The sequence below is a fragment of the Rhamphochromis sp. 'chilingali' genome (assembly GCF_963969265.1).
Source record: "Rhamphochromis sp. 'chilingali' genome assembly, chromosome: 20".
Lineage (NCBI taxonomy): Eukaryota > Metazoa > Chordata > Actinopteri > Cichliformes > Cichlidae > Rhamphochromis > Rhamphochromis sp. 'chilingali'.
The window spans coordinates 9,104,473-9,248,651 of NC_137947.1; the positions used below are offsets into that span (position 1 = coordinate 9,104,473).

At 41.3% G+C, this 144,179-nt stretch overlaps 3 protein-coding genes across 12 annotated transcripts; 1 reads left to right on the forward strand and 2 right to left on the reverse strand.

Annotated features, from left to right (window-relative positions):
• Nucleotides 1–562: 562 nt before the first annotated feature.
• On the reverse strand, nt 563–21,403 carry klc1b (kinesin light chain 1b). Of its 7 annotated transcripts, none has more exons than XM_080868686.1 (16): nt 21,296–21,403; nt 15,103–15,370; nt 14,551–14,781; nt 13,600–13,678; nt 13,148–13,376; nt 12,969–13,056; nt 12,310–12,411; nt 11,597–11,770; nt 10,880–10,979; nt 9,358–9,407; nt 9,031–9,098; nt 8,709–8,817; nt 8,186–8,338; nt 2,247–2,371; nt 1,881–1,938; nt 563–1,788 (listed from the first exon to the last, which is right to left on the reverse strand). In XM_080868686.1, exons 2-16 carry the CDS (start codon nt 15,349–15,351, stop codon nt 1,714–1,716), a joined length of 1,890 nt encoding a protein of 629 aa, XP_080724812.1. In that variant the 5' UTR covers nt 15,352–15,370; nt 21,296–21,403; the 3' UTR covers nt 563–1,713. The 7 variants fall into 7 exon arrangements, with proteins under 7 accessions (XP_080724812.1, XP_080724813.1, XP_080724809.1 ...); XM_080868687.1 differs by having other exon boundaries at nt 8,213–8,338; nt 13,600–13,681; XM_080868683.1 differs by having other exon boundaries at nt 564–1,788; nt 13,600–13,681.
• An 8,571-nt stretch (nt 21,404–29,974) lies between these two features.
• Nucleotides 29,975–32,540, forward strand: mrpl2 (mitochondrial ribosomal protein L2). Its single transcript, XM_080869749.1, has 8 exons — nt 29,975–30,084; nt 30,419–30,509; nt 30,604–30,775; nt 31,446–31,587; nt 31,667–31,782; nt 31,864–31,974; nt 32,075–32,148; nt 32,231–32,540. Exons 2-8 carry the CDS (start codon nt 30,438–30,440, stop codon nt 32,438–32,440), a joined length of 897 nt encoding a protein of 298 aa, XP_080725875.1. The 5' UTR covers nt 29,975–30,084; nt 30,419–30,437; the 3' UTR covers nt 32,441–32,540.
• A 1,083-nt stretch (nt 32,541–33,623) lies between these two features.
• On the reverse strand, nt 33,624–78,421 carry LOC308388814 (phosphofurin acidic cluster sorting protein 2). 4 transcript variants are annotated; one of them, XM_080869748.1, is made up of 24 exons: nt 78,112–78,421; nt 60,618–60,705; nt 53,303–53,392; nt 52,466–52,591; nt 50,639–50,801; nt 49,279–49,370; nt 49,020–49,100; nt 48,620–48,679; nt 47,053–47,204; nt 45,844–45,937; nt 44,889–44,972; nt 43,093–43,220; nt 42,800–42,932; nt 42,569–42,673; nt 42,206–42,312; nt 40,936–41,090; nt 40,741–40,851; nt 39,442–39,544; nt 37,161–37,203; nt 37,013–37,055; nt 36,666–36,804; nt 36,305–36,528; nt 35,455–35,568; nt 33,624–35,343 (listed from the first exon to the last, which is right to left on the reverse strand). In XM_080869748.1, exons 1-24 carry the CDS (start codon nt 78,321–78,323, stop codon nt 35,228–35,230), a joined length of 2,763 nt encoding a protein of 920 aa, XP_080725874.1. In that variant the 5' UTR covers nt 78,324–78,421; the 3' UTR covers nt 33,624–35,227. The 4 variants fall into 4 exon arrangements, with proteins under 4 accessions (XP_080725874.1, XP_080725873.1, XP_080725872.1 ...); XM_080869747.1 differs by having other exon boundaries at nt 43,093–43,259; XM_080869746.1 differs by having other exon boundaries at nt 40,741–41,090.
• Nucleotides 78,422–144,179: the final 65,758 nt, after the last annotated feature.

Consider the following 144,179-nt stretch of genomic DNA (forward strand, 5'->3'; position numbering starts at 1 on the left):
GAGCCACGTTGCTGGTCCACTTGGCCCACGGATGACTGTGGCTGACAGAAACACTTTAGAGGATTAATAGAGGGTTAGTAAAACCTTTTCAAGGGGGCAGATATAGAAAACAAGTTCATTCACAAAATGAATTCCTGAGGGAGGAAAGAGAGGCAGTAGTCCCACTCTTATTTGAAGTGTCTGAGGGCATGGTGTCAGCTCCCATGCAATAATTAACTCTGCTGCTAGTCACTTACCTCTTAGAAACAGGAAAAAAGGGAATCCGGCAGCTCTCAGCAGAACCCAAAACCACGAGTATGGGTTCATATAAAGCTCCACATTAAAGCTCTGACATCCTGAGAGATTAGCAGCGAGCAGACAAACCCCCTCCACGCTGATTTGTACCAGGTGGGAGGAGGAAAACTCAGAAGTCTCGCATCTTAGTAAGACATCTATGTTCCCCGAGTTCCCACACTCACACTGGAGTCTGATGTTGTAAGATCTCGCTTGGTGGAAGAGCGTAAGTGGATAAGACGAAGATATTCAAGCGAATTCAATTCTGAGTAGAAAATGGTTTTATTTCTTTTATCAAGATCAGACACCAACTGGGGTCGTTTTAAGTATCAGATCAAAACAGACGCGTGTGCAACTGTCCCCTTAAATGAAAAGCGCTTTCTACTTGTTGAAATTTGAGCACTTGATCATATTCTATCCTTTATATTTATTACATAGAATGAAATGAAAACAAAGGCAAAATAAGGGAATTAGAAAAAAAAAAACCATTCCAGTTGTTTTTGAGTAGCGACACGAAAAACACAATCAAACAACACACTCAAATCACACATCCCCAATCACAGCATTACAGAAAGATGTGCTCAGAGTTGGCAACTCAAACCTGCAGAGTGGACTAACATACAGCAGTCAAGTCCTGCATGGCACCACTGTTCAGGATGAACAGTTCAGTCCTGATTGGTTTACTTTTTCACACACATATATGTACATACACAAGTTGTTGTTGTTTTTTTAAGGAGTGCTTTCCATGGTTTACACGATTACACCTGTGTCTTTCTCTGCAACGCACGAGATCAGCTGTAGTGGTTAAAGCAGCAGCTATAATTTCAGTTACAGTCACGTCAGTAGAATAAACATCTTCACCCTGTTTCCCAAAGTTTGAAGCTACACCCCTAACATCGCAATAAATCTCAACGGGCAAATCATTAAAAGGAAAACGTTACATGTCGTCATTTCAAACCCAAAACCTTTTCATCTTTATCTACCGTCGAAGGCAAAAATAAATCTACAGTCTACAAAGTATCTTTTATTTACATGTAAGAAAAACGTAATCTTAACTAAAAATCGGTTATTACTGTCAAAAGGTGGCATTTATGGCGAGAGGCGAACTCAAAGTGCAGAGTCAGTGATTATGAATTAAGGGCAGAGATGAGGTACGGCAGGTTTTCTTGGCCACAATTAGGAGGCACCAAGGCTCCAAGGCAACAAGACATTAGGACTACGACGAGGGAAATGCAGAAATGTGGCAACGGGAAAAATATCAGACTGGTTACGTAGGTATTCATCCTGATGAGTGGGAATCTAAGAGGATCTTTGGGTCAGGCGTGTGGACAAAATGCGTGCTGGACTCGACACTGTCCGACGGTTCTGTTGCCGAAGGCCAAAGGGAGGAAGAGGAGGGGGAGTAGTGTCTTTGGATGGGTGAACAGAACCGCCTGCTGCTCAGTTTCCAGAGTAGAGATCCACAGTGCTGGAGCTGAGCCCACGGCTCTCCCTGAAATTACTGCCCCCTCGATTCTGGCAAGGAAACAACACAGGTTCAAGTGGAGCATTCAAAAATAAATAAATACAACAACAAAATGCAAATCTTTACAAAAACTGATCATCACCTGGAACGTTTCATCGCTGGATTTGTTCAGATAGTTCAAGGAAGAGGCTCGCTTCATACTGATGGACAAAGAAAACAAAGATTAGGCATTTGTTTCTTTGAGAGGAGAGCACACACACAAAACCAGGCCTGACCACGTTTGGGGAGTAAATGTCCAATAAAGTGTGACCTGCTAATTAAATTCAGTGGAGAGAAATTGCACTAAGAACATATGTTGAAAGGTTTAATGTGGCTTATCATGTAAAAGGCTCTGTGGTGTCATTAAGACTAGAAAAGCCCTCTGAGAACTTGTAGAAGCAGTACATTTCTTTGGAATCATTTATAAAGTAAAACATCCATCACAAGAGAGGATTGCTTGAGTTATTACTTGGTGCTGCGAGGTTCAGGGGGTACGTTGCCCTGCAGTTTCTTCACCAGCATCTCGCTGCTGCGACGCAAAACATCCCTGAGCTTCCCCAGAGAGCCACTGCGATAGAGGGTTCCACTGCCATCCTGCAGACACACACAGATGCTCGTTAGCTCATCCACACTCCCCGCTGCAAATATGCCTGTTCTTATCATTAGCCAGTAATCATCAATTATCAAGATGCATGTTTGTGTTTCGCTTGAGTCGTGTAGCACATCACGACGCGTTCTAATCGGCTGCTCCCAGCCAAACGACGTGTTCGTGGTGCCTCACACAATTAAATTAGGTGTCACGGAGCTGGAAACATCTACCCAGAATCAGTCAACTTCCATTTACATGCAAGTCTTTATAGCTTGATCCAAAGGTTGTGCTGAGTGCCATATATATATATACAGTCATTATTAACACATGGCACATCTTCATTGAGACAATTAGCTTTTGCTGCTTTTCTTGACACCTCATATTCTCACTGTGCACTTATTACTTCACTCCCACACAGAGATCTGTCGTATCGTTGCTGGTTTGATTCATAAGGAAAACAAACATGAAACTTCATGTTGGAAGGAAATCGGCAACCTTGCAGTCTGATAAATTGAATAATCTGAAGTTCATTTTCAGCAGAAAGAAAGCAGAGATTGATTTTAAGAAGATATGTAACCATGGTTACACGAGTGGAGTAGATATGCAGTTTTAGGTTCCTGGGACTTGGTAACACAGCAAACATCTGATGATCTTCATACACAAACTGTGACACACTTCTACATAAGCCCAATAGAAACCAGCGTAACCAGTTTAATTTGTCGTATTTGCCTTAAACGAATAGCTTTATTTGTAAGATTTACTTAAATATGACAGTTTTATTTTGTCAGTAGCATACTAATAAAAATCCGGCTGTTCTATTCAGACAAATTTTAAAATGACCTTAAAGTTAATTGCAATAATCCATCCATTCATTCATTTGTTAGATTCTCCTGTGCGTGTGTGTCTAAGTGTAATAGCAACCAATTTGTAAAGTGTCTGTTTTAATTTCTAATCAGCAAATACAACATGTACTTGTCTTGCTTTCCCAGTGTGTCCTTTTCTCCTTGAGGCGACTGCTGTTGTGATTTGGTGCAATATAAATAAAACGGAACTTTTTCTATAAAGTGGCTGTCACACTGCACTACTACAGGAGTACCAGCAGAGGGAGCTGTGTGTACAGATGCGATTTCTGTTGCTTGTTTGGCTCAGCAGCTGACATTAAAACCTCAAAGCAGGAGTGTGTGTGTCTGTTTGCATCAGAAGCAGAGAAAAGACAGAATTCACAAATGGAAAAACTTTATTTGAGAATACCAACAAGTGTCGATGCAATAACCTTCACAATGCAGAATGGTAATTATAATGCAATCCTACTTACTAAGTGCGTTATAGACTTTTCCATTTATGTTCTTTAGGAAACTGAAAGTCACACTACATATGTCGAGAACAGACAGTTCAATAAATAAGCATTCCACTAACACAACAATATTGCCATAATTATGTGATGGACAGTCTTTTATTATTTATTTATTTATTTTGTTCATAGTTGCATTAGAAGTATAGGTGTTCGCATGGGAAGGAATGAAGAATCAAGGCGAGTAGCATGATGAAAAGCCATATAGTGAATGCACTTGTCAACTATTAATACAGCCTACTATTACACTTCCAAGATGTTAAATCATTTACATTCAGTTAGTTAAACATCTGAAATAATGTTGATCTTGAGGAAACACTCGCACTGTACTCCTGGTGTCTAAAAACATGATTCACCGACTGTTTACTTGCAAACAACTGTGTGAGAAAAAGTCCATCAAACTGTGTTCAAAATACAGCATCCAGAGCGGGCGCTGCGACTGTACCACCAAACATACACATGAATACACACTACAACTACTGTAGGATCCAGGTTTCTGTTGATTTACGATGCTATCCTCTACTGCTACACCAACAGATCAAGGCAATTGTGGGCATTTATGCCCATTTATTAAACTATATAGAGATCACTCAAGTGGCCAGTGTTTGTGCTAGTAGGTCTCTGCTATTGTGTGGGCTTCACAGTGTCAGCCAATGTTGCTAATTCCCTTTGTAAATGCACGTGACTGTAGAGCCTTTGCTAAAGCTTGAAACAGTCACACTGAAGCGAGTAAGCAGAAGCTGAAAAGAAATTACCATGGCGACACAACAGCTTGCTGTGATCTGGCTAATCTGCCGTCACGTTTTGGCCTCCATCCTGTTCCGGTCCCGTCACAGCGGGCAACGCAATGTTGACATACTACTGCCTTTATATTGAGCCACATAATAATAAAGTATTTAGAAAATGTAAACAATTTCATACAAAATAAACCAAAACAAATTAATAGCAAATATATCTATAAACACACAAAAAAAACAACCCCAAAACAAAATTGGCAACACTCCCTTTACTCTTCCCGCTGACTGTCAACGTGTCAAACTATACAGTACCATTCATTTTAAAACTTGTTAAGCATTTGATCGCAGGCGTTAGTTCAAACTGGCAAATACACACTGGCAAAAAACCCAAAAAGATACAATTATGGCTAAATACAGGCACCGGGTTGGATGCTAGCTTTGATGTTAGCTGTCATTTGTAGTGCTCAAGGCAAACAAATTTGGAGTGAGAACAATGCAGAGTAACCGTGGAAGTTCATTATCTGTAGCGCTTTATCTGGTTATGTGCTGGAGTGATGTCTGGAGCTATTCTGCCTTGTTTCAATAAATGGCTGCTCCTCTTATGAGCCAATAAATAAATCTGCTGTGCCCCTGTGGTAAAGACACACGGGTCTGAATAGAGGAAAAATGTGCGAGTTACTTCCTCACGTGGAAAGATTACACACAATGACTTTCTTTTTTCTTTTTTTTGTCTTTTTTGTGACAGAAAGAGTTGAAGTTCCGACATGGGGAAGGGGTGACGCAGGTTAGTGAGAGGGAAGGACAGGGAGAGAGAAAGTAAGGAGGAGAAAACAGAGCAGAGGTGAGAAGACCAAACGTCCCAGCAGCTGTCAGTTGAACAGGGGAGAGAGGTGACAACCAGGAGGGGGGCTTTCTGAGTCTCTGCCGCAGGAGAGGGGGGAGCATCAGGAATGGCAGAGGAGCTGTTGGACAGAGAAGGCCAGAGGGAATGACAACACACATCCTTTTGCTATTGTGTTGGGGAAGGAGAGAAGGATGGAGGAATAGTCTTGATGGCTTAGGCCTGATAAAAGAGAGAAACAGACAAAAAGAAAAAGAAAAAAAGAAGGCACACATCGTAAGATTAAGAGCTCTGGGTTGGGCTTCCTACTCTAGACATCTACGCTTTGATAAATTACCCATGACTTGCACTAGATTCAGTAACTTCCTGCAGATTGGAGGCTGATTATTCTTTTTCTAAACCCTAATTTAGTAAACGGTAAATGATACGGGAGCATCAGTCTCCGATTCTCTCTGAAAGATTACATCTGTCTTAGATGCTACACTAGCAGGTAAGTGAAGCAGTAGGTGCTGGCTGCAGTCACCGTGACTCAGCTGTTTCTCTTTCCTCTTGGGGTACCAGAAAGGCTGAACTTGGCACACAGTGCCCAGCCGGTGACTGTGCACTGCAGACGTGAGACATCTGCAAGCAGCAGCACTGAAATGGGAATACTTCGATAACTATCACACTGATGGTGGGACATGAATAAACCTAAGTAGTATACATTTCACAGAAGCTGCATCTAACACACGATCCTCCACCTACGTCCTCACCTGACTAACAAACTAATCTATTCTACTCATCGAGTACCTAAATACCAACCCACCCAAGCTTATTGTGTGGAGAGGGGGAGAGTACAATCCACTGAATGAGAAGAGCAAATTTGACTGACAGGCTGATTGGTTGTCATGGCAAGAGGAATCGACATGGAGGCACGTTATTGACAAACACAAGGGGGGGAAGGGGGATGAGAAAAAAAAAAAGTCAGAAGGTGAAATCTGGAAAACATGCAGCTAAAAAGGCAGCATATTAAAGCAGACCACTTACAGACACACAGGAAGTGGAATCATGCATTTTTTTTTTTTTTTTAAACAAGAGCCACACATACACGTCAGTAATTAACCTGTACACAAGCACAAACGCGCTGACAAGCTGTCGTCTCATGGTTATTTCCTAGACAAGCGCCACTTTAATAGCAAAACAGGAAGTGCTTTTTGAGACATCTGAAGCATGTAAACAACTTCCACAACGTTAATGACACAGCAGACTGAGTGCAGAAGAAAGAGGAGATGAGACTTTAAGCAAAGGTGAGTGACAGCTCTGAACCACATCACCACGCGGCAAGACACAAGTAGACTCTTTCCTACACTAATCTTTGAAAGACAATAACCATTTTAAGCTGTGTAAAACGAATGGATGGATGGAATTTGTTATAAATAAAAACAAAACTTGCTTAGTCAAAAAGCAGAAGTTAACATGACTAGAAAATAGTCAGAAAAAGCATGAGAATGTCATGAATACCTTTTCTGTTTGAACTGAGTCAGTTTAACTCCTGCTGCTATAGCTACACGCTGGCTAATGGAATGCAGGCACACACACAGACACACACAGACACACACACACACCTCTGGATGCCAGGCCATGTTTCAAAGACAGACAGGTGCACGCTCAGATGCAGACACACATGCCGTTAACATTTGCTGCAGTGCGCTGTGAAGCAGTGTGGAGTAGCCGTGTTACGCTTATGAACATGTGCAGAGCAGCAGACATCAGGTTAAAGAAAAGACACTTCTCAACTAAGTGAAAACACACTGAACACATGACGTGCGTTAGTGTGTGTTGTTAAGGGGAGGGGAGGCCCAGCGGGCTGACATTGCTGCATGCATGTTTGGACTGGGTTGGCGCAGCGGAGGGCGTGGCTGCACTTAAGTGAGGGGTGAGGCACAGGCTCAGATGAGGCATCCCTGCCAACGCTCTCATGCCTTATGCAAGTCTCATTATTTGGGGGTGAACTGCGCCCCAGCAACAGCGGTGCCAATTTGACTGCATAGAGCGCCATGTTTTATAGCCTATTTTCTCACTGTAAAAGGCCAAAAGTGCAGCTAACAGCCAGAGTGAACATTACAATAAGGCAGCAGGATGAACTCTTACATATCATCCACTCTGATTACTGAGCAGAGGGACAAGCAGAGGCACGAGCACCGACGATATCAGGAACCTTGTCAGTTGTGCTTAATGGCAGAAACATGACACATCCTATTAGAGATTTAGACAGGCTATATCTCTGAGCATATGAATGTTTACTGTGTTGCCAGGGTGCCACAGTCTAAACCTGTGCCTCATAGTTACTGCTTCACTTGTGCAAAAGCATCGCCAGAAAAATTGCCTTTATTAAAAAGGTTAACATGGAGTCCAAAACTGAGTTTTGATGCTGTCAAAATAAAGAGGGTGCAGCATGCCAAGACACTCAATCAGCGTTACACTTTGAACTTGCAGCTAAATCTCATGGTGGTATATTCACAGGGAGATGGTGGACTGGTACAGGTATAGCTCACTGGGTGGAGCCCAAATCGAGAACAGGCTTTTGAGTGGATAATCCACTAAATCAAAATAAAGTGTGCTTCAATGTGATGACTCGCATAATTACAAGGTCATCCAGGTGATTTGGTAAAGTCTGGACTCATTGAGGGCTTCCTGACGGGCTCTGAGCCAGCGGAGTCGCTGTCCTCACTGCACTAACCTAACAGAAAGGAACCCTCTCGGCTCTCCTTTTAAACACATAACACGTCTTTGTCCTTTATTCTGAGCATCCTGTACCAGTACACCCTCGCTGTGATATTACCAACACAGCCTCGTTTTTCCAGAGAGGCCAGCGGACACGTTGACTCAACCATAGTGGATTTGTACTCACCCCGTTCCACTCCACGCCCATACTCACTTCCTCGCCGGTCTCAGAGCCGCTCTCATACTTAACGCTGGCGAGACTGTCCCTGCTCTTCCGCCTGTCGCCCTCTGTATCTTTCAGGATCTCCACCACACGTGTCTGGTGGATTGGGTCGATGCCCTGATGGGTGCAACACACAGATGCAAGAAAAAATAAACAAAAAACAAAACAAAAACAGTCAGAAGTAGCACTGATGTAGCCGTCAGCATGTCAATATTGGCAGGAGTGCAAAGTTAAATGGAGGAATTAAACGTGATTTCATGTTTCCTTTCCCCTATTAATGCTTTCAAAGCACTGGGACACGTTTTAAATGACTGTGAGATGGGAGTGATGTTAGGGGAGAGAAGTGGAGGCTCTAGTTAGAGACAAATCAACTTACTGTGTTGCTCTGGATCCATAGCAATGTAGGGAAAGGGAAAGAAATATCATGAGATTCACTGTGCTAACATGGGGAACATATTACTATTTTCACGTAGAAAACTATGCTGACCTGCTTGCGAGACCTCGCAGCGCACTCTTCCAGGGTCTCAGCAGCTTCTAGCTTGCCCTGGCGGCGGTACAGAGCCCCCAGGTTCCTCAAGGTGGTGTTTACTGTAGGGCTGGATGCACAGACAAGTTTCGTTATTTGAATCTGAACAAAGCAAATAAAGTAAGTTACATAAGTTACACAAGTCTAAAAATAATAATATTTTTACAAAAAAAAAAAAGCTTCCGATACAAGTTAGTGACATACAAAGCAAATTAAATAATTAATTTCTGCCTTTGTCACGTGACCATGTTGTATAAAACACTCTTATCAGTCTCCGCCTCACCTATTGACTTTGCAGGCCTTGTACCAGCCTCCGTACTCTCCGTATGGAGTATTGTCTCTGTGCCTGCCCTGGAAGTAAATAAGAGAGAAGAGGAAGAAAAACGTGAAGGGGTGTGGTTCAAATGAATGAGCAATATTGTGTTCCTGTGTTTATGTTTAACTATCATTTAACTTCCGGGGATTAGTTCAAGGATTCCATTTCTATTATAACGAAGTGGCATGCTTTCCTCATTTCTCAGCCTTGTGTTAGAAAAGCTGTTTGAAACAAGTTTTGTTTGTTTAGCTTTTGCTCAAATTCACGCGAGGACGGTTACAGAGAGCCGCTCACCTTGCTCTCCTCCCTTTCCTCGGCGTGCATCCAGATGGGCTTGTTGTCAGCTGCAGACAGACAGGAGAGATGGTGTATGCGTTGGGATTTTAAATAATTAGCCTCATGCCTGGAAAAGTGAAATCAGCTACATGTGGTGGAAGAGTGAACGTGTGTCGCTTTGGTTAAAGAGTGAATCTGGAAACATGTGACTGAGCCATTTCAGAAGGAGGCAGAGCTGCGAAGGGGTAAAGGAATTATTAAGTATTCAAGTGCTGTACCGCCACCAGTGGGTCGAAAATGAATGTGGGTTCAACGGGTTATTCCAGTTACTACCATAATGGATTTTATAACATTTCTGAGGCTTCATAATTTTCCAAGTATTCACCAGAATCCATCTAAGATTTTAGACTGATGGCACAGTAGATCTGACCAAGCATTAAAAAAGTCAAGCATTATTTTAACTATTTAAGCCAACAGAAATAAGACTTAACAGGAAGTGAGGTCATGACTCTGAGGAAAGTCTAGCACCCATCTTGCTGACACCCTGGGACAGTTACTTATACCTCTGTGCATGTGCGAGCACATCAAATATTGGGCTGATTCGGGTTTCCAGGTCAGGTGGTGTAAAGAAGGGAATTTATTTATGACATTTTGTTTGCAAACTTGCAACTCATTTAAAAGATCATTACTGGTTTAGGCAAACATCTGCACCTGCTTGATGTGCTGGTGGTTTAGTAATAGAGTACGAGTGTAACAGCTTTAATAAATTTACTGCAGATTCGTCCCCAAACAAATTACAGACAGTACAAAAGCACCATTAAAATTGTTTTTAATGGTGTAGAGAGGAAGATGATACTACTGTTGAGGTAATAAAGACAAAGAAGATAAAACATGATTATTGCATAAAGTGCTGCCACCTTAAGAAGAAAGAATATTTATGGTTAACTGTTGCTGCTTCAAGTTGCGTCACCTTAACCTTCAAAGCACTTTAGTATTAAAAAAAGAAAAGAAAAGAAGAAGAAAAAAAATCTTACAATATTATCAAGGTAAGTGACACACAAAGAATAAACCTCTCTGAAAAAGTTGGATGTTTTTGTCAAAAGGCGTCAGAGCGCTGCTTTGTGCCAAGTGACTTTTATTCCTTTTTCAAAGCAGTCAGTCTAATCCATGGAGGAAAGCCAACAAAAAAGCTTACTTTAAACCAAAAGAGAAGAAAATTGCAAGAGTTCATCTTTCAAAGCAAACTCTTTATTTCTTCAGAAAGATCGAGTCCTCTGAATGGTGAAGCTTGGTACCGTGCTTAGACACAAGTCCACTTTTTAACCACCTGTCCATCACTGCTCGCTGGTGTGGCACAAACAGTGGATGGATAAGAAAAGTGAAAAACAACAACAAAATGATGCTGAATTACTGAGCTGCAGTTCTCCTGAGATCATTTTATAGTCATTCACTGGTAAGAATAAAAATTCTCATTTGTACTAATATAATTAAACATTTACTGCTATACATGCACGCTCCAGTAGCCATTATATGACCTTACCATCAACAGATCCAAATTCTTTCTCATGAGCACGAGTCAGGATCTCTTTGTAGAGAATCTCAGCCTCCTTGTATTTCCCCTGTTTGAGAAAGCAGGATGCCTGAAGAACAAAGAGGTAAAAGGGGATTTTAGTGTTGAACCAAACGGGCTTACTGGATCAGATTTTGCCTCCCTCGCTGTACATAAATTCTCTCCATCATCAGTGAGGCAGTGCGGACATAAGTGAAAAGGAAAGCCTTGAAGATGCAGCAGAACAGCAGATAAAAGACTACTAACCTTGTGCTCTTTAAGCAATGCTAAGTGACACGAAACAGTTCTTTAAACACCTTTTGAGGTGACAAATCTTATGCTGCAAGAGTAAATTGATTGCTAACTTTTATAAAAATCTTGTGTTGAAGTAAGTCGTGCCCTTTTGAAAGAAAAAGGGAGGGGAAAAAAAAACAAAACAGTTGAGTTTAAAAGACATTTCAAGTGGAATCTTTGCAGGCTGGCACCAATATACAAGCTCAACACCTCCGCAGAGACCAAGGCTGACAGAACAAATGATCGAGTCTGTTGGCAACCAAAGAAAACTCTGCCTGCGTTTACCTCGTTACACTCACAGCTCAACAGAGACTGCAGTTCTTATCAACAAGTACAGCATTAGAAGTGAAAGGTTTGAAAGAAAGACGAGAAAAAGGACCATGCGAGTGGATTTCCTGTCAACTTCTCGCTCACCAGGTTGTTCTTGGTTTTGGCCACATTTGGATCATCTGGGCCCAGCCTGGACTCGTAGATCTCCAGGGCACGACAGTAGTAATATTCCACCTCCTCATATTTGCCCTGATTCTGACACAGCAGGGCCAGGTTGTTCAGCTGTTTGGCCACATCTGGGTGGTCCTTCCCCAGGACCTGATGGATATCAGAAAAGTATATGTTCAGGTTGTCTTTCTGCCTCAGTGCATCTCTCCTTTCTATAGCTCCAAATCCTGTTGCTGCTTTCACCAGGCAGCACGTCAGCCTGCTGCAGGCACTCAGGAGATCTAATAAAAGGCTGGCCGATCAATAGCGAGGCTACAGAATAGAGCTTTCGGGCAAAGAGAGACTCTTTGTACCATGCTGAGCTCGGTAGTTTTGTCATGTCTCCTATCCATCTCCTTCCTCGCTCCCCCAACGCCTGCTATCCATTTTCAGCTGCGCTCTCAATTAAACCCTAATTCCCTGCTGGCAAAGGAATGGCCCCCAGTGGAAACTTCACAGACAATTTAAGAAAATCATTTGCTCTTTTTCCTATTTATAGTAGCTGGTATTACACTAGCTTTGACTGACATTTTGGAAATGTTACCACTGTTAATTACTTTATAACAATGGGCTAATTGTTCACTGGTTTAGCCTTGAGATGAGACCTCGATAGCAGTGCCCTGCTGGTGCAATCCAGGGATATGGCCTACCTTTTCTCTGATCTCTAGAGCTCTCTTACACAGAGGCTCGGCCTCCTTGTACTTCCCTCTCTTTCCATACAGCACGGCCAAGTTATTCAGGGTGGCAGCAACCTGGAAAAAATAAAAACCAGAATGACTGTACTGGCAGGTTAGATTTCAAAATTCACTGTTTTCAAGGAATTATCATAGTCCGAAAATGTATGCTGTTCAGTGTTCTCAGAAAAACCTAGATAGTAAGTGCCTTGTGACAAACTGCAAAGGCCACAGTGCAGCTGAGCTTTACAGGCTTCCTTTGTGGGGAGTTTTAGTGCTTCGGTGTTAGTAGTCTTACACATCTGTGCACAAAAAGGAAACTGTGTCTTTTAACGTTTCCCTTTTGGTTGCTGTATTAAAACTGCAAGGATTCAATGGTTAATGCCAGATGTACAGGCAGACACTGAACACTGATGACTGATCTCTTCAAGCCTGCAGGCACATGGTCAGAAATCCATACTTTAATAGTCAGAAAAATCTATACAGGCTGATTGAGTAGGACAGTAAAAAAGAATATTGCCTTCCTATTGAGTCTTTGGGAGTTATGAACAAACAAAAGATAACTAATCTGATCTGTCTAAACATGGATGAGTCCATATGAAGATATGGTAGCCATGGCAACCGTGAAGTCTTACAGCAGGATGGTCCTTGCCCAGGGTTTTCTCACGGATGGATAGAGCGTCGTTGAGCAGATGGGCTGCCTCTTTGTATTTATTCTGATCCCTGTGCAAAGGAGAAACAGAGAACACCATGTGTAGCTCAAATAAAACAGGATACACGGCACCGAAAAGCCAAACACAGTATGTTTTCTAACCTATACACCAAAGCCAAGATATTGAGCATGGTGGCCACATCAGGGTGATCATGCCCCGAGGTCTTCTCCAGGTCCTCCAAAGCTTGCTTGCACAAGGGCACGGCCACCTCGTACCTGCCCTGAGAGGCATACTGGATGACCAGGTTGTGCAAGGTTCTCAGACGTGCTGGGATCTCATAGCCTCCCTGCTGGGCTGCGACCACGGCTGCACTGTTATGTTGGTGCTGCACTGTGGGGGACAAAGGAAACGTGCAAAATCAAAAGGTCAGATTGGCTCTAGTGAGTAGAAAACTGTAACACACACCACTGTCCTGGAATAAGGTAGCCAGGTTATTTTACACCGAGATCATGCATGACACAATTTATTCAATATTATCCCGACAGCAAACCAAGAAAGACAGCTCTCTCTTATTCAGATAATCAGATGAGTCGTTGTTGCCGTTTGTTCTTACTTCCTTGGCCGTGCTCCTCCTCATCATTGGGGAAGAGGTCATCCAGGGAGTCCTTTGGTGTTTCTCTGTCTTTCTCCTCCTGCTGAGAGGATGAAAAACCTGCCAGTCAGACTCTCTAACGAACAACAGGTATAATTCAAGAGTTGCCTTTATCAGACATGTGAAATGTGTGTTAACGTCTAACAGGGAGAGATGAGGCGAGCCTGTTATTTAGAAAAGTGAAGATTTCATTTACCATCATCCTTAATAATACATCACAAGGAGTAAATTTCAAAGATGAACAAAACAAATTATTTTAACAAATACAAAAATGGTAATAATCATCATCATAAACAATTAGGATGGGAACATTAAACAGACTATTCAAGAATTATTTCCCCTTGAAAGGATAAATGAGATCTTAAGGATAAACTGCACTCATCCGTCTTCACTAAAAGATTTCTTTAATGTGGAAAATGGAAGACAAGAACTTTCCGGCTCTGGCTGGATGGGCCCCTGCTGAGCTAAGCAGTTAGAGGCTGTAATAGCCTGCATCCACTATCTGTGACTAACAATATGGTAAGAAAATAGAGAGATTTATCCTTGACACCAGATCAATGAGGACCACACCAGAATGGCTCATTCCAGGAAGGAATGCAAAGTTTTCTTGTTTTAACGAAAACAGTGAGTTTTTTTTCCTTGCGGCCAATTATGCTGACAGTCTCGTGTCCTTCAGAGTTATATCAGCAACTACAAGAAAAACTAAAGTCTTTTTCCATTTCCCTTCTTATGCTAAATCCAACTTGAATCTATTTAGCTGAAAATGTTCCAGTTAAGAACATAAATAAGGACGAATATATTTCCTACATGCCTCTTGCAATACAGACCATATACACACAAAAATCAGTTCTCTTCAATGTACCAATCTAATCCCACATTAAGGCCTATAATCTTTGTATAATCATTACTTACAGTGGGTGAGACATCTTCATCGTATTTTTTGAGCTGGTTCATGAACTCCAGGTGCTTCTTCTCCTCTTCCAGCTGGGCCACGCTCTGTTCACTCTTCTGCAGCTTCTGCTGGGTGTTGGCCAGCTCATCCCGCAACCACTGGTTCTCCTGGCAAAGCCTCCTCACCTGTGCGCGCAGCTTCTGCTTTTCCGACTCCACCGCGTTCAAGTGGTTGGACAGGGCCATCATCACCTGGGACAGAGACAACATTGAAGAGCAGCGATATTTATCAAGGACAAAATGTTACGGTGACAGGGCGGCAGAGTATAAACTGGGTCTGAATTTCAGTGAATCATGATCACAGCACAGGCTCAGTATAGAATGAGGAAGCTGTGAGGAAGCAGGAACAACCAAAGAAGATAATAAAACAAATCTACCACTTTAGAAACCCTTCTGTTTGTCTGACAACACACAAATTTTTCTTTCACTCATATCATCAGCGTGGTTAAACTGAATCTCCTCTTTAGGTTCAAACATACAATTCTGTAAATCCTTGTAACTTCTCAGTCATACCTGTGCTTCTCCCAAGCCCAATTCAATCATCTCCACTGACTTGCGGAGAAGATTGGACTTCTCGTGCACCAGGTTGGCCTCTTCATCCTTCTTTAGGCACTTGATGGTCTCCAGGAGGCTGTGAAGGATGGAGTTATGCTCGTTCTTCAGGGCCTCGAGACCCTGGATCACGAGCTTTGTGTTCGAGATGATCTCCTCCTGAGAAAGCTTCTCCAGCTTCTCTTCCCGTGGGTACACCATGGTGGACATCTTTTTAGCTCAGGGAAACCTGTAAAAGATTGGAGGAAAAGCCTGAGACACTGTAGGAAAATTCCAGCAGCAGCTGTAACAATTTCATAATGATGTGTCAAACATACAGCTGTGCTTGCTTAACACAGAACAGAACCTAAGAGCACAGCTGATTTGGCTCAGCTCACTGCAAATGTCAAAACACGTCTCAGTACAGTTCCTCTCTTTAACCAAATGCATCTTTAGTTTTTAATGATCATTTACACAATTAGCACTTAAGGCATTCTCTGATTATGTATGTTCCTAATTCTGACAGATGCTACTCTGCTAATAAGATCACAACCTCATCCTGCAGCAAGGTGATGGCAATAAAAGGGGAAATGAATGCATGTTTATTGCTACAGCTCAGATTAGAGATTCAAATTTCATAAGAGAAGTACGTCAGCAGTTGTATAAGCACACAAATTGAGCACAAACAGAAAGAAAGAAGGGTGGCTACATAAAACATAACATATATATATATTATATTGCCTAGCTGAGAGCCATGGGACACATCATGCTGATGGAGCGACTGCTGGGACTTGGCACCTATAATAAGCTCAGGCTGGGAGCAGGGCTGCAGCTCGCTGTGTAACACAGGGCACACAGCTTCTGCAGTATGGTTTCTCTCTGGTGCCAGCACCCAAACAGAGGCCAGCCATGCTTGGTGCATGATTCACTGGCGACTGAAGGAGAGAATGATGTAGCAAAAGCTTCAGCAGCACAGCAGCTGGCCAACTCGACAGATTTTAAAAACACCTCTGCGAGTTAGTAATGTGATGGTCGTTTTTAGAAATGTCAGCCCTCGGGCGAGTCCATGGAACACTTTACCTAAATAACATAAAGATAACTTATGACTCAATGAGCCACATCACTACTGGCTACATCATGCAAATGTCAGTGCAAAACGCAGCCCTGCCCTTCCAGCTGGGGTGCAGCCAGTGTTGGAACTACTGCATTCTGCGTTTTAACAGCACTGAGGAGAAATAGTTAAGGAAAAACGGGAGCTTGCAGTAACAAAAACACCAGCTGAGACCCATCCGCAGTAAAAAATAAATAAATAAAAATACACCATTAGTGAGCCACTCCCTTCTTTACCACTTCCAATTGTCTTTTAAAGCAGCAGAGAAAATAAACAGACTAAAAACAGGCCCAAAGAACTGCAGTGAAGAGCTCTTTATTTTGTATTGTGACAACAGGAAGCATGATGGCGGGGGCGTATTTGGCTTAATTCAGGCACAACCATTAATGAGTTATCAAGATAGTTGCTGATTAATTTCTCTTGGTGGACTAACTGCTGCTTTCTTATGTCCTTAAACCTCCTGTAAAGATGACTTTATCTGCTTGCATATTCTCAGAGGACTTTGACTCAGCTTTAAATCAAACATGGTAAACAAACCCAGCTGGTTTACAGCTAGTTTTGGGCAATCATGTCCCTCCTGTGCATGTCACATCATGTAACCGCAGCTGGGCTCTGTCATGAGGGTGTTATTCATTATACTAATATGTACCACGCCGAACAGCCAGCCAGGGGTCAGCTGCTGTACAACAAAATAAGCAACTGCTGGGGTCTCCGGCTGGGCAGGACAGCAGCAGGGGCCGATAAGAGATGGGTGACCTAAAACTATTTTATATGTTATGGGGGGGGACACAGAACGGTCTTAATTCTCCCCACCACCCATTTTTCTCTAATTAAAACCTTTGCTATCCTCATGAATCCGACAGATTAAATTAATTTGCGAATTCAAAACATACAAAAAAAAAAAAAAAAAAAAAAAAGCAAAATTTTCTGTTTTGTGACAAATTTATCTCTAGGGAGAGAAATGACTGAACTCTCTGCACAGCCCAGGTAAAGCATGAAGCCATTTGTTTAAGCTGTTAAAACACTTCAACAATGGTATTTAGCAATGCTGAGCTTATTAGCTATGGTACCACGAGGGGAGCACACTTGACTTCATATATAACCACCCCCTCTATACTTATTCTAATCGGGGAGCAGTACAATGGAAAATTCAAAGAGACAGCCAACCTCTTAAGAGAAGCCCCCTTTTCTATCCCAAACTGACTGAACTCTAATTAAAAGTACAAAAGCAATCCTACAGAAATATTAACTCTGTAGTGTTGTATTTGGTGCTGGCTTAGAACTGCTTTCACAATATACATTATATAATTATATAATACATTATATAATATGCATTATAAAATCTAATAATAAGCCGTTAGAAGATAAGGGTTTTAGAAGGCGAAAGCAAACATGAAAGCGAACAGAAAAGACTCAAAAGAAAACAAAAACAAAAGAAAAACCCTCACTCAGTTCCATGAAACTCAAATGCCAAAAACAAATCAACTAGAACTTCTATTTGCACGATCAACAGAGATGCCAAAGGACTGAGGCTTCATTAAAGCCAAAGCAAATATTGCAGAGACCCTTACTTTGCATGAAGGCGTGTCAGACAGCTTTATATTTTTCATCTGTGCCTGCAGTCGTTTGAAAGTCTGGCTGTGAGACGCCTCACTCCTGCGAGCACGATATGAAATGTTTTCTTTGAAAGATCAACACTGCTCGCAGATCAAACAGCTTATTACCCTGTAGAGCTCCTCCGACTCAGCTGTTTAACACCTGTATGGATGAAAGCCGGGTCTACAAGAGAAGTGCTTTCATGTGAGCCAGCATCTTTACTTTTAATAAAGCACTCCAATTAGGGAGTTTCTTTCCTCAGACGGCTCGAGTTAATATTTCCCCAAGTGTTTAAAGAGGTATATGAGAAGTCCAGCAGTCCTGTTGTTCTCTGCCCTTGGATTAATCTTTAACATTTACTTTGTTTTATGAGATCATGTGGGAGGGAAATAGCTGATATCATCAAATGGAAACACAAAAATGCAGTATGCTAGCAAAATAAATGAAAGACAACACATCTAGTTTATGACCTCTTATACCAACAAAAAGGCCAACGGTGCTTTTACGTGCCCTCGTGATGCACACGTTACTGTGCGCAGCAGTATACATTCACTCGATGCAGGCTTCAATACAAGTGACCTCATCATTGGGTTCAAGAATAATGAGGGTCAAGTATGACCGAAGGTTCTCCAGCTTAAGTCAGGTTGCTAGAAAATGCATACCAGGAAAGCATTTTGAACAAAACTGCCAGCCCACAGCTACATGACCTGCCATTTCAATAAGCACACGACACGCATTGCTTTAACAGACGTTCATCTCGCTCCATGGTAAAGCAGATGGAGTTTTTAAGGAAATGTAGCTTTACAAAAACTGAGGTGGAATATATAGAGGAATAATAGAGCGATGCATGACAAAGTCATTAAACAAAGCGACAAATAGCTGCTAAAGGCTAAAAGCCATTCATCATATTTTCTGCTGCTACAGCTTGTACCAGAAAACAAACCTGGGTTTCAGAAGCAGAGCAGAACCTCACAGTTTGGCACAGGGAAAAGCTGGTGAAATAATGTCCTCCTCCTTGAGGAAAAGCGCTACACACCAGCAAACGGCATCATAAACCTGCCCTCCTAATCCAAAGAGAGATCCTTTGTTTTGTTTTTTTAAAACAAACAAACACAAAATAACACAATAAACGTTCAGTGTGAAAATGAAGCGAATGGAAATGAAGCTGGACAGTAATGAGAGTGACGAATGCTAATTTTGGTGAGGATGAGGACGAGGAGCTGCCTGCGGGATGATGTGACCTTCCCCAGTGCTTCGTCAGAACAACCAGCATCAGCTTGGGTGCACGTCGGGAGATGGGCCCGCCCACAGAGGGACAAAAACAGAGGAGTGCAGAGGAGCAGGTCAGATGGGGGAGGGAGTCATCCCGATCTAGAGCCTGCTCCTCTCCTCTATACTCATCACACACAAAGGAAGAGACCTAATGAGGCACAACAGAACAGCCTCAGTGACACAGGCTCAAAATGGTCTGGCATCCTAGGAGCTCTTATATCAATACTGAGCTTATTTACATATAATACTCATCATGGCACTAAGAATGAAATGCCTCATATACCGTTTACCTTCAGCACGTCAGAAAATATTTACACTGCCATGATACGTCACTCACACAGTCGCCTCGCCCGAGCGATGTTCATAGGCTGACTCGTGCAGCAGGGGTGTGCAGTTGAGCACTGGATGGTTTGAATACTATGATTAAAGAAAATCATAATTCACAAACTCCAGGATCTCAACAGATGTGATGTGTGGACTTTAAACTGTGACTCACACCAGTTACACTCATATGTACAGACGCAGCCTAAAAATAATCTGAAAAATATAAACAGAATAGGCACGATTTAGCTCTTGTTACCCAACTTGGACCGGGAAGACAAGTTAGATGAGTCATTCTTGAAGAAGGCTCAAAGGTCATACAACTGCAATTACAGCACTTCCCACCACGAGGCCAGTATGAGAGCAGGGAACAATGTATTGAATGAAATACAATTTAAACAGAGGTCGGCGTACTCCATATTGACTGGCTCACTCCCCTCTAACCGGTGGAAATCTGGGCCTCGTACCTTCATCCAGAAGCTACAGCCTTCATTCGTCTCCATCTCCCGGGATGCCTTAAGATTCACATTATTACTTTACTTCTCGGCCAACACCATCCTCACTCCGTCTCTTTTCTTCTAACCCATCTATCATCACTACCGTCACTTGTGAAGGTAGTGCTTCCCCCCCCCACTGAGATCACAACAGTGGATTAACGCAATAACAACTGGCATAAATGTGGACGCTCTGCTACCAACTTTAATTTCGTAGTCATTTTGTTTTGTCTGTGAGGCAGGGTTAAAAACTCTCATCTTAAGATAATAATCTAGTCTTCTTTAAAATTGTCTGTGTTTAGTTGTAAACAATCCTACTAGCCTACCCTTTTTGAGAAAGGGTGTGATGCATACTGGGAGAGGAAATGGGGGGAAAACGGCAGAGAGGAGTCAGCAACTTCCTAGCCAAGCCAGTGGGAGAAACCAAAGCCATCTCCCAAGGGGACGCCTTTCCTGTCCACTTGGTGAAGTTTGACACCACCGGATTAATAATCCTTATTTCCTGCACAATAAAACAGCAATCCAACACAGTGTCGGTATCACTGTGAGAGACACAAAGGAGAGCCAGCCAACCCAGAGGGTGTGGCAGGGCCTGGAAACAACCAGCAGGGAGGTGCCACTGACTGTCCTCAGTCATCCATCACTACACAAAACCAGCAGCTGGAGGGCTGCTTCCCACTAATGGCTGTCTGACAAATGAATATGCCTGCGTATTGCTAGGAAAAAAGAAGAGATGTTCACTTCAGCATCGTACCATGCCGAGGAGTATTATTCAGGAAAATCAGACACCTGTGACGAGATCGCAGTTCCCCACAAACAAGCCGAGAAGATAATGACGGGAAACAGCTGAAAACAGAGGCGCCATCCTAAAGTCGTGGTAGTTACATGTTAATAGCACTGCACTGCCGCTAATGTGGACAGAAAGCTGTGTACATTTTGACATCACTTCAAAGCGCAAAACACACCAGGTAATCTGACATCTGACGCTTTTCTAGAATAACACAATTTCATATAGCTTTAGCCATCCATGACATTTTCTTCTTTCACCTACCAATTTCGTTATGATCTCTAGGGTCACACTTGAATTTTGATGGGTTTACCGTGGGTTTTTTAATGATCGAAGACTCTTTAGTTTTGAAAGCTCTTACTGCCCGATCTGTGTAGAGCTCCGCTCAGCGCCCAGCTAGCTCTCAGCTAGCCAGCGATAGCGTCACCACTCCCCGGCTAAATGTCGCAAGTTCATCCTTTTCAAAGCGCAGAGCTGCTCATTTCTATACGCAGCATCTAAAATCCATGCTCCCGAAGCACACAACCGCACACAAGCACACACAAGCTCACACAACACTAACGTTTCACGGAGGAAATACAGCTTTTCACTTACCGAGAGCTGGGACTGACGGCTAGCTCAGCCCCTTTAAATCCAAAATGTCTCCGACACGGCAGCTACCCAGAAGCCTCTGCGACTGGCCAGACCGAGAGTGACGTCATGCTTACTTTTCGTCACTTTTCGTTTATCTATCTAATACATAACAAGATAGGGTCACCCATATAACCCCAGAACAACAAATGGACATAAGTGTGGTTTGTTCGGCTTAATTTTTTTACTTACAAAGAAATCCCAGTACGCTATGAAAGCCCATAAATGACTCTACAGCAGAATTCAAATTAGGATGTAGCGCCACCTGGTGGATATGAGTATTTAAACTGTAGCAGTTTGGAAACATTTTCTAGTATATTTTTGGTCAGATGATGAAGCTGAAAATATGAATTTGTTGAGGAAAAAGACACACAGACAGACAAATAGGTCTCTTTCAATCACAGTATGAAGGATATTGAACACTAGATAGAAATATGTGCGTTGTCAGGCTGGATGAATAGTTCATTTCCCAAGCTTTTACAATAGAATAAAATAGAATAGCCCTTTATTGTCATTGTACATGTACAACGAAATTGTGTTTGCTCCACACCAACTATGTTGGAATTAAATATAATTGGCAGACAGCAAGAATAAGTAGCATACAGGAGATATACATTCAAGAGGGATATATACAAGCAATAGAAAGGCACACATTGGAGAAAAAGTTGCAAAGTGCTTGGAGGTAGTGCAAAGAAAAAGACTTGGCCTGAATAGAGTCCGTGTGTCTGTGAGTGCCCTGAGTGATTAGGGTTACTCAGTGTTAGTGAGTCTGGAGGTGTGGGACCTGACTGACCTGAGGCGTCGACCAGAGGGCAGTGGGTCAAACTGTACGTGGTGCACGGGGTCACCTATGATGGTCCTGGTTTTTCTGAGACAGGAGGATCTGGTGATGGGCTCCAGGGGTGGCAGAGGGCAGCCAGTGATTTTTTGGAGCGGTTTCAATGACCCTTCCTGTTCTCAGTAGGGCCCCTGCGTACCAAACACCCAGGCATTGGAGAGCACACTCTCCACTGAAGAACAGTGGAAGGCCAGCAGCAGAACCAACGCCCTTCTTTACCAGGGTGTTGGTGTTGTGGGTCCAGGTGAGATTGGTGGAGAGGTGGGTGCCCAGAAACCTGAAGCTGGAGACAGATTCTACCCATTCTCCAGGGGGGGAGTGGACCTGTCTGTGCCTCCTGAAGTCCATTATGAGTTCTTTTGTTTTAAGGATGTTAAGCATCAGGTTATTTTCTGAGCATCAGTGGTACAAGTTCTCTACCTCTGCCTTGTGCGCTGTCTCATCTCCATCAGAAAGGGTGGTGTCATTGGCATACTTGATGATGACGTTGGTTGGTTGGGTTGGTGTACAGGGCTGAGAACGTGGCCCAGCAGGCATCTGGTGCATAGTGACAGAAGGGGGTAGGGTGGGGGCCAAGTGGGACTGACTGAGGCCAGTTGGTTAGGTAAGGCTTCTGACACCAATGCCAGCTGACATTGTTTGCACTTCTTTGTTGTTCAGAATCTTATTTGTATTGTTAATACTTGCTTTAATTTTTTTTTTAAACTTTATTCTGTTTTTATTTTTGTTTATTAGGTGCTTTAAAAAATAAACTTAAAGGCAAGGAATGTCTACTCCATTTTCTCCAGATACAGAGAAATGTATTAATCAAAACTTTGCATATTTGTCATATGGTTTGATATTTGTATGAAGGCAAGCCTGCCCTCTAGAGGCGGAGTTTAATCTAGCTGTCCTTAATGCAAGCATTTAAACAAGAGAAGCTACAAATGCAACAAAGGGTCAGCTTTAACTGACCTGCTATGCATTTTCACTGCTATGCAGATGACACCCAGCTCTATCTGTCCATGAAGCCAGATAACACACACCAATTAGTTAAACTGCAGGAATGTCTTAAAGACATAAAGACCTGGATGGCCGCTAACTTTCTGCTTCTTAATTCAGATAAAACTGAGGTTATTGTACTCGGCCCTGAAAAGCCTATAAATATGGTATCTAACCAGATTCTTACTCGGGATGGCATTACCTTGGCCTCCAGTAATGCTGTGAGGAACCTTGGAGTCATTTTTGACCAGGACACGTCCTTCAATGCACATATTAAACAAATATGTAAGACTGCGTTCTTCCATTTGCGCAACATCTCTAAAATTAGAAATATCCTGTCTCAGAGTGACGCTGAAAAACTAGTTCATGCATTTATTACTTCCAGGCTGGACTACTGTAATTCATTATTATCAGGATGTCCAAAAAACTCACTGAAAAGCCTTCAGCTAATCCAAAATGCTGCAGCAAGAGTCCTGACAGGGACTAGAAAGAGAGAGCATATTTCTCCTGTTTTGGCTTCCCTTCATTGGCTTCCTGTTAAATCCAGAATTGAATTCAAAACCCTGCTCCTCACATACAAGGTCTTAAATAATCAGGCCCCATCTTATCTTAATGACCTTGTAGTACCATATCACCCTATTAGAGCACTTCGCTCTTGCTCTGCAGGCCTACTTGTTGTTCCTAGAGTATTTAAAAGTAGAATGGGAGGGAGAGCCTTCAGTTTTCAGGCCCCTCTTCTGTGGAACCAGCTTCCAGTTTGGATTCGGGAGACAGACACTATCTCTACTTTTAAGATTAGGCTTAAAACTTTCCTTTTTGCTAAAGCATATAGTTAGGGCTGGACCAGGTGACCCTGAATCCTCCCTTAGTTATGCTGCAATAGACATAGGCTGCCGGGGGATTTCCATGATGCATTGAGTTTTTCCTTTCCAGTCACCTTTCTCACTCACTATGTGTTAACAGACCTCTCTGCATTGAATCATATCTGTTATTAACCTCTGTCTCTCTTCCACAGCATGTCTTTTATCCTGTCTTCCTTCTCTCACCCCAACCGGTCGCAGCAGATGGCCGCCCCTCCCTGAGCCTGGTTCTGCCAGAGGTTTCTTCCTGTTAAAAGGGAGTTTTTCCTTCCCACTGTCGCCAAAGTGCTTGCTCATAGGGGTGTGATGGCATCAGCCACACAGGGGTAAATTAGTCCATTTTTCACTTTATTAGTTTGCTTTGCAGTTTTCTTCATTAATCATTTGGTTAAACCTAACACTGGTATTATGAGGCGCGCACATAGTAGCATTGTGTGGTTTTTCTAAAATGTTTTGTTATATTAATTATGTTTCTCTTTGAGTTACCTGGGTTTGGGCGGTGGCTGTTTCCTGTCTGGGCAAAAGGTGTGGCTGAGGACTCTGGGGACAAAATGCCTGCTCAGCAGGACCAACCATGGGCTTACCAGGAGCAGGGGTGTTTTAGGCTTAGTTAGGTTATTCTGTGCTTAGTTAATATTAGTGTGTGTTTTTGTTTTCCCCCCTATTGTGTTCAAATGGTTTGGCCAAATCATTATAAAAGCTACCCTCATGTGTCTTTTTAATTAGGTCAGTTTGTGAGTTAGGTTGTGTCTCACTTTGTTGTTTAAGTTTTGGAAATTACTTTTTGTAGAGTTATATGACCTGTTTTATGGGCCTGCTAAGTATGGTTTTGAATTTTGTTAATTTTGGACTTTTTGAGGGTTAAAATAAAGAAAACCCTTTTTGAAGATATTTTTGCTTGTGTCCTCTTTGCTTTGGCTGCTTGGTCCCTCACAAGGGGGTCATATGATTGTTGGGTTTTTCTCTGTATCTATGAAGCGCCTTGAGGTGACTTATGTTGTGATTTGGCGCTATATAAATAAAATTGAATTGAATTAACTTTTAGAAATAGTTACTCGCTGTAACTGTAAAATAACAATTGGTACAAAGGGGACCCTCCGACTATCTGTTAAAAAGACTTTGAAGGGGAGTTGGGGGCATACGTCTAGTGATGGTGAGATGAAGCCTCATGATGAGCTGAAGCTTTCCACCCAATTGGTCGACTCATGGTTCGAAGCGTTGTGATGATTCATTTGCTCTACTGCGCCATCAAGTGGACAATTCAAGTGAAGCGGGCTCTGTGATTATAATGATGTGTAAACCTCTAAACGGAATAAATAAATAGTTTTCATGGTTATTTATCCCGAATATTGTCTCAGTATGTGTGATACAAAAGAGAAAGTGGAAACTATCAGGACGGAGTTTTGGTATGATTGTGTAACTGTTAGCCTCAGACAGTCAGTCAATAGTATAATTCAGATCATAGATCAGTACATTTGCATATTTTTATAACTATAAAAAGAAAGCTGACACTTTCGAGACTTTATCTAATGTGTAAGCATCACAGCAGATGCCTTTGTGTCAACATAGCTGAGGCTAAAACAGAAAAACTATTTTATAAAAATATTCAGCAGTAGATCAAAACCGAAAGAAAACCAATAATCAACAAATGAACATTACCTGATGCTGCTGAATTGAAGCAGAGCAAATTACAGAGGTTTTATTAGAGACACACCTTAGCGTTTTGCAATTTTGCATAATGTTAAAAAGTTTAAATTATTTTAGTAGCCTATTGAACGGCAGAAATTAGGTTTTCTTTTCGGAAGTATTTAAAATGGAAAAAACAGCGGCTGACAGCGCTGTAAAGAACGGAGGTCTTATGCGTAACAAACAAGCGAATAACACAGAAAACAGATTTTTAGACGGGAAACTGGTCTTGAAGTATACTGTGTGTGTGTGTGTGTGTGTGTGTGAGTGAGAGAGAGAGAGAGAGAGAGAGAGAGAGAGTGAGAGAGAAAGCTGTGCATGAAGTGTGATTTTATCCTGGTGAAAGCAAAACAGCAAAAGTAAGAGGAAATTCATGACGATGTTTATGTGAAGCGTAGTTTGGATCTCCTTTTACTGCTGGTTCGGTCAATATATTGTTTGAAGAGAAATAAAACCTGCAGCTTCAGAATCAGCGCAAAAAAGGCGTAAACATGAAGCACAGACCCGCCGACGGAACAGAATCAGTGAGCTGTCGGCTTTCAGCCCCGACCGTGTCCCTGCTGTCTGGTGAGAAAGGCGACATCTCACTGATTCTGATGCGTCAGCGGTCCACGCTTTGTGTTTACGTCTTTGTGCAGAATCCATGTACCTGCTCTCATTTACTGTTTCAGTTGTTTGGTGGTGGTTGAAATGTAGTAATATTTATATTAAAAATCGATTCAGGGTTTTAATGAATCGATATCACGTTATCCAAGCTAGAATCGATTTTAATCGATAATCAAAACCCGCTCCTAGTACCTGTGTAATCATGCTACATCTGGATAATGACACAAACTAGTGTTTGGTGCTTCACTTTTTAATAAACTAAAAGACAGAAATCAGATTATAGGATCTGTAGTGTTGTTTATTTATATTATGATGCTTATCATTTGTGATATTTATTACTGTGTGCATACTTTATTAGGAGAGATAAAATAAAATAAAAAATCTCTTCCTTGCTGGTTCGATCGAAGAAGAAATGCTCAAGTAACTATGTAACACGTACGAAATCCAATTCCACAAAGTGTGATGGGAAATCTGCTGTGTTTTTCTGCCCATTTTATTTCGAATCTGGCGCGAACCGGTGAACCAGTCCCTGAATCAGTCACGTGGTACGGACTGCCCGCGAGGCCTCGAACGTCACTGCATACGTAATCAAAGCAAGCCTCGATACGTGCTTCACAAAAACGCCCCCGAGATTGAACATCAATTTATTTTCCACTCTTTGGAAAAATTTGGCTTTGGCAAGTTTTTCTGTAAAGCTGTCAAAACCTTATACACACATGGCAATAGTTCTATTAAAATGATTAACGGCTCCACCCCGAGATTTGACCTGAAACGTGCTATTCGCCAAGGATGTTCTATTTCACCATATTTATTTTTACTTTGTACACAAATTCTTGCTACTAATATTTCAAACAGTGTTGTACAAGGAATCACCATAGCTGATAAGGAGCTCGTCATCAGCCAGTTAGCCGATGACACCACACTCTTCTTGAAGAATGCAAACCAAATCCCTCCAGCCCTTACTGTGATTAGTGATTTCTCTGAGGCCTCTGGTTTATGCCTAAATCTAAAAAAGTGTGAGTTACTAGCAATTAAAGACTGCCCTGCAAATACTATCTGTAATATCTCTGTTAAACAAGAAGTCACATACTTGGGACTGTTAATATCCAAAGACCAAAAATCAAGATGCTCTTCAAACTTCACTCCAATTATACAGAAAACCCTAAAAAAGTTCAACCAGTGGCTGCAAAGGGACTTGTCTTTGAAAGGTAGAGTGTTAATTACTAAAGCTGAAGGGTTATCCCGATTAACATATGCTGCTCTCTCCTTACATCTGGATAAGAAAATTAGTAAAGATATTGACCGTATGCTCTTTAATTTTATATGGAAAAACCGTACGCATTATATTAGAAAAACTGTTGTGATGAATAAGTACGAATCAGGTGGACTTAACGTCTTAGACTTTTCTACTTTAAATAACACTTTCAAAATTAATTGGGCTAAACATTTTCTTAAAAACCCTACCTCTATCTGGAACTTTATACCACATTATATTTTCTCTCGTTTTGGTGGCTTTAATTTTGTTTTAAATTGTAAATACAATGTTGAGAAACTCCCTGTAAAGCTTTCATCCTTCCATAAGCAGGTCCTCTTAGCGTGGACCCTCATTTATAAACACAACTTCTCACCTCACAAATATCTTATCTGGAACAACAGAGATATTTTATATAAAAATAAATCACTTTTCCTGGAAACTTGGGTCCAAAATGGGATCCTATTGGTGGCTCAGCTGGTTAGTAAAGAGGGACAACTACTTACTTACTTACAACGACTTTATTGCACTATATAATTTTCCAATCAGTGTTCAGGAATTCTCAATGGTGCTTGGTGCCATACCCTCAGGGACTTTAATGTTATATAAAAACACTGACAGCTCAATATCTACCTCAGTCACTCTCCCTGATCCAGCTGAGTCACCAATAGGAAAAATCTGCTTTTCACAGGAACTTGGTAACAGCAATAAGAGAATACGTAGTTTATTCCAAGAAGATATCATCTCTCTCCCATATATAATATCTTATTGGAACCGATATGTTCCAGATATCAAGTGGAAGACAGTCTGGATGGTCCCCCATAAATATTTGATTGTAAATAAGGTGAAAGAAGTCTCATTTAAAATTCTACATAAATGTTATCCAGCCAGTCACTACATGGTAAAATTTAAAAGGGACATAAATACTAATTGTACTTTCTGTGGGGATCATCCAGAAACTGTGACACATCTTTTTTGGTACTGTTCTTTTACACAGAGATTCTGGAAGGAATTTAGCAGGTTTGTTATTGTCCATATTTTAAGGGAGTTTTCTTTACGATGGGAAAATGTTTTATTCTGTTTCTTTAAGTTCCCCAAGAAGTATGAGAAATGTTTTTTATGATAAATTTGTTCATACTTTTAGCTAAATTTTTTATCCATAAATGTAAGTTTACTAACAAAACACCATATTTCTGTCATTATTTTAAGGATGTGGAAATGTACATACAATCAATATCAGACTCCGCCAACAAAAAGGCTCAAAACAATATATGTATGTGAATTTTTGCGTGTATTCTTATAATTGTTACCTTTTTCTTTTACCTTTGGCTTTTTGTGTTGATGTTCTGTTGTTTTGTATACTTCATCTGTTTGTATGTTGTATACTCATTGTTTGTTAAATAAAGTTAAGAAAAAAAAAAACGCCCCCGAGATTACCCGACACATTCGACGCTTTTTTTTTTCAAAATATTAAACTTTATTAAGAAACAGTATACAGAACATGTACACAATCAGAACAAAATTAACACCCAGGGGGTGTAATACAAAGAATTGCAAACATTCAAATAATTTGTAATTACTACAAATAGTAATAGTTTTCATAGCCTTTTTGTTAAGTGATCCACTAATCAATTTTATGTAACATAAAACATCATTATAGTAATGTTTAAAATTAGGTTTTTTGTTACTGTATTTGCATTTGTGAAAATAAAATTTAGCTAAGATAACTAACAAGTTTATTATAAAGTAAACATCTTCTTTTTTTTTGCCTTCGAAAGAAACAAAATACAACATTTTCCCATTTCACAGTAAAGTCATTATAGAGATGTCCAGCAATGAATCTACTGAAGTCTTTCCAAAATGTTCTAGCGTATGAACAGATCCAGAAGAGGTGTTGCACAGTCTCAGGATGGCTTCCACAAAATCCACAGTTCACATTTATGTCCCTTTTGAACTTCGTCATGTAATGATTAGCGGGATAAAATTTATGCAATATTTTAAATGAGACTTCCTTCACTTTATTCGTTACCAGATACTTGTTAGGAATTGTCCATACTCTTTTCCAGTTAATGTCACTGACAAAGAAATTCCAATAAGAGACCACATGTGGAATAGTTAGAGATTCTGTCTGGAACAAAGCACGGATATTCTTATTACTTTTACTGTGGTTTGTTAGACAGATTCTTCCTATGTGTGAATCTAAAGGGTTGGGGAGAGAAACAGATGATATGCAAGGTTGAATACCTTTAAAAAGCATTATAATACCCGTAGGTATTGCATCAAATAATATGGCATATTCTTTGGGTGTGGCTGGAAATTTATAGGTGTTTAAGAATTCTGAGTAGGACATAAGCTGCCCATTAGGATTAAACAGCTGATTCACTAAAACAATCCGTTTCTCAACCCACCACATTCGACGCTTCGACAGACAGGACACAGCAATACATACGTCATCACTGCGCGACATCGCGTGCAGGACTGCGAAGGACGCAGAAGAGACGCTCGGGATGAAATAAGTTAAAATATAAAGGTTAGTCGAATGCTACGGTTAGGTTCGGTAATATCACACACTTGACCTCAGACTAGGGGTTAAATAAGATCTGTTCATTAAAACCGAAAAGAAACGTTACTGAGCTGATGGAGCTGTCTTTGTAGAGAGACGCTAAGCTAGCGGTGGTTCACATTTGCTTGTCATTTGGTAACTGAAGATATGCTAAGCAGAGCTGATGCACATATGCAACCACCGATAAAAGTCAGGCGAACTATCGATTATGTGACCGATTTGTGTCAGCTACAGTCGGGGCCGAAAGCAGGAGAAATGTTAGCACTTACTTGATTTTAAACACAGTGTCTCCCTTCACCAGTCTGCAGGTCCTTGTTGTGATGGCGCTGTCGTGTCTAACTCGAGCCCTGCGCTCCCTGACTCTCTCCCAGCCCGCATTGGTCTCCTCTCAGGTAAAAACGCCTCCTGCCTTGGTCCTGTCAGCCATATTTAGACAGTAAACATGACATCAGGAACAATCTGAGCGGCTCTTTTTGGTGTTGACAGGCAGCTGCATGGAGTAAGCTGGGAGCTCAGGTGCCCAGTAGTGCGGTGATCCAGTGCAGAGGCTTCCTCACCACAGCCTCTCTGGAGCAGAACAGGGTCAGATGGAAGCAGAGGGAGAAGTACACCATCAGGCCTATCGGAATGAAAAAGACAGGAGGCAGAGATCACACAGGTAAAGTGCAGTGGTAAAAAAAAATAGCTGTATGTTCACAGGATGTTTTTGAGATACAGCCACATAGGGGTTTGTTTCTCCTCTCCATAATGAACCAGGGATCTTTCCCTTGTTTTGCGAATATGTAAAGCACTACACTATGTAGCCACTGTGTTTAAAACAAAAAGATGCCACTGAAGTCAGAGTTTATGGTGGCATTTAAATGCTGATGTACAGCTTTTAAATGCTGCACATCTTCTAGTTTATCAATGAGGACAGAGAAAGCTTTTTATGGTGAAATGGCTCCTTAATGCCTGCTCCCTCTATACCCAGACATCGGTGGATGCAGGGGGTTCACACTCAGAGTGGAGTGAAAGTCACGTGAATTCAGACTGAGGTCACACTGCAAAAAAAAATCACATTTGAGTCAGTGCCTGTAGTGTGAATGCACCAAAGAGACTTGTCTTCAAAAGAACAGATTAGATTCAACAGATTTTTTATTTTTTGTAGCAGTCTGCTACAGGAAAGGTTTTGTTACATTTTGTAAAACACATTTTAATAGAAACCTGCCTGGTGCTATAGTTAAAGTATGAAATTGTGCTCAAGGTAAAAGTTTGAACTCCTGTGTAGCCTCAGAATTCAAGGCTTGTGGCTTTCTTTCAAGCGTTTGCCGCCCTACTTCCTTCTACAGGAAGAATACGTACACATGGCATTGGCGGTGGTCATAAACAAAGATACCGGTGGGTAGACTTCCATCGTCTACGGTATGAAGCCAACAGAGAGGGCCAGCCTTTTGAGGAGAAGGTTGTTGAAGTGCGATACGACCCGTGCAGGTGAGACCACTTACTGCCCGGAGTCTAATGTGTACGCTCAAAGTACTGAAAACACTAAGCTGGGTTTGTCTGCGTGCAGGTCTGCTGATATCGCCCTGGTAGCTGGAGGTGAGCGAAAAAGATGGATCATTGCAACAGAGAACATGCAGGCTGGAGACATCATTAAAACATCTGGGGTTATTGGACGCATGGCAGGTACAGGATCCAAGTTTTTCAGTTGGAGGTTCGTCGGCCTTCGTAACCTGTATATCTAATGAGAATTGTTTAATTTTGCAGTTTCGGCCAATGAGGGAGATGCTTACCCGCTGGGGGCTCTTCCTGTGGGGACGCTGGTGAACAACCTGGAGTTACGACCTGGGAAGGGATCAGAGTATATCCGGGCTGCAGGTAACCTACTGTACTGTATCCCTCACTATGTAAGCTGCTGGAAGGCGAGGTTGCTCAGAAAAGCTACTAAAGTGAACGCTGTGTTTCATTTGGTTTTCAGGCACGAGCGGCGTTTTGCTTCGTAAAGTAAATGGAACGGCAATCGTTCAGCTTCCTTCAAAGCAGCAGGTTCAGGTGAAGTAATCTGGAATAGGATTACAGCCGCTGTTAAAGACACGTTCAGTTTGGCTAAATGCTGTCTCGTAAACACACACAGGTGCTGGAGACTTGCATGGTCACAGTGGGACGCATCTCCAACGTCGACCACAATAAACGGATCATCGGCAAAGCCGGGCGCAATCGTTGGCTGGGCATCCGCCCTTCCAGCGGCTTGTGGCAGAGGAAGGGAGGCTGGGCAGGGCGCAAGATTAAACCGCTGCCTCCGATGAAGGTCTACATCAACCTGCCCTCAGTCTCAGCGAGCTAACACGGCACATGTTGGACATGTTTAGCGGATTGTAGATTTTTTTCTTTGATCCCTTGGGATGAAATCTAATGTTCTGAGAAATAAATCTAAATAAAGACGAGCCGTTTGTACAGAAGATTAAAAATTTTTATTAAACACAACTGCTTGTGAGAGCATGGAAAGAAACAATATAAAAATCCAAAACATATTTACATCTATAGTAAAACATGCAGAAGTAACCCATATTTTTATTTTTTTTAAGATTTTTTTTTTAGTGGTAAATTTAAAAATACTGTCATGTCATTTAAAATAGGGTTTGTGCAAAGACACTGGGTGGCATTTCAAGTAACCGGAGCAATGAGATGGCATGATGTAACTTTAGCTAGATCAGGAATAGAAGGATCAACGCTGATGATGCGTTCTTTTGTTTGCGGTGCTAAATCACGGTGGCAAAGTGAGCATGCCTGCTCATTGATCCAGCCTTGTTTAATGCCCCCATGCTACCTCTGGATTTTGGGCAAAAAAAAAAAAGTCTTGAGGTTACATACATTGAAATACACTTGTTATTTAGTATATGAAAAGCTAACCCGCATGACAAATTCCCCTCACATAACTCTGCCGCTGTTAATACTTAATGCTGAAATATTTAAGGTTCGGTTTGCGCTCCTGACTTGAAAGAGGGTGAACTCTTCAAAAAGCAGGAGACGGAATAACTTGACTGTACAAGTCACAGGCAGACACGTGCGGTGGAAGCTGTAAAACAGACCTCAACATTTAGTGGCAAAAAGGTTACGTAACAAATGAGCCATGATGGGGTTTTCAGACCAAACATGGCAGTTAAAGCCATCAATGTAACACATCATCCCTATGGTTAAAAAAAGAAATCAAGAGCCTTCTCCTGACTACAGGTAGTGGTTTAAATTCCAAAAGTAACACCTAACACTTTACCTTGAGAACCAAAGTATGTCCCAATTTGAGCTACAATGTGTGTAAACCCATATGAAAGTGCATCAGGGAAATGTATATGAGGAAAACATACCTAATAGTGTTTGCATTGTACTTCATAGTTATGAGTTCTGGAAATATATTTGGCATTTATGTCAAGAAATAAAGGTATACTATTTGTGCTTTCAATTTAGTGGAAGAGGGAGGGGAGTTTGTGATTCACAATAGTATATCTTGTACATGTTTATATACAATGCTAAAAAAAAAAAAGCCAGCCTATCAAAGCTTGTTAAGTCTTCACTTTATAAAAAGCAACAACCTCATAGAGAAGGCCCTTTGTCCAAAGGTTTCCTATTGCAAAAGTTTCACGTAACACTACTCAGGAAGTACCATCGAACATAGAGCACACCTACACAGACACACGGGGGGGCAGTGACTTGGACGTCAGGCAAGACTCCATACACTTGTAATCATATTTCCAAAGCGAGTCAGCACTTGGCTGTCCCCTCCCTCCGAGTCAGACGGACTCATTTGTAATATTCCCTCCATAGCCTTATGCAATGCTGAACCCTTTCAGTAACGTGCACATCCAACCACAGTGAAGCTGCAGATTACACAATTGTAATCACTTAGAAATGTTTAGATTTGGCTAAATGTGGAGCGCTAACTGGTGAATTTGTCTCAGAAATCGTAATACTGATCTCCGCAGGGACCACAAACACATCACATATACAATTTGAGTTTTCACTTTGACATACTATGAAGTTAGGCCTGGCCAAGATACTCCTGTGACTGGACTGTTTAAAAAAATAAAAGGACTCGACTTTGGCACATCACTGCACAGTCTAGTTTTTGCTAAGTTACTGCAGGTCTGTGACAGATCTGCTCAGGTAAAGCTGAACACAGGGGCGACCACGTTTAACCACAGAAATGCTGAAATTCCACCTGGAAGGTCGAATTATGTAAAGGCGGAAAGTATAAAAAACAGCACAACAGCTCATGCAATCGCAACTAAATTTGGCATTTCAGCTGTGGGGAAATAAGTAGTTACCCTGCTTCTAAGTGGCTGTTACTGTACAGTTTGCATGTACACCAACAGCAAAGGGAAAACATCTGCATTAATAATAATGAACTGATCTGATATTCTGCTTACACGTAACAAATGTGTCATAGCTACATTCATTATAGCTACCTTCAAATACATTGCTCGACTTGGGTTTTTTTTTTTTGACTTGCTTTAGGTATACAGTGTGCTTCAAAGCAACGAGGCAAAGAACATTCTGTTCCTTCCTATAAAAGCTTTACCTTACTGAGAAAGTAAAGGGACGAGTAAGAAAACTGAGCAGTGAGTTAAAAGGATTCCATCTAGATTCACAGCAATATTCCAACTTTCAACAACGAAACACAAACACGGTCTCCAACAACCTCACGCACGCCACTGCACATCACCATCACACTCCTCCATTGTCTATAGAGTAACAATAAATGTAGGATTTCACAGAAATAATAAAATGTTAACAAAAACAAAGTGCAAACACAGCTGCCATTATCGAAATGTGGCAAATTGTCAAAAAACCTCAAAATACCTCCGAGGCGGTAGCGCAAATATTACAAATTAGTACTTGTTCTGTTTTGTAGTGTGTAAAAAAGAAAAAAAGAAAAGAAAACAACAGCAACATCCAACAACATCAAAAACATCAACATGAAATTTTGTCTTGAACGTGTGAGTCTGTGAGTCAGTAAGATTTCCACAGGAAAACTATTACTGCCGGGAGGAACGAGGAGGATGTCGGTTTTTCTTCTAATTTTCTGCAGCCTCTCGCTGAGTCGGGTAGAGCCGAGAGATTCTGGTGGCGGCCGGGGTCACACGGGCTTTGTGTAACCGAAGATTCCCACCGGGAAGTGTTTGACATGCGTTGGCCACTGGGCAGCGAGCTGGAAAAACTTGACGTCATTCCACTCCACTCCGTCAATAGTTACTAAGGGCAGAAAAGACAGAGCTAAATGCACGAGAAAAACATGATGGCTACGCTGTATTATGAACACAAGGTGGCAGTGGAGCTCCAACAGTGGAGGCTCTCAGCTCTCACCTCTCAGCATCGTGTGCTGGTGCTTGGCTGTGCAGATCAACCTGCTGATACCATCAATCACTTGGCTCTTAGAGTCCAGCTCTTTTTCCTTCGGCTTCTTGCTGAGAAAAATCACTGGGAAGGGAGAAAGAAGCAAAGTCATATACAAAAGAGCTAAAAAAATACTTTAATAATGAGAAATCCACAAAGTTTGGTTTCACAGGTCATGGAGGATGCTGCTGCATTACTTGCACAGAGCCTGCTGGGAGAAGCCTCATAAACTGCCTCAAACAATGTCGCCTGAGTCAGCATCAGAGAGCGCTGAACACTACAACATTTGGACCTCTGTAGCCTGCTTCACATCTCTGCTGGAAACCACAAACTTGATTTGACATCAGCTCCTCCTGGTACAACACACCCAAATAAAGCTACGTTCAGCTGCTCCCTTATTTCCCAAGAGTTCGCCACAGTGGATGTGTCCACATGTTTCACTTGGCATAAATTTCAGTCCAGATGCCCTTCTTGACAAAACCCTCCCATTTATCTGGGCTTGTGACCCCCTGAGGCTGATTTGTGTTTCCTCCTTGAACCGCCAATCTTTTTGTGTACAGCACATGTGACTCTGACTCAATATAATTGTATTTTCAGTAATCACGGCTATAATTTGGAGAAAGAAATAGAAAATGTGGAATAAATGAGGTAATCTATCTGGTTCTGCCTGCTTTGGTTTTTTTTACTGTTCATTGTAACTACAACAAGAGAGTGGAGACTAAAATTTCAAAGAGTGGAGAAAAATAAGCAAATAAAACCAAAAATACAAATTTGAAAAAGATTTTTTAGTAACTTCTATGTGCAACTCCTCCAAGTGTACCTTTTTTGTTCTTCTCCTTAGTAACAACAGTCATAGCCATGCTGGGTGGAGGAGTGAGTTCTCCGCCGCAGGGAAGGCGGCTGACTTGTAGTGAACGGAAGTTACTCTTCAGGGTGTTCTTCAGTCCTATGTCTCTCTTCTCGCCCTCTTTCTTCTTCTCGGGGCCTTGCCATGTCCAGTAGTCCACTTGCAGCCCCATCACCTCACTGCCCGAACATGGAGAGCTACAAAGGGAAACAAACATGGCTTTGCTTTGGTTTGTTTGTGGTTTGTTCATTTCCACATCCGTTTACCCTGAAAGCTACAGTGATGTGGGCAATTATGAGTAGTTGTTTTAATAAGAGACGTGGGCTTTTCATACCCAGCTCCAGACAGGGTGGTGGACACAGAGGGGGACTGTGGGGGCGTGCCCCCGATCTCCTTTCCATACGGACCGGCCGATGGAGGCGTCGGGGAGGACAAGATGCTTGTGTTGCCTCCCATGGCATCATCTGAGTCCACTGCAGATTTAGGGGGGGAAAAAATCACTGTAAGTGAAAACTGTGCCTAAAAAATATTTAATGCTTTCCAGATTATGCCAACTCTTCCTATAACTGAATTAAGTAGGAAAAGAGGGCTTCTCTCTTTATTTTCCTGGTCAGTATCCTGTGAGTAAAATCCCAATGACACTAAACTGATAACACATCTTTAAAAATGTGCTTTTCTTACCTGAGGTCGAGAGGCTTTGTTCCACAATCCCAACTTTCACTACCTGTAACAAAAATAAGAGCCAGTGTTAAAGAAAATATTCAATATAGAATGAATTTTAAAAAAAAGTGCAGGACATGTTTGCATGGTAAACAAATGTGTTTCTTACCCCAATAAATGGCACAAATTTCTGACAGGAGTCCTCATCAGGGCTGTGAAAAAGAGCGAGAACAAAAAGAATCTGTGAGTTTGACCAACGGTGGGTCTGAAACACTTTCAACACTCCAGAGGTGCACATGAACACTCAATGGTCCTGGAGGGCAGATGGCTGTGGCATGGCCTGCACCATGTCCCATCACAGCGGAAATGGCACATGACTGGCTTGGGTGGAATGGGATCATCTCGGGGAGTCACGATACAATGAGATGAATGAGAGGACCTGCTCCTTACAACCAGAAGAAGACGGGGAGGTGGGGTCTCTCTTGTCAACCAGGACGATAACAACAAGTGTCTGCTTTTAAATACACGACTGTTTTGGATCTGTCCAGTAACTGTGTGGCTGCTTTATGTCCAAGATTACATGCCTATCCAAACAAACAAAAAACAGGATGACAGTCAACATCCCGTAAAGTTTGAGGCACGCTCAGGCCCATGATCAGAGTGCAAACGGTTAGCACCATAGTTCTGCAAGTGTCCAACAGTGACACTTTTAAAACAAGTCACTGATTCTTCCTTAGTCTTTAATGAGCTTACAAAAATAGTCTGCTGCAACATCAAACAACACAAGAAGCACTGCTGGTACCCACTCCCATACGCATATGCAGGACAACACTTCCCAAACATTTTAATGCCTTGCTTCATTACACAGAATTCCAGTAACATTATCGAACAACTACATCAGGACTGAACTGCACCACCTCTTTACTGTGTGTCAGGTCATTCACAAGATCCTAATAAAAAACATCTTATAAAATATGGACATGCTAAATCTACTTGCACTATTAAAACTTGAGTGTGTCAACTCGTAATACCCACGTATTATTTCTAAAAAACATCTGCCCGACAGGAAGCAACTCGACTGTAAGCACAACATTCAGGTATCTGAGCACCACTGTGAGCTGTAACAAACTTCCAAAAATAACAATTACAAAATAATCTTAACTGTCAAGCTTTTGCATACAGGCTTTGCTTTACTCTGTTGTGCACACAAAACGCATTTGTCAGTAGTTAGTATCATTCATGCAATTCAGAACACTAGCAGTGTTATTAAGAGTTCAGTTTTAGTTTTTCGAATGGGAATGTAATTTAACTTATACTGTGTTGTCTCTGTTCACATCATCAGCATTTTTGGTACATTTTATAGATTTTAAAAGATAATCTGAAAATGTTGTGAAACAGTGTTTAGGTGACAAAACAGCTGATCTTGTGACTGATATGGAGTTCTTTTGGCCCTGCAGTAACAGTTGCATCTATAATAAAACAAGGAGCGGTTTTAAGTGTAGCATCATATATACATATATACTGTTAGATATTGTAAGTCAGCAAACCATCCACGCTGTGAATATTTATTTTAAGGTTGTTAGGCAAATCGTCACAGCAACAACACGGAGGACAAAGTAAGAATCAAAGTCATACCAAACCAAAGACACACGCTGGGACAGAGTGCCAAGTGAAGTTACAGTGAGTATCGAAAGTGAAAAGGGAAATGTTAAGACACAGCAAGAGGAGCTCAAGCCAAATGGAGAAGGGAAAATAGGGAAGGGGGGGAAACGAAACACGAGTTGAATTAGATACCTGATGTAAAAATCAAAATACAAACTTCTTTTCCTTGAATGCAAATCAAAAAGGGGGGAAAGGGGAGGAGAAGGAATGCAACAGCGTTAAAACTGTGTTGTATTTAGTACCTTCTGACCAATAGGAAGCCACTCTCACAAAGAAGGGGGAAGGGTTTGGTCAAATCTCAGAAAGAAAACAAGCAAATGCACAGAGAAATGCAGTGGACTGTCTCTGTCTGCAGATGTGACTGTGAGACACCTAGACTGGACTTTTTAACATTTTTATCAAATCATACAAAACCTACAAGTCCTGCTTTCATTCAAGTCAAAATAAACAGAAGTGAGTTTAGTGTGGAAACTGAGCTGACGCTCGCTTTGTGTGTTTAATGCATGTTCTTGCAGCTGCATGCTTACATGCACATTCATCTAATTATGTTCCTCATGCAGTTTTAGCTGATATTCACTACAAGTGCTAGTTTATGATGGGCTGTCAATGCAACATTAGTTCAATGATTCATTTTTTGGAAACATAGAAGAAAATTAACATCAGAACTATCAGTTACGAATAACTGCAACACAGACTTGCTTAGAGCACAAAAAAAGCACAGATGCATGCTCAAATACAGAAAACATTGGATGAATAAGCCACGACTTCAATAAGCACGGTCACTTTACCTCTTCTGCTTGTAGGTGAGCATGGCTTCTGAGATGGGAAACTGGTGGGACACGTTGGCACCGGCCAGATACTGAATGATTCGTCCTGCTACATCTATGTTATCTTCAGGGAGCAAAGAGATAGATTGTTAACAACAAGCCTCTCCTGTTTTATGTCTTGCTAACAAGCTGACATTTGATGCAAATGGTAATTTTCACATAGAGCGGTGTGCTAGGGGACTGTGCATTCATCATTCACATTCCACTGAATTAAGGAGATGGGGGCTGCTGAGTGTAAAATGTGATTAAAATGTGGGTGAAGTCGACCGTGTGACACACGGGATAAATTATATGTCAAACAAAATGCATGTGGGGGTCGCTCGTATCTTGGGGCGCAATTTTTTTTGGCAACTTGAAATATAGACTTGAGTTTTAATCAATTCATTTTGACCTGTAGCTTCTCGGCACTTAATCGACTGAGAACACTCAAAGTCGGTCCTATTACAAACTGCCTTCAGTGTCGGGATCACACCTTATGTTAAGAATAAAAGACCTCTGCTCTAGATCTTTTTTGTTTTTTGGTTCAACCCAACTGCTTTGAGATGATTTAACACCATGTGTAACATTGTGACTCTTGCACCTTTGGGGATTAAAGGGAGGGAATTAATAGGTGAGGATGGGTGAAGATTATCAGGCATGTTTGGGCAGAACAAGTGATAATGGAGGAGTTGGATTGGAATAGAGGCTTAAGCATGGATTTATGTGAGCCATTTTATGTAACATTCTCACATAGTGAGAGTGTAAAAAAAATATATTCAAGGCTTAAAGTTAACAAGAAAATCCTAAAATAAACATCAAACACGCAAATGTCTTCGATTTGGCTGCTTGGATTAATCCTACGGATTCCTACTTTATTGTTTCAGACTAATTAGCTACAACTGGCACACAGCTGGGAGGTTTAAAGCTAAAATCGTTGGAGATGTTGGAAAAAGTTGAAACAAACAAACCCAAAAAGGTTATGATGATGTGCCTTTTCAAAAACAACAACCTCTGTTTTTAATATTACAATGTGTTAGAAGCTTCGGGGTAAAAATGAGAATAAGACTTCTGACAGTCTGGCGGTCTTCTTAATCAGCAGCAGGCAGTTTAAAGGAAGACGGAATAATGCCATGATCTCAAACAGGATGTAGCTGTCTTTTGCAATTGGAAGAAATCTCTTTCTCCAATTCATCAGCCCCTGACCTCTGCTCCCACCCAATTTCTTTCCCTTTCAAGTTGGCTGCACATAAGAAATGCAGACACCAGAGCTGCGTGTCCTACCTGAGGCGGGCCGTTCTGTCCTGCAGAACAGCTCCCTCCACGCAGTGTCCATAAAGATGCTGTTGAACCGGCTGTCAAAAGAAGCCACGTGCTTTGCCAGGGGATGAGAGCCTGTGGAGAGGATTTTTATATATAAAACAAATGCTAAAAGTACAGAATATGCCTGTATGGATTTCGTATAAATCAATGAATTACCAATGGGGATCACCAGGAAGCGTATGTAACTCAGCCAGTCAGGAGTCTTGTTGGCTAGCTGCTCCACAAAAAACCTCAGAATGGTGCTGAGGTAACTCTGGTCACCCGCCACCGCCACCTTCATCGTCGGTGGTGTCTGTGCATTACAGTTACAGCTGCAAGGGATAAAAAATGGAGACAACAGATGAGTAATTAAGAGGAAGACTAAGATCCAACTTCTTAGAAATATGGGTCAAAGCATGAGTGTGAGAGAAGTGACAGAAGTCTGAAGCAGAGATTTATTTCTCAATAAGATCCGTCTGGTTTAAAACCGGTCTTACCTTTTTGGGAAGCCAAAATACATCATAGGCTATAATTTATTAGGTACTTGCGAGTATCTACAAGCCTTTCTAGAGCAAATGGCACAACATTTTTTAGATCCTACTCCTACAATAATAAACCAAAGACCAATTCCATCTTTAAGTTAAACGACAAAAAAAAGAAAGAAGAATAAATTCAGTTTAGCCAGGAAAAATTCATCAAAAGAGTCTTAAACCCGCAAATAATTTCAAGTTTCACGAAGCTCTTTCTAAAGCAGCAATCAAACCCTAAAAGTACTTACATGCTGTAACATATAATGGATCATCTTAAAGAATTTCTAGGTAATGTCAAGAGAGATTAAAGCAGAAGAGAATGTTGATACATTTGGTATTAAAAAGACAAGAAAGTTGTGTTTACTCCAAGTGACAACATCTCAGAAAACATCATTCTGTTAGCGGTGGCACAGCACTGAGCAAGCACGTTAACATCAGCGACATGCGCGGCTCTGCGTGACGTTGCCCCAGCTGGAGTAAATGCGTTGACTGAGGAGCAGGTGTCTAAAGCGCTAAAAAGTTGCAGTTCAGCTGAATAAGGGAGAAAAACATGTTTGACAGAAGCAGTACAGCAAACCGAGAGAGCCTCGTCTCCCACTGACATGACATCCTGAGGAGATGACAGCCGAGCAGGTGGATCCAGGAAACAGAGAAGGCAGCTGAACTTAAGCTTTTCATGAGGAAACGGCCGTATTTTGATAGAATGGGTTCACGCACAGTGAGCGCTTTAGCAGCATGAGCAATACCATCCTGGAATTATCTAGTGAGTAGCCATCAAACACATATAGTTCGGTGAAGATTGGCTCAAGATAATGAGATAAAAAAAATAAAAAATAAATAAACAATAAAAATCACGCCATCTGATGGGCTGTGTCATTCAGCCAATGCGTGTGTATGTATGCATGTATGTGACTCACAATCTCTGGATGCGAGTAACGATGGTGTTGAAGGCAGCCTGAACATCTGCAGCAGAGCAGGTTGACACAATGGGCTGGCTCTGTTCATGGAGCAACTCGGCTACATACTGCACAGAAACACACATGAGAGGGACACGATGAGTTAATGGATATACCAGAGGCAGGGTTGGAAAAAAGAAAAAAAAAATGCTACTCGGAAGCACACACACATTTTTTTTTGTATTTTCCTCTTTTTGCAACACTGTAATGTGTGCATGGGTAAAAATAAGCCCTGTTCTGCATGATCCGTGTGGTTCTATCGCATGTATGAACAAATGAAAGTAAAGGAATTCATGATTCAATGCTACTTATAGAAAAACAGACCTGTCCTTGCCACTCTGTAGTGTTGATGAGAATGATGCTCTCTGGTAAGCGTTCGTCAGAGATGAGAATCTGGTTTAGTTGGTCATAGACGGACTTCCTTGGAACCTTTGACACAAATTAGGAGCGCAAAGTATGACAATGACACAAGTCAGCACATTTCCACTGGACTGAAAAGAAAAAAAAAAGTGTAAAGAACAGAGTCTGATGCTCGATCCTGGATGCGTTGTCTACCTGCGCTATGAGTCTTGAGTCTGGGGAGCACTCAGACTCCATGCTGCTGGTCCTGTCGCTTTGGGCCTTGGAATTCTGCCTGTCTTTCATGGAGGTGCTGCGAGGTCGTCTCTGCAGCTTGTTTTCCACTTTACTGAGGCGACAACAAGCGAAGAATAAAATATATGACAGTCAGGAAGAAAAAAAAGAACCTAATGATCCGGTTTATAAGAAAAGCAAATTAACAATTAAAGTAGACAAACATTAGATCTATACTGAATGCTTATTCCCAGATGTAGTCATCAGCACTTTACCTGGGAGACATGTGGTTTTGGGACTCAGTCTTGCAGAGCTTGCCAACGGAGCAGGGCACCCGTTCAATGTTAACATCCCAGCTGCTCACCTCCCCAGGCCCTGGCCCGCTGTCGTCAGTCTCTGGCTCCTGAACCAAAAGGGGGGGAGCAAAGATGAGCCAAGAGGGCTGTAAGAGGACAACGCTAATGTTTATCAAACACAGGCACTGCAGGTTTGCAAATGTTCAAGACAATCAATTTGAGAGAGAAAATCTAACTCAGTCATACCACAAGATTAATGGAAAACAAAAAATAAAGTGCAAATAACACAAGTGCATTTAACGTCACGTCTTTTTCAACATTTCAAAACTGTATAAAACAATATGACAGTTCATTTCTATTAACAACGAATATTAGCTGGAGTCATGCATTAATAATAAATTAACCAGGGCTCCATGATCCCAGGCCTATGGAAAATAACAGCTAATTTGTCTCTTCTGTAAGTTACAGAGCTCAGTTAAAATACTTAAAAGACTGAAAAACAAGACCAAAAAAAAAAATTTAAAAATCCAGAAGAAAGATGCAAAAGTACGTTTCAACCTGCAGGGCTGAGTCCAGCCATTTGTCACATTACAATTTGGTTGAAACAGAGCTTTTTCCCAGCAGCCGTTGCAACGTGAAGAGAGCAGGTAAGCATGTGTTGCTAATTAAAGCTTTGTTTATCAACTGTTTCATGTCAAATCGGCTGCTGTCAGAAAAAAGCTCCATACGCACTCCATGGGCCAATGAGCTTCCCAGCAACTGTCTCCTGGCAACCAAAATTTTCACCTAACGTTTTATTTGTGTGTCTACAGTAACGCTTTTCTATGTGTCTGCATAGTAAAGCACACAATTAGAAAGTACTTCAAAGTTTGGATCAAACCACACATTAAAGGCGAGTGTCAAAATGTCCAACATACAGTCAAACATATCATTCCTGCATACACACTTCCATATGCACATTAAAAGATCAAGACCTTTAAAATGAATATTTCCGATTTTGAATTTTTCTTTTTTAAACACTCGCAGGTATTGCATGGCATCTCCAATTCAAACGGCATCAGTTTCTCTTTCTGTGGTTTTGTGTGTAGCCCTCCTGCTGCCAAGACGAGAGTTGAAAGAGCAGAGGTGGAGGGTGAGGAGCTAGAAAGATACTGGCTTGGTGAATAACTGAGCTCATTTTTTTGAGGTTTGAGATAATGGTGTAAGCCGACCATGACATACGAGATAAAAAAGTCATGGTCTCTTAGCAGGTGGCTGGGGAAACACTGCTCCTGCAGCTTAGATATTCAGTTTGAACTCACTCAGTGGATTGGGGTGGTGAGTGGCTCAGAGGGGCGGCTGGAGCTCGATGAACAAGGTTAGACCGACCCGACAGCACAAGAACAAAAACAAACACAAACACCCCTCTTTCCATCCTCATCAGTCAAGATTTATCCAGCATGAAGCTGCCTTGCCTGCTCTGCTGATCCATAATGGATGACTATGCTGTTTAGTTTGCATGCCCTCGCACGCTCCCTCCCCTCTTTTCTTTTTCCCGGAAAACAACTAAGACCCACGGGAGCAAAAGGGCACTCAAGTGGAGAGGGTAGGGGGTTGGAAAAGAAAAATGTGAGAAAGGGATGCTCAAGGGTATTAAGTAAAAGAAAAAAAAAGAAGGAAAGAAAGAAAGAAAGAAAGAAAGAAAGAAAGAAAGAAAGAAAGAAAGAAAGAAAGAAAGAAAGAAGTGGGATAAAAAAAACAAAACAAAAAAATGTATGACTGTTCCAAAAACATACCCCAATGGTTGTGTCTGTGACACTGTCATCCTGATATCGCCCCCCTTGTACTTTACATCTGTCCACAGTGAGAAAGTCTCCACTCTGGGGGGTAAAACACACATGCCAACACATTAGATCATTTTAACCATGAAGCTCACCTTTCTGGTGAAAATAAAAGCTCCAAATGGAAGTGCTCATGTCATAATTAATGAAATGCAAGATTTGTAACCGACCAGTTTTACAGGGTAAGTATATATAAATACCTCACCTATAGTGCCTGTACATTTCACTACTGCTTGGTGAAATATATATAAACCCCAGAAGTGCTAGAGGCACATTCCTGTTTTTAATTCTCGTCTTGTTTGAACGGCTCTTGTAAAGTGTGATTTATTTAAATATTAGATTAAATAGTTTACATTCTGGCAGCAAGACATGTTTATGCAGTTCGACTAGAATGTAGTAGCCTGAATTGCTCTGGGCCATTTTATTACACGCCAAAATGGATTCCCTGATATATATAAACACCTCTCGCTCTCTCGCCATCACACTCAACGTGTCTCTCTTGTTGTTCAGATGGGCCATAAATTTCTGAGTAGGAGTTCAGGATTGCTCCATCCAATCTTCTCTCTGAGAAATGGGAGCATATTTGTGTGCAGTGATGGTGGTGAAAAGGTCATTTTGTGTCAGACCCTATAAATTCTGAAGGACAGCAGGACCCAGTCCTTTTCTGCCAGGGTCCACATGGCGGACATGCTAAGAATATCTTCTCTCTAGTATCCTTGGGAATCCCTGAACCACAATATGAACAGAGGGCTGCCAGGAATTTAAACACTGGGGCAATACAGGGGAAAGTCTTTTACGTAACACTGTTTATAAGGACGTCTAAAATAACTGCGAGGCAGAACTTTATAGATAAACAGTGCAACTCAAAGGCAAAGGGGTCTGTTCATAGAGTTCGTGCTAATCAACTCACAGGGCATGACATCTCTCTCTGCTGACTTTTTTGGCTGTGGATGCTTCCAATTTCTGTCTGCGAGCTGGAGTGAGACATCCCTTCAAAAAACGGCCTAGAAGCAAGAGCAAATATTTGAATTAGACAAGAACAAACAGTTTAAGTAGGGGAAGCCTTCGGATTGATCGAAACGTTTGCTTTAAGATGTAGTAAAATGGGCATCAAAGTAAGAAAAAAACATTTTTGAACTAATAAAGCAAAATTCATATTGCTCTTGTCCATACTACAGGTGTCAAACAATTACAGTGTAGTTTAGAAAACTATGAACCTTCAAAGCTACGTGCAGTCAATAGTCCGAAAGCCCAAAGCATATTTATAAATCAATAACATATAAATTGTCAATCTGTTGATGTCAAACCGTCCCTGTAAACATCGACTATTAAATTGATGTAGCTTCCAGTTCACAGTTCAAGCCTCACCCCTTTGTTCTTCATTACAGCCTGCAGAGGGCAACTTCTCCGGTTACCAAAAGGCATCCAATTGCATACAAGTCAAATGGGAAACAATGCTACTTCTCACTTTATTTCTGAACTCAAGCACTTCCCTTATGAGTTTATGGTCTTGGATGTAGCTTAAAGGCTTATTTTATACAGCATAAATACTAAAGCAGCATATGACTTAGGATGTGGCAGGTCAGTACCACATGAGCGAGCAGTACTCTCATGTTCCCAGCCAAATCCTTGGAGATGGTGAACATATCTGTTCATAAATAGGGATGATCTCAATGACTGGGCATCATAAAGGACACTGCAGCAGGACAATGACCCTAAACACTGCAGTAAATCTACAACAGAACAGCTTCAAACAATATCTGCTTTTCAGAGTGACCCATTCAGAGCTACTGAAACTACTACTACGTGGAATGACCTAGAGAGAGTCACTCATCCTAGAAATATATTACTGAACTGAAAACAGGTTGCAGAAGAAGAATGCTGGTCTGACCTACAGACACAAAGTATCTGTCATGGTTACTGCTGCTAAAGGTGAAGAATAAGTTCAAGATCAAATCACAGTATAAAAATGAATGGGCGCTTTTTCCCGACAATGTATATGCGTACTTTTCGATCATTATTTAACATTTTTAAAATGTAACAGTTCACCCTATAACCACATACAAACTTTCAACTATAAACATTTTATCTGGAAAAAAAATATGAAAGACAGACATACTTGAGTTTGGGCTTAGGAGTGCTCAGGACACTCTCATTGTCCTCCATCTCTGGCCCACTGTCACTCTGATTATACACCTCTAGACTGTCATAGAGTAAGTCCAGATCCTCCTCAACCTCCTGTGTCTGGTCTACTGGGTCAGAGTCCAGGACCTGCCACACAGGATAGACACATCATCAGTATCCTGTAATCAAGGATTTGTAATTATGGCCATGGATTAAATAAGGGCAGGGTGTTACTGGGCGCTGTGCATAAACTAATCACTTTCACAGCTGGAGTAATGGAGCTTCAAGAATGAATGAGAATAGTGAAAGCTGTAAAACAAACATCTGTATGTAATATATATATATATATATATATATATATATATATATATATATACATACATACATACACACAGTCCTGCCTTAGTTCAAAGAAGAGCTAATAAAAAGTGAGCGTTAGCGAAGTGCTAAGATGCTGAGCCTTGCTCTACCAGCTGCACAGTGGAGATGTATATCATAGGAACTACACACAGCCAGGCTTGTGGACTAATCAGGTGATTAATGCCACTCCATAAGTGCAGGAGCTGGCAGGGAGCAGACAAACACAGTCTGTCCCCTCTCCTCCTCCCGGCTATGTATTTATAGAGCCGCAGCCACAAGAAGGAGATTAGCGACAGGGAACGTGATTAAAAGATCATCGGGCCACCTGGAGCTTCCAGGACCATCCAACAACCCCCCCCCCCCCACACACACACACACACACTGGCAAAAATGCTGGTGAAAGCAGCACTAGGTTAAATATCTCAGACAGAACTTTTTAGATCTTGATCACATATAAACGAATCCCCATTCAGTCTGAAAACCCACATAACTTGTTTTTATGAATAGGATTTTTCGAAACATGCTCGCTGATATAGTTATTGGATTGCTTGCAACACAAGGAGGAAGAAAGATGAGAAACAAGGCATGTTCCAGGTTTTCCCTATAGATTTCTTACAGTTCAAGGATAATATTTTCATCCAAAGGGCTTAACACAGATTATGCACTAATGGACATGTAGGGGTTGCTGCATACAATTTGTCAATGTCCTGCTGATGACCTGATTACAAGGCATTATGCTGAGAGACATTTATTCATAACAAGAGCGCAAATCTAAATAATACATTTTGTATTGCATTAAGTAGTAAAAAATAAGATGGTTAATGGATTCCAGATATAAATCGCTGCTAATGGAAATGTGCATCTGTGAGGAGAAATGTAATGCAGCGTAATGATGCTTGTAACCCTGTTGTGGCAGTGATTTCTCTACTGGTGATTGCCCTCTAGTCAGGAGCACATTAGCAGTGATGTAACAGAATGCTGCTTAGACAGTCAATACTGAGATTATTCCGTCCTGCCTCGAGGGTAATTTACTAAATGCAAGTTTCACAGCTGACCTCCAGAAGATTTCATAAGAGAAGGACAGAAATTCCTGGGGGCACAGCGAGGAGGATGCTGTATCCCTCATTTGCTTTGACATTGAACATGTTCTTATGCGGTGTCAGTTCAAACAAATGCAATTACCTTTTTTTTTTGCAACTCACCTCATCGGTCACCTTGAACCTCTTCAGCAAGGCCACAAATTTCTGCTTAAAGTTAGGTTGCTGCAACAGAAAAACAGAAAAAAACCCCCACATGCAGTTACGAGAGAAGGATTAACAGAATAGAAGGATACCAAGTCACAGTTAAATAAGCACGATAGCTCCACTCCAGGTAACTGTTCACTGGATTACATATTCAGAGCTGTTCTATGTAAAGGCCATTTTAGCCACTTCACTGGGTTCATTTACACGTCTGTCCACATTGTCTTAATGGCCTGAACAAGGAACACAGTGTGTGCTTTCCCTTAAAAGCTTGTAGAGAAGCAAACACAGGTTTTAAGCTATTCACAAAGTGACTGCTGAGCATGGAAAACTGCATACAGTGGAAAAGAAAGCTACTAACCCTAGTCATGGAAGTGGTTCGGATCATTTTCCTGCGGGCCTTCTTGGGCTTCCTGACCTCGTCGTCCTCATCGTAAAGATCCTGAAATAGAGAAATTATTAAAATCAATTTCTCTTATATTTTTATAAACAAAGAAAAAAAACCCTCTCTACTTCCTGAATAACATTTGATGTAGACTTCTTTTGTTTATATGGGAGATTTTATTTCTTGGTGTATGTACTATACATTTGTCTGGATCTAAACATTCTCTGGCACGAACCTGGCCGTGAACTGCGTCATCACTGGCTTCTTGCTCTGACGAATAGCTGTCGTCATCGTCCTCAGAATAGTTATCCATATCTGGGGAGCGGTCTGAGGTACGCCAACCACACACACACACACACACACACACAAACAAACACATTGAGGTATAAGTCTAGAGGAATATATCTAGGCTAACATTAGCAGCATTACACCAAAAAGGTTAAAATTTAAAGTTTTGAAAAGACACATCTTTTCTAAAAGTTCAAAAGACAGAGATACAAAGTGTGAAACAATAATCCAAGATGACTGCAATATCTAATAAAACAATGGTTCTGGTTCTAAAAATTGTTCTGGTCAGGAATTTATTAAGTGAAACCTCCTAAACTTAATGTTTAACATGGTTTTCTTCACTAAATATTCTTCTTACCCTGCCAGTGCAAAGCATAATGTCTTACACATACCAAACTGCATAATGCTAATACGATGTAAATCAGGCTGTTATTAAATGTTTAGTCCATTTTTCACACATATCAGGGTGAGGCCAAAGGCAGTTTTACATTTTGTGTGGGGAAGGTTTTTCAGTTTTCTGCCTAATGTTCTTCTGTTTGTTAATAGTAGACTGTTTCGGCTACAGGACAAGAATAATGGGCAAAATATATGAGACTACAAAAATGCACGGAAAAGCTCTTTTTGTTTAGTTTTCAGGTCTAATGGTTAATAAATTCTGTGTCATCTGAACTGGACATCATTTTAAAGAGGCAGTTTGTTAGTTTGACAGCTGAGGGCAAATCAGGTGATGGAATATCTTTACTTTTTATTTTTTTGGTAAATGTTAATGCAGACTTCCTTTTGCCCGTCAAACATCCTGTTCTGCGTTCCTAGGTGGGATGGATGCTATTAAAGATCACTGCAGAGGAGAGAAAGGCAAACATCTTTTCTTCCCTCAGAGTGACACCAGTTTAATACTTGGTGCATGAGCTCATCTGTAATGTTAGAGCGGCCTCCCTAATAACATCCAGAACAGCGACGGATCAGCACAGCGGGATAAAAGCACGGAGTCCGAATAGGGCCCAGTATTTCTCCTCAGTCCAGAATTAGAGTTGTGTAAGGTAATAGGCCCTACATCTGTTCAACTCTCAAATCAACATTACAACCATAGCTAAAGAGAATAACATATCCTTGGCCACAGCACAGCCTGGGATTAATAGAGTTTATTCTGTCCTCAGTTGGGAAATAGGAGCCATGTGGAAGGAGGGAAGAAAGAGGCCTGAGTAGGGTGAGCTGGCTAAAATTACAAGCAGAACTTGGCTGGGCAGCATGGGTGCAGGCCTGTCTAACAGACCCAACACAGGCAGGTGAGAGATTGCTGTGCCCACCTGAGGTTTTGGTCTTGCGGCCAGCCTGGCCGCTACCATCCTCGTGGTCGATGGGCTGGCTGGAAAGAGAGTACACGCTGATCTCCGCCACACGCACTGGCGCCTCCTTTACGTTGCTATGGAGACCCAGAATCTGTCCTCCGTCTGTTGGGTGTTGCATCACCTGGACATAGTTCAACATTGAGGCCAGGAATAATTTTTTAGAATCCATTCAAATGACAGGCTGAAAATTGAGGTATAAAAACCCCCACTTTAGTCCTTTTTTGTCCCTCACTGAAAAGTTCCTTATACCTTTCTTTTTTTAACGTTTTTGCTGAGACTTCATGACTTCGATACTTGCTATGCATATCAATCTTTTGGAGCTACGCTGGAGCAGGAGGGATCAAATATTGAAAATACAAACATTTTTCGCAGCAGACAATCAGGATGGAAGAATTTGTCTCTTTACAGAGCAGATAACGATCCCACAGAGATCAAAATGGCTTCTGCCACACTGCTTTACACCAACTGACTACAAGCAGACAGCTATGCTACCTCTAAATAAATCTTCATTAGCACAAAAACTGAATGTCTAGAGGAGCCAAGCCAATTTGTGCATATCACCCAGACAAACAGAATAACACAGTTTACATAAACTGTTTTGAATCAGATGAGAAGGAATGAGCTTTCGTTCCGAGCTCCATCTGTGGGGTGCTTTCAATATTTCACTTGATGAATTGCTGTACAGAGAGTGGGCTCATTTTGCTCAAACGCTGACAGGGGTGCACTTTGAATGTTCCATTCAAAGTCCAATAAGCGACTTCCTCCTACACAATGCTTCGATAGTTTCAGAATGAGGGCACAAGAGGGTTTACGCCACAGCAGATGACAACGCAATTACCCAACAGCATCCAATAATGGCCTATCTAGCTTTATTCATAGAGGTCTGGGAGTTGCTTCATTGCAGCAAGCACCAACAGCACAACAGCTGAGTGGTATTTTAAAATACAATAATGCATTAGTCTGTCCATCAATTGCCGTCCTGGGGCTCCTGCTGGAAAATAACTTTGGAGAGGCACATCAGGAGCTGTAATGAGAACTGTCACCTTTTTCTTTCTACAGATAAATGTAGAACTCAATAATTATGTCTAAACCTAATGGCAGTCTTGAAGACGCCCCCCACCACCACCACCACCAAAAAAAACAAAACAAACCAAAACAAAACAAACACCCCAACCATGGAGCACACTCGGCTTTGTACAGTTTTGAGGGGATGACAGTTATTGATCAGTGATCTTTGCTTGTTTGCAGAGAGTGAATACAGTGGAACGACTGCAGCAAAGTTTCAACGTCTGATATCAACACTGATAACAGAAAAACAAATACGGCCGTTTTGAAAGTCAAATAGAGCAGTTTGATGGCCGAAGATACGTGCAGGATCCAGCTGAGCACTGTACTCACATTAAAGGACTGCAATCAAGACAAAAAAAAAATATTCCACTTCAAACAAACATCCAGCTCTCACTCAGGTGTTTCTGCACAGCATGCCTGACTGCACTGTTTTTATACAAGTGCATATGAAGGCAGATCCAGATGGTTCATAATCTCATACGGCAATATGTGTGATGACTGAGTCATCTGAGAAAAAAAAAAACGTGCATCACAGGAGGGCCTCTCTCTCTGGCAACCAAGACATGATAAACAGAAGCAAATAGCCATGTCAATCACTGTGAAAGAAGAATGCCATCGCAGGCTCCAAGCAAAATGAAATGTTCCTCAAGAACAGCTTACAATGAAACAAAAGTAAGTGAGTGAAATAGCTGCCTTAGTTAAGGCACTGTGCAGTACCTCTGCCATATTGATAACTCCCACAGCCAAAGTCTTGTAGCCCAGGATGGTTCGGTTCTTGTAACGTTTCCTCCTCTGCAGCATAATCTGCAGCCTATTGGCATCCCGCTTCAGAAAATGGGGGTACTGAAAATAAGACAAATCAAGTAAGACAAGCAAAATAATAAATTCATTATGTCCTGTAAAACGTAAGAGCTTTTGCTGCATACTTATAAAATAAAACAGTTCTGACTGTTTTTACTTCCAGGCAGTATTTTATCCTGATCTGACAAATGTTTAGATGCCCCACAGATAACTGCCATCAAACGCAGTATATACTGTGGCAACAGGCATATTATTAGTCATCAGATACATCTGGTATTTTACCAACCACTGTGCTCCTTGGACTGCCATTGAAGAATTAAAATTTTCACAACTAGAGCCCATAAATGCATTTATGAGAAAAATGCGTCACTTTTTTCTCAACCTTTTAGGATGTACTTGCCTCCCTCGGAAGTCACACTGTCCCAGATCTTTACATGTCATCTCCATCTTACCAGCATCAAGCCTTCACTCAACATCACTGTAATTTCACCCAGTTCTTACTCTTCTGAACTTGTGCATTTTTATCTTTTATACAACTTTATAAAACTCGTTCACTTAATTTTTTCACCTCTGTAAACTGCATTCTACTATTGCAGTCTACAAATGCCTTAAAAATGTCAATGAGAACAACACAGGAGATGCTGCAGAACTTCGATCTATAAATGGGGTAGACAACAGATTCCACACGCTCTTGCTCCTCAAGTAACTGCCATATTTGTGTGAGAATTCACAGTATAATGTCAGAGCGCTTGCCTGCAGTGAGAATGTGAGCTCCAGATCTGTCTCCATCAGTCCACTGGGTGGGAGGACATACTCGTTTGATCTCAGAAGACGCTTAGAACCCTGTAGGAGACAAAGCAAAGCAAAATGTCACAAAAATGCTAGACAAAAACTCATCACACCCAGGGACTTCCAGGAGTGACTTACTCTTACTTGAAAACACCATAAGCCTGTTCTAAAAATAAAAATGACAGTGTTTGCTGTTGAAACTGGGAACTGTTACACTCCCAAGCCCTCTTGCGGCGCGACTGTCTGTTCTGTGTTGCGGGGGATCCTTTCCGGAGCTGAGAGAAATTGGTGGAAATTTGAAACACCTGGTCAGTGTTCGGCACAGCTATTTAAACACTGCTTTCCTGTGGACATGTGCTGGGGGCTTTGCCTTGCAGCCCTTCTTCATTGCTTAAAACCACAGCTAGAGTTACAGTCGTGGCCGGTGAGACGATCACGACCGGGATGTTCCAATGTGACACTGGGAAGGACTAGTGGTCCAATCCCGGCTCAAAAAATATATATCAGGTAATGCTGACAACAGACTGATCAAAACCATTCAATTTGTTTTTTGTTTGCAGCCACACATTAGAAGCAGCGCACAAGTTCCTAGCAGGAGAGCTAACAGCATGTAGGAGGCAACAGCTTTTCTTTATTTGTTTGCATAGTTTATGATCAACAGCAGTTATGTGAGTTGATAAAAGCTCTGTTGATGACGACGACGTCTTTTCTGTCTGTTTTGCTGTCAGTGTTTAACTTGTTTGGAAGGCTTTGTTTTTTCTGTAACATGACATGTCCTCAACTTGACTGTTGCTTTACAGCTACACTACATAAGTAATGCACATGTGAAGTCGTGCACCCACAGTGAAACTGCGAGGATACAGAATTGGAACTAGTAAGACCATAAATGGCGCAATGAACCGAAATGAGACTTCTGCAAATAAATTAGGTGAAGGACCACAGTGTTTTATTTAACACCGGTATTGGACAGGTACTTGGTACTGGCAGATATCCAATACCAAGGCTGAAAGCGCTTGTTTGCTTTTCATCAGGGCAAACAAATAACAGTTAAAAAAAAGAAAAGAATCACATACATGAAATCATTAGATGCTACTTGGTTGATAAATTGACTAAAAATCCTTGACACAAAAATCAATGAAGTAAAAAAACAAAAAAAAAATCCCAACAAATCACATATTTTGTGTTTTTTCTTAACCGGTTATCAATGCAGACAACAGTGAGTGAGTGTGCATACCCTATTTTAGTACCAGCCTCCTTCACATTCACACATTTATGCAGATTCGCGCCTTGTGGTAGCCTAGTACAAACAGTCCTCAACTCCTTTGCTTCTACTAGGATAAGTTAAATAGCTTGTGCTAATATATTTAAAACAGTAACTCTCTAATCAAAAGCCTGCTATACTCAACATATTGGAAACAGCTGTGAGTATTCTTAATCATACTTTGAGTGCGATCTCTAGTTCACGCAGAACTAAGAGCATAACACTAAGAAAGTTATTAGTATAAATACATTCACACAGCTATTGTATTACACTTTTTACTTCCACTGATATTCAAGCTACTACTCAAAACAAAAATTAGCTTCATTACCTAATGCTTTCTATTCTTGTAGAGAATTGTCTGTTAAGCCGGTTGAGAAAGTCTCATCACCTAAGCTAGTACTGGGTTCTGGCACAATGATATGGTGACCTAACATTCTCGGGGGATTTAAATGGCACAGGCTGAACGCCGCCTCTTCCCTAAGTGTAACTGTAAAGACAGCAACACACAGCGTGTCCTCAGATGACCTGTCTCAGCCCTCAGCAGTTCCTTAGATTTCTGTGATATGCCTTGGATTAAAGCCTCTCGTGTTTCTTGCCAAATTACAGATTTCCACAACTAAGCGTCTTTTTCTCCCTCTTATAAACTTAAAATTGGGAACTAAAGTGTGATTATGAGGAAATAAATAGCATGTCAAGCCTTTGGCTCCTGATGTTTTGCCAGAGTAGCAGTGCTGTGTCATCCCATTGACAGCTACAAAAATGTCATGAACACTCAAAGCTTAGTTCAGGTATGTGCTCTATCTGATGATAGAATTAAATAAGACTTGGTGAGCAGTATGGAGTAGTGAGGATATCCAGTGTCTCTCTTAATACCCAGGAGAGAAACTCATGGAATAGTCCCACGCAGTGGGTACGACATTGGATCTGACTGTTGCAAGAGCTGCCAAATCATGTAACAGATACCAAATAAAATAGTTGAATGTGTGCTGAGGAATCATCACAAGACACCAGAGGGGTCACTTTACACTGCAATATACTTCAGATGAGATGGCTTGTAAAATCTTGTTCTAAGTGATAATGCGTGGATCTGTCTGTATGTCCTTGTGATTAAGTGGCTTCCTTTTCAAGACATTCTTTGGCAAATTGTACAAATTAAGCTAAACCAGACCTAGCTTTGTCACAGATTCTATTTGCAGCTTTTAAGCATAAAACTTATAGGCACTGTAGACGCTGAAGTAGTTTGCAGCTGATTGTAAAGCAGGTGAAATGACAATTAGCACCTCCGGATCTGATACCACTGCCCTTAGTTACAAAAGGGTGGAATGCCTGCCATATGTTGGGAAAGAGTAGTTGCCTCAAGTCAAGTAGTAAAAGTAATTCACGAGTTTTGTTCACAAGTGGGAAAGAATAGAGTAAGAGACTGACAGAGGAATCTGCAGGTGCTGTAACAGCGAAGATAGAGCTGAGCCTAAAACTCACAGTTTAACAGATGAACTATGGAAACATCCTCTCACATAGTCACAACCTGTTAGTAGTGAGAAAGTACCAAGGTTTTAGTACAAGCAGCAGTAACTAGGTTTCTACAAAGAACCTACTTTGACTGTTTCCCTGGCAACCCAGGAAAAAAAAGAGTAATTAGATGATCGGACTGTTCGTTCATCGTTTTAAAGTTTTAGCAATATAATGGTGCAGATATGTATCACCACAACACACACATGCATACACACATATATTGCATTATACACACTTAAAGCCTTTTGCTATGTTTCTAGTACTGAGCAATCATGTGAAAATAAAGGGTAATAAACTATTTTTCTATGACACAATGTGGGATGGCAGTAGGAAAATCACTTATGTAAGTGTTTAACATATTTAATATGACATTGCCCCGGGGTACAAGAACTCTTTTTCTTTTTTTAGCTTCATAAAATAATTGTTAAGCACTCCACTGTGTCCACATCCAGAACTGGTTTAAGTACTTCTATGTCTTTAAAACTCAATGCAGCAAGAACACAATGCAATGTTCTAGCTTAACTCACAAAAGGCGATAGAGAACAATGTGCATTTAAAAAGCAGAAGGTGAGACACAAAACTTTAAAGGACTGAGGGTTTAAGGATGTTAACCGTTGCTGACTCTTAACAATCATTCATTTCTTTTTCTATCTAACCTAATGGCACGATATGCTCCAGAGAGGAACGTGCTGCCAGTGCCTCGACAGTACCTGCAGCTTTTGTTAAGTATGGATATATTTATATAAAACATTAAGGTCAAATCTCTGTCCAAGTCTGACCTTGTCACTAACTTGAGCTCTATAAAGAGGCCTTATATGCACCCTCATGCTTACTGGCTAGTACAATGAATCAAGGCACAAAAGCAGAACACTCTGAAACTGCATGACATGCATTAACAATACAGAGCCTTGGCAAGGAAAGCTTGTACTGAATGTCCTTTGGCCCTCCCTTTCTCTCATCCTCGCTCCCCTGCTGCACACTTTGACTGTCTTTCTGGGGCCAGATGGGCTATGTTACAGACCTTCTCCCAAGCTTTACAAGCCTGTGAAAACAAGTTCAACTATACAGTCTCAAGGTTTCCTTTTTAGACATTTTCAATTCCCTTAATTGGACCCCCATCCCTTTTTTTGTTGCAGTAATGAGAAGGATTAAGGGTAGGGATGAGAGCTCAATGTGAAATTGTATTAAATAGATTTTAAAGGTTTTGAGGCTTCTGCCTTTACCCAACACAGTGTAAGTCAAACATGCACAAACACATAACTGGATCATATCTAAGTATACTGCAAATGGAAGTGCTTTGGACAACAACTTGCACTAAAATGAGAATTGAATGATGTTCTCCTATCATAATCCAGATGACACTGAGGCCTGCCCACAGCCTCAGTCAATTGTACACAAAAGACAGGAAAAAATTTGGGATCATGGAGTACATACGTAGAAGCAACATATGGAAAAATATGTATTACACGTAGCTACTTGAAAAGAGCCAGAAAAAAAAAACAAAAACAACTTTTTGCAGACTAAAATGCAACGTCATCATTCTTTCTGCTTCAGTTTAAGCAGACGATCCAAATGTCTTTACATGAGCTCTGTGCGTGCATGCAGACCACTTAACCTAATGAGGCCCAGAGAAAGAATAGAGAAGGCCACGGACCATGCTGCAGAGACAACCCGATGACATGCAGTAATGAAGCTTTGTCATTTACTGACTGAAAACAAAGCCGTTCCTTTCCTCTGTCATCCTCCCCGACTGTCTCTTTTATACCCTCAATGTCTCTGTTCTCTCTAACCAAACCTGCTAGAAATTGCATTTAATGCTCCAGTTCCAGAGCCATTGTGAACAGAGCTTCGCTCTGCTGTCCTCCGGGCGGCTCAGCAGAAATGGAGAGATTTCACGCTCTGGAGACGGTGTAGCTCATGGATCAAGCCACATGTGGTTGCTTTCTTTCTCCTTCAGGATGACAGTAAAGAGAGGATGATTTGTTCCTTCTAGAACAGAATTGTCCAGTCCAGTACTACATAGACAAATTTTCAATTAAATACATATATATTAAAAAAAAGGGGGGGTACTTTTGAGAATGGGATTTAAAAAAAAAAAAAAAAGGTCAAATAACGAAGAGTGGATTTTTTTTTAAATAAAGTGTCTTTTATTTATATATATATATATATTAGGGGTGCAACGATATTCGTATCGATATTGAACCGTTCGATACAGTGCTTTCGGTTCGGTACGCATATGTATCGAACAATACAACATTTGTAATTTATTTTATCAATTTTCCTTCTGACGATGCTGTCTGTGTTGAGCGCTCAGTGAATCTGTGTTCGACTACTCCGCCTAGGCTGCACTGTCCAGCGCAGATCCACTGAGCGCTCAACACAGACAGCATAGTCAGAAGGAAGAGCGCAGGGCAAGCTAGCGAGACAGAAGTTAAGCTCTCCTTGCAACAGGCAAATTGACCCTCATTCAGATCTGGCGTTTGGAATTATTTTGGTTTTCATGTGACGTATGACCCTGAAGGTAAGCGAGTCATGGACTAAAGTAAAACAGTATGTTGGATGTGCCATGCAATGCTCAATTACATTGGTGTGAACTAGTGTGTTAGCGCAGTTAGCTTGTTAACGTGTTGGCCGTCTAGCCCCATGCACGGAGCGATCGGCGGTAGCTCGTTAACGGAGATTTGCCGTGTTGTGGCGTTAAGGTCATTTCAACGAGATTAACCTGAATGCACTAGCGGGAACACAACGAATATGACTGCACATTTACGCCGACATCATCCTAGTGCAAAAACAAGTGGAAGCAGACAAAAAAAAGCAAGCATGATACTAACTTTAGCCGAGTCATTTAGACAGCTGTTAGCACATGATTCTCCTTATGCTGCTGAGAATATAGCCCAGAAGAAGCGGATAGTATAGCTTTTATTTTGGAAAGAGCCATTTCTCTGTAATAAACTCTCTTTTCCAAAGATGAGTGATTCCTCAATCAGATACAGGGCTTGCAATATCGCTAGCCCGACGATTTTTTCAGTCGGGCTACCAAAATCTATCTCTTCCCTGCCCGTCGGGCTATTGTAGGAAAAATATATGTCAATGCTTTTGCATTCTTTCAGAAATGTAGCTGGGTAATTATGTCATTGGCATCGGTGAGCCACTGTCAATATGTGACATATTGAAGTCGCGTTTGAATTTGCGCTTGTTTTTTTGCTTTCACTTTGCAATCGCGCGAACTGTGTATAGAGAGCGACAGCACTGATCTGTGAGTGATGATAATTTGTGCACCAATTCCTCTGACATCGTCTTATTAATCGTTAGCTTACTATGCAAACATGACAAGTGAAATCTCCCGCAGCAAGCTTAAACATGTGAGAGGTTGATCGTGCAGAGAATTGCTGAGCTTATGTGAGTCCGTGTGTAAAAGCATTTCAGTTCTGCTGAGCCAAATAAGACAGGTCAGGGTGAAGAAGTGACAGCCAAAGAAAAGCTTACCACAAAACGGAGAAGTTATGACAAATCAGACTATAAGGCAAAAAGAAAGTGCAGCTTTATGGTTTCATGGACAAAATAATTTCTGTGGCTGCAATATGACGAGCTAAATAACCAGGGCTGCACATAAGTGGTCCGCAGGTGCGCATTCGCTGTCAAAATAAAAAACACGCACAAGGGTTAGGGTTAAATTTAAAAACTGTACTTTTGAGTTAAAATATATATTAATAATTTTAATAAATGACAAATTAAAAATGCATGAACATTTTTTTGTATCGAAAAAATATCGAACCGTGACACCAAAGTATCGAACCGAACCGTGAATTTTGTGTATCGTTGCACCCCTTATATATATATATATATATATAAATAAATAAATCATACATTTAACTGGAAATAGTAAAAAAAAACATGACAGTACAACTTTGTACTTTAATCTCCATGTAAACCCAGGCTTCATCATGTTAAGTGAGGTCTCTGTTGATGCAATTTGGTCTAAAAACCAAACAAACACTTGTTCATATTCATATATTTTAGGGGTCGTTGTTTTGACAGAGAATTAATTTGTTTAAAAAAAACTGTCCAAAACACTCAGCTTTTTTAAACCTGACATTAAAATCACACACAAAGTAACCTCCATACAATATATTGAACGGAAATGTTGAATAACACCGAATAACATCGAGATTAGGCGAGGCGTGCATGCACAAGCAATCAATGAAAGATACACAATCCGTCTTAAGGTGCTAATGCTACTGCTTAGCATGGTAATGCCAGTCTGCCATTTAAGGAACCTGAGAGCACGTGACTCACCACAGCTTCCTGTTCACCTAGGGAGGTTTTTTCTTTTTAATCAACCAGCAGGATTACTAGCTTGTCTTCTCAGTGTCTAGGCTTTGCAATTACATTCAACAGCATCAAGTAAAGAGGAAGCAGTGAAGCACAGACTCCAGATGGTGACACACCGCGATCTTACAACTGAGCCTGTTATTCCAATCACACTAGGGAGATTAACCCACCCACCTGTATTTTGACAGCTATAGACAGAGAGTTCAGCTCTTTATCCAGTTCTTTGAGGACGACCAGCTTTTTCAGTGTGAGGGTGCAAAGCCTGTGGAAAAGAAAACAACAGAGGTTGAGAAAAAGACCCGAGTAAAGGCACAAGTACAAGAGCACCTTCATTACTTGATGAGGAATCTCAGTGTTCAAGGCTACTTCTATTCAGCTTTGTGTCCCCTTAGGGAAAAATCTATGGCCTTTTTGTAAACAGATGATACACAAAAGTACTGCTGCTTTACAATTCATACTGTCTGGTTAATGGGCAAATTCCTTCTAAAAGATGGCATAGCACAGATGCTTTGACAAGCCACAAAGTACCATTAGTGAAGCCTGCAAATGCTGTTTGAGCATGATAATACACATTAAAATGCTGAGCAGAGAGGCTTATGGGATTCACTGCCGTGTTTATGATTAAATAAGATGAGGAAAAATTTGTTTTTTTGGGGGTTTTTTTAAGTGGGAGCTGTTAAGCTGTGATCCAGGATGGGTGAAATACAACGAAGCAATCGAACACAGTAACACATAATGTTTAATCAGGAAAAAAACCCCCACACAAACACACACAAAGAAAATGCACACAAACACACACACAAAATTCCTTTCCTCTTTCACGGCTATACAACTATTTCACAATTCTGCTTCCTTTCACCCACACCAGCTCCCCCCCAAGGAAACTTCCCTCTGCAGTGAGATACTCCACAAAAAAGTCAACAACTCTTAGGCCAAGTTTACTAAACTTCCTCCTGACCCACTTTTCCCACCAGCCCTGTTGGATTAAATTGTGATCAGCTTGAGCCAGAGATGCAGACAAGAAAGAAAAACAAATCAATCACTCAATTTTTTTTTTCAAGAGCCACTTTGCTATACTCACTTCATCCAGGCACTTCCTGCTAGACGACTATGATTCACAAAGACTCATACTGTTCAATACAAAGAAAAATGCGGTGTTGCAGATGACAAAAATGGAGTGGTTGTTTATTATTCCATGCAGGAGGATGACGAACACTGTTTGTTTTTTTTGTTTTTGTGTCTTTACTGCTGCTAAAGGCTCAAAGATAGCTTTAACAATTAAAATAACAGTTTAAAATAAGATTTTAAGAACAAATTGTATAATAACACTATAATTTATTATACGGCTTCAAATGAGATAAAGACCAATAAATTCCAAGGGAGGTTTTTCCAAGTGTCCCAAAATATTTATACACATTCAATTATGAATTAAAAAATATATCTGAACAGGTCACGAACTCAGTGTTCCTGTGATGACTCTCTCTAGGCCCACTTAGTGATGACAGTCCACTTGGCTACATAAAGTACCTCATCTGCCTTGGAATAACAGTTGCAAATCTATTTGAGGTTGGAGTAATTAAATGGTAAATCTTCTAGGTAATGCACGGATTCAGCTTGCCTTCCTGTGAGAATGACTCATCAGTCGGCCATAGCTCTCTGTCAGGACACAAGGAGAGAGAGAGAGACCGAAAGTAGGGCTGATGGTTTAACAACATCTCTATCCCATCACAGCTATCTCTCCTCGCACACACTCATTCTCCAGACTCTGATTCACATGTAATCAAAACAGCTTCAGGCGCTGAAGGGGGTCACCTAGGGTACTGGGAATTTTTTTTATTTTTATTATTATTATTAGAAGTGTTATCACCACTCCTGCCTGCCAGTGTGTTGTGTTGTAAGTGAAACTCATGGCCATCTGTTGTGGCCTGGTGCCAGGCTGGCCCTGTGCTCCTACATAGAGCCAGTTTACTTTGCCACTCAAACTGTGATTTCAGTGACAAACCAGGTGTAGCACAAAAACACTAATCAGTGTGGTAAAATAAGTAGTACACAATGATTCAAGGACATTTTAACTAGTTTCAGAAAAGATTGTGACAGTGTGTGATTTAACAGAAGAGGGGGGGGGGCTGCTATTTGTGTGTGGTCTCCCTTCCACTTAGTAGACACTGGCACACGCTCAAGATAAAAATAGGGGCTTGCAGGAGCCCTTCACAAGTTGCATTAATCCTCCCTTTTTTTTCTTTCCCAACATTCCCACATTCCCAGAGAGACCCTGGGGTGGAATCATAGCACGCCTGTCTGTGCCAAATGGGACCAAAGCAAAACAGTGTTATCAATCCATAAGGAAAGGCAGGGTGAGTGCAGAATTTATAAAACAGTCTCCAATTCAATAGTTCTGTGAACAGGCAGTGGAAAGGAAAGATAAGTGACATATTTTCTGTTTCCCAGTTGATAAGAGTCCATGAAATTCCTTTCAATTTCAATGCTTGTGCTGGTTCAGCCAATAAACTGCCTGCTAAGCTTTTCTGATTGAGTTATCATTGTGATACACTGAGTTTATTTATGCTAGAATCCTGGTTATAAGGTCTTTACAGGCTGAGTTTGAGAGGGGATTACAGCCTACAAAATGACTGGAAGGTTGAATCGACACCTGCTCAGACAGTTATTTGATAAAAGTTGAATGTTAGGAAAGGATTTATACATTTGTCGTGTATCTACCATAGCAGTGACCTTCACTGGTAGACTAATGAGCCCTGTCACATCACACAAACTGTTCTGAAACAGCTAAAGAAACACAAGAAGAAACTCACGGTGTTGACCTGGCATTCAAACTCTATACATCACATCATTTTTACCTTCAACAGAGAAGAGTGGACTAAGAATGCTAAGTTCAAATAGTGCTATGCGTAAAGACTGTACAAATCCTAGCAGGACGCTTAAGTTCACCAATGACTTCCTTTCAAATGGCACGTCAAAAATGATGTCACAACTGCTGGAGCGTGGTGGCTTTGGTATAATTTTGGCTGCTTCAGCCCGGCTGGTATGTCATCACTCAGCTGCATGAGTAATGCTTCTCCATCTAAGTCCATTAGCGCGCCCAAGTCACTCACTGCACCATTACTAACTGTTAACCTTTTCTGCCTCTAAAGTAGAGCAAGGTCATTAGATTGCATGGCCATTTCCGCCTTTTAGATCAAGCAGACGTTCAGATATCATCAAGGAAATCAAAACTATGGAGGTGGCAAATGTTTCCATTTGTGTTAAGCAAGTAAAACTATCCAGACAAGCAAGGAACTGTTCAGACAAGCAGAGGAAAGATAAAGGATTTGCATGGAAATCTCTGTAGCTGAAATAGCAAACACAACAAACCTTGCCAACTATAAACACAACCTCATTTCTCTGGTAGTTTATTGCCAGTCATCAATTTTTTCTGGTCTAACCATGGAACTAAAACTGTATTACTGCAATGAGAAAAATCAATATAATCAACACTTCTTATGAGACAGATGGACGCTGTGAACTGGCAAAAAAAATGTACCTTATAGATCAAATGTTTCTCTTTGCTGTATTTGGTTTTAGGTTTAACCAATCTTTTCTAATTTTCCTCGGATGCAAAATAAACTGTGAAGTTGCTGTTGTAAAAGACGGTCTGTCTGTAGCTACACTTGAATCCTTTCACTTTTATCTGTGTTGGACAAACAAAACAACTTATCAGGCAGTCCACTCAAACAGTTGTGGCCAAATATTTGGTTCCAGATAAGAGCCCTGTGATTGTGGGTTGTGGAAGGGTTTACATATCATCTTATCTTTTCTCTCTGCTAATAACAAATAAAGGTACAGAAGTAAAAGACACATTTGAAGTTTTAAAAGTTCAGTTTTGTATAAGAATAATCCTTTCAACCTGTCCCAGAATAAGGAAATAACAACAGAATTTGCAGAGTCATAGTCAAGCCAATCCATCTCTACCTCTAAAGACTGAATATTTCGGTTCACCCCTTATCAAAGAGATGTATGAACATCAGAGGAAAATCAATTTTGAGAGGTGGATTAAAAGGTGGACAGCAAAGTAGCAGTCAGTCAAACACATATTCTGCACCGCTAATAATTCTTTTTGTTATCTACTCTCTGCAGCCAGGCTGGCTTTCTTTCACGAGGAGGCCTGACACAGGTTCCTCTGGAGTCAGCTCTTTGAGTTTGACACTTTAGTAAAATTATATGACTGTGTGGAGACTGCTTATGTCACATACACTCTATATTTCACTGACTTCAAAAGGTATTTAAAAAAAAAGAAACTAAAACTCAAGACTGGAACCCCATGGACCTTAGCTTCCCATCACAAGACTGGAAATGGACATGCACCTTATGATTGGTCAGTAATCCGATTCCTCATTTCGATCATTCTTAGAAATCTGCGTAGACTTAATTCATTCCAAAGTCTCCTCTCTTTTTGCAAGAATCTCAGTCAAGTTGTTCAACATTCATTAGCTTAAACTCAAACACAATCTGTTCAACTCGTCGATTTAGAGTGCAAGTCATCAAAGGATAAATGTTACTAAACTTAAGTCATCAGTCAATTAAAGATAAGCTACAGGAATGATTGAGTATGCCATCTTAGAAAGAAAAACTGAATCACTCAAAATAAAAAAAACAAAAACTGGAATTAGTGCATGTCTAATGGAAATCTTGGGGCTGAAAGTATTTATTATTTCCACTGTATGCAGTTCCACTGTTAGGCTGACAACAATCAGCTTACTACAGAAAAATACATCATCACAACATCAGTTAAGTGTATTTCTGGCGTGAACGGGCGTTCATTCTGTCTACATCAACATCTTTGAAAACTGGTTGCCCAACATGTACTGCCCCTTAGGAGTACATGCAGTTACTATCACCAAACTATTCCTGGATATCTGTATTTGCATGTCACAGGTGATAAGAACACTTCTAAATTTCAGAGCCTTTAAAGAGCCAGCAGCTAAAGTAATCAAAATTCCAAGAAAAATAGAAGCCCTATTTTGATAACGGTGCTTGCGCAGGATGACTCTAGCTGGGTTTTCAGCTTCTTCACGTTTTTCCAATGCACATTCGTATCAGTTGAAATGACAAACACCCGTAGCTCTTCAATGCTTTCTAATTTGGACAGTTTTTTTTCCAGTGACCAAAAAAAAGAAGAAGATCTAAACATATACAGGACCATCAAAAGGTTTATTGTGCAAATATGGACATGCTTCTTTACACAAATGAATGTGCAAATGTGCATGGTGCTGAAAGGGAGGCAAACAAAACCTCTGAATTTAACTATATGCTGCCTAAACAAAAACACACTTTTGTAATTCATCCTGTAATCCCTTGGTCAGCATTCTAGTTGATGTTTTGCCAGTTCCATGCCCTCGGATCACTGCACAGCAATTGTCAGTGGCACAAAGCAGAGGGAAGTGGTAGATGGAGGATGAGTGATGTAACAGAGTGCTCAATGAAAAAAACAGTCTATGGTGGATATGTGCTGGGGGGCTTCCAGATAAGGGGGGGGGGGGGGGGGGGGGAATGCTTTTAGTGGGTTTAACGTATTATTTTACGTATTCTCTGCTGAGATGTAAATGCAGTTGCATTCATTCTAATAAAGCACCGCTGAGCATAATGCAGTGCATGAAATTCTTAAGAAGGCTGCATATGGTACCAGCTTATACATGGGGGACTGACAAAAAGCAAAATTCTCTGCAGTCCATGTCCCTGAAGAGAAAAGCTACAGCACTGCGTTCCTCAACAACACTATAATTTTTTCACATCTGGTTGCATAACTTAACCCAAATAAAAGTTACGCTAGTATAAAAGCTACTTCTACTTAATATTTCATTCACTTACAGCAAAAAACAAGGAAAAGTCTATTCATCAGAGGGTTCGCTTATGGAACTCCTGAGTTTGTCTGGGCCACAAACCAATTATGTTCTCTGTCTTTTTAATATTTTATTCATCATCTTTCAATCAAACTGCAACGAAAGTGAAAAGGCACAAAACAAAGCCCTGCATTCGCTGATCTAAACTCCAACACACCCACTTAAAAGTTCTGTTTCACATTTGTTAAAGTTTAGACAAATATGACAAAGCAATAGAGGCTGCAAAGCAGTGGCAAACGTAAGTGTGATACGACATTTGAAAGTTGCTAGAGTATTTTTTAAATACAAATATAAATTATGATTGATGAGGACTAATACATGAGACCAAATATATTAGTTTAAACAAGTTCAAAAAGTAGAATGTGCCATGAGAGCTTAGCCTGCACTTAGGCTTGCATGCAAAAGCTATTTTAGCCCCCAAATATCTAGTTGTTTGTGCCAGATGGCCATATGCTGGTTGGGCTTTAATTCCCTGAATGAAATCTTCTGATGGTCACAGTGACAGAGCAGGAAAAGGCTTTGACCAGACAAAGGGAACAAGAGAAGCAATTAATCTGGTAAAACCTGATTTCTGTAGTATTTGTGTGAGGAAAAACACACATGGCCATAACAATATAAAATTGGAAGCAAACATATCTTTGATAAGACTGTCTCTTCGTAGAGTGGTGTGTATGGTGCCAAAGAGGATTTAAAGCTGCAGTCATAGACTTTGGGGGACCGTGCTGTCTGTCCATTTTTATACCAGCACATTGTTGAATGTCAAAAGGCCAGAACTGAGTCAGACATTACAGAGATGGCAGCTTATCCCTTAACAGAGGGGTGTACTACAAAGCGAGATTAATGACTTAGTGAGCTATGTCAAGATTAAAGTCAAGAGTTTTCTGTGTCACAAAAGCAGCTCTCTTTACCTGGCTAAGTTATGCAGAACATATATCTTTTTTTATCCACAACATGTTATAAGTGAATTATAGATTTTTTTCCTGCTGGATGGATGGATGGATGGCTGTTAAGCCATCCCTTTCTAAAACCACTGCGAGAAGTGCAAACTGTTTTTGTTGCACTGTCACAGGAATATGCATGTATACAAATGGTGATGCAGACAATGTATTGATCAAATTACACTTGACTCTAATCGGCTGCTAAGTATCTTTTACACCCCTGGAACTACTACTAGAACGTAGAGCACACACCATGAATACTGCCTCATTAACACTAATTTTAATTTGATCTGCCAACCAACTGAAGTGCTTCCCACATCTTTTATTAGGCGCTGCGACAGTAATATATAATATTTAAATGTATCCAGTTTAACGCTTCAGACTTCTAATGTGCAGCTGTCACTGTAGAAATAAAGAACAGCACCAAGAGTCCACTCAGCCATAATATAATTAACTTGAATTTAAATGTTTATTTTACCACCCGGTGTCATAAATCCCAAGATAAACACTTTTCTGCAGAATTAATCTCATCTTATTTATAACAGTGTTGCGTTATATTATGTTAAAGATCCTGATAGAATTTTAATCACACGTTTATCATCATCACCATCATCTGCTCAACTGAACATCCCTGATTGGAGCTTGGTGCACTCACAGGGATCGTTTTTCATGTAAGAAGACTCATATAATCTGTGAAACTCCTTTTTTGTGAGTGTGCAAAGGCCCTAAGCAGAAAGCCTGGCTAAACAGAAAAGTTGACAACTGTTATCTCCAACTGAGAATTTAGGCTTTGTCAAGCCAGCTAACACAAAGTAATTCTGGCTGTCTTGACCTTCAGAGTATACCCCTCTGAGGTTACTTCACTAAGTCAGAATCCTTACAATGCAATCAAATGCTCAAATCTTTTCAATATCAAATACTTGAGCTTGCAGAGAACAAGTCAACTCCTGTTGTGATTAAATCCACTGCCCAGTTTTTATGGTAGTAAAACATATAACAGCCATAAGTCTGAAAACTAAAACAACTCAATCTTTCTATGAACTGTTCATTAATGTATTTCGGAAAATGTTAACATAACATGAAGCCAACGTTCAACTCTGAAGCAAGGTCCGCTCAGTTGTGATGCATACTCCACTATAGGAAGTGCTGATAGCATTGCAACTGTTGATTCACAGGCACTGAGTCTATATGCACGATTTAAGGAATTTGCAAGAAATTCGCTAAAGGACACAAATCAACTTTTCTGCATTTAATTTTATAAATAAAAATAGCAAACCTAAACTTATCAGTAACATCAGCTGACTATGTTTATCAAGCTCCAAGTGAAACATCAAAGACTTGTCGAACAGGGTGCTGTCTTTGGTTTCTCTCTTCTCCGGCTGCATGCTCCGTTTATTTCAATAAATCATATTTTGACAAACTATGGCTAAGTGCACAACTTCCTTGGATTTTTGGAGGAACACGGCCACTGGGAAAACCCCAAGAGACAGGAAATACGTCTTTAAAAAAATCTTACACAGATTCAAACCACAAACAGTGTACAGGTTATAATTAATACTGTGCAAAATAGAAATATTGCCATTTAGGAAGCATTCATATTCAATACATAGTTTAAGTCACTGCTGAATTGAACATTACTTTCTAAAGCCAGTTGATGCATGACTTTCCATTGGTTTCATCAGTCAGGTATGAAAGCACCCTGGCAGATGTGATTAAAAAAAACAAAGGTAGGGGAGGGATTGGTCATAACACTCTGTAATTAGGTCTTTATGAAGTTCTTGGTCATGAGGCTATCCTGAGCAGTGGTACAATATGACTGCGGGATTAATTTTAGGTAATTTTACAAGTGAGTGGTACACTGCAGCTCAGTGCTAGATTTTATTTCAGTTTGGTGAGTTAGGCCTTCAGTTCTTTACCTCAAATACTCAGATGAAAAAAGATTTATGTCTGAGAAGTGTAAATCAGAGGTTTAAGCAGTATGTGCTTGTTGTGAGGACGTTCTGGTAAACTCCTCTGAAAATAATGGGTAGCAAGTTTATATTCCTGGCTGATATAAATATGGGTTAAAGGGAAAACCATCGTTAGAGGCAAGTCAAAAAATGCAAAGCTTGCTGTTAAGTGACAACAGGAAATGCATGCTTACATCTAACCTGGCCCTATATTTTACCACGCAGTAAACCAACTGAGAAAGCACTTTTCCCAGTTGTACTGGAAATCTACCAAATTACCAAACTGGTCCTTAACTGGGTTAACACAACCCAGTAACATGATTTGTGAGTCAGCAAGTAAGAATCCTTGAAACAAAAGCTTTCAGTTGCAGACACTCCCACTGGGATCTTTCAGGCTACTTTCTTATTCAACTCTCCAGCCTCTTTAATACTAATTAAAAATACAACTCCATGTTGCAGTCACACCTCAGTGATCTGACAGTAATTTTCAGGAGCTCAGTAAATAGTTGTCATCCTTTGTTGTGTTTCTGCAGTGGTAAACAGCTCTTTTGTCTCTGCCCTGAACACATATTGGTGAGGTCAGCAACCCGATGTTTGTAGAGGAAATGCAAGACATGACAAGACCAAACATGGCATGACTACAGGCAATATCAGATCCAAAGATACCAGATCATCATCATCACAAAATAATATAACAAGGAAGATAGTATCTTGCTAGCATGCAGATGATACTGATGATAGATTATTTTAATAAAAGTGTTTATAAGTTCCTGTCTGCTGTATTCAGTAGCTTCCATGTGACTCTTCATTCACTACTCCAATAGATACGGGTGAATGGTAACTGCCACTGACAATGTTGTGGCTAAATTTTAAAATCCTATTAAAGGTGAATAGTATTCCTGCTAGAAATATTATTTTGCAAGTGTTCTATTGGTTTGATCAAAAGCTTAGTAGCGAAGCCTTCTTCCACTCTTTCTGTCCAGCCTAGTGATCAGGAAAATTCAAGTTTTTGATTTTTTAAAGAAGAAACAAAATATTGAAAAAACTCAATGGAGGATTTAAATTAAAAAAAAGAAGGCAGGGCTAACATTAGGTCAGTTTCCTCTAAATCTGGGACTGTTATTTGTTGGCAGAGATAGTTTGATAATTTTAAAACACAATATTACTGGATATCATTTTATTCATTATATAAGTATCACTTTCTGATGCTAGAGTGGATCAGTGAATGTACACAAGGCTCCATAAGGTTTCTGTACCCCTCCAATTTGTCATGACTGCTACTATACTAACAAGGACACCAAGTGAGCATGTGCCCTCAAAGGCAAATAGAAAGTAGTATAAGGATGACAATGGATTCCTCGTGACTAAAGCAGTCCATGTGCACATTCACAAAGAAGTATAATGCAAATCTTATTGTATCGTCATACATACTAAGAAATGTTTGGAATGGCATTAAACAGCATGAATATATTAAAATGTACACAGCCTGTAGGAGACTGGATTTATAGCATGCTGAGCTTATATAAGCCTTTTTAAAAAAACAACAATGATTCATCTTTAAAAGCCATGATGAATGGGCTGCATTGTGAAAAGATGAAAGTGCAATGAAAGGGCTGGCAAGGGAAAGCCAGCCAGACCGCTGCGTTGACCCCGAGAGCTTTGACACATCCATTGCTCCACGTCAGAATAGACCCCAGCTGAGTTTTCATGATATTGTACAGTAAATCTGAAGTCCTTAGTCCTGTTTAATGCAGTCTGACAATCTACCACCTTTAATATGAATATGAATAAGCAGAATCAATTTTCAAAGCTGTAAAACCTAGCCAGCAAAGATGTACATGGCTGCTCCTATCTCCAATGTAAGGACACGGCATTGAAACTGAGTGAACTTGATGATATCTTTCAGTTACATTTAAGCATTGCTGACATTTCATCTAAAGGATCAGTGCAGCTTTCCTATACATATTTAATACTGACATATGGTGCCTCTGCTGAGCATCAGACAGGATTAGGTCTGCCCTTTAATTCTTGCATCCACCACACCGAATCTGTCTGCTCTCATTAATGATCTGGGAATTTAGAAACACCCTCAGCTTCCTAAGAAAAGAAACAAGAAGAAATCGACTTTATTCAGGTTCTACAGATGATTCGCGTCTGTATTGAGCTCTATGGTAACTGAACCAGATATGGCAGTATGATAAATCAAGTGTAGAAAATATTGCCTGACGAAGCAAGGTTTGCCTGTTGTCATTGCTAATGATGCTAGAAGGACTTCAGCTGACAAAAACACCCTTCCAAACCTGCACTGACTCGTACCATTTTCTGCAAAGTAGACAAGACTTTCAAGAAAGAAAAATGATCAGGACACTGAACTGGGAATTGTGCAAACAACTATACAACGGTCAGCATCAGCAAATAGTTCACTTTCCCCCCTAAAGTGATTAAAAACCTGACACAACCCCACCCCCCATTTTATACATCCAAATGACTAATGGACTAACTGTATCCGTGCTCCAGCTTCTTCAGAGATTCTGCACACAGATCATGTTTTTCCTTTTTATCAGTTCAGCAGTAATTTTAACACCAGTGATAGCAAGGTGAGTAAAAATAGAGAGGTGAGGCCAATTAGGCTGACGCTGTTTGCTGCCAAGTAACAAGCACAGTCATTTTTCCATTACCACAGATAAGCATGTGAACGCAGTATGAAAAATGCCCATTTTTATACCGTGAATCGTTAATTAATGCAGTTTGTGAGATGAAGATGGGAGATGTTGGATCTATGTTAACGATCCATCTTTTTAACATTAATCTTAGACTATGTAATACAAAATTCTCATGTGCAATGCTTTGCGGCACCTAGATTTAAAACAGTAACATCCAATTTTTTGTCCTTAACCAAGTAAGTGTTCATATTTAATTTAATTTCACCTCAGTGCAGATCTAACTTAATTCTTTGTTAAAATAAAGCTGCTTGAATTTAATGCACAGAAAAAGAGAAGGTGGCACAACTGCAGTGTGGGTCAACTGATCAAAGGCGCATGGACAGAAACTGGAATCCAGACAGTTCAGACTCCTTAATCTGTGATTAGACGAGCAAGCAAGCAGGGCATCCAACTCCATGTTATCGGAGATTTCTCACTCCAGGGACTGTTATGTCCTCATCCAGACAGAAAAGGCAAAGATGCTGATTCTTTTCTGGGGCTGTTAGCCAAAACAAGGAAAAAAAATCTTCTATTTATGAGACTCAGTAAGATGAAAGAAATGTTCTTTGAGTATGGCTGACAGTTAAGGTAAAGTGATTTGACGAAGGATAAATATAACTGCACTGCCAGTCTGTGTTTGTTTACAAGAGAAGACTCTGCTAGAAATGTAGTACAGGATTTCAGACTGCCATGATGACAAATCTTCATGTTTTAAAACGGTCTGTCATGTTTTCTCATTCATCAACATCATAAATGTTTTGTGTCTGAAATAATGGTGTCTGTGTTGCTGCTGGCATATACAGCTCAGGAAATGCCTCACTGGGAGAGGTGGGAAATAAACAGTGCAAGAACAAGAGAGAAAATATGAGTTGAGAGACGCTGTCCCCAGTGTGCTTATTTTGACAGGATCCTCCCTGTATCAGAGGACACTTTCCTCGCCTCGCTTGCTGGCTCAGGAAGCTGGATCTCTTCACTAGCAGAGACCCCAGTATCCGCCCACAGAAGAATCTGGCCTCGCTCCCATACTGAGGTCCACGCAGGGGGAAACAAACCTTTCTTCCCTTTGTGAGACATTCAACATGAGCATTCAGTGCATGCCTGATCACCATAAAGCTCAGGGCCAATTCAGCAAAACTTTTCAATAGAGTGGACAATCCACAGCTCAAATCCTGGCTCCGTTCCAGAGAGCAGGTTGTTAGTCAACAACGGAAGGGAGAAGGGTACTGAAACCAGACTGAAGGAGGCTGATTTCAGTTGCACCAGCAGCTCTCTAGTTGCCAGGAATGTGGAATGTTTCCCAAGGAAATTCCTCCTCCTCCAGGAAAGCAGGGAAGGAAACCAAGAGAATTTTGACACATATCAAGCAGTGGGAGTAAGCACGAAAAAGAGGGGCGTGAAGGTGCTGATTGGTCTTCTGTCAGCAAAGTGTGTGAACAGCATGGACAGCATGGAGCCAAGTTGAAATCTTATTTGAAGACATGATAAAACAAAAGGGAACTAGTTTAACTATTAATGTGACTAAAATATGAAACATGTCTTAAAAGAAAGCCACATTATGGATTCTTATTTCTCTAACAAGAAAAATAAAAACGTCACGATCCAGTTACATTTGCAATATTGTCACTTTCAGTATCTGCTTTAAAAATGGAGCTGTCATCCCTCTAAATGCACCTTTGTTCTGAGTTGTTTATATTTTGCATGGGCATCTTGCCAAGTATCATGCCATGAAGTCAAATGTTGCTTCTGTAACAGAGCATTAACAACATGCTCTTTGGGGATGATTCCTCAGCCTAAAAGCTTGCTTCATTTACATCATTCAAAATACCATATCAAATATGAACATTTAGCATCAGGTGTCAAACAACGATTGTAAACATGGTGCAAACAGATGTGGCGACTGTGTCACAATCCTGAAGGGCACTGGAGGCGGCTGATGTATATGATTCCAAAAGGAAGCAGAGGATTAAGCAGACAGTGTGTGTGCAGCATGAGATTACTAGCTCCTCTTTTCCTGTTATGAAATCAGATTACAGCAGCTCCCCTGCTAAGAGAAACAATACCCATGCCTTGAGATGAAACACTTATTGAGGAGGTGAAAGGGTGAATTTAGATCATATTATCTGACAGTCAGGCGTTCTTTACTTGTACCCAGATTTAATGGTCTCAGCAAAGGGTTAATCACTGAATTTATAGAAAACTCGAAAATAAATCTAAGAGATTAAGGCCATGGATGATACTAGAAACTGCACGCTAACAGTTATGCATGAGGGATATTTTTACATATCCCTTATGCATCACAGCATAAAGGCATAAGGGATAAGTAAAAAATGTCTTGCTGATGGCTTCATCTCTGCTGACCCAGAACAAATATGACACAATAACGTTGCTCTACTTGAGCCCGGGTTTGTTTTCGTTTATCATCTATATCTGCCATACACAACACAAATCTGTTTGATACACTACAGATTGAGGCAGAAGATACAAACATCTGACCAGAGTCTGCAAAGTACACTCAATTACTATCAAGATAAGGCTCTGCCGCTCATGAGAGAGTAAAGCCATCTTGGGACTCACATGAATCACACAGACAGAAAGAAGGACGCACTACTCGGCAGAGATAAACATCAGACGGGAAGAGGAAGACGTTTTTTCGTAGCTTGCGAGCTAACTGAGATGTATTCACTTCTCTGAGTCCAGAGAAATGTAATAGAGGGATCTTTATACACAGAGGATTTAAAAAAGAAAATCAAGGGCACGCCAACATTTTCAGATCTACAAAACATTTTCCATTTAGCAACCCAAAGAGGATGATGTTTACTCTGAAAGCAGACAAATTGTCAGCTTGAAAGTAAGTTAGTTATAGCTTCATAATGCACCTAAAGCTTTGGACACAATGGAGGTTGGAGAGCTTTTATGGACACATTAGCACGCTGCTTGTTCGTGTGTAGAGATGATGTTGCAACAGATTTGAGCTAGGTGCCACTTTTCAAATAATGTCTGGGCTTGGTTTAGTCTCAGGTAGTATATTTTCAGCTCTTTTAGGGTTTTATCAGTGCAGATGTTTATGAAAAAGTCCTCTATTTTGAACTTGGCAAGAAGCCAATGCTCTCATCCTGCTGAAAATTCTTTATCAAAATAAGATAAACACAGGACCATATTTTGACCGTCGCATTAGTGCCATTCCTGCAAATACCACATCATTACCTCAACAAATTCTGTAGACAGCTCAGCTGGATTTTTGAACAGGCCACTAAACTTCTTTAGTTCTGCTGTGTAACCGCAGCTACACCTGTCTCTTTATTATTCTCGTATGCTTAAATAAAGGGGAAAGGATTGGTAAAAATAAAACCACTCTACCAAAACTGTTAGGGTCAAAACAGCTAAGAAAGCACATCATCCACCATGCAGAGCACTGACTAAATTATTTTTTAAATCTACTCTAGTACAAAAATACCCCAGTTTTTTAAAAGCTTAGTTTTTACATGCATAACTTTATATTCAGCACAATTTCCCAAAATATCAATGAGACACTTAAATGTGTCCAGTAAGCAGGTTACATGAAGATGAATAATGTGGGTATTATGTCCCTCAGCTGTCTTTGGTAAATCTGCAACATCAGCAAAGCAGTTGTCTATTCTTTTAAGAGGGGAAAACAGGTGAGACTTCTGCACTTCCCCCCTCCACTGCAATAATAATAAAAACAAGAAAAACAAGGGGAAAAATTATCAGCTTATAAGAAATAACCTGCAATATGAACAGCACGCTGTATTTCACTGGAGGGTGGCAGACTGGCAGGCATGGCAATGCTGGAATCAAAACAATGCTTCTCTAACTATTCCAACAAGCCTGTTAAGGATGGAGCTGTCACAACACTACGTCCAACAGGTAGGAGCCAGAATACTGTATGGTGCACTGCAATAAAACTCTATTTGCATTTGGATATACCCAGAATTTAACAAGCGCAAGATTCTAAAATATGAATTTTGTTTCATCCAGCTCCACAGTTAGAAACCATAAATCTGTGCTAATATAATAGCATATAAAAGCTAACAACATGTTTTCCATTCTGACAAAAACATCCTTTCCTGAGCATGGCTTTCAATGGAGCTGAAGGGCTTAGGATTATTTACCATGTTGTAATTATTACAAAACAACAGCTGTGCGTGATGTTTTGGAGTACCACAATAAAAAACACTCAGCTGGTAACAGCCCCGTGGCCTCATCTGAAACCGTGCCACTTAGCTGGACACCCACATTTGCTAAAGGCCAGTTGAAGAGCAAACAGCTGCACACAACATGGCCCAGCCCCTGAAAGAATGCCAAGGCAGAATCCCCAAAACAAGCCTTGGGTTGGGCTTCATACAGGACTTTTCACACTAGCTTACACTAGCAGAATAGCCTGTGAGCACTATACCTCAAAGCCACCGCATATAACAATAATTACAATAAGGCTTTTCAGGCTGAATAAATAATTGTGTCATGAATTAATATGCCTAATAAGTTCTTCTCCATACATATCAGATCTAACAAAGTATCCCATTCATCAACAAGAAAGCTGTGGGTCGAGTAACAGTGTACCTTCACTGTAAAACTCATTAATAATTCATTGTGCTCCTCACCCATATTCATCTCGGATACAGTGCCTTGTACATCATCCACTTCAGAGAACAGTGTAATGACAGACGTAGGAAATCAATGTACATAGTATGGCATGTTGTATGAATGCACAACATGCTGTTTTCTGCAATCCAGTCTTAAAACTTAACAGATACAACTATCCAAAATAATCTCATGCATTAGTCACTGTGCAGCATTTGCTGTGGCCTGTCCAGGAACTAAATAAATAGTGAAATCACATTTTCAGAAACAGGACTACAATGAAAAAGGGCAGGGAGCTGTATAATCTAAAAGCAGTGCTGTCACTTCAAAGACGATTCATTCTCATTCAAGCTGGCTTTAAATCGTTTGAACCATCACAGCCAAACAGAACAATATTCAACATTCACACAGGGATCTGAAAGATCAGGAATTTTCCCACATGCAATGATTCCGTTCGTACATACATGCTCATGCAGGCACTATAGAGACACAGGCACATATACACACATACGGCACATTGACTGTAGAGGAAACCCTCCCCTCCAAGCCCACTTCTATCCCAATGAGTGGAACAGATCTAGGTCAAAGCTGATTAATGTGCCCACAGCTCCCGAGAGGTTTCTGGTCAGGTGGCACCAATGCCTGCTCACTGCTGAAGAATACTAACGCAAAGTGTCGCAGATAACTGATAACGCAACAGGAAAACAATAACATTAAACAATCAAAAGTATTTAATTTCTTGTCATATCCGCTGTTTCGTCATTACTGTGAGTCGCTTTGTTTGTGATTGTTTATTGCTGTCTATAACGGGGTAGTCGACTCCGATCTATAGAGACGTAATCACAACACAACCCACAGCATAAGAACTTAAAAATTCTGGGAATTTCAAATCGCCAGGCAGCTGCAAAACTGCTCGTTTGGTCAGGCAGCTCATGACACATAGGGCTGCAAAAGGATAAAAAGGATGTCTGTTGCTTATGAGACGAACGGCATCCATGCCACTGTATTTATAGATAGTTATGCCGCTATTGGGTGGCAAGCATTCCTTATACCTAATCAACTACAGGCCTATCCGGACATTTATTATGTGCAAAGCTTCATCACCATAAAAAGAACATAAAGGAAACCTAGTAGAATCCGTCTAACAGATGAACTGGTTAGCTGAACTTTTGTTAGCCAGTTATAACGGTCGAAATACATTAAAAACACCGAGTGTTAATAAATTATTACAGGCTTGTTAATTCGTCTAAGCTATTAAGATACAAATGGAAATTTTAACATTGGTACTTTTGGCGCACTGCACCTTAACGTGGCAAAACAAATGTGCATTTAGCACAAAACATTATAGTAACTTCAAAACATTTGCTAGGTAGCTTTAGCATTAGCCACCTTGCTAGTTAGCTTGACAGTTAGCTCCCCAACAGTGTTTTGGAAATGTGAGGCAACTCGTCCGTCCTGCCTAACGTTCCACTCAGCGAGGGCGTTGTTAAAGCAAACGTTAGCCAAAGATTTATTCAACGTTATGGAGGCTTGCAAACATTGTGATTTGTGGTATTTTCACGCTAACATGCCAATGTTAACGTTACCTCGGGACGCAGCTTGGAGATGATCGGTCTATCTCCCAAGTCGCAAAAAGGTTCATGGGCACAGGCATGCTGCCGGAGCCCGAGCCTAGGACCACAGCCCCGGCCAACGCTCCGGTCGGGAGGCTCGTCGGCGCTGGTCCACCACCGCCACCGCTGCTCGGGTTCAGGAAAGCGGCACGGACGCCCCCTCTCTCTACAGCCGCCGCCATCATCACCACCACTGCTTGGGGAGCAGCCCTAGCTAAGTGTCGGACGAACGCGGGAGCCGCTGAACTCCGTTGCTACCTGCTCCTGCTCCTCCACACTGACTCCCAGCTGCTCCCCACTGACTGGAGATGCTGATAGTCGGGGCGGGGCCTGTTACCACTGATAGAGCACGTCGCTGCGTCCAGGGTGAGATATGCTTACTATTAAACTGAAATTTAGCATACACACGATAGATACATTAAAAAAAATACACGTCATAAAAATACTAATCTATCTCTGGCCTTGTTTTAGGTGAAATTTAATTAGTATTTCCATTTAGCTGGGTAAAAGTGCTGGCCTACATTAAAAGTTCAGCCTGGACTTTTTAGTCTTTTTATCCTTTCATTTAATCCAGTTCGTTACTGTCCTTTATTTATCTATTCTTTTACATTTTCAAAAAAAGTGCAAATAATGAGTTAAAATAAAGATCAAAATAAACATTCAGCTAGGTAATAGCCTTTTACCTCATTTAATATCTACGGAATCTAAGCAGGTGACAGCCTAAATACCACCAAAACTGATTAGGTTTGTTTTTTATTTTTATTTTCATGTGAATGTGTTTAAATTGTTTACTAATATCAAAGCCCTGCGCGTCAATGACACAAACCAAATCTTTTCAGTTATCTTCAGTACTCAAATTTTAATTCAAAATCTGCCCACTTTCAGGTGCATATTTTTTCCTCCTCAAATAACTGTTGAAATGTTATTCAAGATTTATCATCAGTCTTTACCGTGAGTCAGTTATTGCATAATAACACCTGGTACATGATACCTGATTCAGTTATTGTTCTCATAAGGCAGTTGTTGGGAAACGCATTGAGTGTAACTGTGACTAAAGACTCTAGAAACCTGACTTGACATAACATGCTCAGGAGGGTTGGGTAACGAGTGTGACAGCCTGTTTAAAGCACCGGGAAAACACACACACACACACACACACACACACACACACACACACACACACACACACACACACACACACACACACACACCATTTGTCAAACCTTTCTCTATTTTGAAATATTCTGTGGTCTTTTGTAATATTAACACGTCATTCTGGATTTCCTGATCGATCATTGCTGGCGTATTCACCTTGGCTTTAATTACTTTTCATAGAGTTTTTTTCCAGTCTTTCACTACAACAATGAGTCACTGTCAGAGCTCGCACAGATAAACAAATGTGAATTTTTTTAATGAAAGAACTTCTTCTTTATTGCCTGCAAACCTAACCTTATCACACCTGACAGTAGACACATCTCTGACTGAGGGTAGCAAACATAAAACAGTGTCAAATATGTTATGGTTCACATGTCAAAATCCTGATCAATTACAATAAAACAGTGTAGAATTAATCTTCCACCCTAAGGCAGTGTGCGTATAGAAATCCGAATAAAAAGAAGGAAAACTAGTAAGCTATTTAGTATAAAAATGCATTACTGAATGAGTGCATCGCCACCTAGTGTTTGAAAATAGCTCTACATCCAGCAAAAATCTGGACACTTTAAAAAGCTATGGTTGCAAGTTGAAATTCACCCAATAGATGGCGCACTTTCTGCATTTATGGATCAATATTACAAGAAAGCTGCGCCTTTTTCTCCTCTTCTTCTTTTTGTCTCGCTCTCTCGATTGAACCTCCTCCTCCTATAAGTGTGAGTGGGTGGATGCATATATTCTGACACTGTGACACTGCTGATGTTTCCACAACACGACAGTCTGACACTTTATTACCAAGCCTCTCACCTTTATTGAGTTACAGCAACAAGAATTACAATACTCAGCCATTAGACTGTCACATAAACACCTGCTCAGTGACAGCCGTACGGCCTCAAAATTAAAGAAATTGTTCCGCTTTTAATATCAGGAGAACAACTATCTGGGAAAGGAGAGATCCTGCAGTGCACTGACAGCTGACAGGCTTTAGCAAAGACAGGAAAGTGAACATAGCAATGCACCTCTCTGACGTCACCACTATACTGTAGGCAGTGAACAACGTGTTGTCTCTTAGGTAACACTGATTTATTCCTTGAATAAAAACCACACATCTTTCATAATTCCAGAGTGATAAAAAGCAAAGGCATGTTTCCAAGCACATCTTTATTTTTAGGTGTGTGAGCTATTGTTCTAGACTTGTGACATTGTTTGCGTACCACCTCCACACCATCAAAGTCAGGCATTTTTAATGAACAAGCCTTTCATTAGAAGCTAAAAACAGCACTCGCCTCAATCACTGCGCAGGCTCCAGTCACACATGTTCCAGCTTAAATTTAGAACTTCAAGGGCATCAGTCTTTTTTTTCTTTTCTTCCTAGTGTTTGCAAAAACTTGTAAAGTTATCAAGACTTGTAGGAAACTTTGTATCTCTCTCCAAGAAATGGGAGCCAGCAGTTTGTTTTGTTGTTGTTGCTGTTTTTCTGTCTAATGAATAGGAGGTTAATAGGAAGTAAGCTAAATATCTCCAACAATCTCACTGCAGTTTGGCTATACAATGCAAACGAATCAAATCTGATAATGTGGCTATTGTTCCAGAAGAGAGAGAGAGAGAATATATTAGCACTGTCAATCTGTTCACAAGTGGGTGCCTGTATGCAGCAAAATTTGGACCATATTGGTGCATTAATTAGAAGTGTTTAGGGCACGCTGAGGGGCATAGAATAAATTCTTGCCAGCCATATGCTGACCCCCGAGGTGCGCAGTGGCGTGGTGCTGCGGAAGAGTATGGATATTCATTTGCAGCACAACATACTGCGTGGGAGCAGCATGATACCTGCAGCAAAGAGTGTTTATTTGAGTTTGTGCCTCTGGAGGCAGAGTCAGCATCTGCCTTCCTACACACTTTATAGTTTGTGCATATAAAGATGTTAAGTGGACACAATCAAAAGAGACAGATGAAAAGAGCTCCATCTTTTCTAATTTTAATTGCACATTTCAGAGGTGTTTTGTACCGTTTAAAAACAGAAAGGATCTTAAAAAAAGGTTGGTTTTAACCGAGTTTGCTATCTGTGCTTTCATTGAAGTGCTCGGTGTAAAGGTCTGCAGAGGAAAAAAGGGTTAACTTTCTGCTCTATCAAAGCCAGCCCATTTAACATTAGTTTAAAGGGGGTCTCGTTCATCAGGGAAGCCGTGCACAGCGTTACTGTGATGGTTCTCATTTCACACACATATTACAGCCGGCTCCGGTGTCGGCTCGCGGTGATTGGTCTTTGGTGAGTAGTCGGGCCCAATTTAAAGACCTTGTCTATTTGTAATCTGCTGAAAACATTATCGCATGGCCTGACACAGTGTATAGAGCAGATAAAGCCAAAGCGTATCTCTTTCGTCTTCATGAGCTCTCTGTACACCTCTCGCTACTAATAACACTTCAAAACACTAACAGCTGCAGATAAGCTGCTGATCTAATTAAGGTTTTGCAATCCCAGCACATTAACGATATTATTTTCTTGGATTACATCGTCTGTTCAAGCACAATTGACGTACAATTTCCAGAATTTTTGATTGATCTCAGGTATTATCACGAATCCTGTGCTTGGTTTGAGTTTGTGTGCTGCAAGCATCTGTAAGGGGGATGAAACTGAAGCCCATCGAGTCTGAAAACAAATGAGAAAATATGACTGAAATCTGTCAACAGCAAGAAGAAAAACACACACACACAAAAAAAAATCCCTAAAAAAATAAACTAAAGCACCAGAGGAATTTAAACCTGAGTGGCAAAGCTCATTTAAATCAACATTTCCAAAAATCCACTTTGAATCTATTTCCCATCTTTTTTTTTTCTTTATGAAAATAGGAGTTATTTAGTCTTAGCAGGTAAAACGCAAGGTGATACAGCTGAATGGCTGTTGAACGTCCTTATAGCGTTAGCAGCATACTATAGCATACTATAGTATGCTTCTTTGAAAACCAGCTGCCTGACTGCATGTGATGTGAATACCTCTCTGTAGGAGTTAGGAGTGTCACGCTATTCACGGTACTTATTTGGACTAGTCTTATGACTGAGTGTAACCCAGTAGAGCAGGTATGTGACTGACTGATTATCCTTCAAAGGAACCTCAAATGAATGTTTCATCGTTAACATTATTATCTACATTTCACCCTTCTAATTTCCCATATGCTCCCAAGATCTTTGTTGCTGTGCCTTGTCTTTCACTTATGATCTTTGCTTAGGGATTAGCGACAAGAAAGAGGAAAGTAGCCTCTACATTTATTAAGAAAAGAAGCATTTTCCTTTTTTACAGTGTTAGAGCCTCAAACCAGATTTGCATAAATCCAGAGCGATGTGGGAGTCAGACTGGAACATAACAATTGACAAACACCTCTTTTGTCTTCACTTTCTTCTATGTGCTTTAGGTGTGGTATAGATATTGATTTCTTTGTACACTGTACCTGGCTCTGTATAAAAGTGGCCCCTTCTGGTATGACCTCTGAATTATATTGAGTATATCACAGGAATCGCTGTTTCTTTAGATCCTGAATTGAGTTTACTGGGAAACGTGGTCAGTCGATCTGTGAACAAACACCAAGTAAAATTTATAGAGGTCACCTTATACGTAGCTAGGAAACGTATTGCAACAACATTAAAATCTGCCTCCCCTCTCGGTATGTACCATTATATACAGTAAAAGCTGTATCGGTACATTAGCCAAGATTTAAAGATGTGACCTTGGGTGATGCCAATTTTTTTCCCCTTTTTTTACTGTGTTTTTGCCCCATTGTAAAACAGCTTCAAAATAATATGTATATATATATATATATATGTATATATATATATATATATATATATATATATATATATATATATATATATATATATATATATATATATATATATATATATATATAAAAGATGGATATCCAGTAATGAAACCACTATTGTAGATGCTTTTTTTGAGGGATTACGCATCCTCATCCTCGGAAAAGAGAACATGGCATCAAATTTACAAAACAGATCTTTGGAACGTCTCAAATACTCTCAAAAAATGTATTTTAATTTCAGTTGTGAATAAACTGCAACCCAGCGAAAAAAGGGATAGATTCAATACTTCATATTGCCACTTATCACTGAAAAGAAAATCCCATTTGGAGGTTATGAGTGAAATGAGATTCTTTAACACAAGCCCTTCATCATCTTACAAATAAACCAAGGCAAGAATGCATCTGTGAATAGAGGTTCCTAACAACTCGGTACATTTATTGTGTATTTGCACATGAATAACAGAGACATTCCCATTCCATCTAGCCAAGATGCATTTGTGCTGGTTGTTTATGGAAACCCTCCTTACGCAGGGCGCATTAACATTTCGAGTGGAATAAAGTCATTTTTTTTCTCCATTTTTTTCCTTCAGAGTGATAACAGTGTACTTAAGAAACAGAGTTATAGTAGGAGATGATAAACAAAGAGAGCTGGCCGAGGGGAAAATGAAAACGTGATCTTGCTGGATCTTACTAATATGCAAATAAGGGGAGACATCATGTGTCGGCTTTAAATCTCATTTCAAAACTCGCAGTACATGAAGTCTCTCAGTGGTTACCAGTGTAGCTTCACTGAATACACAAGCAGACCCCCCCCCCCCCCTCCCAACACATATTGTGTTTCCACTGTGGACAATAGAGCCTAAAAAGACAAGAAAGCAGAGAGCTACAAAATCCATTTGCATCAATATCGGCTGCATAGACAAGCAGGCAAGACAAAAAGCCCTGTAGGAGTGCTTAAGACCTGCAGCATCTCACGTGAGGGCCTTGAAGGTCTGAAGCCAGGTAGCCTTACAAAGGGCAACTCTGGACAATGGCCAACACATGGGGAAATGTTCTGCAGCCATTAAGATTACCATTTAAGTGGAAGCAGGAAATGCACCTGCCATCTCGCTCTCCTTCCTCCTTTCTTCTTAATATGCTCAGATGGGAACCTTTGTTGAAAGGAAGCATTTTGCATTTATATTTCCCAGGGTAAAACAAGAGGCACAGGGGGAAACTCCCGGCTTGCCGACATGTTCCTCGCAGAGAAAACATTTCCTAACGAGTCCTTTTAAGCTTCGCTTGATTATTTTTCTGCATTTGAATCGTAGCTGGAATTGCTAGCGCGTGTTTTCCATGTTTTTAACCCAGATATCTAAAATGGCAGCCCCGGGGTACATTTGATTGCTCTTCCTTGGTCCTTTGAACTTGCACTGCAATCACACAACCCCCCCCCCCCCCCCCCCCCCCCCAAAAAAAACAAAACAAAAACAAACTTCATCTATTTTTTACTGTTAAATAAAAAAGGTATCTGCCTATCACAACACTCCCTGAAGCCATCTGATGAGAAGAAGCAAACCCTGAAAAAAACAAGTCCTGAAATGCCTTATGCAAACTGCGATGCTAACAGAGGCTATACCGCTCCCTCTGTCCGACATGCGGTTAACACAGCCAGTGTTGTTTATATGTGTGTGTTTTTGTGTCTTTGCACATTGTTTATCGTGCCCATCCAAAGATAGACTTCAATTCAAAAAGCTGAGATCAATTTCTGTGCAGTATGACTATTTTCTGTGATGGCAGACAGAGTTTCTTTGTGATGCTGGGATGGCAACTTACTCAGAATAAATGTATTTTTCTTGCACATTCCCCCCGAGAACAGCGGCATTTCAATTGTAGTTGTTTAAAGTATGCATTCCGAACTACACACTTCAATGGCCTGTCTGATATGTCTAAAAAAGAGCAACTGCATGGAAACCTTATTTCAAAAGTACAGCGAAAGATTTAAGACATAAAATCCTTGAAAATACAACTGCAGCTTATTTTGAGAAAGAAAAATAAGGAAGGGGATTTTCTAACTACTCAAGACAACAACTTTGAGCCCCTACTTATTTACTGTTGGACAGGATGACAGATGAGGTCCGGAAGGAATTTGCAGATGACACTGTGATCTAAAATGAGGGTAGAAGAGAGCCTGGAGAGGTGGAGGTATGCTCTGCAGAGAAAAGGCATAAATGTAAGTACCGTAGATAAGACAGGATACATGTGTGTGAATGAGAGGGACTAAGGTGAAAAGGTGAACATGCAGAGGATTAGAGGTAGTGAAAGTGGATAAGCTTAAATGCACCCAAAGAAGGGGGCAGTAAAAAGGAGAGGTGAAAAAGAGCATGCATGCAAGGTGGTGTGGGTTGAGGCAAGAGTGAAAGGGAAGATTTACAAGACAGCAATGAGTCCTGCTAAGATGCATGGTTTGGACACGCTGTTATTGACAAAGAGACAGGAAACTAAGCTGGAGGCGGCAGAGCTGAAGATGGGAATGACTAGGATGGACGAGATTAGAAACAAGTACATCAGAGGGACAGCTCAGGTTGAGCAGTTTGGAGACAATCCAAGAGACGCAAGGTTCAGATGGCTTAGATATGTGGAGAGGAGGGGTAGTGGATATTCTGAAGATAGAGCCAGGGAAGGGGGAAAGGAGACCAGAGTGGAGATTTATGGATGTAGTGAAGGAGGACATGCAGAGGGTTGGTGCGAGATAAAAGGAAGCTAGAAACAGGATGAGGTGGATACAGATGATCCACTGTGGCAGAAGAAGAAGAAGCTAAGTACCAGCAGACATTTACTTTGCTTTGTACAAATCACAAATCATCAGAGAGACTTGGGTTCAGTCCTCAGTTACGAGTGCCTTGTTCATGGCTTTGTAGGTCAGAGAACTCACGCTTTAAGATTTTAGCAACAGAGAGGACGATAACTAACACTGCTGTGTTATTAAACGAATAGTTGATCATGTGTCCATTCTTATTGAACTGTGGAGAAAGGATGGATGGGCACAAGAAGAAAATATCTGTGATTAAGCCTGATGAGATGCTGTAAATATGATCCCTTTATCCAAGCTGCCAGTAATGAAATAAAAGTGCCACTGTTTCCGAGAGAATATGTTGGTCCTTGTTACCAGATAAAGCTGTTATTGCACTGCTTGTCCTTGCTTCACGTTGTCCTTCAGCAGGCACTGAGCTGTGACAGGAAGCATGCAGTACCTTCTGAATGTCAGCAGGCCATGCTTTGACCTCACTGTTGTCCTAACCTGTCACTGACGTCTCTCACCGCTCTGCCTGTGGACAGGTTAAGGCAACATGGAAAAACTAGGATATCTGAATTTCACAGACAGAGCAGAACAGAAATGGGGAAGGGATCACTTTGCAAACACTACCCCGAGGGCCACAACGGAAAAACAGTACTTGCTTTATCTTGTCGGCGAGCCTTAAATGTCGGGAGCATTTTCCCTGACCCCTGTCAAAACTAAACGCCGTCAAAGTGAAGCTGTGCTTCGGTGTGTGACCTGTAAGCCTCCACATTAGCTCCAGGGAAAATAAAAGCACATGTTTAAATAAGAGATATGTTTTAGGGTGTGTGCCATAGAAAACTGGAAATAAACAGCAGAAATATCTTGTAGCTGTCAAAGTAGACAGTAAAATGGACCACACAGCCAAAGCAATGCTTTTACTTGACATTGCACATTATATGTTATTGCTGTTGGTTCAATCCACACAAAGTTTTATTGAGTGTTTCTTGTTCTGGAACTATTTCTTGGCTGTGCACAAAGACTTCCTGGAGTGGTCGACTCCCCTGGCAACCCTCACAGTAATGACAGGTCCTTGGTATTTTGAAGCATCGACTCAACCCCGGTGAAATACAATACAGACATAATGCTAAGAGAGTATAGGTGGTCAATACATATATGGTGCCCAAAGCTAATTTTTGCCCAGGCTTGAGTAGAATTTTAAAGCAACCCTGCACTTCATGCATCACATTAAGTGGAATTTTTTTCTATTTTTCTACAACATGAATACGATTTTAAGACAGCATATGTTGCTATTGTGGAATTGATAAGAAAAAGTCTGGTTTTCTTTGTGTATGTTGTTTAATCTGGAAGTCACATGCACTGGCACATATTGTGACAGGAAGTTGAACAGTGCAAAAACCTGAAAAGGGAGGAACCAAACAGACCAAACAAATCAAAGAACCCTATCTGTCAGAAACCACAGCTTAGGTAGCTTCTCAGTGGGATGTTTGACCTAGATATGAAAACAGAATATCTGAAGCAGCAGGGTATGTCAAGCACGAGTCCCAGGCATTTATTATTTAATCATATTCTGTTAATCCTGCACATAACTGAACTGAAAACTCCTCAGCAGTACAATTTTGAGTGGGTTGTGTCATGGTCCTGGTTGGCCCAGTATTCTTAGTTTTCGTGTGTTTTGTATTTTTTCCTTATTTATGCCTTGGTAGGTTGTTCTGTTAAGATGTTCCTTATTTGATTACCCCCTGTGTGCCCCTCTATGTATCTGTGAGCCCTCGTTTCCCCTCCTTGTGTTTTATTCCATGTTTTCCCTAGCCCGTTATGTCTGTGTTCTCCCCGTGCTCTCTCTCCTCCTGTCTGAACCTCTGTGTACTTCCTGTTTTACTTTGACAGTCTCTCGTCAGTATGCGTCATGTTGTCTTCACTCCTGCCCTGTCTCATTACGATTATCTGTGTCAGCTGTGTTCCCCGTGTGCTCCCACTTCCTTCGTTAACCCTCTGTGTATTTATGTCCGCGACTCCCTCAGTTCAGTGTCGTGTTCTCCCTCACGACTGTGCGCCCCTCCGTGTGGTTCCTCGTGAGTCAGTTCCTTTATGACTTCCCAGTTTTGTTTCATATTATTTTGTATCGCCTTAACTTCTGTCAGCAATAAAGCTGTATTTTGAGTTGAGTTTGCGTTTGGGTCCTCATCCTGCCTGCACACAGCCTAATCATGACAGGTTGTGTATTTGTTCATAGAGACACCCACGAAATTCATCACATGGTACAATGGAGCTGCAAGGTTGCTGCCTTTCCAGCTGGAGGCTAGATTCTTCTCCCATCAAGGGTAACCGTTCTCGTCTCGATTTATTTTGTGCTGACTTGGTTAGCTCTGACAAATAAAAAGCTCACAATACGGAACAAAACTTTCGCAAAGTTCACCTTCAAGAATGTTTTTCTTGTGACAGAGTTTTTACTGTGTGCACCTACACTGCTGCTTAAAATGACTTCAACTTCAGGTTCTTGCTGAAGGCAGTGTATAAATAAGGCAAGCAAGTACAGAGTTGGGAGCTGCGAAAGAAAGAAAGCTATTTCAGATTCTCACAAAATGTTGAATGGACTCATCAGAATGTATTTTTTAAGCCAGAGTTATACTTTTTTTAACCAAAACATACAGAGGAAAGGGTGTCAAAGTAACAACGAGGAGGTGAGGTTTTGGTTTCCAGATTTGCTTTGAGATACGTCAGCTCCGGTTTGAAGTAGCGTCTCGGTTCGCCAGCCGTTTGAAATGACCGAAAATGACCTGAACGCTCACATTAAACGAGCCTTATTAATTTTCAGAAGTTCTGGGTTGGAGAGGATTAGGAGTTTGTTTATGTGTGGCTGTGCAGATGATTACTAGGATGGCTTTTACTGGCGATGCTGAGGGATTAGAAAAGAATAAACTCAAATGTAAAATGGTCTGTTATCTCATGCCAGGGAGGAGTGTGGGGACCAGATGTTATCTTTATGTGGGTAATGGGTTATCACATCTTGGGTCACAGCTTACAGATTTATTGTCCTTCTCTCTCCCTCTTAGATATTACGGAAGTTTTCATTATCTCTTCCACACACTGTCACCTCAGTGACTCAGCTTCTTCCTCAGCCCAATGCGTAGTCACAAAGCAGCTTAGTTCCCGTCACCTCATTTACCCTCTCACACCAATCTTCATAACTCCTTATCACCATAAACATATCACTGAATTCCAGCAATGACTTTCCGGTTATTAACTTTCATACTGCAGTTCTAAAGCTGATGGGAAGATGGGGAATTTATCTGGCCATACTTTGAGGATAAGAAATGGTTAATGGTTGTTTGGCTTTATCTCCTAAGTGGGAGATTCTGAATGGTTTGACAGATGCACCTATCAAATAATATAATGGGTAGTGAGTCAAATGTCAGATAAAGCAACAAAGCTGCAAAAACAAACTAAAGGCTTTATTCAGTTTGGTACATTTAGCTGGTATTCGCCCAAAATGCCATTTAACCACGCTGTCACATAAGAAAGCAAATATCTGACAAATGCGTGCAACCATTAACACCTTAAATCCCCCAATTATTTAATCAATACAGGCTTCATCAGAGCTGACGACTTGGATAATTCTCAGAGCTGGTGTCGTCTTCTTTTTCGTCCTTGCTCTGAGAATTATCCAAGCCACCAGGGGAACAACAAGGGAATAAACTGGGATTAGACTTCTGTATATCCTGGGAGCTGTCGCATAATGCACAAATGTAAATGGGGTCATGTCAAATAAGTAGCCTGATATTTCTAGTTGGGTAATCATCCCAAAGCGGAAGTCCAAAAATATGGAGCTTTCTGAAAAAGGCAGTCCTATGTATAGCAGATATTAATTCTTTGATATCTCCAAGATTTCTGCTGACATGTATTCTATGATTTCAACAGAACTAAGTGTCTGCAGTCATGCTAGCAGCCCTGTGAGGCTGTACTAAGGCACATAAAAGATAGACGCAACCACTGTGACTGCAGCCATTACTTTGTGACCTTTTGATCTGCACTAGAGCCTGGATGATAAGGGATTTTTGAGACTAATATGGTAATGATATTTGGTGTTTTTAAAGCACAACATTCCCATATATAAGCACATATCCCAAACATTTGTTATGCATAGTTGTGTCTTTACTTGCTTTTCCTCTGCTTGATTCTACTCAGATCAGCTAGCTGTTGTGTGGTGCCAGCAAGGAAGCTGCAGAGTTCCCTCTGTTGGAGAAACAATGCAAATCAACATTCATGGCTGTGTTTCTCACCTGTTTGCTTTGACTGTTTTCATTTTCATTCATTGGCCATTATAAATGAAGATACCAAAGATAGCTAAATAGCTAATATCTATACAGATAATATCAGTTGGCCAATAAATAATTTGGGCTAGTTTGCACCAGTGGTTTATTTGAAATCAATCAAATTAATCAAATCAGACACGACAATATTTGGAGAAAGAGCGTAGAGCTAGCATGCTAGTTTGGTTAGCAAGTTGCATTAATAATTAAAATTATTAAATAAATTAAAGCTGAAAGTTCTTAATCACATAGTGGATATTCTAATGGCCGCCAGTACTACCCCTCATCCTTCTAGTAGACACACTTAAGGTGTGAATTTTCTTGAAATATCACAGTCACAAGATTTAAAGAAAACTTGACCTTTGATCTCCTTCAGAGGTCGATACCACTAAGATTCTAAATAATCCAAGATTGTTAATAGATACGCTTATAGCACCAATTTGAAAATCCTAGGTTATATCTTCTCGAGTTATCTTATTCAAGAAGATTTTTAGAAAACTCGACCTTTTCACTGGTATTTAAACTTTTCTGAGATTTTTAGTAGATACATCTATGGCCTTCTACGTTGCCTTCTACGTTGCCTTCTTGTGTTATTGTGTTCACAAACCTGGGTGCCTGTGCCGCCTGCTGGTGGGGTTTACTTTTTTCTACCAGGCTGTGAACACGTTTATTTCTGCTGTAAAGTTTCAGGATGGACGTCTGTGGTGATTTAGCTGCTTTAAAAACTATCCTCCAATGGCCTGTGAAGGAAATGCTGCTGTTTGGCACTTTTGTGCTGCCTTCAATTCAGCCCCACAGGCTGCCTTTTGCTCAGACACGACAACGCTTTGATAATGATCCGGTGTACTGAGAATCTCTTTTGACTATGAAAAGTCCGAGCATCACCAAAAACCTGTGTGATTCGTTCTCCAAGGACCATGAACCACACAAAGTGAAATGCCAGTGCAGAATTGCCTGGGTATTCATTCAATCTCTAAGTTGTTCAGATATTTCACTCCGTAAATGAATAGATGGAAAAGAAGAAATAAATAAATAAAAGCCAATGATTTGTCCCTGCATGCATCACTTCTATTTAGAACAATTTGCTGTGTCATTTTTGTCAATACAGAAAGTTGAAAACTAAGACGTAAGAGGTGCTGAAGATAAAAACTTTTCTGTTCTTTTGTTCGAGCCAAATATGGCAAAACAAAAGAACCCTGTGAATGAAAGCACCAGATTATAGGAATTAAAGTGAAGTGTAGCAGAAGTAACAACAGTTTATAGAGAGCTGTGTGAAATACACGGACCCCACACGCTATACTAGTGTTTTATTATTGCATGTCTGCTGTTCAAACAGTTTCAGAGCAGATCACAAATACATTTTTATCCAGTAAAAATGTTGGAAGACCTCAAATTACATAATTTAAGAAAGCAAAAAAACCCCAAAAACAAACAAAAGACAGCAACAAAGAACTAGTGTTGTACTGTTGCCCCTCTCTGCGTGTGTGTGTGTGTGTGTGTGTGTGTGTGAATGAGATCAAATACACAGCACCTATCCATAGGATCTAACAAACCAACACACCATCCCCTATTGAGCCCCATACTGCACACCCCCATCTGCCAGCCCACTTCCCAGCACTCCAGCAGAACCTTTCTATCATCTATTATTGAAGAGAAAGCCTCAGACCTGCGGAGCAGCCACTGGCTGATTGAACTCCTTTGTGTGAACTTGAGGCCAAATGTCTGTCACTGAGACTGCATTTGCATTTATTTTATATGAAGGTTTGTAATTAGAGCAGTTTCTTAAAGGTTGAAAAGTTTTTTGTGAGGTTATGTGAGCTTCAACTTAGAAATGCAGAAAGACTTTTTCTCAAGATGGTCATAAATAGTGATGTCTTCTACCAGTGCTTCACCAATGCTGTGACTCACCACCAACTTCATTAGCTTCACCTTGCTAGTATGGGGTTGGACTTCCCTTATGCCTTCAGAACTGCATTCATTCTTCATGGCATAAACAAGGTGCTGGAGACACTGATAGCTTCACATTGTTACTGTAAATTTGCCATCATAGGCATCCATGATGGGAGTCTCTGGATCCACCACAACCTAAAGGTCCTCTATTGGATTGAGATTTGTTGTAGAGCAGTGGTCCCCAACCCCCGGGCCATGGACTGGTACCAGTCCGTGAGTCGTTTGGTACCGGGCCGCGACAGTTGAGACTCCGATGTGAAATGTATGGTTTTCAGGGGTTTTATCGTTATATTGGGCAGGGATAGCTCAGTAGGTAAAGTGGTCACCCCATGATCGGAAGGTCGGCGGTTCGAATCCACTTAACGGCTACCCTGAGGTACCCCTGAGCAAGGTACCGTCCCTACACACTGCTCCCCGGGCGCCTGCTTAGTGGGCTGCCCACTGCTTCACTGAGTGAATGGGTCAAATGCAGAGAAAAACAAGTAATTTCCCCATGGGGATCAATAAAGTATCCATTATTATTATTTTTTAATCGTTTTTATATTTAACTCAGTTTCCCTGGGTCTTTTCCTGTGTGTTATGAATAAATCTCCTGGTTTTTTTTGGTACCATTACTGGTTTTATTTTGTTGTATTTATCCACGACACCTTAAAGGCCGATCCGTGAAAATTTTGTCGGACATAAACAGCTCCTTTGCGACATGGCACATTATCCTGCACGAAGCAACTATCAGAAGATGGGTATGTCATAGTTATAAAGGGATGTACATGGTCAGCAACAATATTCAGGCTGTGGTGTTTAAAAGATGCTCAGTTGGTACTAAGGAGACAAAAGCGTCCCATGGAAAAAAAAAACAAACCCACATCAGTACAACACAACCAGAGAAAACCATTGATATAAGACAGGACTGATCCATGCTTTCATGTTGTTTATGCCAAATTCTCATATCAAGACTCATCAGATCATGTAATGTTTTTTCCAATCTTCTATAGTCCAATAGTGGTGAGCTCCTGTGAACTGTAACTTCAGCAGGTTTTCTTGACCACATGCCTAAATGCACTGAGTTGCTGCCCCCTTATTGGCTGATTATGTATTTGCCTTAAGTAACAGCTGAACAGGTGTACCTACTAAAGTGGCTGGTGAGTATACTTGTCAAGAGTATTTGTCCACAAATCAGAAGTACGGATCCAATAAAAACAAAGTGACTGACTCTACAGTCGGGACTGGGTTACTGAGGAGGCAAATTGGGGAGCTACCCTGCGGCCCATGATCCTCAGGGCTGCCTGAGGCTCAGTTCACCATGTGGCAATTAGTCTGTAATTTTGAAATTTCTGAGGTCCCTTTGTGTAGACCTCCCATTGACTATAAAGCCTTGTTTTAAATCCCCAGTTATTTCAGTTTATACCTAATTAGGTTTGTGCTAAAAAGGTCAGTCTGAAGATTTTACACATGAAGTATCACTTAGCCTGTGAAAAAGGTTTTTACTTTTCTGTAAAGGCAATCATTTACTTTTCAGGCCTTTTGGGCAATTTATATATACTGTATATAAGATCAATATGATCAAAAGATGTTTTGCAGAGAAAAATGATCGTATTCTTTTGCACAACTGTTCAACAGTCTCCAACATTAGTTGCTGGAATTTTTAACCTCTCCTTCATACAAATTTTCATCGGCTGAATGGTATTTGAGGATTTTCTTGTCCTGCCTGTGCACCATTCATGTAGTCGAACAACTCTATATTTGATTTGTCCATCTGAGGACATTATTCAAACATTTTGGGCTGCTTATACGTATTTGGCAAATTTTCATTTCGCTCTAATGTTCAGTTTTCACGTGCCACCTTCTTTGGAGGCCTCAAACCTGTGCTCTCTCGTTCTGATCGTAGACATATAGACTCTGACAGAAACAGGAGTAAGAGTTACCTGCAGATCCAGGATTGAACGTGTGGGTTTCTTCTCACATCAAACATTTTGCTCTTGGGCTGAATTTGCTGGGGCTGAACAATCTGTAGTCATTTGGAATCTAATGCAAGATTTTTCTGTCAGTACAAAGATTCGTTTAAAAAAAACCCCCAACCCTCCCAGCCGTACAGCCATACTTTAGAGAGCTCTTGAAATCTTGGCAATATAACACCGCACGCCTCCACTGAAAGGAAAGGAGCGGACACGCGAACGCTTTAATTAAAACAGGGTTCATCTGTCACTGCCTAATTGCTGGCACAGAATCTGCAACTTCTGACTCAAATTTATGGCTTGACGTTGTGATTAATCTAATGCAGTTGCTTTGTCTGTTTGAATGATTCGCTCATTTGTTTACTTATTTATGAAAATGACTACACAGTGTCAGTCTAATGTGTCATTTAGAAAATTAACTTTATCCTATGGCTTGGTTTTTAAAGAGGATCGAGTATTTGCTTGCTCATATATGCTGAAAAGGCAAACAAACACCATGAGAAATGCTTTTAAATGCTTTTTTATGATTATTGTAAATTCAAAAGGGCATACCTCAAACTACCGTTGGCCCACGATTACAACAATTTAGCCCATCTTTACTTTCAAAGTGTAATCCCAACAGAAATGAAAGACCTCACGGTGCAGGTGAAGCAAACGTGTGCAACACTGGCAGAATTCTCAGTGCTGACATTTCTGAGAGTCCAAATTGAGTGGCAGTGGGGCTGCTGAAAATCCAAAATGTTTCAGCAAAGAGAAACATCTTGGTAAAAGATAAACAGACCATGCAGCACAGTGACTTTCGGAGCACACAGCCTTTTACCGTCTCTGTGTGTGTGTCAGTCTTTGTGCATGTCCCTCACACAGGCATAGTAACAAGCTTAGCAAAGCTTGTCCCTGTTTGCAGAGCTCGAACCACGGCCTCGTGTGCATATTTTCCCCTTAAAGGGCCTAGCATGTATAACAGAGTGTGTAAGTTTTGCCACATGCTATGCTATAGCTCCTGTTTCTCCAAACTTTAAAAAAAAAATCTTTTTCATTTTATCGTTGTCCACATGGAGTCAGATAAGTTCGGATTTTCAAAGGCGGTGACAAAACCTCCATATACAGGATCAATACAAATGGCCTGTTATTAGATGTGACTGGAGTGGGTTGTTTGGGGACTTTTCAGCAATTGGATAACTCCCCCTACAGAACTCAGTAATCGATTTGAAATCACCACGCAGCAGATGCATTGAATTCTCCAGCTATTTCTCATTCCACTCTATGATGCCATACTGTGCTGCTGTGACCGGCCCTCGCAGAGGGAGTCTTAGTTCCACCCTTCAGGCCAAAGATATAAACAAAGTAAATCTGCTTTGCCTCCGCAGCTTTAGCAGGCTGAATCTGCACATGTGATCCTTACAGTCCTATGGATATTATGTATTTGGCTTCCAGCTGTCTATGTGTGATCTTATCTCGCATTTGCAGTGCATATCTTTTCTTGTCCCAGCGAGGCAGGTGTTTTGGTTTTCCATTTGTTTTCTCATTCCTAGGAATTCAGTGCACTGGAGCTGCATATTAAGGAGCGCAATCAGACTCTGCACACGCTCATAACCTGAGTGTCATGAGGACAGATGACGGCTCAGACTATACCAGCTCTCAGCGTAATGGCTGCTACACTATTACATAGCATAACACCTATTCCACTTTGGAAAGGGAAGCGATGAGGGGGTTAGAGAAACTGGAATGTCCTTGTTTGCTTTTGCTGAAAATGTGCACAATATGGAGCATTCAGCGTGACGACCTTGCACCTTTTGATGCACTTTTTACGGGTCATTAAAAAAAAAAAAACCCACTCAAGCTAAGAAGGTTAATCTGGCTACGTACGCTCTCAAAAATATAGCTGTGCTGTGCACCCTTAACAAAATTAATACATTAAATTTAAAGCTGGACAGTAAGAGTATTCTAATATCAAAGGAGTTTTCTTGAGCTCACTTTAATATTAAATGCATTTAACATCATAAAGGAAGCCTCTGAGATGAGATGAGAAAAAAATGCCTGACCTACTGTGTGTATTTGTACTATGTGATAGTTTAATGATATCAGGGCTTTTGCTGCTCTGTTTATAAGATAATACCAGCTGAATATTAATAAGTAGAAATTGCTGTTTACATTGATACAAAAAAATCAGTGCAAACAGCAAATTGATACGTGAACTACAGAGCACCGTTGGGCAGGTTTCTGCTCAGGGGCGTCTAATACATAATCCTTCCTAACACGTAAGATTATGATACTCATAATCAACAAGCTAAAATCCAGAATAAACTAGTGTAACTGATCTTCTTTATCTCAAAGCGTCATCAAGCTCTGTGTGAATAAACAAGCTTGATCTCATAAATGAAAGCAGCAAAGTCGGACTTTTTTACTTTAATCAGATCAGTGGGATAAAATGACGATCAGTGCATTTTCTGCTATAGATTCACACAATGAATTTGCATGAATTGCAGTCCAGTGTGATATTGCGTCATTGATCTGCATCTCTTTTTAACTGTTTGCCCCTTGAAAGCTTACTTGGAGAAACCCTTGAAGCCAGTAAGGGCGGTCTCTGCCTATGTAGCTACCCTCGGAAATACCCCGAAACTATTCTAATGGTGGTCAAAATGTCGCTAACGGTACAGAGGAGGTCGTCGAGTGTCATCACTGCGGGTGGAAGAGTTAAAGTGCAGCCTCTTTACACACGCTCAAAGCTGTGTTACTGCTAATGCAGTAAACTCCACGTTTTCAACACCTGCTGCATCACATCAAAAGGTATGGAGAGTCCTCAGTTGTGAAGAAGCCACAGGAAACACAGTGTTTGTCTGTGAGGTAGGCGCCGACTGGGATCATACAGATTGTAGAAACAGCTACAGCAGCTCTCTCGCTTTGTCACCGTCGAGGCTTGCCACAAGTTCTAAACAATTGTTTCTTCACGCCTCCCCCCCGCTGACTTCGAGAGATATTTGTGAATGCTCTGATTACTAAATGTAAATAAATAATATTTTGCTTTTGATGACAGTTTTTTTTGTCTGTTTTTTCCACCTGTTCTTCAGGCACTGCAGATTTTATTTTTCAGTGCATTCCTGTGACTTGTTGTCGTTTCTGACCTGCCATAACAACATCATCTCTGTTTTCTGGTGCCTCTTAATTTATAAATGAAGCCCCAAGTAAGAATATGGATCATAAGATTAGGAATACAAATGAAAAGCAGATGCTTTGTTGCTCTTTCAATGTCAGAAGGGCTTGGATAATGGAAGGGGAGAGACTTTATTTAATGTAGAGCACTTTATTTCTGACTTTTTCCCCCCAAGATCTGCAAAAAGTAGAGATGTATGACAAAAATAGTATACTCCAAATATTTAAAAGAGCCCTTTCCCCTGGCTCCTGTCATGGCTGATGGAAGGTATGGACTCAAGCGCGGAGCTCTGGGTTGAAGCAGACAGTGCGTTTATTTAAAGTGCGTGAAAGATAGTCCTTAAACATCAATATATCCAATAATTGTCCTTTCTTTTTCAGTTCCCAGAAGTGGTGAAGGTGAGTTTTCCCGTGAGGTCTGTGTGCGCTCCTTCCGTGTGAGCTCCTCCTCCCGAAAACACCAGTGAATCCTTTACTCCACTCCTCCGTCCCGTACTTCTCCAATCTGAAAGTCGAGCAAACACAACAATGGATGAGAAGGCTTGCCTGGCCACGCGGGTGACAAGATCACGCGCACACTTAGCTACCGAGCTCCGAGTACAATCCAGCGTCGACTGCCGTCTGGACACATCGTTAAATACCTCCGTCTAGTGAGGAAAGATTAGCGGCAGCTGGAGCCGAAGATTACACTTCCGGGTCAGAGATCGGCCTTTCTCACTCTCTCGGAGACGCCGTTCCTCGGCAGCCAGACCCGCAGAGTAGGGAGGGAGAGAGAAAGAGAGGAGGGCATACACACACACACACACAAACAAACAAGCAGGTCGTCCGGGAAGACCATCCGACCGTGACAGTACCCCCCCTCTAACGGGAGCCCCCGGGCGACCCATGAAACTTATCCGGGTGCCGGCGGCGGAATTCCCTCACCATACCATGGTCGAGGATCGCAGACCGCGGCACCCAAGAACGCTCTTCCGGACCGTACCCAGCCCAATCCACCAGAAACTGAAAACCCCTACCGCGCCGCCTGGCATCCATAATGCGAGTAATGTCATAAGCCGGGGCGCCAGCGACCATCCGGGCGGGCGGCGGGGGCTCAGGAGGCGGGCACAACGGGCTGGTCCGGACCGGCCTAAGTTGAGAAACATGAAACACATTATGCACCTTCATGTTGCGCGGGAGGGCCAGCCGGACCGTAACCGGGTTCAGGACAGCTTGCACCGAAAACGGGCCCAGAAACCGGGGACTCAGCTTCTTGGACTCGGTCCGCAGGGGAATAGTCCTAGAGGAAAGCCATACCTGCTGGCCCACCCGATAGGCCGGTGCAGGAACGCGACGACGGTCAGCGAGCTCCTTATTACGTCCGCACGTCCGCAGAAGAGCTGCCTTGGTCGCCCTCCAGATCCGTCGACAGCGCCTCATGTGTTGTTGGACGGAAGGCACAGCCACCTCGCCCTCGGAGATGGAGAGAAGCGGGGGCTGATACCCCAAGGAGGCTTCGAAAGGAGAGAACCCCGTAGCAGCCGACGTGCTGGAGTTATGGGCATATTCAACCCATGCCAACTGGTCACTCCAGGAGGACTGGCTGGAGGAGACGACACAGCGCAGCAAGGCCTCCAGCTCCTGGTTAGCTCGCTCTGCCTGTCCATTAGTCTGCGGATGAAAACCAGAAGACAGACTGACCTGGGCTCCCAGCTCCGCACAAAACTGCCTCCACACCCGAGCGGTGAACTGGGGCCCACGGTCCGAGACAATGTCCTGCGGAATGCCGTGAAGGCGAAAAACGTGCTGGGTAAGGAGCCGGGCGGTTTCCAGTGCGGTGGGGAGTTTGGCAAGGGCAACAAAATGGGCAGCCTTAGAGAAACGGTCAATAATCGTGAGTATTACGGTGTTACCAGAGGATGGCGGAAGGCCGGTGACGAAGTCCAGAGCGATGTGCGACCATGGCCGGCCGGGGACGGGCAGCGGTCTGAGGAGTCCCAATGGAGGGGAGTTCGATGACTTATTTCGAGCACACACTGGGCATGCCGCCACATAGTCACGGACGTCCTGAGAAAGAGATGGCCACCAGAACAACCGTTGCAAAAAAGTGACAGTGCGGTTCTTACCCGGATGGCAGGCGAACCTCGCGGCGTGGCCCCACTGGATAACTTTACACCTGGCCGCCGAGGGAACATACAGTCTGCCGTCCGGACCAGTCCCGGGGTCGGGTTCCTGTCGCTGGGCGTCCCGGATCACCCTTTCGATCTCCCAGGTAAGAACCCCCACAAAGCAGGAGGCGGGCAGGATGGGCCTCTCTTTCTCCCCCGGGTCGACGTCAGGTGCGAACTGGCGTGACAAGGCGTCCGGTTTCGTGTTCTTGGACCCGGGTCTGTAGGTAATGGTCAGGGTGAACCGAGTGAAAAACAACGCCCACCTGGCCTGTCGGGCGTTCAGACGCTTTGCCGCTTGGAGGTAGACGAGATTCTTGTGGTCGGTCCAAACCACTACTGGATGCTCGCTCCCTTCCAGCCAATGCCGCCACTCCTCCAGCGCCAGCTTGATGGCCAACAGCTCCCGGTCGCCCACGTCGTAGTTCCTTTCCGCCTGGGTGAGACGACGGGAGAAAAAGGCACAGGGGTGCAGTTTACCGTCGAAGCGCTGTGAGAGGATGGCCCCAACCCCTGAATCCGAAGCATCCACTTCCACCACGAACGGTAAGGCGAGATCAGCTTGGGCGAGAATGGGAGCCGACGCGAACAGGCGTTTGAGACGGTCGAAGGCCTGCTGAGCTGCTGGAGACCACAGAAAAAACTGTTTGGGTGAGGTGAGTTGAGTGAGAGGCAAGGCTACCTTACTGAAGTCCCGGATGAAGCGCCGGTAAAAGTTGGCGAAACCAAGAAAACTCTGCAACTTCTTCCGGGTCGTGGGCACCGGCCACTCCAGAACGGCCTTGATCTTCGCGGGATCCGCTCGCAATCGGCCCTGTTCAACGATAAAGCCCAGAAAAGAGACAGAGGAAACGTGGAACTCACACTTCTCAGCTTTGCAAAACAGGCGATTCTCCAGCAGACGCCGCAACACCAGCCTGACGTGCTTGACATGCTCTGTTTGGGTCCTGGAGAAAATCAAGATGTCATCAAGATAGACAAACACAAAGCGGTTAAGAAAATCTCGCAAAACATCATTCACCAACGCCTGGAACACAGCGGGAGCGTTTGTAAGCCCAAAAGGCATCACCAGATACTCAAAGTGGCCCAGGTGGGTTTTGAAAGCAGTCTTCCACTCGTCCCCCTCACGGATACGAACCAGATGATAGGCATTGCGGAGGTCGAGTTTGGTGAAAACGGTGGCCCCCTGGAGGAGCTCAAAAGCTGACACCAGAAGAGGAAGAGGGTATTTGTTCTTGACCGTGATCTTATTCAGGCCCCGGAAATCTATGCAAGGGCGTAGGGTCTTGTCCTTCTTTTCAACAAAGAAAAACCCAGCGCCCAGTGGAGAAGTGGATGGGCGAATGATGCCCACAGCCAAGGAGTCAGTTATGTAGCGCTCCATAGACTCACGCTCGGGCTTAGCGATGTTATAGAGACGGCTTGAGGGCAAGGGAGCACCAGGGAGCAGGTCTATTCCGCAGTCATACGGGCGATGGGGCGGCAGCGATTGGGCTCTGTCCTTGCTAAACACCTGACTCAGGTCGTGGTAATCCGCCGGTACAGAAGACAAATCGGGTGGAGTGGGCAGCCCAGCCGGATCAGTAGTCACGCAGACAGGCACTGCAGAGCGTAAACACTGCTCGTGGCAATACGTGCTCCACCCAGTAATACACCCCCTAGCCCAGTCTATATGTGGGTTATGCTGCTGAAGCCAGGGAAAACACAAAACTAAGGGGGTGTGGGGCGCCTTGAGGAGAAACAGGCGAATCCTCTCTGTATGATTGCCGGACAGGGTGAGAGTAATTTCTTGGGTGCGGTGAGAGACAGAAGCTAGTGTGCTGCCATTAAGCGCCGAAACCTCGAGCGTTTCAGGGAGAGGGACGACTGGCAAACCTATCTTGAAGGCCAGAGCCTCATCCACAAAACTCTGCTCGGCCCCAGAGTCGATCAGAACGTTACATGGGTGAATGCAGGAAAGAAACTGTAATTTCGCGGGACAGCTAAGGTGGAGAACCGAACTTGCAGGTGCACCCGTCAGTATCCCCACCTTTACTGACGGGCAGACTCTTTTGACCGAGAGGGGCAGGCATCCGCGAAATGCCCCCTCTTCCCGCACTCAAAGCACTCACCCACCAGTCGTCTTCTTCTCCGGTTGAATCTAGTCCGCCCCAATTGCATGGGTTGCTCTTCATCAGCTGGAGAGTCGGGTTCCTCCTCCCTCCATTCCAGCGAGGGAATTCCCACGCCCCCTGCTGACCTCCACCCATCTCCAGATCGCCTCCCAAACTCTCGCATATGGTCATCCAGACTGATACACAAATTCACCAAGGCACTCAATGATTTAGGTAGCTCTTTGGATGCCAACTCACGTTTGATGTTCTCATTCAAGCCGTTCAAGAAGGCCCCTCGGAGTGCCTTCTCCTCCCAGCCGGCTTCTTCGGACAGGATCCAAAAATCCACGGAGAAGTCAGCCACGGTCCGCCGACCCTGTTTCAATGCAAACAAACGATGAGCAGCACTGTCTGGGTTAGACCCCTTATCAAATACACATCGAAACTTGCTTAAGAAGTTACTGTATGAGATAGAGGGCTGAGCGCTCAGCACCGCTTGAGCCCACTGCAGAGCCCTTCCCGTCAGTAGCTCGACCATAAAGGTGATTTTGGTAATGTCAGAAGCATACGCTTGAGTCTGCTGCCTAAACATCAAGGAGCATTGAATCAAAAACCCCCGACATTTATCCAGGTCCCCGCCGAATTTCTCAGGCACCGGCAACGCGTGTTCACGTCGTGGCGGGGGTGGAGACGGCGGAAGGGGAGACGCCGCCGCTTCGTCAAGCAAGGCTATAGGTGGTTGTGGTTGCGCAGGGCCCCCTTGTGGCTGAACGGGTGCCCTGGGTGTAGCGAGTAGCATACCTTTTAGCTCCGATACCACCTGTAGTAATGCGGACTGCTCTTTGGCGACATGCTGCAGCATTGTCTCGTGTCGCTCCAATCGTTCAGCCTGAAGCGCGATTTCGCGCTGGAGGGGGGTAGAGTCCGCTGAGTCCATTGCTGGCTGGATTGTTCTGTCATGGCTGATGGAAGGTATGGACTCAAGCGCGGAGCTCTGGGTTGAAGCAGACAGTGCGTTTATTTAAAGTGCGTGAAAGATAGTCCTTAAACATCAATATATCCAATAATTGTCCTTTCTTTTTCAGTTCCCAGAAGTGGTGAAGGTGAGTTTTCCCGTGAGGTCTGTGTGCGCTCCTTCCGTGTGAGCTCCTCCTCCCGAAAACACCAGTGAATCCTTTACTCCACTCCTCCGTCCCGTACTTCTCCAATCTGAAAGTCGAGCAAACACAACAATGGATGAGAAGGCTTGCCTGGCCACGTGGGTGACAAGATCACGCGCACACTTAGCTACCGAGCTCCGAGTACAATCCAGCGTCGACTGCCGTCTGGACACATCGTTAAATACCTCCGTCTAGTGAGGAAAGATTAGCGGCAGCTGGAGCCGAAGATTACACTTCCGGGTCAGAGATCGGCCTTTCTCACTCTCTCGGAGACGCCGTTCCTCGGCAGCCAGACCCGCAGAGTAGGGAGGGAGAGAGAAAGAGAGGAGGGCATACACACACACACAAACAAACAAACAAGCAGGTCGTCCGGGAAGACCATCCGACCGTGACAGGCTCCACTGTATTTTGGAACAGGCTGTGAGGGTGAATCAGCTGTATGTGCACTCATCTGCATTCATCATGCAAGCAAGTTAATTGAAAATGGGAATGAATTAGTCATAGTAAAACGAATAATATGTATGAATTGTATTTTTGTATGCTGTAGTAAACTGTGATCTTCAGGGTTTTTTAATCCCTTCATGGCTGCTGCTGAGCTCCATATATATTCATCCATCCATCAGTCTTCTTCACTTTAAAGAAAAGTACACTTTAATTCATTTCTTATTTAAGTTTTAATGTATGAGGAATTAATAAATACGTAAATATTTATATGAATATCATATGTTAATAAAATCAAATACATAAAAAATCATTTGGTTCTCAGCAAGTCTTAAAATGAAGTGAATTCAACCTAATAACAACAAAACATGGCACTCTACACTGTGTAAATATCTGTTTAATTAAAAACTATGTGCACCCTTACTGCTTTCACAGCTATTAATAGGGTAAGTAACAGCCAGGCGCTCCTAATTAAATCCCTGATTATCAGTGTGAGTGTGAGCACCTCTATAAAAGCAGAAGTTTTGGCAGTTTGCTGGTCTGCAGCGTTCTGGTGTGTGGAAGCTCAAAGCCTAATAGACAGGACATCTGCCATGAAATCAGAGAGAAGCAACCGGTGCTGCCCATCAACCTGGGAAGGGTTATAAGGCCATTTCCAAACAATTTGAAGTCCATCATTCTTCAGTGAGAAAGATTTTTCACAAGTGGAAAACATTCAAGACAGCTGCCAATCTTCCCAGGAGTGGACATCCCAGCAAATTCCCCCCAAGGTCAGACTGTGCAATGCTAAAACAATGCTGCAAAAACCCAGGGAGATCCATCTCAAACTCTATAGGCCTTATTTAGCATGTTAAATATTAGATCCTGTGACAGTACAATTAGAAAAATGCTGAAAAAGTAAGACTTGGTTAGAAGGTTCTGAGGACATAGCCTCTTGTCTCAACTTATGTGTCAAGCGGATATTATTTGCAAACCTAAGAACAAGGTGGAGATGTTTGGTTGCAATAAACAAAATAAAACACCACATATCAGCACAAATAATTCATATCAGCTGTCAGCACAGTGGTGGAGGGGTGATAATTTGGGCTTGTTTCACAGCCAAAGGACCTGGATACCTTGCAGTCATTAATCATAGAACAATGATCCCAAGCACAGCAGCATAACATAACGGCTGAAAAAGAAAAGAACCAAGGCGTTAGACTGGCCCAATTAAATTCCAGACCTTAATCTCACTGAGATACTGTGATGGGACCTTAAGAGAGCTGTGCATAAATGAACACCTGCAAACCTCAAGAGTGGGCCAAATGTAATCCACGTTGATCTGAGAGACTGATGAAGTCACCATTACTTCATGTTATTGCTGCCGAAGGTGGTTCTACAAACTACTGAATCATTGGATGGAAATATAGACTGCCTCTGGATTTTTACTTAGTTTTTCTTAAATAAATAATAAAACCATCATGTGTAGTTGTCCATCTGCGGTTGTATTCATTTGATTTTTAGTCCTAATAGCAACCAAATTATTATTTTTTATCATATCCTGATGCATATGTGAAAATTAGCACTGAAAGACGTACTTTTTACCAACTATATATGTTGCTCACAATTGAGTGAAATGTAGGAATGAAATAATCACATGCACTCAAATGGATTTATCTTATGTGAATGCAATAAAGTTTGGGAACTTGTCATAAAATGTGGCTTTTTTTCTCCCATGTGGCTTTTTTCTGGGTGTATGTGTATACAGACACCTGTCATACATTTAACGGCACACTACATTAAAAGCTATGTAGACTGAGCTTCATGAATACATGCACACAACAGCTGATAACATCACTGATGCCATGTTTTGCTGGTGTTTTTATAATACAACAAAATAAATCACTTAACTCCTGAACCATCTGTCACTATCTGTCATTTTGTCTGCTGGTTTTAGAAAAACAGCGCGTCCTGAATGAATATGAGACAATCAGTGGCAGCTGTCATTTGTAATCAAAGCAGGCTACAGCAGCATCCACCGCTAATGCAAAAATGTTTTTTTTGTTAACTTGTTTCCCAAGCCAACGGCCAACATTTCCAAACTTCAAAGAAATGCTTTCACGCCCACATTCTCCTGCGAATCAAATAAGAGATTGAATATAATTGCAGCACATGAATAATTCAGTTGTGGGGTTTATGATAAGACACAATTCTTATCAGGGCTTTCCCTCAAGGTCCTGCAGACTGCTTTCCCCATTTTGTATGGCTGGCTGCTTGTGCAAAGTTCTGAGGTCTCTATCTTCTCGCTCCCCTGCTTGTTCTGATGCTCGCCAGGAGAACAAAGTCAGCAGAATTCACACTGACTGACTGACACCGAGTCACTGCCAACATACAGGCGGCTCACTCTGCAACAATGCGGCTCAGTAGATTAAGACTTCAAAACAGACACCCTTCAAAACACACAATACGCAAGGAGACGGGTTTTGCGTTAATTATTCAAATGTAACGTCTCTCTACCCTTAATAAGCCATGTTTACAGTGATGAGGAGAGCGAGGCAGGAGGTGGAGAGAGCGCAAACAGAGAAGGTGAGGTGGAAACAGTTTGTGATTTGGTGATGCTGTTTGGAATAATCTGTATAGCCGCATTGTTAGCAAGAGCGGAGCGAACAATAGGCACCATCTGTGAAAGACATAATAACAGCCTAGAGTTGCTTCTTTCTTTTTTGTTTTTGAACACGTCTGTCCGGAAAATGGGGATCAGTGAAATCTTTAGCACTTTAAAGCACAACAAGAGTTCTCCCCCGTGTGTGCAGTTTTCCAAGTGTTGTGCCTGTAAAGCGTTTTTTCCCCCTTCCTCCACTTAATCTATTGTTGAGAAGCTTATACTACAGGGTTTAACAATGACCTCAACAAACTCTTCTCTTTCCCTGGCACTCTGCGACTACTTGGGAGTTTTACCATACTTTGCAGCTTACTTTTACTTCAGAGCTGTCTATCCTGGGCTCATATCAAAGGGATAGAGTTTCTTAACTGCTGCCTGATTTTCTCAAAAGAAGAAAAAAAGAATCCCCCCTACTATTCTCTGCACCAAAAAGTCACCTCCAGATATATCTCATACACATCACAAAAAGAAAAGAAAAACGGAGGTGTATTTCATAAAGGAGGAAAAGAGGGATGTGCTATCGTTAACTCACGTATGTCGATCTTGAATTGATAGATGAGACAGGTCTTCAAATTTAACGTTCAGTGCTTTCTCCTGATATACCAAATCCATCCCTGTCATCTGAAAGTTTGCATTCACCCTGCGATGATGGCCCATGGCTTCAAGGCACTCAGAAGAGATCATAGACAAAGCGGAGTCAAAGCTGGGTATTAAACGGACTCGGAATCCATTTCACTTTTGGCACTGCCTGCCAGACAACTTTGTTCTGATATAGAGAGGTGACCTCGGCTCTTAAGTGCCTGCGATGACTGCGGGGGTCAGCGCTTTTAGAAGTCTTTCTCAGATGTTGCAGGGACCTTTAAGGACATCTATTTTATGTGCAAGAAAGGATTCTTTTGGCCACTTTCCCGCATGCACGTCTTCATAGTAACTCACTACAATGGACTGACTGATGGATGAATCCAGTAGGAGTGGGGCCTGTCTACGCTCTGTGATACCTAATTTGGTAGGTATTTTGATATTTTGATAGAAATCACCACAAGGTTCTGAAATATTACATTATTTTTATTCTATGCAGAACTGCCAGTTACAGAAAAATAGTAATGACTTCATGTCCCTCGGCTGATTCCTCTTGACAATCTCTGACTTCCTTCTTTTTTGAATCATTGAAGGAACTTGGGCATTTTAAAAAATGTAATCTTTGTCAGTCAGTAACTTAAAATCTATATAGATACATATTTTATAATGGTTTTTAATAATTCTGTAATGCTTCAGTGAGAGGTTCATTTCCTGAGTAAAATGTTAATTGATAGAAAAAGACAAAAATACTTTATTTATGATCTGACATATGATATTAATCTTGAGTTCAAAGGATAATCAAGTCCAAAAACTCCACAGTAAAGGTACTTTTGGGTTAAGTAAAAATGGAAAGCGTTACCATGCTAAAATTCAGTTATCACATTACAGTTAATTGAGATTATTGTAAGTTATGGTTAATCACCCATCTAATGTTTTACCCTGCTCACTTGTGCTACATTCAGCGGGCTTCTCGTTGCGTGGAAGGAGCAGAAACCTTACAACTTTTAAAGAAGGTAGATATGGACTTTACATTCATTTTTATTGCACAAAAGGACGAAGAGCTAAAGGTGACGCACAGATCTTGCCCAGGCTAGAAACACCTCTCCAGTAACAGGAAATTGAATCTTTGCGAGCATCTGCAGAGACAGCATCCTAACACAAAGCTAGTAGCAAAGAACCGCAGACAAAGCAGGACGGGAAAGCTGCTGCTGAGCCCCAAACCAAAGGCTAATTTTCAGCAGGTAAAAAAAAAGGGGGAGAAAGCATTCGTTGGATTGGAGCTATGATTTCCACTGTTAATAATTTGTGAGTTTTCAACTTTAAAATTTAAACACTAAAAGATCTTGTATATGTCTGCATTGGGATAGAGATTTGTGTGAGGGCTTGGAACAGGCTGTATTGTGGTTGTTCTGCCTTTTATAACTTAAATCGGATATTATAGTTGTAAGCTGCCCTAGAGCTCCCTCTAGTGGCTGCTTTGGGTTCGGTTACTTTGGGAAAGGAAAAAAATGAGAACGTGAAGAAGAAATAAAAGATGGCGGAAAGTGATACCGTAATGTTATCGTTCTAAGCTGATACGGACCTTAAAATGTTGTTGCCTTGGACAAGATATGTCTGTAAGTATGAGTGTCGATAAAATAATTATTCTTTTGTTTTGTGTAAAAATGGTACGATAATTTGTACATTTGAAAGTTTTATCTTGTTAGCTTGCAGTAAGAGGGTAACAAGCTAGTTTACAATGTTAGTTAGCTAATACAGTATTTTGTACTTTCAGTTTTACGATGGTCAAAGAGAAGGCAATGGTCAGAGGCCATTCTTCAATAAATCAGTGCAAAAAGGAAAATAAGTCTGGTTATTGGAGCATCGTTATCTCGCTGTCTAGCTGGTGAAACTAAGAGACTCAGGGCGAGGACAGCATAGTAAAAAGACATTAGCGCAGCGGGCACAACCACGAGGAGCTATTTTCAGCACATCAGTTATGAGTCTACGGTCAGGAAAGCAATATCAACTGGATCTTCCAGAAGAGGAAGAAACACCAGACCAAAGAGAAACAAAACAAGTGCACAACGCAGAGGATATGGAGAACAAGGATAATGCAAGCAACGCAGACACACAGGCAGAGTCTAGACGCTCGCGTACGTCCAAGCGTTCATCCACAAGTTCTGCAGCACTTAAAGCACGAGCAAAAGCAGAGGCTGCACGTGCACAGCTGGCGTATTCAGAAAGAGAAGCAGCTATAATGAAACAAAAAACTGAACTTGAGGCAAATTTACATGTTTTGAGCTGTCAAAAGGCTGTTGCAGTTGCAGAAGCAGAGGTTGCAGTTTATGAAGAAGAGGAGGAGGGACTCTCAAAGAGTGAACTGCGCTATCCATTGGTGGGACCACCCGCCAGTCCAAAACAACGCACAGCAGAGTATGTACAAAAACACTCAGATATTTGCCTTGAAGGATTCAAATTAAAAGTAGATCCACTTGCCTGTCACAAAGCTGCGCGTGAACAATGCGAAATGGCTATGAATGCAGATATAGACAATGACTGCTCACACAGTGCTCAAAAGGCTAATGTTAAAGTGGAACTCCAAACACAACAGAGAGAGAGACTGGATTCCCCCAAACCTTATCCATACAACACTCTTCAAACATCAACAGAGACACAGGGTGTCCAGGATATTACAAGGTACCTGACACGGAGGGAAATGTTAAGTACTGGACTTTTGCAGTTTGATGACCACCCAGAAAACTACTGGGCGTGGAAGGCATCATTTCAAAGTGCTATTAAAGACTTGCACGTTACAGCTCAAGAGGAGCTAGATTTAATGGTCAAATGGCTTGGAGTGGAGTCTGGTCACCAGGCCAAAAGAATCCGATCAGTCCATGTCTTTAATCCAGCTGCAGCTCTCAACCTTGTGTGGCAAAGACTCGAGGAATGTTATGGATCTCCAGAAGTGGTAGAAAATGCACTGTTAAAAAAGATTGAACAGTTTCCCAAACTAAACAACAGAGACAACACAAAGTTAAGAGAGCTGGGTGACGTTCTGCAGGAAATAGAATGTGCAAAAGATGGAGGATATCTACCAGGCCTCTCATATTTGGACACAGCTCGCGGAGTCAACCCCATTGTGGAAAAGTTACCATATGGACTGCAGGAAAAATGGATTGCAACAGGAGCAAAGTACAAAGAAGAACATAAAGTTGTTTTCCCCCCTTTCAGTGTCTTTTCAAAGTTTGTAAGACAACAAGCCAAAATAAGAAACGACCCAAGCTTTGTCATCACACCTCCTGCCGACACAAGCTTCAAGAAGGAGAAAAGCTTCAGAGGCAGTAACAGGCAAGTGATTAGTGTACACAAAACGGACATTCCTACAGACACTAGTTCACCTCAAAATAGTTACAGCAAGCCTATAGAAAGCCCTGACAAGGTATGCCCAATACATAAGAAGCCTCACCCTCTTAAAAGGTGCAAGAGTTTTAGAGCAAAGCCCATAGATGAGCGCAAGTCATTTTTAAAAGAGAACAGAATCTGTTTTAAATGCTGTGGCTCTACTCAACATTTAGCAAGGGACTGCAGGGCTCAAATAAAATGCATGGACTGTGGTAGCGACAGGCATTTAGCAGTGCTACATCCAGGTCCACCCCCTGCTCCAGCTGAGAGCTCTGGAGCTGATAAAGATGATGGCGGGGAGACACAGGATAGTGCAAATGCCTCAGTTGTTTCCAAATGCACAGAAGTCTGTGGTGATGAAGATAGCCCACATTCATGCTCAAAAATAAGTCCTGTGTTAGTCTATCCAGAAGGCGAAAAAGAACAGGCTAGAAAGATGTATGCAGTGCTTGATGAACAAAGTAACAAGTCACTAGCTAAGTCGCAGTTTTTTGAGCTCTTTAATATTAAGACACGCTCAGAGACTTACAAGCTCAGAACATGCTCAGGACTGTCAGATAATGTCGGCAGAACAGCAGTAAACTTCATGATTGAGTCAATGGATGGTAAAGTAAAGCTCCCACTCCCAAACCTGATTGAATGTGACATGATTCCAGACGACAGGAGAGAGATTCCCTCTCCACAAGTGGCCATGAAGTTCTCACACTTACAGAAGATAGCTGAAAAAGTACCTCCTGTAGAAGAACAAGTACCTATTCTGTTGCTTTTGGGAAGAGACATTATACAGGTACACAAAGTCAGAGAGAGAATCAATGGGCCACACAATACACCTTATGCACAGCGTTTGGATTTAGGCTGGGTTATAGTTGGAGAAGCCTGCATGGGGAAGACGCATAAGCCCCCTAGTGTGAGTGTTCTCAAAACACATATTCTCCAGAATGGCCGTGCTTCTTACCTCTGCCCATGTCCTAACACGTTTCAAATCAAAGACCAGTTAAACACCACACCTAACCCCAAAAAGGACAGGGGAAACACAAACACCAATCAACTGGGAGAAACTGTTTTTGACAGGACAAAAGATGATGACAAACCAGCACTGTCAGTAGAGGACAAAGACTTCATTGACATCATGGAGAAGGAGGTGTATCAAAATGAATGTAACAGCTGGGTGGCGCCTTTGCCATTCCGCTCTCCAAGACCAGAGCTTCCGAGTAACAGAGAGCAAGCATTCAAGCGCCTCCAATCTCTCAGAAAGACATTAGACCGGAACCCTGAAATGAAAAGACAATATATCGAATTCATTCAAAACATGCTGGACAATGACCATGCAGAAGTCGCTCCACCTTTGGACTCAAACAAAGAACACTGGTACTTGCCATCCTTCGGTGTGTACCACCCACAAAAACTTAATCAGCTGAGAGTAGTCTTTGACTCAAGTGCAGAATTTGAAGGACAGTCCCTTAACAAAGTCTTATTAAGTGGACCCGACCTAAATAACACACTGCTGGGTGTCCTTATGCGTTTTAGGAAAGAGCCTGTAGCATTTTCAGCTGATGTGCAACAAATGTTTTATTGTTTTGAAGTGAGAGAGGATCATAGGGATTATCTGAGATTCCTTTGGTATAAAGATAATGATCCCGACCAAGGTATTTGTGACTATAGAATGAGGGTTCATGTTTTTGGGAATAGCCCTTCCCCAGCTGTGGCTATTTATTGTATGAGGCGTGCTGCAGTCGAGGGAGAAGAAAAGCACGGACATGATGCAAAGCAGTTTGTAATGAGACATTTTTACGTTGATGATGGTCTCGCATCCACAGCAACAGTGGAAGAAGCTGTTGAGACACTCACAAGCGCTCAAAAGATGCTGGCACAGTCAAACTTAAGGCTACATAAAATAGCCTCTAATGACCACAAAGTAGTGGAAGCGTTTCCTGCTGCCGAGAGAGCCAAGGATCTAAAAGACTTGGATTTAGAGTTGGACGACATACCCCTGCAAAGGAGCTTGGGGGTACTGTGGAATCTTAAAAAGGACTGTTTTACCTTTCACGTCACCACTGAACAAAAGCCGTTCACCAGGAGAGGTGTCTTGGCCACTGTTAACAGTCTGTATGACCCGCTGGGTTTCGTGTCACCCATCACAATGCAGGGAAAAGCTCTTCTCCGTGAATTGACCTCAGAGCAAAAGGACTGGGATGAATCACTTCCTGCAGAAAAAGAAGATGAATGGAGCAGATGGAGAAGCTCATTGAAGGATCTTGAGCGGCTTCAGATACCGAGGTGCTACCTCTCGTTCTCCCAGGCCATTGCTGTGAAAAAAGAACTGTGCATATTTTCAGATGCCTCCACCATGGCCATAGGAGCAGTGGCATATCTGAGAGCTATTGATGGTGAAGGTCAGTGGCACACAGGTTTCATCATGGGCAAGTCCAAAGTAGCCCCAAGACCCGCCCACACTGTTCCTAGATTGGAGTTATGTGCAGCAGTGTTAGCTGTAGAGATGTACGAACTCATTAGAGATGAGATTGACATTGAAGCAGACACTGTCAGATTTTTCACAGACAGTAAAATTGTTCTTGGTTACATACACAACAACACAAAGAGGTTCTACACTTACGTGGCTAACCGAGTGATTAGAATCAGAAAGACTACACATCCAGCACAGTGGTTTTACATAGCCACTAGTGACAATCCAGCAGACACAGCCACTAGACCAATTGCAGCTTCTGCATTGGCTTCTACAAACTGGTTTAGTGGTCCTTCCTTTTTGACACAACACGACATAGAGAAGTCTCACTGTGATAGTTTCACACTGATCGATCCTGACACAGATGCAGAGATCAGACCTGATATAACAAGTTTTGTTACCAAAGCCTCAGTAACACAGCTAGAGCCATGCCGTTTTGAAAGATTCTCTCATTGGATGAGATTGTGTCGCACTATTGCATCACTAAAGCGTGTGGCAGTATCATTCAAGAAAACAAACACAGAAGGTAAAGGCTGGAAGTGTTTCAGTGAAACTAACACCACAGATGAAGTGTCTAAAGCAGCAAAGTTCATCATTCACACAGTACAAAGTGAAACGTTCAAAGAAGAGTACAGATGCATAAAAGAAAATCTGCCACTTCCAAAACAAAGCTGTCTTCAAAGGTTAAATCCAGTTATTGATGAAGATGGGCTCCTCAGACTAGGAGGTCGATTGGCACCTGCTAACCTAACAAAAGATGAGAAACACCCACTCATTATCCCAAATGCTCATCATATAGCCATCCTTCTTATTAGATACTATCATGAGAAGGTAGCGCATCAGGGGCGTCACCTAACAGAAGGAACGCTCAGAGGTGCTGGATTTTGGATTATTGGCAGTAAACGGCTCGTCTCTTCTGTTATTTACAAGTGTGTTCTCTGTCGAAAGCTTCGAGGACGACTTCAGACCCAAAAGATGGCAGATTTACCTGTGGACAGGCTGACACCAACGCCACCGTTCACTAGTGTAGGACTGGATGTCTTTGGACCCTGGACGGTCACCACACGTCGCACCAGAGGAGGGAGTGCAGACAGTAAACGCTGGGCTGTGCTTTTCACCTGCATGTCCACGAGAGCTGTGCACATTGAGCTCATTGAAACAATGTCAACATCCAGCTTCATCAATGCGCTGAGGAGATTTTTCTGCATCCGTGGACCTGCTCAAATACTCAGATCTGATAGAGGTACAAATTTTGTTGGAGCATGCAATGAGTTGCAAATTGATCACAAGGACACAGAACTAAACTCATACCTGCAAGAGAAAGGATGCACATGGCTGTTTAATCCCCCACACTCGTCACACATGGGTGGCTCGTGGGAGAGACTTATTGGAGTAGCAAGGCGCATCCTAGATGGTATTCTGTTGAAAGCCGTACATGTCCAACTAACGCATGAAGTGTTAAGTACATTCATGGCAGAAGTAATGGCAATAATGAATGCAAGACCACTTGTACCAGTCTCAACAGATCCAGACAAACCAAACCTTCTCACTCCAGCAATGCTCCTTACACAAAAGGTCAATGCATTATCTGCACCAACAGGAAGCTTTGGACCGCCAGACCTCTACTCAAAGCAATGGAAGCAAGTACAGTGTTTGGCAGACTCTTTTTGGAAACAGTGGAAAAGTGAATATCTTTCAACACTACAGCAAAGGAGAAAATGGACTGATGATAAAACAAACATAAAAGTTGGTGATGTTGTGTTATTGAAAGATGCTCTCGCACACAGAAATGACTGGTCCATGGGAAAAGTTGTAAGAACATTTGAGAGCAAGGACAATAAGGTTCGAAAAGCAGAAGTAAAGACTGTGAAAGATGGAAATGAAAAAGTGCTGATATGGTTTTGCTTTTATCAAGTGATAAATAAGTGTTTGAAATAGCCCTAAACTGTTCAAAATGATTATTAGAAAAGTTTGTTCTAGTGGCACAATTATATTGTACCAGGCAGGGAGTGTTCTGCCTTTTATAACTTAAATCGGATATTATAGTTGTAAGCTGCCCTAGAGCTCCCTCTAGTGGCTGCTTTGGGTTCGGTTACTTTGGGAAAGGAAAAAAATGAGAACGTGAAGAAGAAATAAAAGATGGCGGAAAGTGATACCGTAATGTTATCGTTCTAAGCTGATACGGACCTTAAAATGTTGTTGCCTTGGACAAGATATGTCTGTAAGTATGAGTGTCGATAAAATAATTATTCTTTTGTTTTGTGTAAAAATGGTACGATAATTTGTACATTTGAAAGTTTTATCTTGTTAGCTTGCAGTAAGAGGGTAACAAGCTAGTTTACAATGTTAGTTAGCTAATACAGTATTTTGTACTTTCAGTTTTATGATGGTCAAAGAGAAGGCAATGGTCAGAGGCCATTCTTCAATAAATCAGCGCAAAAAGGAAAATAAGTCTGGTTATTGGAGCATCGTTATCTCGCTGTCTAGCTGGTGAAACTAAGAGACTCAGGGCGAGGACAGCATAGTGGTGTAACAGAAAACTAATATAACAAACAGTGTATTGAATTACTTTTTGGAAGGATTAAATTACATAGAGCATTACTTTTATAAAATGTAATGAGTAATTAGCTATTATTTCAGTAATAATCCCAACATTGGATAAGGCTAGGGAACACACTGTACTCTTACCTTTATCTTAATGAGTAAAAAACGAGAACCACCATTAAGGTCCTTGAGAATTGTACTCACGTTTGAAAGGTAAACACTGGGAAAGTGGGAGTGAACAAGAACCTTAAATGACAAAAATCGAAAATTTTAGTGACAATCCATCTCAACCCAACCCTTCATGCCATTTTTCCAGCAGCCACTAGGAGGCGCTGGACTTTTGCTGAAACCAGTAATGCTACTAATAATGTCTTTATAACAATAAAACAAAAGTACCCCCTTGGAAGTGCCAGGCAACCATGACTAGTGACCTCCAACAGAAAGTTGTAATTTTCAGCAGGCCAATCAGTGAACCAAATCTAAGGAAATCTATAAATGAATGTTATTGTTATATGATATTATTGCACTTAAACTGTGTGTGTGAGAGAGACAGAAAATGTAAGAAATTGTTTGCTCTGCTTACGACCTCCTGGTTTGCCAGGATAGATTCACTGACAATAAAAGTGGTACTGCAGTTTATCTGGCGATAACTTTTTAAGTAGACCAAGATTTAGACTCCCCTCAAACATCATCAGACCAGGACTCACTCCTGCTTATGGTCACCAGAACAGACAGTTCAGGAAGGGTTTTCACACATTCCAGGGCACATCAATTCCTGCTGGAGCAACATGTCAAACTGTTAGTTTTGGCCCCAGGGGCGCTCTTGTGCTGTACAGGATGTCCCACGCCATCAGACAGTTTCAGGCTGCTGTCAGACTCTATATGTTATTCTCATGCTTCTCCTGCCCAAGGCCATAGAGCCAAACGCCTGTGTTTGCTTTTAGCACTTCAAGGTCCTTTGGATCCTCACTAAAAGTGAGAAACTTGAATCTCAAAGTGTTGACCTATAGAGGTCCCTAGATATGCATTCGAAAGCACCTCCTGCCTACACTGTGTAACTCCATGACAGGCCCACTCTGTGGTATTCTGGGCTAGAGACCTTGACAGAAAAGAGCTTAATCTCCCATGACATTCTAGCTTTCATTCTGGCCCAGGTGCTGTACTCTTCACCTGACCCCTTTTACACAGAAGGCTTTAATCCTAAACTTTTCTCTTACTGACTTTACAAAGGCACAAGTCACATTGGAGACATATTTTTTAGTGTTGGGGTAAAGAAGTTCTGTAGAAAGCATAAAAAAGCATACAAAATGCAAACCTCACAAAACATGTAGTCTGATTTTCTCAGGGATTAGATCATTAGAAATTATTATCATGACCACAAAACACTCATTATTTGTTAGTAAATATGGTAGGTTCTCAATATATAATAGGAATACCTTAAGTCATTAATGTGCTTGCTGAGAATTTTCTTTATATAAGATCTTTATTAATGTCATTGAACTCTGTTGGATTCAGCTTCTTCATGCCTCTATAGTGAAATGACATTGAGATAGGCTTCTTCAAAGACCTGATAGGCAGCTCAAAGCAGCATATTTATTTGCTGCGGTAACGTTTAAACATGAGAAAATGTGCATTTCTTTGTCAAGACCAAATGTCTCAAGTGAGAAGACGCAAGGAATTGCAGCAAGACACGACTAAAAGGAATATTTGAACGATGAAAAAAAGAAAACAGAGGCCAGATGATAAAAAAACAGTTTACTTGGTGAAAACGGTGCAACAAAGCACGAGAAGGAACCTTACACAAAAGACAACAGACGACAGAGACGCTAAAAAATATCAAACTCAGCTGAAAATCAGACAAAAACCTGAAAAACACTTTTCTCTCTTTATTGTTTCTTTAACCCAACATCAAACAGTCTCACATTCCTTCAAGCCAAATTTTAACTTCTTTTTGGGACAATTTTTATATTGATTTTACGACAAAGAAAATAGCAAAACGTAACTCCAACCCTTGTAAACTTTCTCACTGGATAACAGCGCTCGATTTGTATGTGCAAACTAAACAGTGCTCACATTGAATTCGGTCACACAGCGCCTTTGGACTAACAAAAAAGAAAAGGATCCAAGTGTGTACAGCTGACAGGATAGCTTATTGAAAACAAAACAACAACCAAAAAACAATAACATTTAATCCAACTTTCAACAAAACTGAGTTATTTCTAGTTCTAGTTCCACAGCATCTTTAGATGAAACGATTTCATGAAGAAATATAATAAAAACACAGTTAAAAAACCCCAACTAATGGCTACTGATGGTACAATAAAAGACTCAAATCAATAGAGGACCACTTCTTGGCGGGAATCCAACACTTAACCACATCACTTGGCTCAAATTGCTCTAACACAAAAAATTATGAGCAGACAGCAGTCTAAAGAGAAACTTAAGGTCACATCCTATAAACAGAGTATTGGCTTGCACAGAAGAGTGCTTAAACCCGCGGACTTGGGCAGATAACAGAACTGGGTGTCCAGCGTAAGAGGCTACAGAGGCTTTTTAAATGCACAAGTGATTAATACACAAGGGTTAATGATTATGATGCAAAAGCTGGCATTTATTTGACTCTCACACATAGTAAACCTCTTGAAACACTCACACACAGGAAAGGGGAAAGCTTCAAAACGATTTTACACATGGTGTGAATTGTAAGTCTTGTATTTGGTCTGCAGGGAGCTGTATGACAAACTGCGTGACAACTATTAGCATTTAAGGTGGCAACCACACAAATCACCACTGTTGAACACAGTGGAAACGGATGAGCTCGCTGCATGTTAATGGAAGCTCGGCGGAGGATAAATAATTTAAGACAGCATTACATAATGAATGAACTTCCTTCAAATGAGCATTGTTGAACGGCGGTGGGTTGAAGGAGGATAAGAAGCAGAAAGGCTCAGTGAGAGTTTGACAGTACAGGGGACCCAAGAGACCGCTGTGGCCAAGTGTGCCCAGGGCCTAGAACTGCAGCCATGAGATCAGAAGGAAAAGTCTCTCACATGAAGGAGGGACTGACATGAGAAAAAGGGAGGAAGAGGAAGAGGACAGTGACTATGGGGAGAAAAGGGAAAGAAACAAAAAGAGGTGTTTAGCTGGGATCTATCTGTCTGGTAGCCGGTTGATTTTTTTCACCTTGATTAACACAGGAAATTAACAGGGGATGTGTGCAAAGCCTTGAGGCAGAAGAGCCCCTCAGAGACCAGACAGCGTGCCTGAAAATTGAACTAGGCCTCAGGTAAAATGATGATAAAAGAAAAAAATGATGGAAAAAGCTTGCTACATAGCATGTGCAGTTGAATAATTTATTGAAATGTTGCTCCAAGTGGGTTGATTTCTTTTATGGTACATATCTGAAACTAACATGAGCATGTACAGTAATCGGATCACAGATTACATCACCGTTATCTTACAAGGTGCAGTATGTGGCAAATCTGTAAAACCAGGTAAGAGTAGTGATGACAAAAGCATTCCCACTGGCTCTGGTTTATGACATTCTCTGACATAATATAGTTGCTAAGCAGCTGCTAATTAAAGTTATAACTTTGCTTTCATATGCTGACACAGATATTTTAACTAGATACTATTTTAAGTTACACTTAGTAGTTTTTGAGGTTATTTAAAAGAAAAAAGAATATTGCACTCTTAAATATACATTGTGTAATTGCATCGTCCAACAGATTGATGCATTTTCATAAATTTAAAATTACTCAATTTAAAATTCATAGGAGCAGGCACTGGAAGCCACCGTCTTGAACACAGTGACTGAGGTGGTCGTTCAGCGTTGTCATGTCTGGATAAAGACCAGCCACATACTTTGTACGCTCTATAAGCTACTTTTAATTTGAAGATCTTGAAGATCAAATTGCTCTTTAGATATGACCAGTTAACATTTATACTAGTACTGTGAGCGTTAATCTACAGGGTGGGCCATTTATATGGATACACTGTAATAACATGGGAATGGTTGGTGATATTAAAGTCCTGTTTGTGGCACATTAGTATATGTGAGGGGGCAAACTCCTCAAGATGGGTGGTGACCATGGTGGCCATTTAGAAGTCGGCCATCTTGGATACAACTTTTGTTTTTTCAATAGGAAGAGGGCCATGTGACACATCAAACTTATTGGTAATGTCACAAGAAAAACAATGGTGTGCTTGGTTTTAACATATCTTTATTCTTTCGTGAGTTATTTACAAGTTTCTCTTTGTTCACAGCCATTGACATGTCGAAGAGGTTAACACGTGAGGAGCGGATCAAAATTGTTTTGATATCTGGTGAACGCAGTAACCGGGTCATTGCAGCAGATTTCAATGCAAGACACCCTACGAGACCACCCATCTCCCATGCTACAGTTAGCAAACTGCTTCCTAAGTTTCGTGAAACTGGTTCAGTGTTGGATTTGCCAAAATGTGGACGCAAGAAAACTGTCACTAATGAAGAAACATCAGTGGCTGTCCTAGCTTCATTCAGCAAGAGCCCACAGTGTAGCACTCGCCACATGTCACTGGAGAGTGGCATTAGTCGAACATCCCTTCGGCTCACCCCTCATCTGGGACTCTCCTCAGCTCTTTCTGGGACAGTGGCGCGGCTGCCCCTCTGTTGGTCTTCCTTGGTCTCTTGTGTTCTGGGGGCCTCTGGATGTCTGGAGTCTTGATCTCCTCCATACCTGCTTCATGCCCTGGAGGACGGGGCTGTGGCCCCCCCCCCCCACACCCTCTAGCAGATCATTACATGAAGGAACCTTTTAAATACAAGCGCGCTCATGCTCACAGGTGTACACACGGGTGCTCACACATACAAACTACACCCTTTTTGGCTCCTACCTCAAAGCACACTGTGCGCTGTTGATCTTACACAATAATGTTTAATATTTAGTATTTACTGTTACATTCCCATAGATCATCGTGATGTTGTTTATTATGTTGCTCTTTTTTTTTCTTCTGCTTGTTTTCTCTTTTTTCTTTTTCAACAGGTGATCCAGGTGATTGATATATGCATTTTTTGTCTGCTTATTTTGTTGTTTTTTGTTTTTTGCCCTTTATCCCCGTCCCTCTTCCCCGCTGTTTTTCTTTCCCTTTCTTTCTCCCCTTTCTTTTCCCCAGTCAAGTCAGTCTATTTAACAAGTGAAAATAAAATAAAATAAACAATAAAAGGTGACTCAAATAGACCATTACGGCAAGGCTGGGGTGGTCCATTTGGTAAAGTAAATCCGTTGGGCATCTTTCTTTGCCTTTAGACAATAATTCTGATGGCAAAAGAGCCAAACGGGACAGGCAAGAGAAAAACAAAACAAAACAAAACAAAAAAATCCCTTCGGCGGATATTAGCTATTCACAAACAACACCCTTACAAACTTCAGCTACTGCAGCATCTCACCGCGGACGACCCAGATCGGCGCACAGAATTTGCAGAATGGGCAAAACAAAAATTGGAACAGGACCCTCAGTTCACGCAGAAGATTTAGTTCAGTGATGAGGCAAACTTTTATGTGAATGGTGAAGTTAACAAACAAAACCACCGCTATTGGTCTGACACTAACCCACATTGGATGGATCCCTCCAAGACTGTTGGAACAACAAAAGTAATGGTTTGGTGTGGTATATGAGGTACAACGATAGTGGGTCCATTCTTCATCAATGGAAACCTCAAGGCCACTGGATATTTGAAATTGCTACATGATGATGTGTTTCCCTCTTTATGCACTGAAGCTGGCATGTTCCCTGAGTTTTTCCAGAAGATGGTGCACCACCACATTATGGGTGCCAGGTACGAGCATTCCTAGATGAACAGTTTCCTGGAAAGTGGATTGGTCATCGTGGGCCTGTTGAATGGCCCCCAAGATCTCCCGATCTGACCCCCTTAGACTTTTATCTTTGGGGTCATCTGAAGGCAATTGTCTATGGTGTGAAGATACGAGATGTGCAGCACCTGAAATTACGGATACTGGATGCCTGTGCTGGCATTTCTCCTGCGGTGTTGCTATCAGTGTGTGAAGAGTGGAAGAAGAGGGTTGCATTGACAATCCAACACAATGGGCAGCACATTGAACACATTTTATAAGTGGTCAGAAACTTGTAAATAACTCATGAAAGAATAAAGTTACGTTGAAACCAAGCACGCCATTGTTTTTCTTGTGACATTACCAATAAGTTTGATGTGTCACATGGCCCTCTTCCTATTGAAAAAACAAAAGTTGTATCCAAGATGGCCGACTTCTAAATGGCCACCGTGGTCACCACCCATCTTGAGGAGTTTGCCCCCTCACATATACTAATGTGCCACAAACAAGACTTTAATATCACCAACCATTCCCATGTTATTACCGTGTATCCATTAGGGCTGCCACAAACGATTATTTTGATAGTCGACTAGTCACCGATTATTTTTGCGATTAGTCGACTAATCAGATCATCATCCATTAGACGTAAAACTACAGCTTATTGCACCAGCAGCATCTGCTCTTATATAACTATCATTAGCTTACAGCTTTAAGTGTTTAAGGTCTGTGCTAACTAAAAATAAAGACAAGATGATAGTTTATTAAATTTTAATGAAATTTGCAGATTGTTTCGGTGAAGTTTAATAAACTCCTTGCTATCTAAAATATAACAGGACACTGGAGTATATTCTGGAGCATCTCACACTTCTGATAATCAGCTGTCTGCTTGACGTTTATTCAGCTGTGTAAAAACTATAACTTTAATCTCAGACAAACTGATTTACTCAGGAACAAATAAAATACTAAAAAAAAAAAGCCAAACAACAACATTTTAAGTTATCTAAGTGACTCATATATACACTGAACAAAAATATAAACGCAACACTTTTGTTTTTGCTCCCATTCCCCATGGGATGGACGTAGAGACCTAAAATTCATTCCAGATACACAATATAACCATCCCTCCCAAACAGTGGTCACAAATCAGTCCAAATGTGTGGTAGTGGGCACATCTGCCATATTGAGATAATCCATCCCACCTCACAGGTGTGCCACATCAGGATGCTGATCTGACATCATGAGTAGTGCACAGGTGTACCTCAGACTGCCCACAACAAAAGGCCACCCTGGAATGTGCAGTTTTGTCTCACAGCAAAATGCCACAGATGCCACAAGCAATGAGGGAGCGTGCAATTGGCATGCTGACAGCAGGAATGTCAACCAGATCTGTCGCCCGTGCATTGAATGTTCATTTCTCAACCATAAGCCGTCTCCACAGGCGTTTCAGAGAATATGGCAGCACATCCAACCGGCCTCACAACCGCAGACCTCGTGTAACCACACCAGCCCAGGACCTCCACATCCAGCAGGTTCACCTCCAAGATCGTCTGAGACCAGCCACCCAGACAGCTGCTGGAACAATTGGTTTGCACAACCAAACAATTTCTGCACAAACTGTCAGAAACCGTCTCAGGGACGCTCAACTGCATGCCCGTCGTCCTCATCGGGGTCTTGACCTGACTCCAGTTCGTCGCCGTAACAGACTTGTGTGGGCAAATGCTCACATCCGATGGCGTCTGGCACGTTGGAGAGGTGTGCGCTTCACGGATGAATCATGGTTCACATTGTTCAGGGCAGATGGCAGCTGAGAATGTCCCAGTTCTTGCATGGCCAGCATACTCACCGGACATGTCACCCATTGAGCATGTTCGGGATGTGCTTGACCGGCGTATACGACAGCGTGTACCAGTTCCCACGAATATCCAACAACCTCGCACAGCCATTGAAGTGGAGTGGACCAACATTCCACAGGCCACAATTGACAATCTGATAGACTCCATGCGACGATGTGTTGCACTGCATGAGGCAAATGGTGGTCACACCAGATACTGACCGGTTCTGGGTCCCCAGACCCCCAATAGCGCAAAAAACTGCACATTCCAGGGTGGCCTTTTGTTGTGGGTAGTCTGAGGTACACCTGTGCACTACTCATGATGTCAGATCAGCATCCTGATGTGGCACACCTGTGAGGTGGGATGGATTATCTCAATATAGCAGATGTGCCCACTACCACACATTTGGACTGATTTGTGACCACTGTTTGGGAGGGATGGTTATATTGTGTATCTGGAATGAATTTTAGGTCTCTACATCTATCCCATGGGGAATGGGAGCAGTAACAAAGGTGTTGCGTTTATATTTTTGTTGAGTGTATTTAACCTGAGTAGCGAAAGACGGCGGTGGGTTTGAAAACAATTTGCGGGGAGTCCGGTGTTCTCACGGCGCTAGTGAGCCTAGCCCCCAGCTCGCTAACGAGCTAGTGGGTAACAGATGTCTCCGAAAACGTCGGAGCGCTTTTGAAAATATGTGGTGTCCTGATAAACTGAGCAGATATTTGAGGTTTACACAGCTACATTCTCGCCTGAAAATATGTTAAACGTTTATTTTGTGACCCAGAAAGAATAATAAGAGTAACATTAAAACTAACTAGCTGCCGCCATTGTTGGAAACTGCGCTGGGCCGCGCTATGAATTCTGGGACACAGCTGCTTCTTCTTCTTCTTCTTCTTCGGGGTTTAACGGTAGCTGACATCCTTGTACATGCAATGCTGCCATCTTCTGTTTCAGTCCGTTATTACACTCTTAAATCCTGCCACTTATTCCTGCGTCTTTTGTGATCGTACAAAGTTTCAAACGACGCGTCGACTATTAAATCAGTCGTCAACGATTTTGATAGTCGACGTAATCGTGACTAGTCGACAAATCGTGGCAGCCCTAGTATCCATATAAATGGCCCACCCTGTAGTTTAAATGACATTAATGCCATCACTGCATTGGGGAGTTAGTGTGGATCGCCCTGTGCGTGGGGCTGGACGGCGCTAACGCATTGACGGGTTATTTTAGGTCATTTTAACAAGATTAACGCTGACAGTACTAATTTATACATGTATATTTTCATCATCTCTTTCTTATTATGACTCTTCATCTGGCTCCTCCATCACTGCTCTTGCTCCTTCCACATTTCCATCATATACTCTTCCTTTTCACCTCAAGCCTCACCTCCTGAAGTCAGAACTTTAAAACATGAAAACATGTATTGTTGCATTGACTTATTGTAAGCAGATTAGACACGTGACTCTCCCATCTGGCATCTGGAGAGCTGACAACGAACAACAACAACAGCTGGTTATAAGCGAACATTATGAGAGCTTATGTTAGACCCAAGTGTCCTAAAAATCTAACTTTCCCTCTGAGAAACAGTCTGATTACATTCTTCATTATATGAGAGTTTATTTTCAATATGTTTGAGTCAAACAGTCATAGATCCACTCCAAAGAAAGTTTCACTGACAGAAAAGTTCCAGATATCTTCAAAAACTCAGCTTAGTATCGTGGTCATTGGACAGAAGTGAGTTTCGCTGACTCATCGACTAGTATCAGCTTCTTTAACAAAGTTTTACAGCTTCCTCTAGAATAAATAGGCATGGACACCCATCTGAGGCAAAGCTGTAGACGGCCAGTAAAGCCAGCTGTGGGCTTTACGAGACACAGGCTAAATTTAATGTTTTCATCCTCTGTTGGCTTAATAAAGCATGTTTGTCCTAAAGCCAGGATTATGCTAGTATCTAGTTGTAAGATTTTACGTAGAGTACCTTTAAAACATACCTTTACAAAGGATTTAGATGGGTAAAAATAGGATGCATCAGCAGGTGAATATCCAGATGGTCACTTGCAGTTATTTTTCAGTGCAAACTGTGTTAAGACTGTGTAATTAAAGTAGAGGATCCAAAGCGTGCCTGAAGTTTGGTTTCTGTGGCTGATGTGATCGCTGCATACTAAGCCCTGGGAAGCTTGACGAGGTGAGCCCGGGCCATTCATCTGGGCATGGTATGCATGTAGCGTAATTGCTAATTGCGCTCAAGCACAGAACTCTGTGAAAATTGCTGTATTAAGTAATTAACAAATCTATAAGGCATGGGTGAGGACAGCATGTCACTACCCCCCCCCCCCCTCCAATTAAGCCTCTAAATGCATAAAATCATGAACCTTATGCCCTGCAAGAGCACTTTTAAAAAGTGTGAGTGTGTGTACGTGTGTGTGAGTGTGTGTGCAAGAGAGGAGTCGAGATGCTGAGAGAAATTGAAGTGTACTTGGGCGCAGAATGTTAAACGCAGTGTGAGTGCAAGAGGAGGAGTGCACAGGAGGGACAATCATTCAAGGCACGGTACAAGACAACCAAGCCTAGTGTGAGTACACCCTCAACCCAACCTAATAAGTGCATATGAACTGCTGCAGTGGAGTCGTTTCATCTATTTCCCCCAGGGATCAGTAAAGTATTCTGATTCTGATTCTGATTCTGATCTGGTGTAGTTCTTTAATCTGTATTTGTAATATTATGCAAAGAAGTTGACGATATAACTAAGTTATAGAGAGAGATCATTCAACAAATCACATGAGCTGCTGCCATAAACTGCGGTTAGCTTTCAATGCTAAAAGATTCATCTTTGAATCATCTTCAACATTTTTTTATAGTGAATCTTTTTCATTTCATGGTCACTCAGAATTTACTGTCGCTGGCTAAAGCGTGATACTTCAATCAATTGTCATATACTGTGTGTAGTAGCATCTCATCAGACCAGCTGTTTGAAGGTTTATTTCAGTGCAGAACCTTCTTGTGTACAGACTTACTTATTTAACACCCAAATTCTAAACTGGGCATCTCTCCACTGTAACTTCACACATTCAACTTTGATGTTATTAATCAAACGGTATGAAAGTGTGGTATGGCTGAAAAGTAAGCCACCTATTTTACTGCAAGGGGGGAGATCTCATTGTCTCCCTGTGATGAGCTGAGCCTCTTCAATGTCATTTCAACACATCTGTGTTAGCTGCTCCATCATATCAACTAACACTAACAAAGCTAGAATCAACTAACTGATATCAGCGCAACTAAATCGTTTTATTTAACAATGGGATTCATGCTAAATATCAATCAATATCAATACTGAGGACCTGTCCAGGGTAAACACCTCTTTGGTTAAGAAAATCAACATGCTACATTTAGACTAAAAGTTCTGTTTTCCATCTACCATTCGATTTAGACATGTACTGGATTGCTATAGTTATTTTGCAAATGGAGATCGTGTTACATTTAAGTATACCAGCTAGCTTCAATAGCATGCTTAATGCAGGGAGAAATATTTTTGTTTTTATGCTATTTATTTATTGTTTGTGTGTTTTGTATGGTCTTAATTTTCCTTGATGTTTTTGCATGCTTTTATTGTGAAGTCTGCTGCTTACCGTGACGCCTCACATTTTGTGTAACTGTCAGGGAGGGCATCTTATAGTCATCCTATAGGAGGGACAGTGGCCTCACTGAAGAATGAAAAACAGAGGGGATGACATAAATTCTAAAAAGACTTTTAAGGATCAAATCCAAAAGTTGAGCAAAATGTATTTATTTTTATTTTGATAAAACTAAAACTGGACAACTTTTTTTTTTTTTTTAATTGACAAGTGGATCTTTTAAATAGTCTGTGGCCTCCAAGTTTATTGACCCATAGAACCAACTGGCATTTCCTTCACTGTGGTCGTTCCCACTGTGAGCAGGTTCTTAAAATGGGGACCACCGACTGCATATAGGTCTGTGGCTCTCTTTGCCATAACACACCCCTGCTGCAGACTTCTTTGTGCTCCATTTGCCCCGTGCTGCAACTGCTGCTGCTTGTTATGCAACTTTGCCAGGCACTCACCGAACTGCAAAACATCTCCATATAATTCCAGTCACACTTTATTATTTCTATCCATAATGTCTGCTCCACTCTCACTCGTGTTCTTTTTCTCCCTCCTCTCTCTCTTTTGTCACTTTTCCATTGTCCCCCATACAGTTTTCCCACCTCCCAGGAATACTAATGTTTCCAGCTTTAGTGAGAGTCTCTCTGGCTGGTAATCACGGGTCTATCATGGGAGCGGACTGAGCAGTTATTACTTGTTTAGTCCTTTAACTGAGGAATCAGGGAGAGGAGATTTAAAATTCTGAACAATTTTCCAATAAGAGCATGTCACAGAAACATTATAAGCATACAAAATATGTAAGAACACCAAAACCTCATAATAAATAAATAAATAAAAACATGCCAAATGGGAAACTGGTTCCACTGGAGTACACTATTGGCAGCTTTCCTGTCTAACCAAGTCAAGATGGAGTGTCATAGTTTTTTCTTCTTCCATCTGGTTGAGGAAAATCTTCTTAATCATGCTAGCACCGTTTACATTCTGACCACTGAGAAATGATGATATTATCTGTCACCATCTCCAGTTGGCATCCTTGTTTCCTGTTTTTAATGTATTTAAATTTGAGTTTCTCCTGAGACTTTCTGTCCTAGTGATGGAAAATATATTTATTTTTGAAATTGCTTTATGGGCTCAAAACTATGGGCAGAAATCTGTGCCATCAGAAACTGAATATGAATAAGTTAAATTTGAATTTGAATTGCTCAGATTGAATCTGAATTGTAACTTGAATAAATGCTTTTGAAAACCGAATTTGAATTAGTCTAATTTGAAATTGAATTTATGGTTTGAAAATGATCATCACTAAATTGAAATTGAATTTTATACTTTGAAAATGAATTGATTTGCTTTGAAACTGCATTTTATCCTTTAAAAATTCAGCTCTCGAATAATTTCAGTTTCACTTCTCACCATTCAGTTTCAGTTCTACAATTCAATTTCAATTCCAAAATTCAGTTTTTTGGAACTTACATCCGGTTCCGGTTCAAGCGCAGATTAATAGAACTACGTTTTACTAGCGGACCGAAAGTGTTACCGACGGGAATCTACAGCGTCTTGAGCTGAATTAAGACTTCAGAAGTCATTCGTCATGTCGAATGACCAGCGGATAAACTCTCAGGTTGGTAATAAATGTATTACATGTATAAGAACAAGCGTCATGTTAAGAAATGATAGCTGTACAGTAACTTTTATGCTTATTGTAGCTGTTAGCTAAAAACGCTAATTTAGCGTAGTTTGCCCTGAATTCAGCTTTGACAAACAAATATGATCGACTGTTTCTAGTAGAATTCCAAAGTTGTCATCTTGTACCCTCTCAGAATGCTTGCAGAGACCCCTACAGTAGGGAAACATGCAAAACGGTGTCCAAACCTTTGTATTTTAGCTTTATTTATGTCTTACACAGCATCCCAACTCTTTAGCTAACTTAATAACTTTAGCTAAAGTGAATAGTTAGTCTAATTCATTAGTGCAGCATTACTGGATCACCTCTGTTTGAAGTGATATAATATGATATACAACTATCACTGAAACAGCAAACTTTGTAAATAAGCAAACAACACTTCTCATTCTCTAAACGTTTGGCCACAGCTGTAGATTACACTATCAGTGCTTGTTCACTCTTAACAATAATTACATTTCTAAATTTACTTTGTGCATTTACAGGTAAACAATATCTAATATTTTATCTAAATGACTGCTTTGTCTTTGAAAAGGGTGAAGAGCCTGAGGCCGGTGACAGTCCAGTTCTACTCTAAGTACATCCTTACAGTGGCTCACAGGACAAGGCCACATTCCTGTCCTGCCAGAAGAGAAGAGAAGCTTCAGAGTCTTCATGCAGTTCAACCACACCTGTCATATTCCATATGACAGGGGTCTCAAACTCCAGTCCTCAAGGGCCAGTGTCATGCAACTTTTTCATGCCCTCGAGGACTGGAGTTTGAGACCCCTGCTGTATGGTGTTTATGCTGTTTTCTACCCCACAGTTACAGCATGTCTGACTGCCTGTTCAGCATATGCAAAAATATATGAGTTTAAGCATGTGATGACTAAGGCCTTCCATTATGGTGTTTGTCATCACATGTCACAGACATCTGGATGATCATTTGGAATAAACAAAAAACTAAAAACTTGTTACTTCATCTTATCTTTATTATTGTTCTTATTTTACATTGTTAGGCATTAGGTTTATTTGTAGTAGTCCTTTCCAACTTCTTTCCCTCTTCCATGTTACTGTGGCAGCTTGTCAGCATCTATTTGGGGTTGGGAGTGGAATAGAAAGTAAGGAAATCCAAAGTGCCATTAAAACCAGGAGAGGTTCTTATATTTCAGAAGAAGGGATTAATTCAAAAGACCTCAATGCCATATTTTATTTAGGAACCCTAGAGAGCACTTTGCAAAATAACACATTCTTATAATTTCACCCTCAGATGAGCCAAGCTACGACTGTCAGGGAAGGTGATGTAGGTACAGAGCATATGAGAGTGGTTAAGTTTGTCTCTTGTCTAGATGAAGGCACAAGAGGGATGGATGGCAAGGCGTAGAGATTCAGTATCTTCAGTCTTCAGTGGACAATCCATTTCTGGCACAAAACACCTGTAACAGATGGTCGATTTAGGAGGTGACCCGACAACTTCAGCCTGTCAAACATATTAATGGAGCAGTATGCTTTAAAAAAAAAAAAAATCTAATTAAGTAGAATTATTATGGTAGTTAAACACAGTGATAGTTGTATATCATATTATATCACTTCAAACAGAGGTGATCCAGTAATGCTGCACTAATGAATTAGACTAACTATTCACTTTAGCTAAAGTTATTAAGTTAGCTAAAGAGTTGGGATGCTGTGTAAGACATAAATAAAGCTAAAATACAAAGGTTTGGACACCGTTTTGCATGTTTCCCTACTGTAGGGGTCTCTGCAAGCATACAGAGGGGGTACTCTGAGAGGGTCCAAGATGACAACTTTGGAATTCTACTAGAAACAGTCGATCATATTTGTTGTCAAAGCTGAATTCAGGGCAAACTACGCTAAATTAGCGTTTTTAGCTAGCAGCTACAATAAGCATAAAAGTTACCGTACGGCTATCATTTGTTAACATGACGCTTGTTCTTATACATGTAGTACATTTATTACCAACCTGAGAGTTTATCCGCTGGTCATTCGACATGACGAATGACTTCTGAAGTCTTAATTCAGCTCAAGACGCTGTAGATTCCCGTCGGTAACACTTTCGGTCCGCTAGTAAAACGTAGTTCTATTAATCTGCGCTTGAACCGGAACCGGATGTAAGTTCCAAAAAACTGAATTTTGGAATTGAAATTGAATTGTAGAACTGAAACTGAATGGTGAGAAGTGAAACTGAAATTATTCGAGAGCTGAATTTTTAAAGGATAAAATGCAGTTTCAAAGCAAATCAATTCATTTTCAAAGTATAAAATTCAATTTCAATTTAGTGATGATCATTTTCAAACCATAAATTCAATTTCAAATTAGACTAATTCAAATTCGGTTTTCAAAAGCATTTATTCAAGTTACAATTCACAGATTTCTGCCCATACAAAACGTGGTCATAAATATTTTGTACTTGTAAAAAAGATTTGTATGTGTAAAAAAGATTTGTGTGTGCGTAAAAAAGATTTGTATGTGTAAAAAGAATTTGTGTGTGCGTAAAAAAGATTTGTGTGTGCGTAAAAAAGATTTGTATGTGGACTTAGAAAAAAACCCCTGCAAGTTACAAGTACGGATTTTGACCCTATTTTTCTTCCTTTCATCTGATTGGTCAATGTCATGTCAATCACAAATGTAACAATCCAATCAGAGAACAGATGGGTTTGGCTGTCGGAGGGACGCTTTTTTTTAACTGCAGGTCTTTGAAGGGAATAAATGCCCTTTTACATGCCAACCCAGCGTTTTCCTTCATCACCACGAAGGAAAACAGTCTGTGGTCGTCCGAGTTTGGTGATTTTTGTGTCACAGGTCTACGTGTTTAATACAGGGACTTCCACAGCCTTTTCAACAGCGCTGCGGACCGCGGGGTGGGGGCGGGCAGTGTTTTGGAAATGACAGTCTTCGTTACAAAGCTTTCTTCGTTATGAATTAGCATACATGTTTTTATCAGAGGTGGGACCAAGTCATTGTTTTGCAAGTCTCAAGTAAGTCTCAAGTCTTTATCCTCAAGTCTCAAGTCAAGTCTCAAGTAATGTCAGGCAAGTCAGAGTCGAGTCTCAAGTCACTGGTGTAAAAGTCCGAGTCAAGTCTCAAGTCTGAAACTTTGAATTTCAAGTCCTTTCGAGTCTTTAAAAAAAAAAAAAAAAAGCATGTTGCAGTTATGCTAAATGTAAATATTAGACCATGTAATTTTAAAATCTGTGTTTTTCTCAACACATGACAAAATAGTGAACTTAGAAAATATACACAAATTGTAAAATTGCACCTCTTTAAAATGCAGCTCAATTAAACCTAGCTCCAAGAATAATTTTCACCGACGGTTCTGAGATAAGCTGCATGTTATTCTTGGATGCGGTTGTAGGACCAGCTTTAAAATCGCATGACAAAAATATCATACACATTAAAAAAAACTGTATCACCAACGTAGCCTGGACAACATTTGCTAGTTAGATGAAGTCAGCTATCTCATCGTAGCATATTTATATGCATATTTATAATCATACGGTTCTTGGAGTGAGTGCATACACTCATGAAGTTTAGTAACTTCAGGTCACTGCAACAAGCCCAGGTACAGTTTACCGCCGGATGGGTGCAGGACCTTGAAATGCACCGTGTAGAACGAAAGACCATCGTACATATCATAAGTTTACCAGTCTCACAAATTGTTGTCATAAATACACATTCCTTAACCGTTTATTAATAGGACCTTTGAGCTCAACGGTAATTAATTAGTAGTGGAAATAATTTCTGGTAGCATCACAGAAATGTAGCAGTGACAATAATATTGTATGCTGTAATCGTACTGGGCAATTAGTGATACAAAAAACCTGTTTTATCCTGTGAATAAAAGTATATGTTTTTGTCAATGTACCATAATAACAGAAGCGAAACGCAATATTGTGTCAGGACAATTCACTATTTATGCACAATAAATAAAGGAGCATAGCGCGACAATTTCTGTTCAGCGCCAGACTTGCTTGTAACCTATATCACCAATTATGTTAAGAAAAATGACGCATTAACTACAACAGCAGACTGACCTTTGTGTAAATGCTTGGAGCAGACTAACCTGTGAGCTGGAGTGTTCTGGGACGTTATATTTGGTCTTAGAATGGCTGCAATCCAGGACACCCGTCGCCTCTTTGTTACTTCGGAAACATGGCTCGAACAATTTCTCTTCAACGACGTAATCCGATAACAACCGATCTCTTTACCCGTCGGCTTCCCGTGGCTGTCATGCGACCGGCTATTGCAGTTAATAATACAACAGCTTCTTGACATTTTTGTGTTTCTTTTTATCGCTGTATAACTGATTTTAATTGAAAGCCTAGTACCGCTTGCCACGAGTTCCCAGAATCCTTTGCGGTTCTACCCGTGAATGACGTCACATTTTCAATCTCTATATAATATGCATGTTAAATTTTATATTTGGGGTAAAATATCAAGTCTTTTCAAGTAAACCGGTTCAAGTCCAATTCAAGTCCCAAGTCATTGGTGTAAAAGTCCAAGTCAAGTCACAAGTCTTAGAACATTTTTTCAAGTCAAGTCTAAAGTCATAAAATTAATGACTCGAGTCTGACTCGAGTCCAAGTCATGTGACTCGAGTCCACACCTCTGGTTTTTATTGAACATTTGAAGAACCAGCAAAAAAAAAAAAACTCTTGTAGAGGACATAAAGTCAGAGATAGAAAAGACAAGGAGCAGGTGCATCTAGTACAGGTAGAGCTGCTGCAAAAACCCACAGAGCCCAGCAGCCAGCGTAACAAATTCTGGATCCTTTGCTTTTAGTTAGCAGTTAGCATTAGCAGCACATCCTGCGTCCGATGTGAAAGGACTTTTATGCTGCGCACTGTGACTCACAGCAATGGTCCTGGGTCAGCCCTGACTTTGTGTTAAACTAATCCTAAAGTAATAATGGTATTTCTAACCACTGATATACCACAACTTTATCCTTTCAACAGCTGCTGAAAGTAAGGGGACCTAGCTGCTATCGGATATTTATATAGCGATCCTCCAGCTTCAAACTGTATCACCCTTCAAGGACCTGCAGTTCAAAAAAGCGCCCCTCCGACAGCCAAACCCATCTGCTCTCTGATTGGATTGTTACATTTGTGATTGACATGACATTGACCAATCAGATGAAAGGAAGAAAAATAGGGTCAAAATCCGTACTTGTAACTTGCAGGTTTTTTTTTTTCTAAGTCCACACACAAATCTTTTTTACGCACACACAAATCTTTTTTACAAGTACAAAATATTTATGACCACATTTTGAGCCCATATTGCTTTATTCGTTTATTTTGAGATTGATTCCTAACAATATTATTAAGTCCCCGCCATCCATGTATGTGTATATGTCTCTTTAGCGATGAATTTAGTTATGTGTTATTTTGCTGGTCATGTCTGTTAATGTCAGTAGTCTTGTTTCCATGCTAGTGACCCTCTGCGTCCCTTGTTGTTGCTAATATTCATCCCTGTATATGTCTCCTTTGGTTTGTTCATTTCTTTCTTTGAAGGTTAGTTTTCTCTTGTGTCCTCTTCTTCACGATTCTTTATATATATGGTCTTGCGAAAAAAGTTTCACAGAACCATAGTGTGAAAAACTAAGCATGACCCATGATTTATTTAGAAGCACATTTGCAGAAAGGACTTGAAGTAATGCTTTTGTCTCTGAGTTTATCAGTCTTTCACATTGTTGTTGAGTGATTTTGGCCCACTCTTCTTTGCAGGGTTGTTTTACTTCATTTGTTTACACATACACTGCACTCTTAAGGTCCCAGCATTTCCATCAAGTTGAGGTCTGGACTGTGACTGAGCCATTGACCACCTTAATTTTTAAATTTTTAGCCGTTCTGCTTTGCTGCTGTGTTTGGGATCAGTGTCCTCTTTCATGATCCAATTCAACGCGATATCACGGCAAAACGTGTTGTGGACACGCCGGTCCACCATGTCCATTTCACACTTTGCCTTTCCACATGCAGAAGCTGCAGTACCAGATATATCCAAATATATTTGAACCAAGAAGTTGCTGGTGACCAAGGAATATTTGAAGTACATTCCAGGGTCTTTCTACGCCAGAAATAAAATTGCTCCCTCTGCTGGTACTGCAGCTTACTGCAACTTACTGCAATTTTTAAATCTGTGTCGATTTCACACTTTGCCATGATACTGAGTCCAATTTCAGCTAAGCTTTAACTGTCAGACAGTCGGTCTTACATTTGACTCCAGAATAATTTGGTATAGAGAGGACTTCATGGCTCAGGCCCTGTGGCTGAAAACAAGCCCAAATCATCACCCAGCCACCACCGTGCTTAACAGTTGGTATGAGGAGTCTGTGCTGATTTGCGGCTAATATGTAGCTTTTCTGTAATATGGGACTGTGTATTAGGGGCAAACGTCTCCACTTTGGTCTTGTTTGCCTAAAGGACGTTTTTCCAGAAATCCTGTGGTTTGTTCAGATGCAACGTGGCAAATCTAATCTGTGCCAGCATGTTCTTAGAGTAAAGGTAACTTTCTCCTGCTTGTCCAAAAAGCTATACTTGCTCAGTTATTTTGTAAATGTACTGTTGAATGTTAGCATTTAACAGGCCTGTAGAGTCTGAGACGAGTCTGAGATGTAGCTCATGGGCTTTTTGCAGTTTTTCTAAGCCTTGCATGGTCTGACCTTGGGGTGAATTTGTCACCATTTGTCATCATTGTTAAATCTGTTACATATAAAACCATTAGTATTTGTAGTATTAAAGGATTTGTATCATGTATGCATTGACGCATATTAGTGCAAATCTTTTTTACCTGTTAACAAGATGACGCTTACAGCTACAGATTTTCTTCTGGATTAAAAAATGAAATTGATGTTTCCTCTTTTTAATACATTCTTTTGAATAAATTACTACAAAATGGTTTCATGCATTTAAACATGCTGATACTCAGCAGCAATACTCATTGTTCGACGAATTATGGAAACAAAAGGAATCATACCTGTCTGCCTAACAGCAAAATGCCTCATGAGGCAGTCTCAACCTTCAACTTTGTTAATAAGAACAAGTCCCACAATGTGCAGCTTTAGGAGTAAGAACCTTGAGATCTTTTCCTGCAGTTACTGACAGGATATTCAGAAATAATGCTGATGTTGGATAGTTTGGCATCAGTACTGACCGGAACTTTTACAGACAAGCACAGCTGAGGTGTGATTTCTACAAAGCACGTCGGTGGAATATAAAACATGACGAACCTGACTCGTGAGACACAAACTACCGAGAAGAGTGTTTATTACACATCACAAGAATAATAGTGAAATCAGGTCAGAATAATTGTCAGAGCCTAGAGGAAGGAGCGGTGCCAGTTTGTCAGGTTGTTTTTCTTTTCTTTGATTGTGTTTCTTTCATCATCCTGTCTGTTCTTAATGGGCTTGATACTCGAAAACAACCTGTCCCTGTGGATTTTGCTGCGTGTGATTCTAATATTTAAATTTCGCATCAACTTCATATTTTTTCTCTTTCGGCAGACTGCTCTTCTGCTTAATGGATTTGTTTTATGTCCCTTTTTAATGTGCAGAGTCTTGCTGATGCTGCAGCTTCCAAGAAAAGCCTTCCAAAGAGGTGAAATAAAAGACTGCTTTATGCTCCCATTGCTATCCCACAATCTCTAATATACTTAATGTTACTCCTAAAAGATTTTTTGATTTTAAATGCATCTTTGCCTGTTGTAGTCTGCAGTCTTCTTCTTCTTCTTTTTTATTTAGAAGCCAAGCTGCTTAGCAGAAGAATAAGATCAGTTTCTTAGCCTCCAAATCCATAAATGCCTTTTTTATATTTGGTTACACGTTTTGTTTTAATGCAATCAAACGGATGAATGAACCTTCAACAGCCAGTGGAATATGAGCGATCTCACTGGAGCACCACAAAATGTGTTATAATTTCCCAGCGTTAATGCCGTCACAATGAAGTATTTAAAGTGCACGCCTGTGGTTAAGTTGTCAACAAGTGGTTATTTCGTAGCCCACGGTGTCCAGAGTTATCCTCGTATTGATGCTTGTTGTACAGATAATGCAGGACGAGTACTTTTTCTCTCCACAGTCAAATTACCGTGCCAGTGCTTAGTAGTGCATAAATTCCTAATGAGAAGCAAAGCAAATTTGTGCAATGTTTAGTGGAGCATTATTGCTGCAGAACGGAAGAGGTCTAAGAACAACCAAACAAGACATAAAATGTCATCATTCAATTCATTCCCCGGGGAAGCTAAACCAGAAAAGCAAAACCACAGAAACCATTTCAAAAGCCAGTCATGCCGCTCCTCTGAACGCTCCCTGAAATTTCCCCTAAAGGGGAATGTCAGAGTTCTGCTCCAAAAGCACGTTTCTAATGAACTATAATTACCTTTCAAACCTCTTCTTCATCTCATTTCAGGTGTGGCTTACAATTTCCTTCATTATACCCTCACATTTTCATTCAGCATGTTATATGTAATTTACTCTGACCTCTGCTCTACAGAACAACCTTCAGCTTCCACATACAACCATTAATCCTCTAATTTCTCCATGCCAAGTTCACTGTGTGCAGCCATGTATGGAGCCAGTGGGGAGTGGTGGAAAAATGAATATCCACCAACAGTTTTTTTTCCTTTTAAAACCTGACATTATGGGACCTTATGGATTTCTTTGTATTTTTGCTGGAACCACTGAGTGCATAAAGGCCTTTGTGGTCATTTCTCCCAGACAATGACTCTTTCTGGGCTAATTTTCTTTTTCTACAAAGTCTAGCACATGAAGTCAAAATGATTACTAGCCGTACCTTTGACCTTGACTCTTTGCTTTTTATGCCATTACATCTGGAACAGTGTCTTCTGCCAGAAAGTAAAGGTGATTGGATTTAATGCATCCTAATCAAAACTGTCTCAGTCAGTTCATGTTAGTAAAATCACTTAATTAAATGTTTCTTTCTGTTTAAAGCATCGTTCTCATTATTTTGGGTCTCACATTTTCTGTTTTTTTTTTTCAAGCCACTTGACATTTACCTATGACTAATTCAACCATAAAAAACACCTAACTCAAATGATGAGTTAGTGCTGTGTCTACACAAAACAGAGACAGTTTTAAATTATATCTTTACCTTTGGCACTTTGTTACCATAAAAACGTGATTTGTTCTTATTTCTTTAGTTGATTCTATAAAAATAGACAACACAAATAGACATAAAACAGTATTTTTGCATCAGCAGGGTTATTCCCAAAGAGCTATTAGGTGAACATTTAGCATATCTCGGCATTGTGTGCAGCAAAATCCACGGAAACTGGGTAAGTGAAGGATAAAAGAAGAAGGAGATGAGCAAAAAACAACTACACTAGTTGAACAGTATCTGAAAGTCATATCCTTAAGAAATAGGAAAACAATCCAGGGAAGACCTGACACGGGACCTTTGAGATGCTTCTCCATCTACTGCTTTCCAAAGCCTCATTAGAGGTAGTCTCAGTTGAAGAGTGACTGCCATTAAGCCATTCTGAAGGAAGAGAATGCCAAATTACACCAGAACAACAGAAAAAAAGTGATTAACTAAATTTGAAATCTTTCGTTTCATCTCATTTCAATACTGTAAAAACAAACCTGGCTAAAAAAACACTATCAATCATAGACTGGCCTCCCTAGAGCCCAGACATCAACATTATTGAAGCAGAGTGGGATCATCTTAGAAGAGTTTGAAAGAAACATCCAAAGAAGAGCTTTGAATGTCCTTCAACAAGCTTGGGGAATATTTCTGACGATTACTTAAAGAAATTACAAGAAAGAGAGTTCAGGCTGTGTTAGCGAATAAAGGTGGTCACATGAAATATTGACTTTAGCTTTGTACAGACAGTTCTTGCCTTATATGCTGTATTTCCATGTGTTATTACATGTTTCAATAAATTCCCCAGAAACGGGTTTATAAAAGAATAATAACAAAGAAGTCTAAGAAATCATAGCGTTAGTTGCCTTTTGGAGGAATTTCCTGCCTTGTTTGACTTCCTGTAGTGTTGTCACTGTTTTTGATTAAAAAAGATATGAGCCTACTAATAAGAAAAATGACAAATGCCTTTGGGCATGCTCTTTAAATATGCTGTTTTCTCTTGCTTCAGCTTTATATGATAACCTAATTCTGCATGCATGTGGTGGGAATGTAATTATATGCAACATTCTCCTGTTTTGGTGTTTGACAGCAGTTATTTTCTTACTTGCAGTTGTACATATTTGGTTGCTTTTTTCAGCACTTGGAGTTGGAGTTGGGAACATAATATAGGTTCATGCTCATTCTGTCTTCAAACTTAGCTTACAGACATTTGCCATTAGTGGTATGAAGCTACGTTTTCTAACAGTGCCCCACAATTTTTCCCTAAGATACAGGAAGGTTTTGGTGTATGGTGGATAACACATAGAGTCACATGGCTTGAGGAGCCGTGGAGTATTGATCTTCAGGGAGTGTGGAGAATCAGTCTGACGTGCCTGCGAGCCGCACTGTGGGAAAATCAAATGATATTGTTCTGCACATCCCTCTGCTTCACTGGGAGCACAGAGAGGAGTTTGTCTGCAGTTCTTTAGCCGTGCCCTGCACCTGCTGTGGCACATTGACTGTTTCCTGCAACAACGTGTAGGATAGTCACAATACACAAGTGCTGTGATTGGCAGTTTGATTCCCAGCCTGAGCGATTAGCTGCGTGCAGTTGCGGACTGCATAAATATGTAAAGCCTCACAAACTGAGAATCAATAGAACAATTATGAGACTCTTCCGCCGCATAAACGCTGTTTGCAGTGCGTCAGCTCTTTCAAACAGAGAGAGCCTTTCACAAAAAGGCTAGATGTCACTTCATTCCCACTGATTCTTTGATAAAATTTCAAAAACAAAACACTAATAAGCTCTTGCCCAGTGGGGGATGAGAGTGACTTATTGACAAACACATTACTCAGAAAGAGTAGCTGATCGTGTCAAATGTTCCTCACATGAGAAGATCGTGTAGTAATTTCTTTTTGGATTATAACAAAGAGTGCAAAAATGTGTTTCATAGGAAAATTAGGAACATTTCATAGGTCAAAGTGATTTTCAGGCCAACAGATTTGCAATACCTCACTTCCACATTACAAAGCAGGACAAGAAGAAATAAATCCAACGTCTTCCACCTTCTTAAAAAATGAGCACACGAAAAATGCAGACCCGGTTTCTCAGAGATCCAGACTAATTACACCTGTCCCCCCAGAACACGGCACTCTCTTCAAAACACAAATCAGATGTGTTTGTCAGATACAAAGCCAGGAAGGCCTCCGAGATCATTCAGCAGCCGAAAGCGGAGAAGGCGGTAAATATTTCTCTGTCTGTCAGACAGCTACACATTCATTCTTTTAGGCCACATTACAGGTGCGACAAGCAACTTTTAAAATTAAAGCTGACAGTCTGTATTGAGTAAATATACAGTATGTCCCCGTGTGCCAAAACATAAATCCCAAGTCTCTCTTTACTGTTTTTCACGGTGCTCTCTGTGGGAATCCGAGCTAAGAAGCCACATGAATATCAGAATTGCTTCACTTCCCGCAGATCAGCGGTGTTCACAGACAATCCCCGTGGTGCCTTGTTTGATGGCACTTACCTCAGCCTCAGGCTAGATGCATTCATAAGAGAGAGCTTGTCAAAATGAGTGGCACTTGGTAAGGCGGGACATTGACCAGCAGAGAGGGCGGCGGGGCACTGAAGAGCTGCCTCAAGGTGAAAAGATGCTTCTTTAAACTTGTTAAAGCAACAATAACAACAATACAGGACGTAACTCGTTAACGTTCAGTGATGTAAATGATCTTTTGTTGATTATCTGCAGTAGGAGCTCGGCAGATGAAGTAGTAGCTGCTGCTTATTAAAGATGAAGTCACTGAGATTTAATGCGGCTGGAGCTCTAATTAAGTCATGAAGATGTGGCATTTATCGAGCGCACAATGCAGTGAAGGAACAAATAGGCCACAAAGGGAGGTAGAGACTAGAGATGGACCGATCCGATATTACGTATCGGTATCGGTCCGATACTGACCTAAATTACTGGATCGGATATCGGAGAAAAATAAAAAATGTAATCCGATCCATTAAATATCACGAAAGCACCTCACAAAACTTGCAACACGCCGTAACTCGCCTCAGAACGTCGGAGCAGTATGCATCACGTGATAGAGCAGCTGTGGCATGCGGGACCTGTCGGTGGTCTGGATAGCATTTGGAGCTTCGCTAGCAACCTGGCATTTCATCTCCGACAAAGTTATCCCCGAGAGAAGTAAAGCAAGTGTGTAAGTCCATCTCTGAATGTTTGTAAAGCATTCCTGCGTTAAGCTTAACAAGCGACTGCCTCTCGCTCTCCGGCTGCTACTTCAATCGTGAAACTGATCAGCTGATCGGCTTTTCTGTCGCAAGTCTCTCTTGTTTGTTTTTGGTCCACTTTGCACCAGACAGAGGAAACCAGCGGCTGAACAACAGCAGCACGTTTAAGCTTGATAAGCTGTTGTTACAATTTATTTAATATTACTTTCTACACCAGGATCTTTTTCTATGTAGCTGACGGCTGGTAACTGTGCAGGGGCGGATCTAGCAAAGTTTAGCCAGGGGGGCCGATAGGGCATTAACAGGGAAAAGGGGGCACAAAGACATACTTTTCTTTCTTATTCTCATTTAAAATGTCTAGCTTTTAATAAATAATTATCTGACACCCAAAGTTTTAATTTGATGTAAAATGAATAGAAGTCAATTACTGTATATAGTGACTATTAAGTCTAATATATATACCCTAGTAAGCTATAGTACATTTTCCTTTGGGAAGGTACCATCTGTGCAGTCTGCAATTTTGTTGAAGAAAGATGTTGAATCTATTTAATATTTCTTGAAAAATAATTGATTTCTGTGCATTTTTTTTCACACTGCATCAAATTAAGGTTGATTACGTCGATTAAGCATCATGAGGTGGAGCGTGAGGGGTGGTTCCCTATTTTTTATTTATTTATTTTTGTTGTTGCTGGGAGTTGGAACCCTATTAGTTAGGTTGCTTAATATTTACGCTAAGTACTCTTTAAAATACCAGAATAGGGAGGATGGTGTAGGTCTAAGTTTATTAGATTGATCAGTATTGCTGAACTATGAAATATTTTTTTTGTATACAGGTATAACAGAATAGCTTTAGTGTAGTTGTTGTTTTAAACTTGAGTATGAACTTGCAGACTTGCAAAATGCAGCAAGATATTTTAAAAAACAGTTTTGTTGATTAAAAAACACTATATCGGATTCATATCGGTATCGGCAGATATCCAAATTTATGATATCGGTATCGGTATCGGACATAAAAAAGTGGTATCGTGCCATCTCTAGTAGAGACACTGCTGCCGGTGGCTTTAATGCGTTGGTTAATGAGCGTGTTTCTCTGGGTGGTCAAAAGAGGACCAAGGTGCGAGCCCCTGTGCACCGCGATATCCAGCAGATGCCTCCGCGATGACAGCTGGTGAGGTAAATGGTCCAGAGTGCAAACATTCAAGGTAATTATGGCATAATTATCCAGCATCACTGCCATATGGAAACCAACTGAGTGTCATACATCTTACTTTCATCCCGATATGGCTCAGTTGTTCATACATCAGGGGGTGGCATCTTCACCGACAGTTTGATGTAGCTGCGATCGGCAAAAAACAGCAGAAACTCTCTCTGTGAAATTTATTTGGTGTAAAATCGTCCAGAAAAATGTGCAGAAAGTTGGGACTGTGTGTTGGTGGCAGTCTTAGGACTGGCACTGTGCTTCATGCCTGAATAGATGAGTCAGTTATGCTAAAAAGATAGCTCCCAGAAGGACAAATTAGTCATGTGAGCCTTAAGTTTTGTCGCAGTGGGAGGACACAGGATGTACGGTCATGCTGACAGCAGATTTGTGGCTTCATCAACAGGACGCGGCGGTGAGGTACTGCAGCTAAAAAGAACTACAGACCTTCTGTGTTATGTTAACAAACAGTCTTTAATTACTTTTGACACTCTCAATCACAAACCACACCAATGAGTGTTCTCTGCAATTAATCAGCTATTCCCCTTGAACTTTTAACTGCTCTTTTGGTGACCCAAGTCTCTCCCAGGTCCTTTTCTCATGTTTACTAATGAATTTCATTTTTCCCACATCAAAAGTGGGCATAATGAACACACCGCATCAGTGCTGTGATTCATTTTTCACACTTCTAGCAACAAAACCTCCTGTGAGAACAGCTGTAGATGTAACCCCTATCATTGATCTCGGAAGGCGTAGCTCGCTGCGTTTTTGATGTTCCCGTGGTCTCTCCATGCTGCTGAAACGCCTCACCCCCCAATCCCCCCGCCCGCGGGCCCGAGGGATCACCTGCTTCACTGAGAGACCCAACGCATAATCGCTTATCTACACTTGTCATGCTAGTGCTGCTACCTTTGCAGCTATTTGTCTTTAGATCTCCTTGGATATCAGTTATTTGACTGCACTTTTTCACGCTTGCACAAACAAGGCGCATTCACGTTGGTGTGCCGCCTCACACGTTCATTTGCATTTACTGCACGCTGCAAGTGCAAACACACTCGCTTAAAAATGCAACACCCCTTAAGGCCTGGATCTGTGTGTGAAAACACACGTCCTGCATTAGGTGGATGAAAAAGATATGAGGTAGAAGCTATGCTTTCTCGACATGAGGGTTTGGGTCTGACTCTTTAAAAAAGGTGATCTAAGGTTGTGCTTACGAGAACTGCAAACATCTGGATATCATTATAACCTTCAAATATAAATGATTAATAAGATTATATTATTGTATAAATATTAAATAACTTAATCAAAATAAACTGGAGCCAATTTATTCACAAGGTGTTGCAACAGCAGGCAGCTCCACATATTTGATCTGTCAGATTTTTATGCTGGATGCCCTTCCTGTTTCCGTCTGGGATCAACCTGAAGGATCTTTTTGCCCGTATCAACCACCGTGGAGTCATTAGCAAAATAGCTGACAGTAACTCACTAATACTAAAAATATAATTCAACCTGTCTTTTTTGAGTGTTTCAAAATCAGGTTACTAACTTATTGCAGTTTAAATTAAGCAGCCACTTCACGCTGTCACACAGTGGGTGCGCCAAATAATTTCTGCCTTAAATAAAAGGCATTTCATTCATGAACAGACATTCTTAACTCATCATAATAATACATACACAATCTGCTTTCCTCTTAAAAAAAATTCAAATCTACCAGCTTCAAGGAGTGCGGGGGATGGCTGTTTACAACTCAAGTTCTTCTTAAGTTTTTATTATTATTATTATTTTTTAAACCTCTTACTCATTACTCAGATTTGTAAACCTGGCTTGCAAATGTTTAATATAGTGTCTACAAATAGAGCATTTTGCATTCAGAATTCAAAATATTGTAAAAAATTGTGTCTTTAAAAAACCTTTTATTGAAAATGAGTATTTAAAATACAGAAAGAAATAACTCTGTATTTTACAGTCACTGGGAGGTCACTGCTGAAAACGCTGGCTGGAAACATATTTTTGAAAGGTTTACTGGAAGGGGAAAGTGTGGTAGGAAAACGTGCACAACCAGCCTTGACTGGAAGACCTAACTTGAGAGCGCTTCACAAGTAGAGGACTGAGGCATTAAGAGCTACCACCCACAGACATCTCCAGGAAGGAGGCTGACAGACTCATTCTTAGTATCACTCAGCCACTCCTGAACCAGACAAAGCTTCAGAAGCTTCTAACCTGGGGCTGAAGAGATAAAGACTTGGACTGTTTCTCGGTGGTCCAGAGTCTGCTTTGCAGATGAAAGTAAGCTTTGCGATTCAGCTTAGTTTATTTTTTACATAGGGACGAAAACCAGGCAACACGTCACAGCATTTACAGCCTAAGCTAGTTTCCAAACTACTCTGTGTTTACAGTTTTTGCCCGTTGCCTGAACACATTTTGCAAAACTTTGCTCATTGTGCCAAAACCCTAAACACAAGTAAACATGACACAACACTGGGAAATATACCATTCACATCTGCACCAAATTGAAACTCTACTCTCAAAACCTAAACTCTGCTATCAAAACCTAACATTCCTTTGTCAAAATGTAACTCTGTTGACAAAATGACACATACTTGCATCATATGCAAACACTTACAGAGCAGGGGGAACACACTAGTCTACTTTATATAAAGCACTGCAGTCTTTGATTTCCATTGTTCATTCAGAAGGCATATTGGTACATATTCAGCTCGAAGTCCTTTGACCCCGTCACTGTTCCTCTCAAATGGGACTCTGTAGAGCTGCTTCATGGTGATGCTGTGTTTTCCCAAGATGCGTCTGATGGTGGTGATGCTCACATGGTCTATGTTGCTGAACACTCGCCTGTCTGCAAGTATTTTCCGTCGTAGCTGGTGGAGACGGATGGCATTGTCTGCCCTCACTAGGTCCACAACAGCAAGTTCCTGCCGTTGTGTGAACAGGCGTTGGCGTCCTCCCCCAGAAGGTCTTCGAGTCATTCTAGAGAAATACAACCACATATTG

What these genes read in the sequence shown, in the direction of transcription:
- klc1b (XM_080868683.1), bottom strand. Translation starts at nt 15,351, where the DNA reads ATGTCCACCATGGTGTACCCACGGGAAGAGAAGCTGGAGAAGCTTTCT. An exon ending in TGGGCTTGGGAGAAGCACAG is followed by an intron (nt 14,782 to 15,102) that starts GTATGACTGAGA and finishes TCTCTGTCCCAG; the next exon opens with GTGATGATGGCCCTGTCCAA. An exon ending in CCAAAACCAAGAACAACCTG is followed by an intron (nt 10,980 to 11,596) that starts GTGAGCGAGAAG and finishes TTTGTTCTTCAG; the next exon opens with GCATCCTGCTTTCTCAAACA.
- mrpl2 (XM_080869749.1), top strand. Translation starts at nt 30,438, where the DNA reads ATGGCGCTGTCGTGTCTAACTCGAGCCCTGCGCTCCCTGACTCTCTCC. An exon ending in CCGCATTGGTCTCCTCTCAG is followed by an intron (nt 30,510 to 30,603) that starts GTAAAAACGCCT and finishes TGGTGTTGACAG; the next exon opens with GCAGCTGCATGGAGTAAGCT. An exon ending in AGAGTATATCCGGGCTGCAG is followed by an intron (nt 31,975 to 32,074) that starts GTAACCTACTGT and finishes TTTGGTTTTCAG; the next exon opens with GCACGAGCGGCGTTTTGCTT.
- LOC308388814 (XM_080869745.1), bottom strand. Translation starts at nt 78,323, where the DNA reads ATGATGGCGGCGGCTGTAGAGAGAGGGGGCGTCCGTGCCGCTTTCCTG. An exon ending in CTATAGCTGTCAAAATACAG is followed by an intron (nt 53,393 to 60,617) that starts GTGGGTGGGTTA and finishes TGTCTCCTACAG; the next exon opens with GGTTCTAAGCGTCTTCTGAG. An exon ending in CCAGCACACGATGCTGAGAG is followed by an intron (nt 35,344 to 35,454) that starts GTGAGAGCTGAG and finishes TTCTGCCCTTAG; the next exon opens with TAACTATTGACGGAGTGGAG.